This window comes from Lepidochelys kempii, chromosome 5 (genome assembly GCF_965140265.1).
Source record: "Lepidochelys kempii isolate rLepKem1 chromosome 5, rLepKem1.hap2, whole genome shotgun sequence".
In the NCBI taxonomy this organism is placed as follows: Eukaryota; Metazoa; Chordata; order Testudines; family Cheloniidae; genus Lepidochelys; species Lepidochelys kempii.
The window spans coordinates 84,812,042-84,956,220 of NC_133260.1; the positions used below are offsets into that span (position 1 = coordinate 84,812,042).

Consider the following 144,179-nt stretch of genomic DNA (forward strand, 5'->3'; position numbering starts at 1 on the left):
GTATTTTTCTTGGAGAAAATATGTAGTAGAGAGAAACACGAACAATATTTCAAAATAGTAGGGGAAATAAACTAAGAACATATGGAGGAAAATACAAGCCTCATCCTTGCATTTTATGGCAGAACTCTGAATAGTCAGCACACAGCATCTGTCCTCAGCGCTGCTTGTTTTAGTACGTTATGTCCTGTACAATACTGCAAGCAAAGTACATGTACGTTAAGAGAGATGAGGACATTATCCAAAAAAGCTATTGCACCAGATGAAACAATCATAGAACATTCTCTTGTCACTTTGTTTTCCAGGGCAAACCAGTGTTTTGTTTATACAGTCAGCAGGCAACTGCAACAAGTATAATATTTCATAGCTACTTTGTTGGCTCTCTTATTTGCTTCCAGAAACAGCTCTGCTTCCCTAATATTGTACTTAGTGTTCAGGAGTCAATGTGACTCAGAGGCTGTGGGACTAATAAGGGTAATAGCATTCCCCCACATAGAGACCCATTGCCCCACTCTCACCATTGCCCCATTCTGGGTGGTAATGGTAGAAGCCATCCCCATTGGGCATACCCTCAATTCTCTTTGAGAAGGCTAGGGCCTCCTTCCTTTCCAGCCCAGTGCTTCCTTTCTTCCAATGGGCTGCGAGCCATCCCAGAGGAGAGAGGCCTCAACCCCCCACTCCCCACAGAATACAAGCAGAGAACTATGGGTGAGTACGCCCTCCTGACACTCCAGCAGAGTGTTCTGTGTATGGGGGCCTTTACAAACAACCTCTCAGTTTGTGCTCTCTTTCCCCATTATGGTGGAGCCAATCTGTGAGGAGATCCCTTCAGGAACTACAGAGGGAACCTCTGTCATAATTGCTCCTTGCCTGTGAACTGTCACTCTTCCCAAGTGATAGAGACTCTTCTAGCGTCACACAGACCTTCTACCAGCTGGACTGGTAAAACCATTTGGACAAAATTCTACTAATGTCAAGGGAAAAGGGAAACACTAGAACCCCAGCTGTTCCAGCTCTTCTGGATTTCTTAAAGGATGACCATGCAAAAACTCTGCTCTTACAGAAAAAAACCCCAAAATAGTATTCTGAGGATAATCTTCATATTCTAGTGTTGTTGGTAACTAAGATTTAACTCTTTCTTCCACACATCACAGAAAGGTCTCTTTTTGCCTTGGCTTACAGTGGCAATGGCCCTCAAGGCCCTGAAATAAACTTGTGAATAAAAAAGCTGATCATAAGAAACGGCATCTTCTTTTGTCTCAAAGCAGAAGAAAGCTACAAATTTTGACTCCTACAGAAAACATTTACCCCCCCCCCCCCCGCAGTTCTGCTGAACACAGCAAGTACAAAACAGATGGAGTTCACATCAGCTATTAAATTTCCAGAAATATAAATCAGAGGTTTGATTTCAGGATTACTTTATAGCCTGTATACATTGTTTACAGTAGATACTGTCACAAAGTATCTGCTGAACAAATTGAACAGTTAGGAATTTAATATACAGGTATACAATAGTCAGATTTTTGAAGGGAACAGTTTGGATGCAACAAAAAAGAATTGCACAATAATTTCCTGGTATAAAGTTATGTAAACAAATTCAAGAGGGTTTTTGTTTTTTTTTTGTAAAAAAAGCTTGCACAGAAGCAGCTGTGGGAGCTTTGGGAACAAATTGTGAACTTTGTACTTGTGTTTGTGTGTACTGCAAGTTCTGTTTGGCATTAAAATGGATACAATCAGACAATTGAGGGTGACTTTCTGAGGCATGACTTACTCCATACTTCATCCATCCTTTAACCTAAATTGTGCCGCACTGTATCACTAAGAAGAATCAGTACTTATTCTACTTGCTCAATATATGCAAAAACTATGAATGGGTCAAGAATGCCAGACTCACAATCCCTAGTGTCTAAACCCTTTCACTCTCTGTGAGTGGATGGACAGAGTCAGAGTCTATTGAAGAATTTAAAAATAGTACCAGAGCCAGGCAGGGTTCTGCAATAGCACAGCAAGGATAGAGCCTACAATTGAATATATAAAGAAGAAAGGGGCTGTCCTAGCATTCTGAAAGACAGGAGCAGCCATGAAATATACAATATCTTGTTTGGCCTGGATTTTTACAATTACATTGCCAAGTGTCGTACAGTCGCTGTGTATTGCAGTGTGCAGAACCCCTACCTGATTTTTTAAAAAGTGGTTGCTAAATGAAAGAGGGCAAAATAGAAGGGCAAGCTTTTGGGGTTTTTTTTGGGGGGGGGGCAAACTTTTCAGATACACAGTGGGCACAATTCAAAAGTTTCCTTTTACCTGGTTTTCCATTCAGCATGAGCGTAATGGTTTTAGTGATACTGCTGTTGTCGAGAAGGAATATTGCACAAACTACCACATTATTCCAAATATGGAAAAGAAAACCATTTATGTGCACACACAGTAGTGCAGTCATGTCTTCAAAACAGACATGTAAATGTGCATTCAGAGAAGCAACTGCACTCCTAATATTGTAGTTTTTGTCTGTGTGCTAAATTACTTGCTGTGCTTTTAAACCTTTATTTTGAAAAGGGGAAGGCAGCCATTGCAACACCTCTTCCATGTCCCTTCCCCACCATCTGGCGCTGGGCAGAAGCACTGGAAGGCTAGTGCTGCATCCTCTCCAGGGTGTTCCTCTAGCCCTGAGGGACATTCAAGGAGAGTGAATGTGGCTGGCCTTTGTGCAGAGATGCCAGGCTGAGGGAGTCTTGCACCCATTCTCATTCTTGCAGGGACAAGTTGCCACTGAAGTTGGTTACTCGTATGGCAATGTAAAGCATTTATTATGATGGGCAGTCTTTGGTATCTGTATATTTATACCAGCTGGCTGTAAAAGAGTTCATTGAAATGAGAGCTATGAGTGTGATGATCCATCAAGGCATTGCGCTCTGTGGAAAAGCTGAGGTGACTGAAGGGAAATGGTGAATGTGCCAATCTCTCAGCCATTCAAAAAGGTAATGACTAGGCTCAGTGAATATTTCAGTGTATGTTAAGGTGTCTAGCTGCTTTTCACCTGAACTAATAGGTAGGGCTAAGGCACAGGGGAAATGTGGGTGATTGCTATAACTATTACCCTAACCTGAGATAACATTCTATCAATTTAGTATAGATATTTAATACCGTTGCTTTCATTTATGTTTCTAGAGGCAAGCTAAGCTACCCGAGACTGACAGGCCACAGCATTGTTAAAATTCATGAGCGAAGCAACATTGGATAGTGCTTGGATGGGATGGGAGACTTCCATGGAACAACTGGATGCTCCAAGCAGGGAGGTATTGATTTAATAGGTGACATGCATCCCTCTGAGTCAGTACTCAAGCCCTGAAGGCTAGCTGTAATCCTTGAGGTGCTTTCCTTCACTGTGGTCATTAAAATACCCCAGGATACTTTTTTCAAGAATGAGAGGTGCATTTTCCTGGACAAAATTTATTGCAGGAAATTACATACAGTTAGCCTAAGATTTCCACTCTCATTCATTTGGTTACAATATCCTTTTCTTCTTGCCCTAACTTGTGCAGTGTGTTACTGTGTGCTCTTCAATAGCTGTCATGTTTTATCCCAGAGTTGGCTGCACTTCAATGGTAGGGGAAGTGATGGATTTAATTTAATTACTTATTTTTTTCTAAATATATAATCAAAGTGAAAATGCAAATTAAATTAAAGGTAGTTACAGAAAATAAGAGGTAAGGTGTTTAGAGAATGAGAGAGTATTAACAGCATTAAATCTATTCAATCACTGCCATCTGCTGGCAAGATGTGTTTCTTACAGCTGGATCAGCACAATTCTAAGTGACTAATGGATTGAGGAATATCATTATTGACCTTTTAAAAATAAAAACAGACAGTTTCAGGCGTTTAGCCTGAACCTGTTACCAGTTCTAGCTGTAATTATTTTAGTTCATGAAATTTATGGGTATTATTTTTGGTTCCAAGTTTAAAAAAATCTTCACTTGGTATATTTCTTGGTATATTTAGGGTTTATCTACACACTGGTTCTTTTCAGTTTCTTTAAGTAAGCAATGAGTGGGGATGAGTGAGTGGGACCACAATACAACTAAGTACCAAGATGCAAATGATTAAAACAGATGGCAACTGACATGATATTGAATGCTTTACATAAATCATAATCTTAAGAGATTATACTTTTCCATCAATGTAATAAATACATCTCTTAGAGAGGTGGTAACTAAGTGCACGGAAGAATTCCTCCAGCAACCTATCTGCATGTACAATGGGCGTTAGGTTGACCTAACTATGTCTCTCAGGGTGCAAAATTTTGGCCCTGAGCAATGCAGCTAGGTCAACCTAAATTTTAGGTGTAGACCAGGCCTGAGTAAGGGAATCACAATCAGGCTCAAAATAAACAATCACAGTAATTTGACAAATACATATTCACTACCTTGTATCAGTAATGGTTAGAAGACAGTAAATAAAACATAACTATATCACAGTCAAATATATTTTTAAAAAGGATTCTTATTACAACCAAACCTTTTACAAAAGAATACCTTTAATTTCAGTTTAATAATATATTCATTTAGGTCACAAAACTTTATATTCATACGCTGTAGGCTTTTAGAGCAAAGCTAAAAAACAATAAAATAATACTAATCAGGATCTTTCTTCACTTTTAAAAATGTTTTAAAAAAGAAATGGGAGGAGGTTGGGCCTCCCCAACTTTGTCACATTAGGCCATGCTCTCAGAGGGTCCGAGAGCATGTGGAATTGTAGCCCTTCTTGGTGATGGGATTTTATACTCAAATCTCACTTGTGCTTGATTTACATCCAATTTCATGCACAGGTGGATTATCGCACATGGAGATTCTAAATTGTCTGTGCAAAAGTGAGTGCTCAAAAATCAAATAGAGGCCACTTCCGGACAACATGGCCATGCAGAAAAACAGATGCTGAGATATCTAGCTTTTCAAACCAACCAATTTATATACTGGTCCCACTTGGATAAAGATAAATAGCCTTCATTTTCAAAAGCAACTCATGGTTTTGAGTGTCTTTAAATATCAGGTACCTTTACAATGTCCTCCATTGGACACCTCAAAACTAAGGCATTGAAAAATCACTAGTCACTTTTGAAAACATAGGCCATTTATCTTTAATTTAGTAAAAAGAAACAAATGATCTCTTACATTAGATCTACAGTACCTACAAATATTTCACAATGGAAACCAAACTTCTATAACCCTCTTCTATGTTTGAAACATTGGCCCTGTGTAATCAATTTCTTTTTCAAAGGACAAAAATACCATCTAAATTAACTTTTAAAATACCAGTTAATGCCATGGTAAAATACATATGTTCTGAAAATACATAGAAATAAATATATCAAACCTTAAACATTATTCTTCTTTGCATACCCGTATTTCATGTAGTAAAAAAATGTGCATCCTTTTATGTGCATGCCAATAAATTAATTTTGGGAACTAGTTATCTTATAAGAATAGTCTACATATATTTGGAAGGTGTAAATACCAATAATTATTTAGGATTGAATACAGGGCTCAAAAACAGTATTGGAGTATGGGGCTGTAATTAAAAAAGGGAATGAAAATTTAGGCTACATATCAGGATAAACTTGGAATATTTAAAATGAGACTGGAGAAAAGTGGCAATAGGGAACAATCAGGGGAACTGAATGATTTGTTATCTTTATACACTGCCAGAGAGAGTTTGGTGCATTGCAAACAAACAGAAAGACAAAGACTCCTTCCTGAAGGGTTTACAGTCTAATGCAAGATGAAAGCTATAATGGTAGCACAAACACTAACATTATGGGAAGGGCAAAGGTAATGAAATTGAGGCAGATGGATCCCTTGGGATAAAGGGATTGGGGCTGGGGGATGCTCTGATTCCTGCAGAGTGAGAAGTGAAAAACTGGTTGCACTTCAAATGTCTTGAGAGTTCCCTTTTTATGCAATGACGTTATTATAAAATATTAGAGTGCTGGTGCCCACATTTCAAGGAAGACATTGATAAATTGAAGGGGGTTCAGAGAAGAACCATGAGAATGATTCAAGGATAGAAAACATGCCATCTAGCTCAATCTATTTAGTTTAACAAAGAGAAGGTTAAGAGGTGACTCGATTAAGTATCTAGAGAGGGAACAAATATTTAATAATGTGCTTGTCAATCCAGCAGAGGAAGGTGTAACACAATCTAATGGCTGGAAGTTAAAGATAGACAAATTCAGACTGGAAATAAGGTGTCACTTTTTGACAGCGGGAGTAATTAGCCATTCGAACACTTTACCAATGGTCATGGTGGACCCGCTAATCACGGACAATTTTTAAATCAAGACTGGATCTCTGTAAAAGGTATGCCCTAGGAATTTTGGGGAAGTTGTATGGCCTGTGTTGGAGCTCTGACTAGATGCTCACAATGGTCCCTTCTGGCCTTGGAATCTGTGGAAGCGCGTTGTGGAAGAGAAGGAATTTGAAAGAGGAGGTGGTAGCTGTTTGGCATACAACATCAGGAAATCTGTTAAAAGACATAATCCATAAAAGACATCGGAGGAAGAGGACAAAGGTAAGACAGAAAAGGAGATGCTTCCACTGGCCAACCAATGCTCTCTCAGCTAATGCAGGCACAGACAATAAGTTTAATACTGAGCAACATTAACTGAGGCATTGTTACTCCCTCTACTAGAAGGAAGCATGCCCCAAGGACTCCTCTTGTATATATGACTATTCCCCTAGACAAGCTGGAGAGTCCTGAATAGAAATGGGGGCAGGTCGGGGGAAGAGGAGAATTCAGAGGGGAATGGATGCTTCCTTGCCACACTGTAGGGATTCACAAATTCTGTTTCCTCTCTCCTTGCATTACTGCAGGGGAGTGTAGGGCTTTTTACTTGAGAGGATTTCAGTGGTCCAGGTAGAGTACATTAGGATATAAACTAAGAATTAAACAGTCAAAGATCAATACCTTCCTCTCCCTGGGAGAAAAAACTTTATCAAAGCTTGGGGACTTCTGAGCAATTTTTAGCGTAAATAACAGTAGTGAGAAAATTAGTGGCAAGGCTTTTATGCTGGTTCTGTATTCAAATATATGCATGAGAGGAAGAGAGATGAAAGAGAGAAAATGGAATTTGCAATATACATCCCTCCCTCCAAAGACAAGAAGGCTGTATGTAAAATAAAACAAACTTAATTTAGTAGAATTCTAAAGATCTATTATGCTGTCTTTGCTGCACACAGTGTAGCAATGTCTGCTTTTGAAAAGATATTTCAGGGCCGGAAATTGCACTGAAAGCAAGTAAAGGCATCTATTACAAAGGGCTTTGTTTTGAACTTTGGTACTGCTGAAGCTCTTTATGTTGTCGACACTGAAGTCATGATGTTTTCTAAAGCTAAAACTTTTGGATTTCATTTTCAGAAGGGAGCTTTCAGCAGACCAAAGTGAGCATAAGGTCCGTAGTATCCACATTGTTAATGTGAAATGTCATAATAGTAGTTACGTAGTCTGAGTTCAACAGCAGAAAATCCTGGTCGGTCATCAATCCTGTAAGAGGAAGAGAGATATGACGGTATAGTAATTGGAAAGCTGTGAAAGGAATGACTTTTGGACCACTGTTCCATCTCCTTATACCCCCAGACTTTGCTGAAGGTTCATGTAAATGGTGAAGATATTATTAGAATTACCACCAGAGAGAACACCAAACGGTGATTGTCACACTAAAGTACATCCAGATCAACTAACCCATTATTCATCTAGACAATGCAATATATTACCTATTACTATATGTAGCCAGAGTCAGTGATACACCAGTGCACGAAAGGATAAAACTGCTCCCCTTTACCTTCTACCTCATTTATTTCAGATGTAAGGTGTGGAAGATAGTCCATACAGTGCAAAATCTGACTCATAATGAGAGCTATGACCACAGCCCTGGAGTTGCTTCTGCTCATCTCTGAACGTGGTCCTGGATACATGGCTAGAATGAGTTTCTTTTACCCGCTATTAATTCAGGCAACTGATTAAATTGAGAACAAGTCCTTATGAAATTTACATTATACATGGATCCATTTACTTTATATGGGTATAGAATTCCTTTTCAAGCACAGGTGCACTGTCCTTAGCATTTGCCCTGGTACATTTATTTCACGGATATAATAATTAGTTTTCTCATAATATATTTATTCAATGATGTCATAATTAAGTGTTTAAGACTTTGCAATTAATCCTGACAGAAGTGATTCTGATGTGATCAACAATTGTTTATTGCATTCATTGAATTAATCAGGGAAGAAAGTCAGGCTGATTATAAGAAAGAAATTATATTTCTGTGAAGCTCATTATGTTTGTTGTTATTTCTAGAAGCACTGTGCTCACAAGGACTGTATTCCTGCCATGACATACCATCCACCAAATTCCGCTTTCAGTTATTTACTGATGTAAATTGAAAGGAACTTCTCCCAATTTATGCCAATGTAACTGAAAGCAGAGTTTGGCCCACTGCTTTCATATGTAGAAGACTGTTTCTTTTTGAAATGTACCTGTGATGCATACAATATGATTTTTGTCTTGTTTTGCAGGAACACTGAATTTGTAGTAGTTTAAGAACCCGTCTTCTCACCATGGCTGATTTTGAAGTGTAAAAAGCATAAATTTAAATAATTTGAGTTTAAATGTGAAGACACCAAAAGACTGCATAGCCATTGTAGTCCCCATACAGTCTGATATTTATTTTATAGGAGGTAGACAAAATATAGGGAGGAAAAATCAGAATTTTGAAATATTTTGCAAGTTGTTTCTATTTTACAGAGTTCTAAATAAAGAACTTTTTAAAAAACGTTTTTTCAAAGTAAAAATATTTCACATGTCAAATTTTTGAATATTTATCACACAGTGCAATAAAAGGAATGTCCAGGTTAGGGTGGGTTTTTGTGCTTTACATTTTCAAAATTTCTTCAACTTTGGAAAAACTATAGAGTGGAAAAATGAAATTAACTTAGCCATTCTGTAACTTTTCAAAACTTCAGTCTTAAAAAAGTTAGTTCCCCCCCACTTTTTCCTCTTAATAACTTTTCCAAAGTTGTGGATGTTTTGAAAAGATGGGGGGGTGAGGGGGAGGAAGAAAGAGAGAGAGAGAATATAATGTAGAAAAAAATCTAGACTTCAGTGATTCTATTGCATTCAAGGGGGAAGGGAGTGGGAAAATATCTGATAATTGGAAATTTTCTTGTTTTCAAAAACTGAAATGGAACAAAAACTCTGTTAAAAATATCATCAAAAGTGACATTTGCCTGTGAACAATTTTGATTTTGATGAAACCCTATTTTTTGGCCAGAACATTTTTATGCCTTATTCTTGTTTAAGCAGTGTGGAAAATATCACATTTGAAATCAGATACATTTTTTGTTTGATAGGTAGATAGTAAGGGCATATAGTTCCACAGCAACTTGTGCTTATTTGAAAGCATGATGGACTGCCTGAAGATTATAGCTCATTGTTTCTAATTAAAACATCAGCTGAAAGTATATGTTTTCAAATGTCTCTTGTTTTCTTTCTACATATAAGCTAAGCTGCCTAAGAAATATCAACAGGAGGTAAAATGTCACATTACACTTACTTGTATGTCCAACACAGTTTCATCAAGTCATAGACCTCACTTGGACAAGCCTCAGGAGATTCCATTCGCTCTCCTCTTTCAATCATCTGGGCAACCTCACTTCCTTTCATTCCCTAAAACAGAATGATAAAGCCTCAGTTGCAGCTAGAGTACATCATCCGTGCTGTCACTTAGAATATGAAAGGTATAGACACAGCAAACTTTGGAGCCACACTATAGCCCATGTGCTTCATCAAGCTTCCACAAATGGGTAGCTGGGGATTGCCCTGGCATGGGAGAATCACTTGTTGCAGCAGAATAGATCTATCAGATATGTGTGCGTGCACGCATGTGCACATATACATGTGTGAGGTTATTACTTTTCACTAACTTCGACAAAAACATAACTGAAAAAAAATACTCACCTTATATGGCTTTTGCCCAAAGGAAAAAGCTTCCCACATTAGAACCCCAAAGCTCCAAACATCACTCTTGCTAGAAAATTTGTAGAAGTTCATGCATTCTGGAGCATACCACTTGACTGGCCATTTCCCATGGCTTTGTGCCTAAAAATGAGTCACAAAAGAAAAAGCAGGCAGTGGAAACAATTACAGTTATCAAAATTCAAATATGCCATGTTAACTGAAGAAATGTAAAGCAATGCCTTCAATTTGCTTACTCATGCACACACACACAGAGGAGTTATTACTGTGCTATTCACAGTATTCCACACTCTATGTTCTAGCATAGGAATACCAGGAATACCACAGTAAAGGTAAATTTATCTGCAAATTATTTTTGGTCATGTTTTTAATGGCATCTGCTGCATGCTATTGTTTAATTTAATACTCAATCGTTTTGACACTTTTTTAAAAATAAAGGTTTTCATATCAAGTCTCAGTTGCACAACCTGAGACATACCCAATTAACCTGAGGCTCATACTTGCTTCAAGGCAGAACTCGGTCTCAAGCAGAGATTCCCTTTTGCCTCAAACAGCATAGGGACTGACAGCATTGCATTATGATACTGAGTTGCAATCTAATTAAGTTATTTCTTAACACTATTCTGTGGCAATACCAAGTTATCACAAGGCAATGTCACTGTGAAACTCCACTCTGCTTTTCAGTGGGAAAGAGGAATGCACCTTTGTCATCGACTCTCAGGGCTGGTCTACACTACTGCATAAGTTGATGTAACTTATGTCACACAGGGGTGTGAAAACAACACCCCCCTGAGCGATATAAGTTACATCGGCTTAAAGTGCTATCCACACCTTGCCATGGTGGCCTCTTGCAGAAGTGGAGTAATTATGCTGATGTAGTGGGGTAGTGTAGACATGCCCTCAGTTAAGGTCCCCTCTTCACTTGAAACAAACTGTGCTTTTAAAGAGCTCATCCTGATCCCAAACATTTTACTTGTAATTAAAAACATATTTCTACTGTTTGTGGCTCCCCAACACCAATTGTAATGAGCATCCTCACACTTTTCTTAATGCTACCGCTCATGTAGCATTGCCCTCAATGCTACCGCTCATGTAGCATTCATGCAGGTTGGCCCTAACTTACCTATGATGATAAATCGATTGAGTAGGACGAAGAGGAGGAGAGGACAGGGGCAAGGAATGATTTGAATTGCAAAGCCTCACATGCATATCTGGCTATTCACCTAGCCTTGGAGATGTTTTGACAAGAAAGACAGAGCAGTGAAAAACATGAGGAGAGGCTGGTATCATAAGTTCATCCAAAAATGCTTCCACAGAGGACTTGGATCTCATTTTAGCCCTAGATATTCTGCTCTTCAGGAAATACAACAGACCAGCTCCAGCTTAAAAAGGACAAAACCTTCTTGTGTTGGGAACAGGGGGAGCAAAATCAGAATATAAGATAAGGGAATTAAAAGAAGATATGATGGGCCCAAAGGTCTCTCTTGACTCTCAAGGACTGTTATATTTTTATGAAACTTGGCAGTCATTTCCTTTCCTTTGGATGCAGGCAGCATAATTCACTTAAAACTGAACTGAACAGTCCCTCTATACAAGGATTTATTTAGCCATCATTTAACCAAACTGTTTTCATTCAACCTCCTCCCAAAATGAATCATCATATTTCAATAACAACAGTGTTAGGTTTAGTTTTGGTTGATGATGTTGAAAGAGTTTGGATGCAAAATATATGCAAATGGATTGACACTATTCTGTAGTAGAATCCATTTCTAGGGCTGGGCAAATGTTTTTAATTGAAAATGTTTTTCAACAGTAAATTGGGCTTTTGACTGAACAAAAATTTTCAAGGAAAGTGTCTGCTTTCTGTAGAAAACTTTGACTTGTAATCAAAAAACAATATCTGAAAAGTCTTTGCCTTTAGGCCAAAACCAATCTTTTTGGCTGAAAATTCCCCGAGCCCCCTTTTTTTGTGTGTGGAAAATAGTAAAAAAAATTTCCATTGAATTTTTTTTCCCAACCAGCTCTATACAGTTCAGTAAGGCCATTCCTTTGTTTTAATTACCTACTAACAGGCAACAAAATAATAAAATGTGTTCTGTATTTCAACTTTTAGAATAACTACTTCCACTGAAAATCATTCCATAAAAAACAAAATCACATCACTATCAAAGTCATATACCTTGTACTAATCTTACCTTGTAATAATTCTCATCAGAAGCAAGAGCTTTGGAAAGTCCAAAGTCACTAATTTTGGCATAATGTTGGGTAACTAGCAACACATTTCTTGCAGCCAAATCCCTGTGTACAAAATTGTTTTCCTCCAAGTATTTCATCCCCATGGAAACCTGATGCACCAGCTCTGTTATATTCTTTTCCTTGACATGTCTGAAAGTCATAATTGGGTCTGTAAGAGGTCAGTAGTTCATTTTCATGACTTTTAATGGAGTTACTGTACAAATTCATTAAATGACCTTCCTTGCATCATATGGGTCATCGTGTTCATTTATGTTTTAATAAACTTTAATTAGAACTGATGACAGAAGTGGTTCCTGAACAAAAATAAGAGTTGTATTCTCAGATCAACAGGCAATTGACAGTGGGGCATTTGGAAATGTTTCATTTATTCAAAAATGTGGCAGTTTCATCAGAAAATGTTTGATACATAGGAGTCTTACAGTAGCTTTCCACACTGTAGATTTAAGAAAAGAGCCCATTTTCATTGGTATTCAATTTTTTTTTTTAAAAGAACATACCAATCTCATTTCCTTTTTTGATAAAACAATATAAAACATACTCAAAGCCAGCATACCGGTTTTTCTGCAAAAATTTGTTCAACGGTCCAAGTTCTGCCATCTCCATTACTAACATCCAGGACTCAGCTTCACATATGCCTATCATTCGGACAATGTATGGGTTATCCAGTTGCTGCATTACATTAGCTTCTCTCAGTAATTCATCCTTTACGGCTGGATCATTATTCTCATTCTTAAGAATTTTTACAGCTACTGGCTTGGCACCCCTATAAAAGAAAGTCCAGTTGTGGGATTACCTGTAACAAAAATTCTGACTTGCAATACACACAAATTTCTCAAGTGTTACCGTACACCGACATTGACACTTCTAGGTTTATAGCAGAGATTAGAAGTGGTGATACAATTGGCATGTTAGAATTCTTTTTGGCACTGAAAGGCAAAAAAGTGTAACAAGAGTATCTCTTACAATGGGTGAAGACAGCTGAATGAAAGATAGAATTGAAGGAATCATAGAAACAATGCACACGCATCCAAGAGAAGGGTCTTGTAAACAACCGCAAGATCCTCATCCCCACTCTGGCCCCTTTACATTGGATAAAAGGCCTGAAGCAGTATGAAGGGGCCCTGAAAGCCCTGTGTCTGGCTGGGGGAGGATTTCCCTAGTGCAGGCACATGGAAAATAGCTATAAGGTTGCCTTCTAAGGACCACTTCATAAGCCCTGGTAAAGGGGCAGGTTGATATGGTGTTCTGGGTGGGTGGGACTGGTGTGTTGGGGGCAAACCAGGAGTATGTAGCACTCCAGAGACTCTAGTCAGCACACTGGCAGATAGGGCAGCCAGGGAAGGCTGCTGTAACTTAGAGAATGTGCAACTGAATGGGAAAGTCATTGTCTGGAGAACAGTGGTGAATGGTCATAATTTGGGCCCAACAAATTCACAGTCCATTTTGGTCAATTTCACAATCATAGGATTTTTAAAATCGTAAATTTCACCAGTTCCAGATGTTTAAATCTGAAATGTCACAGTGTTGTAACAACTGGGGTCCCGACCTAAGTTCCCTGTAATCTGTGCGGTTGCACAGCAGTCTTCTTAGCACCACACAGGCACTCAGGGAACCCACGCGGGGACCTGCTGTGGCCAGGGGAGGGGCGCCTCTCCCCTGGCCCCAACCTAGCCCGGCCCCCAATCTGCCGTGGTGCCCCTCTCCCAGGCCAAACTCAGCCCCAGCCTGGACCTGCTGCAGCACCCTTCTCCTGGCCTGAACGCAGCCCCGACCTGGCCTGCCAGGGGAGAGACACCTATCCTGCAAGCCCCAGCCCCGGAGCTGCTGCAGGGAGAGAGAGCTGGGGGGAGTCCTCTCTCCCCGCCATAGCCCTGGAGCACCCTCCTGCACCCCAAACCCTTCATGCCCAGCCCTACCCCAGAGTCCGCACCCCCAGCTGAAGTCCTCACACCCCTGCACCCCAACCCTCTGCCCCAGCCCCCTCCCACACTCTGAACCCCTTGGCCCCGCCCACACCACATGAATTTTGTTATGTGCACCAATATGAAGGGCATGTGTCACATTACCTCCATCTTGGTGCACATAACAAAATGCATTCCACACACGGGTGGGAAAAATTAGAGGGAACACTGGTCCTGACCCAAAAGAGGGTTGTGGGGGGCAGTCACAAGGCTACTGTGGGGGGATGCGCTTTTGCCACCCTCGTTTCTGCGCTGCTGCTGCCGGTGGCAGCTCTGCCTTCAGAGCTGGGCTCCCAGCCAGCAGCTGCAGAGTTTCCTGGAGTTGGGTCTGACCCGGCCCCAGGAGCAGCCTGTGCAGGGGAAGAGGAAGCACTGTCCCTGCTCAGCGCAGCTAGGACTAGCAGCTGGAGTCCGGCAAAAGGTGGGAGCTCCCAGACGGGATGCCCCCAGCCCAGCCCTGCCCCTCCCTGGCTCTAAACCCAGCACAAGGGGGTTAAAGGGGCCTTGCAGTGGCTGCGTGTGTGTGTGTGTGTGTAATGACCACGTCACTCACCTGACCATGGCAGCCTGGGCCATCACCCACCCATAAGGCCGGCCCTGGCCCCCTGCAAAAAGCGATGACCCCACCTCATACCATGCCACCCTCATGTCTGTGCTGCTTCTGACACTGGTGCTGCCTTCAGAGTTGGGCGCCTGGCCAGCAGCTGCCCCTCCCCAGCTGCCCAGCTCTGAAGGCAGCACAGAAGTAAGGGTGGCAACACTGTGACCACACCCCCTACCCTCCCCCCCAGCCAGATTTCATAGGACAGACCAGATTTCACTATATCGATGTACTGGGCACATTTACACCATATGGGCTAAAATAATGGCTGGGGAGTACATGAAGCTTATATATTTGGACACAGAGGGAGAAATGTGTGTGAATTTCACCCTCAGTTACTGTATGTAAAACATTTTGTGACACTAAATGAAATGGTAGTAAAAACTTACTTTTTCATCATATAGAGCCCTTTCTTTACAGTACCAAAGTTACCAGAGCCAAGTTCTCCTTCCTCCAGAGACAGCAGTTTTCTGTCTAGGGAGACATTTTTTGGTTTTATCTCCTCTGGATCTGCATATGGACTTTCATAGACTTCTGTGTCCATGGGCAAGGCATCCCTCTGATCTCCTGCATTTCAACCAATGAACAAGTTATCAAATTACAGGAAGTATGTCAGTTACTTATGGTAGTTCCTGCCTTCACACCTACTGTATTCACAACGTAGGTGATCAGAATTGTCACTCATACCTCTGGTTTAGCTGTATGAGTATTTGCTTAAAAAAAGCTTAGCTACTGATAGCTTCATACACATGTGGCATTACTCACATTGGGGGGCATTGGGGTAAGAATGGTGAGCTACCTCATCTTTTTATCAACTTATTTTCCTTTCTACTACCACCAGCAGTGGAAAGTGTAGCATTTGTCATCACTACCTGCATTGTCCTTGCTGGTACACTGATGTGCCATTTTTTTTGCAGCCTTGAATACATGGAAAATAAATAGACTGTTATAAATAAGTGAAGTCTTTCCGAGACAATGTTTGTGGATGTACTCTACTGTGTGTCATTGTAAATGTTAGCCTGTGCTTATAGTCTGATCCATTGTTTAATCTTGGGAAAAAGTTCATTTATATGGTGACATCTTATTTGTATGCCCTTACCCTTTCCATTCCGCATAAATATCCACAGTCATCAACTTAAAAACACAGTGCTTTTCTGAAAAGTGACTCTGGTAAAACTGGCATCATGAACTTCTGTGTTTACTGTCAGAATGATTTCCAGATCTAATTTTCTCTGTTTAAAAGGAACATGATGTTTTACTAACCGCCTGCCCTGATCAACCTGGCATCCAAAAGTCCAAGTTGGGTTCTTTCCTTCTCTTACATCATGACAGGTGATGAAGGTTCTGGAAACCAAATTAGGTGACCACTTGTACCTCTACAACCTGAGGTCTCAAAATTTTGTGTGTGTGTGTGTTTAGTGGTGGTGGGAATATTCTGCACCCTTCTTCAAGGGTGGTACAGCAGGCATGTGTACCAGGTACCATGTGTACCTGCACCTTCCCTGCAGGTTCCAGATATTGCAGAGCCCCTCTTCATCCATCTAACATGCCCGAAGATGCATGTGGTAGACTCTAGCCCACAAGTAGTAATCATTTTTAAATGGTTTGAAATGTCTTCCTTTGTTGAAACGGTCACATATTTTAAAAGTTGACAGCATTGCTGTTACTGAACAAACACTGAATTATCTGTCTGAGCTCTTATCCATACGTAAAGGGCATTATGCCAGCACTGAGCCCTGTGCTATTACTGCCCAAAGGGGAAAAACAGGCTATCCATAAATCACCCCCATGCTGTTATTCATATTGTACCAACTCCTCTGACCAGGATGCTGTGTCCATGCGTTGCTGCTCACAGGAAGAGAGCCGAGAATGTAGTGGGGTTCCATACAACCTTAGACTCTGTGTCAAGGAGCCATGGGAAAGGGAGAGAAGGATCCTCCTCTGTATGTCTGGGCTTGGTAGTGATTACTATTGGCAGGGAGAGGTAAAGGTTTTGGTACTGACATAACATATCTCTGCCTACCTTGTTCAGCTCCCATTAGAGCTCTCGTCCTCTGCAGCACATAAGGATTAAAAGATGCTGAATCATCATGAGGAATGGATGGATGGAACTGCAGCACACAAATAGAATTTTTCAGTTTGCTTAAGAAATGGTGCCCTTGAAAGCAGTTTATTTCAGGGGATTATGGCATAATGTATGCTAGAAAGATGTAGGTGGAGAATTAGAGCATAAGAAAGGGGTCAAACCAAGCTTATCTCATTCTTCAGGTTATTGCTTGAGTAAATATGCAGGCCAAATAAAACATATGCTGCTAAAGCAGAACAAGGTACTGCAAATAATTCAGAGCATTGGTTGTGAGATAATTAACTTTAATGGTTCATGCACAAATCTTATCCTGTGGTCATTTTAATTTGCATGCAGTTTTCAAATCCTATTTCAGTGTAACACTAGAAGTCCTCAATATTTTTCTTTAATTTTTTTATGCCCTGATTAAGTCTCTCCAAACCCAGGCCATACAGAAATTCTGAGCACAAAAATATATCTATTGTCAATGCACATATTGTAGAAATGGCTCCAGTTCCACTATTTTGAGGAAAACAAAGGTAGATAGAGATGACTTTAATACTTTTAGGCAATCAAAGATTATGGGCCAGATTCTGTGCCCTACTCAGTCCCCTTTATGGTTGTCTCATTTCACAAAGGGGCCAGAAACTCACCCTACCTCTCCAGCATGGGGGAATCTCCAGCAGATGTAGAGCCAGTTATGCCACCCGCACTGCAAACTTTGTTGTAGGGGAGTGAATATGGCTGGAGTGCACAATTTTTTCCCCTCAAACAGAAGCTCAGGAGAAATGAGGACATAAATGGGAAAAGGGCTTAAAAATGACAAGCTCAGAATTTCTAGTGGACTGGAACTTGCTGATTGAAACTATGAGCCAAATACATGCTTGATAGTAATACAAACCTGGAGCCTGAATCATAAAGATTTAAAGTTATGAAAGACCAAAAAGTAATTAGTTTTGCATTTTGATAAATAGTAAGATATTTTGATTTGTACCTGATCCAAATTTATATATGGAAGTATTCTACCTCTTTCATTTACTAATATTCATAACCAAAATCCAATAAGTTAGCACTCAGACCTTACTAGCTAAGCAAAGACCAGACACTGGCTAAGACATTTTAGCCCCCACTAGATGGCACTAGTTGATTTAAATTTTCTTTTTTGCCAGGTGACTTGAACTTCCTTTGTTTAAAGGAATGTGTGAACTGTCTATTTTGAGTCACTGAAGGAGCTGCCAGGAAACATTTTGATTTGACATTAAGATATAAAATCAAACATGATCTATTTTTAAACTTTTTAAAATGCACATTCTAGAAACTACTGGCTGTAATTAAGGAGAAATAATAATCTTCCTAATTAATCAAGTCTAAATAAACTTTGACGTCCAGCTCAGTACGTTAATTTTTGAGCATGGTTTGTAATTTTGCATTATCATAAAACCTGCATTATTGTTGAGTACTCATAGACATGTACTGTTGAATGGCTATCAAATCAAGGTTCAGAAGCTACCTCCCATTTCCTAAAAATATCCGGCTTCCCTTACAAATATGTGCATAATAACAGAAACTGCTCTCCAGGACTGCAGTTGTCTTCACAACAGCCACACAAAAGCACCTATTTTATTTGTTAGGGTGCTATTATTTGTTAGGGTGCTATTATACTGCAGCCACCAGACATTATTTTGTTGCACAACAGACTTTCAAAATGTGATTCTGAAATCCATGTGTCAGAAGACAAGGCTGCCTTTCCTAGCACTAACTTGAGATCCATTCACTTTGCGCATTTGGGGCCCATGTCCTGCACCCTTTGAAAGCAACAGAAGTCTTATTATTTCACTCTACCTCATTTTTCCCACAATTTTTACCTTCCACTGTCACAAAGTGCATGAAAGAGACTGGACTACAGTAATTAATATGGTTGTAGCTGTTGTGTGGCAGCTTCTGGAGCCTTAGATCAATGTATGGTCATACCACTAGGATTCCATAATCTTCCATCAAATGCTGGGTTCTTACTGGGATCACTGGGAGTTATGGCATGAAACTGAGAAAGGGAAAATTTAGCCATAAGGAAAAGCTTTCTCACAATAGATGTATCCCACTGAGGGAACAGTCCTCCAAGGGAAATAGTGGAAGCACGATCACTTAGAACTTTTAACAGTAGGGTAGAGAAAACACTAGTAAATATGTAATAGCACTGAAAGGCAGGTAGTTTAGAGGAGAGGTTTTCTCTATCTGTAATTTATATGATCCCCCAAAGCTTTTAATGTGCATTATATTGCCACAGGAAACAGAGTTGTAGTTTCCCTGAAACAGTCCACATTTTCAGCCCAAATCTCACAAGGTAGTTTGATTCTGGGCTGTCAATCTGTAACCGGCGAGATCCCGCCTGATAACCACACGCACATTTGTTTCTGAAGGAGTGAGAAGAAATCCTGAACAGTTGTGTATTAGCCATTCGTGCTAGAAGTTTAGTTCTGAAAGAATAAATGTGGCAAAACAAGAATGTCGCTAGCCTCTTAAGGGACTGCATGTTGAAGGAAATTTTTCAAGGAGAAATTTTCAAAGGCAGAAATGAGAGTTATATGCCCAACTTCCACTGAAAGCCAACAGGAGTTAGGCGCATCTAACTCCCATTTCTGCCTTTGAAAATCTCCTTCTTAAATTCTTGGACACAGACTTTGCTATGAAACATAAGATAATACAACAATACTTTGTCTTATGAAACACTATTAATGCATCGGTTAGGATGGTTGATAGTCACCTAAAACTGAATGACGGTCAGGAGTCAATGATGGTAGTGCAAGTCACCTGCAATACCACTGATTAGAAGGTGTATCGACTTGCTGAAGAAGGAACAGATAAGGGTGCTGTTGGTTGTCTATAGTATTTTGTTGCTGAGTGCTTATAGAAACTACTTTTTGTTCCTGATGGTGCTCGCCACAGAGTTCCATTCCATGTCGCCTGTGATCCAGTGTGCATGTGAGCCTACTGGGAAGGTGGATGGGAGTTGGGTGGTAAGTACTGAGGATAAATGGCATTGATTAGATAGCACCAGTAACCAAGATGGCTTTTTCCCCCATCTATGCCTAGAAAGAATTCAGACTCCAAGGAACTTATTAACCAACAACAATGTAATCAAACAAAAACACCTACACTCCTCACATTCAAAATCATGGGCAAATTTTCAGATGGGCTTTAAAATCTGTGTCCATAAGTATTGTGCCCACAAACAAGCACATGTGCATGCAAATGGAGCACTTACAACAAGGCCTTCTTCTGCAAGTCCTCACATGGTGCCCAGCAGACAGCAAAGGTTGTTCGTGCTCCAGCATGACAAATAAGGTAAGCACTAAGCATAGTGCTCCACACTAACCAGGAGTAAATCTCAAGTATCTTTTGTGTCTGCTTCTTTACTTTCAAGAACATAGGGTAAAAAAAGGGTGAGGTATGGGTGAAGAAAGGACATAAGTGTTATTCTCAATATGCAATGAAGCTGTTAGGTATGTGCTTGAGATTTTGCCTCTATACCTATCACTGTGCAGCGATAATTTATTGGCCATGTAGGAGTATTCTCTTTAATGCAGGATTGAGTTCTCTGGCACCCACTACCTACTTAATTGTGCTTATTCTTGCAACACTGCACTTGCACAACGCATGATCAACCCCAAGACATAACGACAAGATCTGTGCCCATAAGTTCTGCAGAAGCATTTTAGTTGTTGTTTGAATATTTGACCCTAAATGTACTCACTAATACATAAAACAAGCCAATTTTCTGATGGCTAGTAATTGTTTACATTAGAAATATAATTTTGTACTGGTATAATTTATTATTTTTAAAAGTATGTCCCTTATATTGTATCTCAGGCATACTGAAAACAGTGCTAACATTTCTGGATGTGAGGAATAAGTTATCTAAAAATACAAAACAAATCTTCTACCATTGCTAAGGATCAGGCACTGGTTTAATTCCATTAACCAAGACCACATCTGTGCATATGATTTGTGATTAGATAAAACAAGGATTAGAAGCAAAAAGATTATCAAATCTACACGACCAAATTGTTAGTAGCCAGACACATGCTTAGTATCAGCAAGCTGAAAAAGAAGTGAGGTTAGCCAAGTGTGGGTAAATCTTTTCACTCATTCAAAAACGTACTAAGACTGTATTATGCACCTTTTTGCTGCCAGGCTTTGGAAAGGTGTACGATTTGAGTCTTGAGATAATTCCACCTGTTGACCAAGTCTAGAAACCATAATGTCAAAGAGGAACAGTTAATGTGTCAGGAAAATATCTAACGGTAATTTATAAACAGGTGTATTTTTACAAGAACAATCTTCCAAAACACTCCTGTTATTTTCTCTACTCTGTCTTTAAGTATACTTTTAAATTATTACACTGTATCAAAAAGTATGCAAAAGTAGCATGTAAAATCTCCAACAGATCTTCCTTAAACAATATCACTCCCTCCCCCTTCAAATCTCTCCTTTAGAAATCATTATATCCCAACATAAAGGAGAAAAACACAACTGTTACATGTTGACTAGCATCACTGGGATAATTTCTGCTTCCAGTTACACTCTTGCAATCCCACTAATTTTAGTGAGGTTCCATGTGTGTAGAGCAAAATTTAGTCCTTCATATTGTATAGAATTTCCAAAGTTGGAAAATACACCATACTTTGCAGAAATACAAAAGGCAAATTTGACTACAGTTATAAATCAAAGACAGTTAGGCTTTTCTCCCAGTCATTCACACAGTAAACTTCTTCCACTACTACTGTGAAATTCTTACTCCCTAAATAAACAGGATTTACTAATGTGAAGCAAATAATACTCCACCTATAATGTATTAAGGTTAATACAGCTATCCATTTGAAGTCCACCTTGGTTTTAGAGTTAACATAAGATGGTTATTTGGTTATTTTTTAAAAAAACTACATAAGCTGAATTGAACGCAAAACAGTATTTTGAAAAACAACAACAACAATAGATTTTGATTTCCACAAATGCAGTCGTGTCTATATAAATTAATTGAAAACAAAAGCAAATATGTTGTTCAGCAAGTATGTTATATGAGTTGATTAGCCTAATGCGACTGATTAGCCCTAAATGGCTTTCTCTAAGAAATAAACAGGTACAAAGAGCACACATTTAAATTTTTGAAATAGTATTGTGTTGGACTAACGATTACACACTTACAGTTGAGATGGCACTTTGACTCCTCTTTTCAGTCACGTAAAACAGTCTCAGAACTTACTTTTGAGGTTGAAGGTTTAGAACTTTTCAAATAATTAATTTGGACATTATTTTGAATTATCTTATTATTATAGCTGTATTTTCCCCAAAGCTTTCTTTTTAAAAGGACCATTTGCTTTCACACAACTAAAAAAGCAGCTTTGTTTTAAAACATCAAACTTGGCCAACATGTACATATTCCTGTTTCAGGAATGGGTGCTGTGTGGTGTGAGATAAATTTTAGGACTGAAATATCAAAGTTCCAAGATTTTAAAAATTGCATATTTGAATTGGTTATTTTCCTTAATCTGACAATGTTCTCTTTCCATATGGGATCAAAAACCTTTGGGAACTTTCTAGTTATCTTGCAACAAATGAACATATCTTCTAAAGCAGTGTTTCCCAAACTTGGCATGCTGCTTGTTCAGGGAAAGCCCCTGGTGGGCCGAGCCAGTTTGTTTACCTGCCGTGTCCACAGGTTTGGCCAATCACGGCTCCCACTGGCTGCAGTTTGCCGCTCCAGGCCAATGGGGGCTGCGGGAAGCGGCGGCCGGTGTGTCCCTTGGCCCGCACCGCTTCCTGCAGCCCCCATTGGCCTGCCGCAGTGAAGTGGGAGCTGCGATCGGCTGAACCTGTGGACGCGGCAGGTAAACAAACTGGCCCAGCCCGCCAGGGTCTTTCCCTGAGCAAGCGGCGTCCCAAGTTTGGGAAACATTCTTCTAAAACGTTTAGTGTTTTTGTGTAGGGTGAGCACTGTTCATCACACTTTTCCTGTAACAGTCACTCCTTAACTTTTGACCCGACCCCTGTACAGCTGTTTGTAAGGCTTTAAAGCTAATAATGGCTAACTCACATGACAGTATTGCAGACATAAAAATGCATCCTAAAATGAATATTTGGTAGAAGTTGAAGGAGGATGGCAGTACCAGTCTAAATAAGTTGGCACTCATAAAAATTTAAAAACTAATTAGGTTTGGGCCTAGGACTTACATGCCTAGTTCATGGTAACTACTATATAAATATATTAATATAACAATACTTGGACAGATGACCATTACTGAAATCTGGGTGCTCTAGACTTGTTGCTTCTCTGTATTGTTAGTGACTGATCTCAGGCTCAAATCCTAAACTCATTTCCTGGCCTAAATCCAATCAAGGTTTTAGGAAGATGCTCAGGGTGAAGGAATCATCCCCAAGGTGGTAGAGCCAGTGTCTGAAGAAGTTTACTTAGGGTCCCTTTACATGATGGGAAGGAAACTGTCTCTACCCTGCCCAACTCTTCAGTGGAGTACTGCTATATATGGGAATGATGAGCAGGGCTTCATGCTCTCTGTGGTGTATGCACCTCTTGTACAGCCTTCCAACACCCTGTCTCCCCTTTCTGCTCTGGTTTCACTGCAAAGGAGACCTCAGTGTGGCAGAAGAGGGAACTGGATTTTGACATCTTGTCTGGTGGCTTAGTGATAATATTACAGGAGACCCTACTGCTCTGTTAGTCATTGATGCTCCAGAGGATGAACACAAGGAGCTTCTCCAAAGCCATAAATTGTGATCTTCACTCTCATGAGCTAAGAAATACTGGAACTACTAGAGGCTTGTCTTGCAAACATAGCAAAGTCTATGACAGTATTCTTGTCAGCAAGTTAAAGAAGTACGGGCTGGATGAATGCACTATAAGGTGGGTAGAAAGTTGGCTAGATTGTCGGGCTCAACGGGTAGTGATCAATGGCTCCATGTCTAGTTGGTGTCAAGTGGAGTGCCCCAGGGGTCGGTCCTGGGGCCGGTTTTGTTCAATATCTTCATAAATGATCTGGAGGATGGTGTGGATTGCACTCTCAGCAAATTTGCGGATGATACTAAACTGGGAGGAGTGGTAGATACACTGGAGGGCAGGGATAGGATACAAAGGGACCGAGACAAATTGGAGGATTGGGCCAAAAGAAATCTGATGAGGTTCAATAAGGATAAGTGCGGGGTCCTGCACTTAGGACGGAAGAACCCAATGCACAGCTACAGACTAGGGACCGAATGGCTAGGCAGCAGTTCTGCGGAAAAGGACCTAGGGGTGACAGTGGACGAGAAGCTGGATATGAGTCAGCAGTGTGCCCTTGTTGCCAAGAAGGCCAATGGCATTTTGGGATGTATAAGTAGGGGCATAGCGAGTAGATCGAGGGACGTGATCGTCCCCCTCTATTCGACATTGGTGAGGCCTCATCTGGAGTACTGTGTCCAGTTTTGGGCCCCACACTACAAGAAGGATGTGGATAAATTGGAGAGAGTCCAGCGAAGGGCAACAAAAATGATTAGGGGTCTGGAACACATGACTTATGAGGAGAGGCTGAGGGAACTGGGATTGTTTAGTCTGCAGAAGAGAAGAATGAGGGGGGATTTGATAGCTGCATTCAACTACCTGAAAGGGGGTTCCAGAGAGGATGGTTCTAGACTATTCTCAGTGGTAGAAGAGGACAGGACAAGGCGTAATGGTCTCAAGTTGCAATGGGGGAGGTTTAGGTTGGATATTAGGAAAAACTTTTTCACTAGGAGGGTGGTGAAACACTGGAATGCGTTACCTAGGGAGGTGGTAGAATCTCCTTCCTTAGAAGTTTTTAAGGTCAGGCTTGACAAAGCCCTGGCTGGGATGATTTAATTGGGGATTGGTCCTGCTTTGAGCAGGGGGTTGGACTAGATGACCTCCTGAGGTCCCTTCCAGCCCTGATATTCTATGATTCTATGATCTTTTCCTCCTGCACTGCTTATCTATCGCCTTACATTCCACACAACTTTATTTCTGGGTGTCTTTTCCAAGACAAGCTGGGGCCTCTTAATCAGAAATGTTTGAATAATAGATTTTTTTGGTTCACTGGCAATAAAAATATTTTTTTGGGTTGACATGAAAACAATTTTTTTGGAAGTTTTCAAAAAGTCAAAAAAACATTTTGGGTCAAACTAAACAACATTTTGTTTGATCTAAAATGAAACTTCATTTTGGATCAAATGAGTTTTTTTCCTTTTTAATTTTTTTTAAATAAAATGAAAAGTCATTTAAAAATTGAAAAGTGAAAGAATTTAATTTTGAAAACGTCAAAATAAAACATTTGACAAAACAGATTTTTTTCCAGTTTTTTGTTTTGATTTATTTTGTTTTTTCACTGAAACAATTTGCAAAATGGATGCAAATTCATTAAGTGTTTTTAGTGGATCCAAATCTGCCTATTTTGGCTGAAAATAGTTTCAGTTGAAAAGTTTTTCCCACTCTACCCCTAATCAGTCTAGCTCAGGCAATAGCCAAGTCTAAGAAGCAAAGGATGATATCTCTGACTGTAGAGTCCTGTTTAGGGTACTCATTGATGCATGAATCTGGGAAGAATTCCATGCAGATGTGTCTACTGACTGTAAATGTTTTTTGTGGAATAGCAGGCACTAAATAGGGGTCTCTTTATGTAATATTCTCCTGTAGCACATTAAATCTCCTGCTCTGAGCACCTCCTCTTTGTTTTATAGGTCACCATTGGTATTTATGCTAAATTGAGTCCTGCATTCTTTGTAGCTTTCTCTCTTTCAAAGTAGAGGCTAGTGTTGTTATTTAAAAATATGGGCCAAAGAAATATGTGCTTGCAAGTTTAAAATAGGAGTATCATGGAAAGGAAAATGTCAGCTTCTTCTGCAGCTCAGTTGGCTGCCTAGCTATTTTCAGATCCAAACCTCCCCATCTACTTCATGATTAAATACATCTCTCACACAAAATATACCACTCCTTTTGGTAACTTCCTCATTGCTGGTTTTTGTATCTAGAGAATTCAAGAACAGAGTGAGGAGTGGGAAAGTGATAGTAACCAAGAGGGGCTAGTGGCATGGCGGGCTTGTTTATGAATAGGGGTAAAGGAAGATCAGACTAGCAAGTGGGAGAGAAGATGATTGAGGGGATGAGTAGTAACATGGGGCCAGATGAGGAGTAACAAGAGACCAGAGACTAAGGGAAGCAGCAGCAGGGTAAGGTAGGAAGAAGGGAGCCAGGACAAAGATAGGTAGGTGACAGGGGCTTGTTGGAGCAAGACAGGGAGAGGAAGGCAGAACTATATGGAATAAGGAGTATGAGGGAAGGTGGAGAGGCAGAGGGAAATCTGCTTAGGTGAGGAGACCCTGTTGACTCTCTGGTTCGTGGAGATGGAGGAAGGACTTGGGCTATATGCTGGTTGGCAGGCAGGAAGAATCTGGTCTGTGGGAAGAGGGGAGTGGATTTGGCTGCCATGGTTAAAGAGAAAGAGGCAGGTAAGGGGAGGAGCTCCTTGCTATCCAGCTTTGTAAAATTAAAGGGATATAATGCTCCAGGATTTCTGAAAACTCTGATCATAGAACAGACCTAGCATGCTATGAAAATGGTGTATTGGAATCAAGTAGATGGTTAACTGCGAATTCTACATGGTCTACATCAGTGTTTGCAATTGTTATTGATTCTTCTGAGGATGCATTTCTATCTGTGACGTTTGAATTAATTTTTCATTTAAGCCCTGTATATAAGAACTGCTGCATAAGTGGTCAGCTGAACAGTTCAAGAGTTACTGTTTCTCCACAAGGATGTCCATGTGGAATTCAACTACAGTAAGTAAACCTTTTGAGCTCTGTAGATAAAACGATCCCCTGTAATTTTCTATTTTTTCCTTTTATATTAAAAAAGCATAGAAATGACATACAAGGAACTCTGTTAATGCAATACCAATGTTCAGATGTTAATTACAGAAAAGTCTATAAATTATATATTACTGAGAATATATTCTCTTTACAGCAATAATTTTAGAAAAGGAACTAACAAGGTATGCACATAACAACATTGAACTCTTTGTTCTCCCTAACCCTCCTTGCTGTTTTATCATATGTCTAAGAAAGGGCTCAAAACTATTTCAAATTAGGTCAATAGCAAAATTTCTATTCACTTCCATGGCAGAAGACTCAGGTCTATACCTGTAAGTCCCTTGAAGTTTTAGTGTTTTGAGCCCCAGTGCTGAAATCACTAAGAATGTGTATAATTCTACTCATGTGAACAATTCTACTCATGTATAATTCATGTGAATAATTCTACTCATGTATAATTCTACTCATGCCTTTTAAACTCAATGGGTCTATTCACATGAGTAAAAACACACATTTAAGTGTTTGCAGGACCAGGTCCTTAGTATGTAAAGAATCATGAAAAACTATGGAGATATAAATAACATTAAATTATAATGATACAACTAGAATTAGAGTTGCACTGCAATTTCACTGATGAAGTGGAAAGAAGAGTTGGGCCTGTGTTCTTTCATTATATGATCACACAACATTGGTCAATTTAACCTACTATTCAGCTAATAGTATAAAAAAAATAGAACTACTGTTTTTTCTAAGATAACACTTTATAGAGTTTCAGGTGTTTACTTTTCCTTTATAAACTTGCAAGCATATAAGTAGTATTTTCTGTTCTTGCATAAGCTGAATTTTAACATTTTGCCTCCACTAAGGTTGTGTAAATAAGATGACTTGTGTATCACTGACATATTTAAACTTCACATTTGAATAGAATTTTAGTTACACATATGTTGTATGAGCCAAACCTCAAGACCAAGATTTTCAAAAGTGGCTAATGGTTTTGGACGCATATGTCAAAGAGACCTGATTTTCAGAAAGCATTGGCCTCCTAGTCTCTGAAAATCAAGCCACTTTAAGGTGTCTTCAGTTGGCACGCAAAAATTCAGGCATCCAATACTATGGGCCACTTTTTCAAATATTGGCCCAAATCCAGATATTGTATGATAATATAGCAGATTGGGACAGTATTCTCACAAAAATCTCTCTCAGTCTCATGGAAGTATTTCCTGGGGTTACTTCTCTGTGGAAAAAGCCATTGAACAATCTACCGTTGCAGTAAGAGGTGGATGTGTTTTGTGATGAAGTGAATGGATGGCAGGCCACAGTCATTAGTTTGAGCAGTCATAGCATCAGCACAAAAGCTAGAGCTAATCTGAGCCAGTGGGGCAGGGAAGCAGCACTTTTGAGAGCCAGGAATTTTTCTTCTTTAAAAACACAGGGTGAAGCCCTGGCTCCATTGAAGTCAATAGCAAAACTCCCACTGATTTCAGTGGGGCCAGGATTTCACCCAAAGCTTGTGATCAAGGTGAAGATGCACAGCTCTTGTTTATATGAGAAAAAGTGTTTATTTTGTTTTTTAAAAATTACTACGTCAATCTCCCTGACCCTCCGAGGCTCCAGTAATGGCTGTGGTGCAGTCACCCCTCTAACTGGGTTGTGTGAGCTAGTCCGGGACTTGGCCCTTAGTATGTGACTAAGTCAAAGTTGTCCCTGAGGCCGGTGTGAGTATTCAAGCAGCCTATGTACATGCATGCATCAGGCAGAAATGCTATTGTCACATTTTGTGTGTTGCTTGGCAAAGGTATTACATTATTATTATTATTTTAAATATTACATTTTCCTCTCTGGCACCACTGCCTTTCATGTTCTGTTGTTACTGATCAAACACTAAAAGGCTGAACATAGGGTACCATGCTGTTGTTTACCTAAATGCTATCACCAGCCCGCACCTCACCACAGGCTCATGTATTGTATGCTCGCCTGTTTATGTGACATTTCGTTTTTAGCTGATCATCACTCATGGAGAACCAGGACAGTTTACCTAACTACTGCCCACTTATCAAGCTCTGGCTGGTATGGGCCCCTGTAGGCCTAAAACACAGTCTTAGTTTGGGTACATTGGCTCTCTCATTCTTCCCCAGAAAGAGTTTCACAAGAGCTCAACAATTTCAGACTCTTCCTGTATTGTTTTTCTGTATCTGATGTTTCCCTAACTGGAATCCTAAACCTGAGTCAAACTTTCATAAGTGTCAAAGGTACAAGATTCACGTTTTAGATATTTTTAAAAACTGGTGGCATATAGGTTTGTGCCTCTGAAAGTATCCCTGTATTTTCCTAAAATATAACGAGTGATATGATTGCATATGTTTGGCGATCATGTAATTAAAGACTCTTTTGCAGTCCATATGGGCAAGCAGGGCAGTTCTGTTTGGTGTGAACCTCAATTATGAATTTCTTGTGCTTTGTATAATTAAAATTTCAAATTTGGGGCCAAATCCTGCCCCCTGCAGCAGTGAGGAGAAAAAAGAAGAAAGTCTAGATAATCTTTGACTGCCTCTTCATCTTTTGCAGAAGCAGCAGGGCAGAATATTTCCAGACAGCCCAGCACATGGGCCTGGCTGTCATCTCTGTCTGCAAACCACATCCTAAAGGGTACATAGTTTGTGGTCAAACAAGGGTGCTTCTAGCCTCCCAGTCAGCTATAGCCCAACCCAACACTCACTGAAGTCAGTGGAAAAAATCCTACTGATTTCAGCGCATGTTGGATCAGACTTTGCAAAACCAGATGTCAGCAACAAGTGTTAACTGTGGAAATAATTTGTACTTATTCAGCAAAGTGATTCTGTTTTAGCCAGCAGGTTCCTGAAACAGAAGATGCACTATGCAGTATCTCAGCTCCCCCTCTGCTGTTATAGTTAGTGCAGGATCTAGCCAGTAATGTTGCCATAGTGTAGCTTTTTCATATGATAGATCATAATATTTGAATCTTGTGCCTATAAAACAAGCCCAGGAAATTATGTGCTGCATATAACTGAGCATGCATTCATTAAAGTTCCTAAAATGCTAAGAAATACTAAGGATCTCACTTGCTTTTCTTAAACATAAGCATTACTGCTACTGCTTACTCTTACCTTAGGATGCGTTCCAGGAAGTGGAGGCGGACGGGTGTCAAAAATGATGTTAGCTATAAGGAAATCACACATAAGAATGACTTTGTAAGCATACAGATTGCTGCCATTGTTACCAATAGTGGGGAATATAGCAGTGAAAAATAGCAGGTGGATGGCCTCTTACCAAACTACTGATTTTACATACTATGGTTCCAATAGGTTTTACTTATGACCAACTGACGAGATATTGAACACAACAATCACTGTCTACACTGATTGGTAAGTCATGTTCAACACCATGTTAGTTATCACCATGCTACAATATTGTATTCTGATGAGAACTAATTTTCAAGTGAAGAAAAAGCCATTTTTATGACCTGTTGAGACTTTCACCCCCTATTGCTATATAAACTAGCCTTAAGAACCTGGCCCAGAATTTTTTTCTGCTTTCTGGACTAGACAGAATACTTGCCAGGCCTACTGGCCTTGAAAAGCTTGCAGACAATACTTCACCTCCTGAGAAAGAGAAACCATCCCAAGAAGAATTAAAATATTTGCGGATAGCAAGGGATGATTTAGTTGGGGATTGGTCCTGCTTTGAGTAGGGGATTGGAGTAGATGACCTCTTGAGGTCCCTTCCAACTATGATTCTGTGACTAATTGCCATCACGATTAGCATTCATTGGAGGCAAGAATATGGCTCTATATAATATAGAATCTCCCCACACCTTCTCACACTACTTACTATACCTTATATCACTATTATCCCTGAGCAATTCTTTATAATATTCTGCATGTTCCTATTCCTGTAATGAAGAAAATGCACACACCTCTTCTTATCTGTAGCAGGAACATTAGAGTTTTACAATCATCTGAATAACTTACCATTTTCTGAGCCAAGACGTGCACATGGAATTGTGAGGACCCTTTGCAGCCCATCTGGTTTGTATGAATAATGTTCAACTAACTACCAGGGCAAAAAAGAAGAGAGAATGTCAGAAGGTAATGGAGGAAAGAAAATAATGGGCAGTAATACCTGCTGTTTGTTCTTGACAAGTCATTTCACCTTTCTGTGCCTCTGCTTCCCGTCCTACTCTTTGTCTGTCATGCCCACATGCTTGAGGGCAGGCACTGCTTCTCACTGTATGCCTGTACAGTCCCTTGGCTGGGCCTGTAGACACTACTGTGATGTTAATAAGACATGTATTGTTATTAGAACTGGCCTTCGCATTTTGGGGTGGCTTTCCCTGCACACAGACAGTGGAATCACAGTCATTCTACTCTCTATTGTGGGGTGGGATGGGGGAATGCAGGCAGGATTTGCAGCTCTGTTCAGACCACCACAGTACTTTCTCTCAATCCTATCTTTCTAAATTGTGCCTGTGTGTGCACAGCATCTATAGTACATATTCATTATGCGAGGGAGTGGGGGGGGGAGGAGTGTGTGTATGCATTTATTTATTTTACACAGCTCTAGGATCACAGGCAAATCCTGCCTCCCACCAGTATCTGTCTGTGGTGGAAGAATTTGCTTTGCCCATACAGGTCTCCTCATCAATAGTGGAGAACACTAGTAAATCAGCATTTTTGTCAGCTTTTCATTAAGCAGGAAGGATATGCATAGTTAAGGGAAAGGCTAACTACTATATACAACTATAGACTTACATTATAATATATACTATACTATAATATATTATATTATATATATATAATATATAATATACTACAATATAATATATACTATAAAGACTTACATTATAATATATACTATAATATATTATATTATATATATAATATATACTATAAAGGCTAACTACTATATACACTATAGACTTTACATTATACACATACAGTTATAACAATTTGTGTTAATATACTTTTAAACAATAGGCGGCAGCAGAAATCTGCTACTGTTTCATTTTCTTTAGTGCTTTCAATTTACCCATATTTATTCCTTGCAGTGCCTCATCTTTATTACAGACTATAGTATAATCAGCAATCCATTCCATGATTACTTAATCTGGGCCAGGATTTAGACAGACAGTGTTGGTAATGCTGGGCAGGCTGTATCTCTCAGTTTGCCAGCTAGCGAGTCACAGAGCTAAAGAGGATTATGTGTGCCTAGCATCCTAAACTATTCCCTTTGTGGTTACCATACCAGAGTTCTGCCTTTTGCTTGTCACAAAGGATGTTACAGAAATGCCATAGAGCTATTATTTAATCTTGTTTTTACAAATGAAAATGCCTTTTCATTCAAGGAAATGTACAATTCTTTAAATATAACTAGAGCAATTTTAAATTAAGTCAAAATATTTAAAAAAAAACAACAACTACCTGTACCACTTACATAGCCTTCTATACTAAAAACTACTTCCCCCTTTTCCCCTAAAGGATGAAAATCACTAAAAATTAAGTTAGAAATATGTGGCCAATTAGCTAAAGATTGCAGATGTGCAGTAAAGTAAAACAGAAACTGCCTTATTTGATGCTATAAAAACATGATGAGAGTTACCCAACTGACTAATTTAGCAGACCTGCCAGAGGGTATCAAACTTTTTTCCATCTGGTATAGAGAGCTTTCCTGTCTTGTCTCTGTCAATACGATAATGCAGTACTTTTCCTTCACTGAGCAGACAGAGAGCATAGGATCCATTGTTGTCCCTTTCCCTGATTCTGAAATGACAAGAGAAATATCAAAGGTTATTCTCAACTAGTAGCAAGCATCTGTATTTTGGAAAAAAAATCATATTTTCTACAAGCTTTCCAAAAGGAAATAGGGCTAAATCTGCATCCCAGCTTTTGAGTACTTCCCTTAAAACTCTCATGTACTTTTAGTGTAAATTTTATAAAATGGAATTTTCTAAAGTTTGTTTCGAATTTTCTGAAGTCATTTTCCTTTCGGGGAGTGTGGGGGGGGGGATGGGGGAGAAGGAAATTCCAACATGTGGCGCTATTTGCTAGGGAACAGCAGAATCCTGTGTTGTGCCCAACAGGCATACTATGGGCAGGTCTACACGAGAAGTGCTACATCGGCAAAGCTGCACTGATGCAGCTGGCTGCTGTAGCACTTCTAGTGAAGACGCTCTATGGCAACAGGAGAGTGCTTTCCTGTCAGCATAATTACTCCACCTCCGCAAGAGGTGGAAGCTATGTCAGCGGGTGGGTGTCTCCCACCGACATAACGCCAGTGTGGATAGCACTTAGGTCATTATAACTTGCCTTGCTCAGAGGGGGTGTCTTTTTCACACCTCTGAGCAAAGTAAGTTAGATCAAATTAAACAGTAGTGTAGACCTTCCCTCAGTGAGTCAAGGGCTCTGAATGCATGCACTTTTGTGCACTTGCCGGCCTGATCCAAAGCCTAGTGAAGTCAGAGACAGAGCTCTTGTACATAACAGTTGTATTTACGTCTCTCTAGTACCTCAAATAAGGTGGACAACAGCAGATAGGTAGATACAGTGAAAACTGATTATTCATTCTTTTATCCTATATCCTAATACAAAGATTGGGGGGGGCGGGAGTTATCTGAAATTAATAGCAGGTTAAGATAAGCATAAATAAAAAGAGAAACATTGAATTAGCTTGTGGTGTTTACTACTATAAGTAAGGATTATGTCATGGAGGTCATGGATTCTGTGACTTTCAGAGACCTCTGTGACATTTTCCACTTCAGCCTTGGGATGGGGGCCATGGAGTTCTGAGCCACTGTGGGTGGCAGGAGTGCCATGGAGCTGTCTGCTGCTGCGGGTGGCGAGGGAGCCCCAGAGCTCTCAGCAGTGGCGGTGGTTGCTGGACCCTGCCCTGCACACAGCAGGGCTCAGACTTCAGTTGTCCCCCCATCAAACCTCCCCTTAATTTTTAGTAGAAGTCACAGATGGGTCAGGAGGTTCTGTTAATTTTTGTTTATTGCCTGTGACCTGTCCATGACTTTTTCTAAAAATAACTGTGAAAAAAGTTTACCTTAACTATAAGTCATGTTCAAACAACAGAGCAGGATTTTAAAAAGCAGTTTAATTTTATTAATTATGTTAATATTTGTTAAGCAAATTAGATTTTATGCTTCCGGACGCAAAGTCTGCAGTGGATACATAAAGCATTGCACTGTTGGTTATGCACGCAACAATGATTTTCTCTCTCTGAAGTATCTCTTTATAGCTACTGCCCCAGACAGAGTGCTCATCTTAATGGACCTGTGGCAAAAAGTCAAATCCTGGTTCTGTGTCCTTATGTGTTTGGAATTCAAGTGCAATTCTTATTTATTTTACATAATACTAGGTTATGAAGATGATCCATGTTCTCTCCCCATTATCTTCATTGGTAAGATAAGGACAATCAAAAGTTACCTAGGAGACCATGGAATGTAGTGCAAAAAAATGTGTACTATTCACATTCAGCCAGGATACTGGCTAAACAGGAGGTCTTAAAACAATATATGAAGCGCCTGCATTCAGTAGTACTGCTTTTAAAACCATACTGCACGTTGTAGTCACATTAATCCAGTATGGGTTTGTCTCCCTTCAGTGGCTGACCCCAGGAAATGGTTTGAGCATGCTACTGCCTCTATGCTGTCACACTGGTCCTTTATCAGAAAAAGTAGACTTTTAACTTTAGATCCAGAGGCCCCAGGTTCAAACACTGCTGGTAGGAGGCTGTCAACTGAATTGGTCAGTACGTTTTCTGATGTAACGTCTTCCCACTGGAAAATGCAGCTTCAACTACATTGCAACATTCTGAGGGGACGTGTCAATTCTGACTAAACTTTAGACTGAAACCTGTCTGGTTTCCTGCCACCTCACCTACATGCCTTCCTGGACTCCTGAGCAGCCCATTTGTCAGACTGCCAGGCTCCCTAGGTTCCTTGGCTGGCCAGGCTGCCCGACTCAGGCAAGTGGCCCAACTCCCAGGGCAATTGCCTGTAGAAGGAGTCAGGCAGCCAAGAAAACATGCCAAAAAATTCCATTTTTGGTTCTCCTGCCTGTGAAAAATTGCAGTGTTTTGACCGTTTTCTCCCAATTCGAGACAAAGGGTTTTTTGGTTGTCCACCTCCTCACCCCCCAAATTCAAAATTTTTCATGGGTGGGAAAAATTGTTTCTCAGCCAGGTCTATATGTCAAACAGCTTTCAGAGTTTAAATGATATTGAAATGAGTTCACAGTATTAAAGAACTGAAAAGCTGAATCATTGTTAAGGTTAAGATTTTGCCATGGTTATTTTTAGTAAAAGTCACGGACAGGTCGCAGGCAATAAACAAAAATTCCTGGAAGCCTGTGACCTGTCTGTGACTTTTACTAAAAATAATGGGCTGATGGAGGGGTGACTGAAGCCCGAGCTCCAATGGGGGTGGGAGGGGTCCAGCAGCTTCCAATACCACTGCAGCTAACAGCTCCAAGGCCCCACCACGATCCATGATGGCAGGGAATTACAGGTCTCCCCAAAACCAATAGTGGCTAAGAGCTCTGGGTCACCACCGGCTGACAGCTCCAGTCCCTCCACACTGGGGGTGAAGCAGAAAATGTCACAAAGGTCTCTGAAAGTCATGGAATCTGTGAGTTCTGTGACCTCTGTGACATAATCTTATACTTAATCATTGTCAACTAGTTTCTCAAAGAACTTAGAGGTAAATATATGGCATGAAACCTATGTCACACCCCATTCCCCCCCCACACACACACACAGGAAGGCAGATCAGCACTGCATGTTGCTAACACTGTTGCAAGCATCACAAAGCATTTTGGGGAGGGTCAAAGGTGTGAGTGGGGAGTGGAAGATTCCTTTGCAGGCTGCGAGAGGCTAAAGGGGGAAGAAGGGAGAGAGCAGAGAACAAGTTAACTCAACACTTCGGCTAGCTCAGTCTGAAGATAAGACGCTGGCTCCAGCTCAAGGCCAAAGCACACAACTGACGCTCGGCGGCCTGCCAAGAAAGATGGGGGTGGGGGGCCTGGATTCCAACTCCGACCAGCCGCGAGAAAAGAAGATTCAACTGCATAAATCTGCAGCAGCTGCAAAACCGAGCAAGACAGTGAAGGCTGACAAGGGGGAAAACAACTAATGTAGTGTCCCTAAAGCCAGGATGTTTTGGGAAAACTGAAGAAGCCATGAAAGGCCGGCTTGGACCAGTACAAAGAACATGGGGAGGGAGTGGAGGGGAGGCAGAAATCCCAGACTAAGATGCCCCCAAAGGACCCTAAGGTTTAAAACCCGCCCGAGAGCTGAAGCAAATTGGAGATTGGCAGCGGACCCTGGACGACCTGTGCGCACAGGACAGAACTCCTGTCCACCTCTGCCCCTCTTCTTCTTACATTACACCCAGGCCTGTCCAGCCTTGGGTAGTGCAGGTGTGAGTATGAAAGTGGGTTAGGGCTTCGGGTACTAATGCTTTCTTCCTTCCTCTGAGTGACGTGGGGAGCACCCATCACTCTCTGCTGTTATTTTATTATTTTATCAATAAAGCTTTAAAACTTAGACACTTGGTGTGTTCGGTCATCTCTTCCCTTAACGATCCTGTGGCCTCAGCCTGATCACCTGACGCCTCAGGCAGATTGGTAACAGAAATCTGTCACACCCAGACATGGTACTGAGAGGCTTTTGTTGGTGTTGTATTTATTAATACACAATTAGGTCACGTTCCTGTAACTCCATTGGGCTTTGTAATGCTTTCCTGGTTGCTGTGAAGGAAAGGGGTTTAATTCTCTTCCCCTTTCCTGGTTCCTGATGTGTGTGTTTGTTTCCCCTCTTCTCTTATACGTAAGATGGAAGGAGTCTCTCCTTTCCTTGCACCCACCATCTCTTGGCAGGTAGGAGTCCCAGTACCTTTCTCTCCTCCTCATGCCTGCACAGAAAATACCAGGTTTCCAGTGGCATTTATATGGATGAGTTTGTCCAGCACACTTTGAAATGCCTGAGCCACAGTTGTGTGATTCTCTCTTTTTTCTCTCTGCCTTCATTTCATGTAGAAGCAGCAAAGTGTAAGCCAGGTCAGGACACCAAGTAGGAGGCACATGTTGGTCCCTGAAAAGCTGTATCCTACTTCAGAATATTTTCCTTTTCATCTGTGATCCTTAAAAAACTTACTGTAATCAGAGTCTACTCTCTCGTTGATATCTGGTCCTGAGAGACTGTATGAAGGTAACTCATTAACAGTAATAATCTCTGCGCATGTAAAATGTCAGCCTAAGTAGAGCAGATCAATATACTGGATACAGGATTGCTTTACATGTTATTGGGAGATAATAGATTATATTTCTTAATATGGTGCAAGTTATTTTCTGAATGGAGGTCTGAATTCTATGGAATGTAATGCAAAATTGCATATCTATTTTGGAGACAATGCTCTCCACTCTGAACATTTATTTCTAGTTCTTTTAATTATTAACAGCAATACACAGGACAACAAACTGCAAGTCATTCTCCATTTTAGCAGAGACCTTGCTGCTCTTGACTGGTCAGTCAGTACAGGAAGTCAGTGTGCTAAGTACCTATATGTTAAGAAAAACCACAAACAATATGGTTCAGGTTTCTTTTAAAGTGGTAGGCAAGCTATTTTTGTTTCAGAAAAAAAATATCTTATTCTATTTCCCCTTTTGGCAAGTCAGTGTTCCAATCACATTTATGTTCTGTACATTTACATTTTAACCAACAAATATAACTTTGCATGCAAAATGGCTGAATGAGCAGTTCAGAACAACCCATGATCAAGCTCAAACAAGTCCCATTTGAATTCAATGAATCAAATCAAATCATATCACATCCATTGTTACTATATCACATAGCATTGTGATGTTAAGATGCTAGCACTATGATGCAATTAAGAGCCTGCACACTTTCAGATGGCCTTCAAACGTGTTGTCACAGCTCAAAACTAAATGCTTGCTGCCTTTGCAAGACAGTGTGAAGTGCTCTTAGAAGCTGGGTTTCACAATTTCATTTTGGTTTTGTAATAGTAACTTGTGAAACTGATCATGGTTTTCTAGGTTAAGCTAATCCCAAGGAACTCTTGCTAAGTATATACTGCTTAGCACTTAATAAAATTCACCACTTAGTGTGTCTCCTTTGCCCATGGAGTTTGAACAAACTTAAAAATTAAAGTGAAACTAACAAAGAGAGAACTACCTAAATTGAAAATGATAACATTTTCTGAACAGCTGGATAAGTGAAATCAGCAAGTTTTGCACAGCTCTCATTGTGGCAGGGTGATACTGGCAATGCCGCATCAGTGTCGCCATGTTGGATTTGGGGTTCACCTACATTATTTTGCATATACAGAAGTTTCTGTTTAGTAATTTTCAGAATTGCAAAAACAATGTAACTGATTAGACTGTGTGTTGTAACCGGGTTGTACAATCATAGAATATCAGGGTTGGAAGGGACCTCAGGAGGTCATCTAATCCAACCCCCTTCTCAAAGCAGGACCAATCTCCAATTTTTGCCCCAGATCCCAAAATGGCCCCCTCAAGGATTGAATTCTCAACCCTGGGTTTAGCAGGCCAATGCTCAAACCACTGAGCTATCCTATCCCCCCCTGCACCACAGCATTTATGAATCTTCAATAAATTCCCATGCAGGAGTTCAGATGATACAATAATAAATCCCTTGCCAAAATGGTTTTCTGTAGGCATTGTACATTTTTAAACTTTTTTAAAAATCAAGATCAATTAAAGAAACCAGTAGTAGAATACCACCTGCTCCTCCATCCCAACACTTACATACACCCAGAGAAGTAAAATATAACATTTAATGCCTGGAAACAAAAGATTGCTCCTATTCCTACTGAAGTCAGCTCTCATAGATAGCAATAACAGGTGGAATCACACTGGTATCCAAATGTTTTGTACTAGTTATATTTTAAACACCAAGGTTACAATGAATTTGCAACCAAAAATTAAGTATTGAGTGGTGCAGTAAAAACAGAATTTATTCATTCCATTGGTTGGAATTCTTCCACTCAATCTGTCCCTTGGATTTCTTAGGTCCTTACGACTGTAAGGTTAAGTGACAATTGATAGCTATTTCAAGGATAAATGTAAATCCTGTAGGCTCATTTAAACATTTTCTTGGATAAAGTCTCGATTTTATCTCAGTACCTTTTGCTTCCAAACAAAACCAAATGATCCCCTCTGTAAAAAAATAAAAAAAACTTGGGGGAAAAATATTGTATATATAATGTGGAAAATTCATGACCTTCTACCGTTGGGGAAGTTTGGAAGAAGTTAGTGACAAAAGACTTGGTTTTGGAATGTTGTGGAACTCAAGGATGCTTGAAGAATCACAACTGTGAATTGATTGGAGGCCCTCTCAAAATATTGGGTTCCTGCTTGGGTCTTTGCAGACCCCTAAAGAGCAACCACGTGAAGCCATTACAGGGACTGTAAGCAAGCTATAATTTATACAAAAAAAATCACTGACACCAACTTCCAACCCTAGTCATCAGTTTACATTTTGAAGGCTATATTTAGCACTAAAAGGGGCTGGTAATTTTGTGGGGGAGGAAAGTCCCTCCTCCCAGTTAAATATTGGTGGGGACAAGTGCTCCCTACTTTCCATTGGGTCCAACACCCATGAAAGTGTAGCCAAAAAAAGGCTGACAGTAAGTCTGGTGGAAAGTGAGACGAGAAGAGGAAACATATAGTGTAGTTACGCATCCTCTTTTCATGCTCATGTGTATGTGTGTCCTACCCCCAGGCCATAGAATAGAGAGAGCTATCTGGCCCATAGTCAACAACTAACATGATCCTGTAATACCTTTATCAGTGGAATAGTTGGGTAGAATTTTCCAGTTCCCTAATTAAAGTATCATAGATATTTTTATTTTCATGATAGCCGATGTCAGCAGTTCCCAGTCCTATTTATAGATACAGAGCTAATAAAAATAATGCAAATGTGCATTACACAATTCAGCACCATGTAGTTTGGTCAGGCAGTATTTCAAAAGAAAAGCAGACTGCTGAGACTAGATTCCCACTTAAAAAAACAGCGTCAATTGTTCCAGTACATGAGAAAAGCATTTAGTGTCATCAGGTATAATATCACATCAAATAATGCTGGGCAGGATGCCATTAGTCATTTTAATGGACTAGACTAGCTTTGCTCGGCCTTGGCAAGCTCAAAAGATACTGTAGGCATCCTTGTGATATTAAAATTATGTTTTGGTTCCTTCCTGGTACTTCTACATGGATGTTCAAGCAATATACAAACTATATGTGGCTGTGAACCTTCTGATAACATGTACACGATCGTATGTAATTACAATAATTAAAGAAGATGTATGTGTTTGTACTGAATGCTGAATTTAAAAGTTTATAAATGTGTTAGAAATTACATATCTCATTTCAAACCGAAAGATTTGAAGCTGTACGGCTAAATTTCTAAATCTAGCCTTTATGTCTTGTAGGAGTTCATCTTCTAAACACATGCTTATAAAACTAAATTTACAAATTCAAAGTCAGGTGTATACTGGCTACTATTGCTTAGTTAGGTGCTGGAGCTCAAGCAATTTTTGCACATTCATAACTGATGCGGAAAGCCCAGAGGTACTGGGGCCATGAACTGCCAAACCACTAATTAAGCACTGCTGGCCACCACTAACAACAGCAGCACAGACAAACAGATACCACAGGTATTTTCCATTGAAAGTGCAGGAGAAAACTGGCATTTTTGATATGGCTGGTTTGTACTTGTTGGCAAACGTTTATTGTATTTCTTAATGGGAATTTACTGTGACCACGCACAAACCTGTATTTGAAAATTGATAGACTTCTAATCAAATTTTAGAGCCCCGCAGAGAGAAGAATGAAATAATAAGAAAGTTGACAAGTATTTTACAACAATATCGCAATGAACTTTCAGTCTATTCTTCATTTAATGAATGCCACCTGTTGGGGTGGTGATGAGGCCGTAAAATTTCCCAGACCTCTTTTGTTGCAAAGAAAACATGTTTCCATGTTCTGAAATGGAGAAAATGCTTTCTCTAGTTCTTAAAAATGCTAACTAGTAAGGCTATTTCTGCAATAAATGAGAAAAAACCTTGATTTGATCTTCTACTCCTCAAATGCTAGTACATCATCTAGGAGTAGAAACTAGATCTCTCTGCATCTGGGGCAAAGTGCTAACACAACCAGCCACGCTGTTAGAAACTGAAAAATGATCTGCATGAAGCTGAGGGGGTAATGAAGCAGTTTTCTAGTGACTACATCACATTATATACCTAACTCAGTTTTTTTTTTTTTAGAACAGGCAGATCAGTCAGTCAGGGAGGGTTTAGAATCATAGAATCTCAGGGTTGGAAGGGACCTCAGGAGGTCATCTAGTCCAACCCCTTGCTCAAAGCAGGACCATTCCCCATCTAAATCATCCCAGCCAGGGCTTTGTCAAGCCTGACCTTAAAAACCTCAAAGGAAGGAGATTCCACCACCTCCCTAGGTAACTCATTCCAGGGCTTCACCACCCTCCTAGTGAAAAGATTTTTCCTAATATCCAACCTAAACCTCCCCCACTGCAACTTGAGACAGTGCTGTCATCTGCTACCTCGTTCTGTCATCTGCTACCACTGAGAACAGTCTAGATCCATCCTCTTTGGAACCCCCTTTCAGGTAGTTGAAAGCAGCTATCAAATCCTCCCTCATTCCTCTCTTCCACAGACAACAATCCCAGTTCCCTCAGCCTCTCCTCATAAGTCATGAAGAACCTCACAGAAGTCATTCACAGCAAGTTCCCAGAAATTACCACTTTTAGTGAAACTATTTTACTGCACATAAACATCACTTAAGCATCAGAAAATTACTCACTAGTAATTCTGTTTGTTATAGTTCTCTTCCACCCTCCTATCCAGTAACAGAATTTATAGACAGTGGATGCTACTAGCAATGAGCCAAAGAATGTAAGTATACCTAATGGCATTTGGAGTACTTAATGGCCAATAAGTTTCAGAAGGGAATGACAAAGTCAACTAAGGCTATGTCTACACTAGCACTTTTGTCGGTGAGGGATGTGAAAAACACACACCCCTGAGCGACATAAATTACACTGACAGAAGCACTGGTGTGGACAGCACTATGTTGGCGGGAGACCATCTCCCACTGATATAGCTACTGCTGCTCATTGTGAGTTGTTTAATCATACCAAAGTGAGAGAGCTCTCTCCCATTGGCATAGAGCGGCTACACAGGAGACCTTACAGCGGCTCATGGGAGACCCGTGCTATTGTAGGGTCTCTAGTGTAAACATAGCCAAAAAGTACACTGAAAAAAAACAGAGATGCTGGGTAGTCACTTTACAAATTCCAGAGGCAGAACCTCCTGTCAATCACTATACTTATGTGGGACTTCACAATTTTGGATGTAGCTGTTCGGCCTGGCCTTAAGGTAATGGGAAATAATTGTTAATCCACTAGTAGCCTTCTTTCCCTTGTTATAATCTCAAAAAAATTAATTGTTAACTTTTTATAAATTATGAGCATGATTTATGTAAAACTTCTGATCTCACTCATCTCTGCTGCAAAGAGACATTGCAACATAACATATTTAAAACAAGAGGTTAATTGACACTAAATGGATTGTTTTGGGGTAGAGGATGGAGGGGGAATCCCCCCCCCCCGCCCAACCTCAGAACTGAAGGAAAGAAATGAGCAGGACACCTCTTCCCCCATTCTGCAAGCTACATTGATAGTAACTGAAAATTCTCCCTAAAGAGAAAGAAGTTCTTATGTGTCACTCTTAGTTTCCTACAGTTTCTAAAGATATGGCTCCTAAAGCTTTGAATGGGTTCTACAAGTACCTGGAAAACCAATCGTAGGATCTACTGAAGAACAAATGGTCAATGCCTAGGTCTCCTCAAAAGAAGAGGACAAAGAAGCATTTGGATATAGGGAAGAGAATCGATTTCTCTGTCTTGATGGGACCATATAAAGATGAAATGGCTGAGGTGGACTTGCACAAACTTGATTCAGAGACCTCTTTAGAAACCAGCCATGAAAAAAACCAAGAACATTCTGGGGGGAGCAGGAATACACATCCAGTCACACTCAGAACTTCTCACTGGAAAAGGTATTGCTAATCCAGGAATAGGCAAGGGAAGTCAAGTGCAATCCTCTGTGTGACAGTCAGCCAACTCTTTCAAGAAACTCTCATCTCTGAACCAGCACTACTCAATATTCTGCCATCAGACCAAAGTGTCCCAAGGTATAGAAGAAGAGCAGACCTGTGAGAGGAAGTCTCATCCACTCGGAAATTTTCTCACCATGGTTAATTCTGTTCTGTCCATCAGGGAAGCAGGAACCTTGACTGCAAAATACACAGAAAGAACCAGAATAGCACTAAACTACTCCAGCAACAAATCACTGGACAGACTGTTTCTTTTCCAGAGCATAAGAATCTTCTTCCACTCAGCTTCTGAAGACAAAGCCTGCAGTATCTGTGCACTTCAGTATGTGATTACATTTTCTGAACAGATAGGAGCATAAAATGACCTTTGAGAATTCCTAACCCGAACTACCTACAGCTATTTATATACTTATCTGCTTGTTCTGGGGGGCAGAGTACTTGAGTTCTGGTGGTATCTGTAATCTTCTGAATTTAAACGGGATAGGAGAGCCTTCTCTCACCTGCCATTCCTCAATAATAAGGGGAGCCCTTGAAAAGTCTTCTTTCTGGATTATCTTCATATTTCATAGCAGTGAAAACTTTCCAGGTTTGATAACACCAGTTCTCCTATGAGATACTCCTGAAGGGATCTAGATGTTAGACATATTCAGACTCAGACCCTTTTATTGGACACCGAATCAAGAGAAGTAGGAAAAGTAGGAAGTGCAAAGTTGGTCAGGACTCTGACAGATTTCTTGGGTGTATAAGCTCTAGAGATGGTTGCAGAAGAGCATATAGCAGCACTAGGAATCTTCCAATCTTAGCTACATTTTTTCTAAAGGGAAAGGCAGAATGGTTCAAGAAATCAGATGACAGCAATTGACGCAAGCCTACTACTGAGTCGGACAGTGTGCTGAAAACCCTTGACATACCTTCCTTCTACTAAGCCCTAGCTTTCCTCAACCTCCTTCTCTTCTAATTTCATGTTGACTTCTGGTCTCTGCCACACCAAGTGAGCTCCCTCATTGCTAAGTGTGATGGGGTGCTTGCCCCACACTCGGGTCTAAGGGATTAATAGAGTCCTAGGGAGGCTGCGCAGGAGGCAGCCAATCAGAGAAGGGCTGAAGGAAGCAGCCAATCAGGGGCAAGAAGGCCAATATAAAAAGGGAGCTGCAGGGCAGAGGAAGGCAGTTCTCTGCTGGGAGCCCAGGGAGGAAGGACTGTGTCTCTGGAGGGCTGAGAGAAGTGCCAGTACCCTGGACAGAGCAGTGCTGTAAGCAGGGACCTGGGGAGCAAGAGACAGCTCCTGGCTGGCTGTTGGGGTTTGCAGGCTGAGGCCTTGAGGCAAAGGCAAAAAGGATGCTGGGGCCATGAGGAAGTGGCCAGACAATTCACTGCAGTAGCCAGTAAGGGAAGTGGCTGAACAGTGGACTGCAGGTCCCCCAGAAGGGTGGGGGGAGCACAGTGTGTGGCATGGCCGGAGGACTGTGTTGCTGAAGAGGACACTGCAGTCCTTGGAGAGACATGGGCCCTAGAGCAGGAGTGATGGTGGTGAGGCACCACCCAAAAGGGTGCACTGACATGCAGAGCTAATTCACATGATAGACGTCAGAAGGCACCAGAGTGGTGAGTGAACCTCATTACACTAAGCTGTGTGCTGAGTCCAGGTTCTCCAATAAAGCTGCTGAGAACCATCTCAAGCAAGCTGAAGCCATAACTGCCCAACCCCTACTGGGAACAGCAGATGTTCAAAGTGACCAGAAAGCACTTATCTCCACTGAAGGCAAAGAAGTGTTTCAGGAAGGACAGCTCTTGCACCTTCTTCTGTTTGTTGTTAGGCTTCTTCTGCTTTGGAAGCTGCTTCCATGATGTGTGTACAGATTCCGGAAAATAAAGACAGCTGCCACAAGCAGGCTGCCGGAGTTGCTCAGTTGCGTGTCTTAACTCAGACCACATACAAAGTAAATTCCAAGAAATAGCAGGAAGAAGATGAGAACACCTATTGAGAAGGCACAGAAATTCTACACTCCATGAAGCTGCCAAGCTTGCCTGTCTGTACCAGCAAGAGAAAAAAACCACATAATCTGTTTTAGAGCAGCTACTGTCACAGAAACAAGTGTATACAGTGCTTAGTCTATAAATACAAGGTAGATTCTTATACACATTGCTATATATTGTTGTTTGGGAAGGAATATTTATGTGATGTGTGTGACTTGTAACCTAAAGCTTTGTTTCCTTTCTATCACTCACAGAAGTGTTGGAGTTCCTGTTCCTGTTTAATAAAGGAGTGGTTTATTTCTCAACTTCTACCGTGGAAAACACATATTGGGCAAATTATTACAGAAACCAGGAAAATGACTCAGGGCTAGATTGTCACTTTGCCCCCTATCCAGTTTACAGTGTGTAGCTGCATTGGTCCAGGAGCAGACCAGGGAGGGAACTGTGACTACAGCTAGGCAAAATTTGTTCGGTGAATAGTAAATTAATCCGAAAATGCATTTTCTGAGGCACCAGAACAATTTGTAATTCCGGATTGAATTCAACCCACAAAATGTTTTGATTGAGTCAAATTAGCATTTTCCAAGAGAAAACTGTCCCATTGGAAAATTTTCAGCCCACCTCTTCTCCTGACAAACTAGCTCTGATTAATCATTATCCCAAATGTCTTGTTTGTGATCAGGTAAACAGTAGAGGGGTTATATGAGTGGATAGAGAAATAGACACAGAATGGAATGATAAAGTGAAAGGAGCATTATTTAATTACATTCTTGCTGCCACTTAGTTGCAGAACAAAGTATTGTCATTGCCTCCTTGAAAAACAAATAATAATTATGGACACTAAATGATAACATAGTTTACTAGTATTTTGTATTTCTTTGATATCACATTCAGTACTATACCCTCAGTCATAATATAAAGCTGAATGGAATTTTCTTGACACTCTGAATTCCTCTGCTGCTTCATACAGATTTAACCTCAATGTCTGCTTGAACAAAACATGATGCTTGCTTTCACTCTATATTTTCATTTGAGTAAAGGTGAAAAACTAATCTCGAAGACATCTGCTTAGCTTTGGAATGGTTAGCAGCAATGAATGTCACACTGCATTGGGCTTTCCCACAGTGAACACCCAACTCCTTTCTCACAGTCTCATTCATGATTTAGTTATGGAAGAGGTGCAGCAACCATGGTGGCAACTGCCACTACCAGAGATGAAAGTACTCACAAAAATTTTCCATTGGTCCTTGTCCCTAAAAGAACGCGATGCTCTGATTCTTCCCGAGAGATCTTCTCATGGAACCAAGGCATCTTCTCATGGGCAGTAGTGGCAATCAGTTTCTCCAGCTGTGGTTTTTGACTAATAATAGCTTGTTCGAGGGCATTACCCTGCAGAGTGGGAAAAGCACAGAAGGGTCAGTTGTACTGTTTTCTGTTACAGTGCAAAAAACAAAACAAAACCCAACAAACACAACATCATAGTAAATGCCAATTACTGGACTGTGTGAGACACATCCAAAGTCTGTGGATAATCAGAGTTTTAGATCAAATTAATCTGGTTACTATTCAAGTTTTGGACTCATAGGGCAGAAACTAAATTCAAACAGACAATCCGAAATTCAGACATCTGGAATTTATGTTTGTGATAGATATTGCAATGGGTATCTTTGGGAGACCATATTGTATAAAGAAAAGGAGTACTTGTGGCACCTTAGAGACTAACCAATTTATTTGAGCATAAGCTTTCGTGTAGCTCACGAAAGCTTATGCTCAAATAAATTGGTTAGTCTCTAAGGTGCCACAAGTACTCCTTTTCTTTCTGCGAATACAGACTAACAGGGCTGCTACTCTGAAACCTGTCATATTGTATAAGTTTATGAATGGTTACATATCATTTTGGGCTAGGAATTCTTTGGAACTCCAGTAGGTGGTAAGGCTAGTCACTGAACCTGCAAACAACTCCAGTGGTGTACTGCCCCTTCAGGTTGCGTGCCTATACTGGTTCAAATGGGTTTTCACAGACCAACAGACTAAGGCTTTTGGTATAAAAATGCTGTGTTTAAACTCTCAGTCATGTAGCAAGAAAAGTTCCTGTTCTAAATTGTATATAATCTAAATAGACATACAAACAAAGCAGGCCAGGAGGGGAGGATACAACACAAAATAACTGTGCGCCAAGCACAAACATACACTCTGTATACAACAGCTTCCTTTACAAAAATGTATGTGTTTAACAATTACCTATTTTCCTTTTTTTGGTTTGTTTTCAATCCTGATTGGCATAGAGAGATTTGGTCTTATAACACTTAAAAAATAAATGATAAACTGTGCCACATTTCAGGAAAGAATACATTTATGGCCAAATTAATACAATGTACTGAAAAATAAAGGCTCATAAAACACAAGCAAATATAGCAGCGTTAACACAAACCTAACCACTACACAGCAGTAGCAATGGGTTGGAACCCATATAATATTGACTTTGTAAAAATTCAGAGTGAAGCATCTCTATTGCAGAAATGGGATTGCATTTACCTGTAGGTTCCAAGTTTGTTTGACATATTCCCTGATAAGGGTCTCTTTTAAATCCTCAAATGGCCCTGTTTTTGGCTCAACACCTGGTGGCCGGTTGCAAGGTCTCCTCAGTAGACAAGCAAGACCATCAGCTTCATCTGAGTGATAGTTAATGAGTTCAGCAGGACTCAGATGTGACTTCCCTCCTGCAATGGCATAAAAGCCACTCAGCTCTCTTTCAATTGTGTAGTGATGAACCTTCCTTCCATGTGCCAGGGACAAAGCAAAGCCACCCAGGTAGTTTCGACTCTGGCGCAACAGATATAGTCCATCACTCAGCCCTCCTTGCATCAGGTAATCTTCTGCTTCTTCACGTGTAATATTGCCAAAGAAGTAGGGCAGATGATTAGCACTGTTAGCCATGTTGGCGGCCATGGCTTTTCCTTTTGATCAGCAAGGATTAATGTTTTGTACCTGAAAGGAACGAAGGAAAAATAAGCATCCACTGGAAAAAACAAAAGACAATACTTTGAGGAATTTGGTAATAATCCTCCCCCATTTAAGTCAAAGGGAGTTTTGCCATTGGCTTCAACAGGAGCAAGATGGGGTCCTAACTGTTTTGTCACTCTACAACACAGACATGAGATTACTATTTTTGGGACCAAAAAGGCATAAGGCCATTTCCTGCAATGTTTCATGCAAACCTCCCATTGAACTCAAAGGGCAGTCTGCATATGGGATGATGGCAGAACATACCCTAGAATCAATTGCATATGTGGAGTGCATGCCATGTATACCCTGGGAGCGGCTAGGCCCTCAGAACAATTTTGTCTGGCTCCTGAACTTGCATGAAGGATGCCATTTTGTATATTTAGTTTTTTGTTTTTTTCTAATAAGGTGACTGCATTGAATCTGCTAAGTCTTGCACGTGCATCATGAATTCACCATCTGAAAGAAAGCTGAGCACTTTGAGTTTGAGAGTACAAGATTACCGAATATGGGGGACAGCATGTGTTTATATATAGTAGCATACAGACATTACACATTACATTTGAATAACTGTTTCCCTTTTGCACATCCAGATACTTCACATCTGTATTGACAGAATCATGATTTATTTGTTTTTTAATTAAAGCAGTAATAATTTTTTCTCAAAATAAGAAAGGACACTCATAATAACAAAGGACCAAATTCTGTTCTCAGACATATTTGTGTGACCCCCCATAGTTGTAAACTGGTGTTGTATGTATGTCACTGAGGGCAGATTTTGTTTCTTGCTGTTTAAACAATTCATTAATAGTATTCACTTGATACAATGTTTCAGTTTTAAAAAGCTAGTGTTTTGTTAGAAGTAGAAACAATGGGCCTTGCTGAAGTTAATGGAGCAATGCTGACAAACGTACACCAACTAAGAATCTGACTCCATGTTTAATCCATAGTACTTACACTGGGATGCTGTTTTACAAGTTTACTAGTCTGTCTACAAAAAAACAGTGGATTTTATAGGCTAAGGTAGACCAGCCTATTGCATTACTTTGGACCCTGCTGTGCCAGGTTATTTCTGGCCAGTTCAAAGATACCATCTGTGGATCCCACTGGACTGTGACATCTACAGAAGAATATTCAAGATTACAGATGCAGAAAGACACCTCCCACTTTTCACTTCCACTTTGTTCCACTATGGGGGACCAAAAAATAGGTGTTTCACTTTTCAAACTAGCAGTAGACTATATATGACATGACCAAATATGTCTTTTTATAGCACTGCAGCTGTGCTTATGATTTCATGAGATTCTTTCATCCAAGTTCCTATTGGCAGGTGCTTACAATTTTCAGATAATATATATCCTTTCGGCTAATTTTTATATACTTATTTTCAGCTCAAATGTGAGATACAGAAATGTAGTGTGGCTGCTTCTGAGATAGCCCAGCATGGAGAGAGGAACATTTAAGAAATTTTTTCCCACATATTTTCCCACATTCCTTAATAAGAAAATGATTTTTTTTTGGAGAGACTACAGCCTCAGTGAAGAAGGGATGTTTTGTTAAGTCTGAAAAAACCAGCTGTTAAGTGAAGCGGTTACAATTTACTGGTGATAGTGTGCGGCATGAATGCAGTATATCCTTTTCTTTAGGCCGTGCCGTGTTTATAGTACAACCACTACAGCATCACAGCTACAGCACTGAATCTGTGCTGTTATAGTGCCGCAGTGTAGGTGCTTCCTACGTCTACACGATAGAAAGTGTTTTTCTGTCAGTGTCGTTAATCCAGCTCTCCAAGAGCCAGTAGCTAGGTTGACAGATGAATTCTCCTGTTGACCTAGCCACGTATATACCGGGGGATTAGGTTGACCTAACTATGTGGTCAGGGCACAACATTTTTCACAGTCCTGAGTGATGTCGCTAGGTCAATCTAATTTTTACATTTAGACCAGGCCTCAGAGAAGGGCAATTCCTGACTCTGTTGCTGTGCAGGATCCCCAGCAGCAGAACTAGTGTGGTTTCAGTGTCAAAGGGAAGGGGTAGGATTCTAGGGAGTCTATTCAGGGGATCTGCAACCCTTGCATAACAGGGTTCAGGACACATATGGGACTGGGATCAGGGCCAGGAGATCTATTGCTATGTGAATCTTCTTGTCTTCACTTTGTGCCGGGAAAGGGACACGTTGGAGCTACAGAGCTACTGCAGCCCCACACAGCATAGTGATATGCAGTGCAGTATTTACTACCCTGATTGGTCTGAAACAAAAATCTGTGGTTTAAGAGAGTCACTTGCTACACACTTCTACTTATACCTTGCCTGGGATTTTTGGTCACCCACAGTGATGACAGGCTCCCTATACTTCTGAATAGCCTGATGTTTGGACATTTATGTTCTTAACCTTAAGAATCTATTAATACAGTTTTTATGCATTAAATATGAAAGAATAAATTTAAAAAAATTAAAAAGGCATAAAATCACCAATGAAAATTGAGAATTGATTTAAGAACAAGATAAATGGTGATGTATAAGGGATATCAAATATTGATTTCATACAAAATAACTATTCACAAGGCTGAGACTGTCTGCACAAGATGAAATCTATGAAGGCTTTTCTTCAATGAATTGAATCCATTGGGCATCTAATGATAGACCCAAAGCTCTTAAGAGTGAATATGTGAAGTCACTCTCACATAATACAGTCAGTAAAGAGACATTTAGGTTAATAGATGCTTAAAAGTTGATCTTCTTATGTGGTTTATTATTTCAACAATATATTTGCTTCCCACTCTTGCCGTATTTGTTATACTTTGGACTCATTAGACCAGTGTCAGAGCCTGCTTTCTGAATTTACTGTGCAGTTATTAAAATACAGTTATGTTCTGGGATACATGATATACACAACATGGAAAAATAACAACACAAATTAGGATGAAAAAGTGAAAGGAAATGTAGGGTAAATAAAATAGAGTGAAAGTAAATTTGAATTTTATCTTGTGCTTTGAAGTATATGAAGAGTTTCTTTCTTGCTATCTACCGCAGAGACCACTCTAGCTATAGGCAAACTAGGCAGCAACCTCACATAACAGATTTCTGGGAGAAGTGATTTTACGGGGTACCACAAACCGGTCTATGGAGATATGAATCACAGAGCACCTTAACACATAGTGCTTTAATTGCCCCGTGTGGACCCTCCTGGAACTGCAGTGGTGTAGTCTGTTCACGTCAGACCAGCTGGAAAGGCCCCTGCGCGCACACACGGAAGAGTGCTCGATTTGAGGGTGGGAAGCAGAAATGGGGAAGTGCCTCCCATTTTTCTGGGCTCAGCAGCTATGAGGCGGGGGGGCACGTGGGCACCTGGTACTTGCTCCTGACAGGGATGTGTGCGGGGGAGGGGGTGAGAGTGAATCAGGGATAACTCTGCTTCTCCACCTCCCATGCAACTCCCCCACAACCTCCTATAAACACCCACCATACACCATGTTCTTCCTCCAAATACCCCCCAACCTCCCACACAATCCCCCTAGTCTCCTGCAAGCACCCATCATGCACTCCCTGCTTCTCCCAGACACCCTCCACCCCCAACCTCCCACACTGCTGGTGAATGCTGTAGCGGTCATCACCCTCGGTTGCACAATAAAGGCTCTCTGGACTGGGCGTGGCTCTGAACTGCTGGGGCACCAGGTTGTCTTAGGTGGTCTCTGATCCACAGACATTGTTGTTTCAGTTATAACAGCCTACAGCAGACAAAAATAAGCCACACACACATATTTAATCCATTATTTGCTTGTTACAAAGAATTTTGTGTTACAATAAACACACTAAAACTTATTACTATTCTGAAGTGTTGAAGGGCAAAATTTCATTTCTTAAAAATAATTATCTAAAACAAAACTAACTATTTTACATTAAAAATGCTCTAAACTGCAAAATTGGATGAACACCCATTCACACTTCCACTAGCACTAATAAGAGTTTCCAGGAATAACTCCTGCTCATAATATTTATTTCATCTGTTTATATGATTAAACTAAATACAAAATCTGAAGAGAAGCCAATCAACCATATACAATAATGATAAAAGAATAGTAATAGCATCAAAAACAGACCACACTCCCAAAACAGTGAGTTACAGACTTGTCAGAGGAATGAGAAAACCAAAAGGGAAGTGCCCCCAGAAGGTGTCAGATATAAATCTACTGAACTAAATAGAACTAACAGAGGTAAGGCAGCCAGCAATGGAGTCCTCCAAGAGCTGGTTCTGCCAAAGACCCTTGAGTGACCCTTGTCACTGCCTACAGGCAACAAAATAAGCAGACCATAATTAGCAGGCTGTTAGGTAAGGCAAGGGGCAATCATTCAAGGACCTAGGGCAGGGGTGGGCAAACTACAGCCTGCAGAACCGTTTTAAGCCGGCCCCAGAGCTCCAGACGGGGTGCCGGGTCAGGGGTCACACCAAGCAGCTTGGCCCTGCTATGGCGCTCCAGCCGGGGCGCCAGGTTCGGGGGCCGCACCACGTGGCTCGGCTCCACTCCGGCGCTCCAGCCAGGGCGCCGGGGTGCCACGGCATGGCCCCACTCCAGGGTTTATTTCCAAGCTGGAATATACATAAACCTTGTTTCTAGTGTCTTTGCCTCTTCTTACAGCATCATTACCGCACCATTTCTAGTAGCATGATGCATTACAGCACCATTACATGCATTACAGCACCATTTTTAGTAGCATCATGTTTGTAATTCATGTAATGGTGCTGTAATGCATCATGCTACTAGAAATGGTGCTGTAATGATGCTGTAAGGTGAGGCAAAGACACCGGAACAAGATTCAGAGTAGCAGCCATGTTAGTCTGTATTCGCAAAAAGAAAAGTAGGACTTGTGGCACCTTAGAGACTAACCAATTTATTTGAGCATAAGCTTTCGTGAGCTACAGCTCACTTCATCGGATGCATTCAGTGGAAAATACAATGAGGAGATTTACATACACACAGAACATGAAAAAAATGGGTGTTATCATACACACTGTAAGGAGAGTGACCACTTAAGATGAGCTATTACCAGCAGGAGAGCTGGGGGGGGGGGCGCGGGGGAGAGAAGAAAACCTTTTGTAGTGATAATCAAGGTGGGCCATTTCCAGCAGTTAAAAGGAACGTCTAAGGAACAATGGGGGGAGAGGGGGGAGGAAGGGTTATGTATATTTCAGCTTGGAAATAAATCCTTATAAAATATACTCAAGTATTCTGCTTTAATTGTCCCCAAACGCTACAGCTGACAATAATGTTACTGCAGTGTTTTGAGCTATCACTGCAGAACACCACACCATTCTTAACAAGGGAATCACATGGGCCTGTTTTGGTTAGTCTTCTGATTTGTGAATGCTTGGAGTCAGTAGTACCGCTATTTGGCAGTGGGGAAGTACCATGTCAGATTCTGCTACATCACCACTCTGTCCCTTTCTCAGCTAACCACTGAGCAGCAGCTACAGTCCCACAGCATTCCCTTAGACTTAGCCAAATTCAAAACACTTCACCTCAGAATCCTATATACTTCGACTCTCTACTAAGGGCTTGAACAATCTGCATGATCCGGAAAAACCTAAAAATTGTTTCTCTTTTTGGAAATTGTTCTGGAATATGAACTGGACTCTCAGCTACTAGTTTCTAGAATTTTCTAGCTCTGGCCCTAGCACCAGCTCTATCTCTACTTTCCCTAGCGTGGGAATGGAGAATGCTGAGCTTCCTGGTTAATTAAGGGCATGATCCAATGGCTACAGAGGTCAAGGCTTCCTTTCACTTCAATGAGCTTTAGATGAAGCTGTAACTGGGGAGCATTATTTCAGATTCAGACATGTCATTTCCCCCTCACGAGCAATCACCCAGAGTCAGACCCTCTTCAGAGCCCTCAGGTTTTTAGCCAGTTTAATAACCCTGCCTGACATTCTGATGTCAAGTTTCTATGTTGCTGTTAATTCAGAAACCTAATGAAAACAAAGTTTCAGAAAACTCTCATTTTATTCTTAAAAAGTAGTAAAGGATTCTGAAGTCAGTCACATTAAGTGTGTAGCAGTCACAGGGCCAAAATTTTCAAGAACGCCTAAGTGATTTAGAGGCCTAAGTCTCAGTGAAAGTCAATGCTAAATGCAAATACAATATGCTGGTTACAACAGACACTGCCTTCAGCATATCTAGATACAGAAATGTAGGTTCCACGCCAATGGGGGCTGTGGGAAGTGGCGCGGGCCGAGGGATGTGCTGGCCGCCGGTATCAGCAGCCCCCATTAGCCTGGAATGGCGAACCGCAACCAGTGGGAGCGGCGATCAGCCAAACCTGGGGATGCCGCAAGTAAACAAACTGTCCTGGCCTGTCAGTGGATTTCCCTGATGGGCCGTGTGCCAAAAGTTGCTGATCCCAGTTCTAGAATGATTAAAAATCCAATTTTTTTCAGTAAAAACAATGGATATAAATTATGGCTTTTTATATTAGCTGCCTGAATAGATTTCTGGTATCAAAGTCCAAAGGAATTTTTTGTATATGGAAAAATTATAGGGATTCAATATTCTGCCTAGCAAGTATGTTTTAATAACCATATATATGTAAGCTTATTTAAATTCATTCTGCAATCAAAGAACATATAGTACAATTTGTAAAAGCAATTTTCTACTAAAGGAGAAAGCAGAAAAAGATCTTGGAACTTTGTTCAACAAACGCTTAAGGAACTGTTACTTTGAGTTCACTAAAAATATAAATTTGCTGTTGTCTGTTCTCCCTTCAGTACTGATGACACATGACACCATTAGCTTCCTTTTTAATAAGCCCATTATGGACTGCCTAGCTAGACATTTTATTATCTGAATGAGAAATAGCTAGTTAAGACTCAACTCAAAGATGACAGAGGTGCTGCTTGTGGGTAGAAGAAAATATTTTGAGAATCTAGCAGGTGGCTTGTGCATGTTTATTATTCAGGAAGTACAGATGTTGCTTTTGAGACTGCCTGAATTTACGGGTCACCCTTGACTACCTTTCTCAGACTGGAGGCCAGTGCTGCAGTAATGGTCAAGAATGCTTATTGCCTTGTATTGCTTAACCAGAAGGTCCACCTGCTTCTCTCTGATGCACATCTCACCATTTTATCCAAGGTAGGCTATTGTCATGTGTTCCTAACTGGGCTTTCCTTGAAATTGATAAAATGGTCTACAACAGTTGCAGAATACAGCAGCTCACTTATTTCTCAAGGCCCTTCGTCAGCAGGCCATCACTATTCAGCAAAGCACGTATGTAGGTCATTAACTTCAGGCATGTGCTTAGGTCCCATTAAGAAGACTAGAGCATGTGCTGAGGTGCTTTGATGAAGAGGGATGGACTTAAGCACTTGTTTGTATACTTTGCCAAACTGGGGCCATACATCTTAGAATAGGAATGAAGGATTTATTTACACCTGCCCACCAAAATCTAAACTAGCTGCCGATACACCATAAGGTAAATTTTAAAATTTTAACATTAATACACTCAACCATTTATGTTGTATATAGCATAATTTACCTAATTTAAATGTAATGAAGTTTTCCAATTAAACATTCAAACTAGTCCTTATATCACTTTTTGAACCACGGTGTAAAGTTCAGATACAAAATGTCACACTTTCAGTTTCATCCCAGTACAAGTTAAATGACATACCACTATATACTCATACAAACTATGGTTCAACTCTCCAGTCACTGCCTGACCATGACCCTGCAAAGTACATATGCACATACTCAACTTTAAGCAAATGAGGAATACCAAAGTACTATAAATGAGATTAATCCCATGCTTAAAGGTAAGTTTGTGTATAAGTGCTTTGCTGGATCAGGGGCACAAGAGCAACTCCCAGTGGAGTCAGTCCCGCAAATATGCCCAGGAATAGTTCTACTGAAATCCATAGAACAACTCACCTGCATAAAGTTAAGCACAAGTGCTTCTGTAGATAAGGCCAGATGGTATACTGGGCCCATAGGTGCTGGAACTAGGGGTGCATCACTGGCTTGAAGTGGTTTCCATCATTTACACCAGTGGGATGCTGCTTGTTCAGGGAAAGCCCCTGGCGGGCCGGGCCGGTTTGTTTACAAGCCGCGTCCGCAGGTTCAGCTGCTTACGACTCCCACTGGCCACGGTTCGCCGCTGCAGGCCAATGGGGGCTGCAGGAAGCGGCGGCCGGTACGTCCTTCGGCCCATGCTGCTTCCAGCAGCCCCCATTGGCCTGCAGCGGTGAACCGCGGCCAGTGGGAGTCGCAATCAGCTGAACCTGCGGACGTGGCAGGTAAACAAACGAACTGGGCCCGCCAGGGGCTTTCCCTGAACAAGCGGCGTCCCAAGTTTGGGAAACACTGATTTACAGGATTTACAGTTTGGTTCAATGGCTTTCAGCACCCCTGCAATACATATTGTTCCAGCACCCCTGTCTGGGTCCTGGAACTACTCATGCTCAGTCCTGGGTCTTTCAACAAAATAAACTCTTATTCATCCAGTTTAACTAGTCTCTACTGCAAAAAAAAAAATTATACACCCTGCATTTCTATTGGGTACTCTGAATCTAAGAAACAAGAACCAGAGGAAATGCTGCTTAGTATTTTGCAGTGAACAGATAATATCACTCTATACAAGTGGATATAAGAAAATTCATTAATTAAGAAGGAGATAGATGCCTCCTTTTCTTGTCTTTTCTTCTACAAAGAAGGGAGAAAGTAATTTAATTGACTGTAAGGACTGGTATAATGTCTGCTCATCAGAAGGAAATGGAGGCCCAAATTCATCAGCTTTATAATTCAAACAAAAGTTCAAGACTTTTAAAGAAATCTCTCAGGCAACATGGGGGATTATATCAACATAATTAAAACCAAGCAAAATGACATGTGAAACAAGCTGCAAAGAATTTCATCTACCATTGTGGGCAATTAAATTACATATAATTGTACTAGCTGTTCAAATACATCATTCCTAGAAGATTTGGAATGCAAGTTATTCAAAGATTAATGAACATATAACTTTATAGAAGGTAAAACAATTGAGAGGGAAGGGATACCACAGGGCATAATCAGCATTTAAGGCTGCATCTTCCTGTGTACAGCTTTATTTCTGCATTCTTTCATTTCAGAACACTGTCTTCTGCATTACACAAGAAAACATACCAGACCATGTGTCTAAAACCTTCTTCAACATAGCTTCCAAACACAACTAGGTAATATGTGCTGTAACTTCCATTAATTTTGTGCACTTTTGTATAAAAGGTTGACAAATTATTACAGCTGAAAACAGTATTTAAGAAAATGTACAGTTTTTTATATTGCACCTGTACCAATACAGAAAAACAGCTAGAGGGTTTCCATTCCCACCACTGTATATGCTTTAAAACCCAACTCTTGGAAGTGCTCTGAAATCCAAATAGTTAACCGGACTGCTATGAAATTTGATGTGCCTTGTCAAGGTTCCTCCCCCACTCTGAACTCTAGGGTACAGATGTGGGGACCTGCATGAAAAACCTCCTAAGCTTATCTTTACCAGCTTAGGTCAAAACTTCCCCAAGGTAACAAATATTACCCCCGTTATCCTTGGAATGGCCGCTACCACCACCAAACTAATACTGGTTACTGGGGAAGAGCTGTTTGGACGCGTCCTTCCCCCCAAAATACTTCACAAAACCTTGCACCCCACTTCCTGGACAAGGTTTGGTAAAAAGCCTCACCAATTTGCATAGGTGACCACAGACCCAGACCCTTGGATCTTAAGAACAATGAAAAAGCATTCAGTGTTTTACAAGAAGACTTTTAATAAAAAATAGAAGTAAATAGAAATAAAGAAATCCCCCCTGTAAAATCAGGATGGTAGATATCTTACAGGGTAATTAGATTCAAAAACATAGAGAACCCCTCTAGGCAAAACCTTAAGTTACAAAAAAGATACACAGACAGAAATAGTTATTCTATTCAGCACAATTCTTTTCTCAGCCATTTAAAGAAATCATAATCTAACACATACCTAGCTAGATTACTTACTAAAAGTTCTAAGGCTCCATTCCTGTTCTGTCCCTGGCCAAGACGACTACAGACAGACACACAAACCCTTTGTTTCTCTCCCTCCTCCCAGCTTTTGAAAGTATCTTGTCTCCTCATTGGTCATTTTGGTCAGGTGCCAGCGAGGTTACCTTTAGCTTCTTAACCCTTTACAGGTGAGAGGAGCTTTCCCCTGGCCAGGAGGGATTTCAAAGGGGTTTACCCTTCCCTTTATATTTATGACACGCCCCCCAAATCTCAGCTAGGGTGAAACACTGGCTGGGATTTCTTCCTGGAGCTCTAGGAAAACAGAGTTAATAAGACACATGCATCTCTAAATATACTACCAAGTACATAAAGACTAACAATATTTTCCACATCTCAAGGACGATTTTAACCAGTTGATTCTGGGAAACTTTCACGGGAGAGTGCATCAGCCACTTTGTTAGAAGCTCCTGAGATGTGTTGGATGTCGAAATCAAAATCTTGGAGAGCTAAACTCCACCGAAGAAGTTTTCTGTTAGTTTCTTTGACGGTGTGAAGCCACTTTAGTGCAGCATGGTCGGTTTGCAGGTGGAAACGCCGTCCCCAAACATATGGGCGTAGCTTTTCCAGAGCGTAGACAATGGCATAACATTCTTTTTCAGTGACTGACCAGTTGCTTTCCCTCTCAGACAGTTTTTTGCTGAGAAACACTACAGGGTGGAATTCTTGATCAGGTCCTTTCTGCATTAAAACTGCTCCCACACCACGCTCGGATGCATCTGTGGTTACTAGGAACGGTTTGTCAAAGTCTGGGGCCCTTAGTACAGGGTCAGACATGAGTGTCGCTTTAAGCTTGTTAAAGGCCTTCTGACACCTTCCGGTCCACTGAACAGCATTTGGCTGTTTCTTGTTGGTTAGGTCTGTCAGTGGGGCAGCGATTTGGCTGTAGTGCGGTACAAATCGTCTGTAATAACCGGCCAAGCCTAAGAAGGATTGAACCTGTTTCTTTGACTTTGGGACAGGCCACTTTTGGATAGCATCCACTTTGGCCTGTAGGGGGCTGATAGTTCCTTGACCCACCTGGTGTCCAAGGTAAGTCACTCTGTTTAGGCCTATTTGACACTTCTTAGCCTTAACAGTTAGTCCTGCCTCCCTTATGCGCTCAAGGACTTTTTGTAGATGTTCCAGGTGGTCTGCCCAGGAATCCGAAAATATGGCCACATCGTCAAGGTAGGCGACTGCATATTCTCCTAATCCCGCTAGGAGACCATCTACAAGTCTTTGGAAAGTGGCGGGTGCATTTCGCAGCCCGAAAGGGAGTACATTAAATTCATACAGCCCGAGATGTGTGATGAAGGCTGACCTTTCCTTGGCAGATTCATCTAGCGGTACCTGCCAGTACCCCTTGGTTAAGTCCAAGGTAGAGATGAACTGGGCCCTTCCCAGTTTCTCTAATAGTTCATCTGTGCGTGGCATGGGATAGTTGTCTGGGCGAGTTACAGCATTTAGCTTACGGTAGTCCACGCAAAAACGTATTTCCCCATCTGGTTTGGGAACTAGAACCACTGGAGATGCCCATGCACTTTCAGAGGGGCGGATTACACCCATCTGTAACATATCCTGGATCTCCCGTTCTATAGCAGTTTTAGCTTGAGGAGACACCCGGTAAGGGTGGACCCTAATTGGGTGAGCATTACCTGTGTCAATGGAGTGGTATGCCCGTTCAGTCAGTCCTGGGGTGGCTGAGAACGTTGGCGCGTAGCTAGTGCACAGCTCCTGGATCTGCTGTCGCTGCATACGCCCAAGGGTCATGGAGAGGTTCACCTCTTCCACACCACCAGCACATTTCCCTTTGTAGTAAACACCTTCAGGCCACTCAGCGTCCTCTCCTCCCTGGGCTGTAAACTGACAAACCTTTAATTCTCTGGAATAAAAGGGCTTTAGAGAATTAATATGGTACACCTTAGGCTTTCGGTTGGAGGTGGGGAATGCTATGAGATAATTAACAGCTCCCAGGCGCTCCTGGACCACGAATGGCCCTTCCCACGATGCTTCCATTTTATGGGCCTGGAGCGCCTTTAAGACCATGACCTGGTCTCCTACTTTGAAGGAACGCTCTCTGGCATGTTTATCATACCAGGCTTTTTGTTCTTTTTGAGCATCCTGTAAGTTTTCTCTAGCAAGGGCTAAAGAGGTTCGGAGGGTGTTTTGTAGGTTGGTTACAAAGTCCAGAATGTTAGTTCCTGGAGAAGGTGTAAATCCCTCCCATTGCTGCTTCACCAACTGCAATGGCCCCTTAACCTCACGGCCATATACAAGTTCAAATGGGGAAAACCCTAAACTGGGATGTGGTACAGCTCTGTAGGCAAAGAGCAACTGCTGCAATACTAGGTCCCAATCATTGGAGTGCTCATTTACGAATTTACGTATCATGGCCCCCAAAGTTCCATTAAACTTCTCCACCATGCCATTTGTTTGATGATGGTAAGGAGTGGCAACCAAGTGATTTACCCCATGAGCTTCCCAAAGGTTTTTCATAGTTCCTGCCAGGAAATTAGTCCCTGCATCTGTGAGGATGTCGGAGGGCCAACCTACCCTGGCAAAAATGTCTGCTAGTGCCTGGCACACACTTTTAGCCCTGGTGTTGCTTAGAGCTACTGCTTCCGGCCATCGGGTGGCAAAATCCATGAAAGTCAGTATGTACTGCTTTCCTCTGGGTGTCTTTTTCGGAAAAGGACCCAGAATATCCACAGCTACTCGCTGAAATGGAACTTCAATGATGGGGAGTGGCTGGAGAGGAGCTTTGACCTGGTCTTGGGGTTTTCCCACTCTTTGGCACACCTCACAAGACTGGACATAGGTAGAAACATCCTTGCCCATTCCCTCCCAGTGGAATGACCCCCCCAAACGGTCTTTGGTCCTGTTCACCCCAGCATGGCCACTAGGGTGATCATGGGCTAAGCTCAAGAGCTTGGCCCGGTATTTAGTTGGAACTACCAACTGTCTCTGAGGATGCCAGTCTTCCTGGTGTCCCCCAGAAAGAGTTTCCTTGTATAAAAGTCCTCTTTCTACAACAAACCTGGATCGATTAGAAGAGCTGAGAGGCGGTGGGTTGCTCCGTGCCGCCGTCCAAGCTCTCTGGAGGCTTTCATCTGCTTCCTGTTCGGTCTGGAACTGTTCCCTTGATCCTGGAGACATCAGTTCCTCATGGGATTGTGGACCTAGGCTTGGTCCCTCTGGAAGCGATATAGGGGATGGAGCTGTTTCTGTTGACTGTGAACCGCTCTCCGCTGGTGCACTATGTTGGGATTCAGGCTCCGGCTGAGCCTCTTGTGTAGGGTTATCGGCTGCTGCCAGTTCAGGTTCGGTGGGGCCCTCTGGTGTTGAGGTTGCAAGTACTGGATTCAGTGCTGACACGGGGTCTGGTGTTGGTTGTTCGGCTGGTTCCGGTTCTGGGACTGGTTCCGTCTGGGTCTCTGGGACTGGATCCACTACTGCTGTTGCAGACATTGGCCTGGGGTCCAGGTCCATCACCTCTGACTGGGTCCTGATAGAAGTTTCCGGAACAGAGCTAGGCCTCACGGCTTGTTTAGCCTGGTTGCGGGTGACCATTCCCACCCTCTTGGCCTGCTTCACATGATTGGCCAAGTCTTCCCCCAACAGCATGGGGATGGGATAATCATCATAGACTGCAAAAGTCCACATTCCTGACCAGCCCTTGTACTGGACAGGCAACTTGGCTGTAGGCAAATTGAAAGAGTTGGACTTGAAGGGTTGAATCGTCACTTGGATCTCTGGGTTGATTAAATTGGGGTCCACTAAGGAAGCATGGATAGCTGACACTTGTGCTCCGGTGTCCCTCCACGCGGTGACCTTCTTCCCGCCCACACTCACAGTTTCCCTCCGCTCCAAGGGTATCTGGGAGGTATCTGGGCCTGTGGACCTCTGGTGTGATTCCGGTGCAATGAACTGTAATCTGTTGGGGTTCTTGGGGCAGTTGGCCTTTACATGCCCCAGCTCGTTACACTTAAAACATCGTCCAGCTGACGGGTCACTGGGACGAGGAGGGTTGCTGGAGAACGGGGTGGTGGGACGATAAGGGGTCTGGAGGGTTCTTTGGGAGGTAGGTGGGGCTTTGGGCGGCCCCCGGTAATAGGGTGTGGTCTGGGGTGGTCCCTTCTGGTCTCCGCTCCAACTGCGACCAGTTTTCTTCTTCTCTGCCACCTCCACCCATCTGGCTCCAATCTCTCCTGCCTCGATTACAGTTTTGGGTTTCCCATCTAGGATGTATCTTTCTATTTCCTCAGGAACACCCTCTAAGAATTGTTCCATTTGCATTAGGAAGGGCAAATTTACTGGAGATTCAACACTTGCTCCTGATATCCAGGCATCCCAATGTTTCACAATGTGGTAGGCATGTCGGGTAAATGACATGTCTGGTTTCCACCTTAGGGCTCTGAACCTCCGACGAGACTGCTCGGGTGTTATCCCCATTCTGACTCTCGCCTTGGATTTAAACAGTTCATACTTGTTCATGTGTTCTTTAGGCATTTCAGCTGCCACCTCAGCTAAGGGTCCACTGAGCTGCGGCCTCAGCTCTACCATGTATTGGTCAGTAGAGATGTTGTACCCAAGGCAGGCCCTTTCGAAGTTTTCTAAGAAGGCCTCAGTATCATCACCTGCCTTGTAGGTGGGGAACTTTCTGGGATGGGAAGTGGTACCTGGAGAAGGATTGCTAGGGTTTGTTGGTATATTCTGCTGGGCCTTTATCCTCTCCATCTCCTCCACATGCTTCCTTGCCTCCATTTCCCTCTTGTGGGCAGCCTCCTGTACCTCCTCCTTCAGCCGCATGAGTTCTATCTGTCTTTCATGTTCCCTTTGTTTTTCCTCAGCCTGAAATTTGGCTAATTCCAGCTGTAGTCGAGCTGAGGATTTGGTCATTCTAACCTCTCTGTTTTTAACTAACTTTACACCTGAGGTTTAGAAATAAACAAACAAAACTTGGCTGTAAAATTTTGCTGTGCTGGAATAGAATACCTATTCTCTGATAGTGATTGTCAGCCTACAGAAAAAGACAATTCCCTTGTCTCTGCTCTGGGCCCAAATTAAAGCAAAAAACCTCCAACTACTTGGAAACCTGCTTACCCAGCCCAACGAAGAAAAAAAAAAAATTTCTTTTCAAACCTGTGCTCCTTGTAAAACAAAAAAAAAAATCAAAATCCTAAAAAAAACCCTGCCACTTTTGTCTCCAGGCAAATGGGTAGAGCACACACCCCCTATTTACTTTTAGGAAGAAAAGAAAAAAAAAACAAACCTCTGGGTTGGAAGACTGTGAATTTCCCTGCAGGAGTTAAGTACCCTGCCTCCAGGCAAATGAAACCTGCAATTCACAAGATAATCCCCTTTTGTCTCTGCTTGGCCACAAAGCAGAGAGAAACCAAGCTGCTTTCAGTTTCAAAGCTGCCTTCTGGACTTCCTAAAAATTCCTTTTTAAAATCTGTATTTCTAGTTCAAAAAATCTCAACTGGATCTCAAAATGATTTCAGGTTAATCCCACCACTGTGCCACCATGTCAAGGTTCCTCCCCCACTCTGAACTCTAGGGTACAGATGTGGGGACCTGCATGAAAAACCTCCTAAGCTTATCTTTACCAGCTTAGGTCAAAACTTCCCCAAGGTAACAAATATTACCCCCGTTATCCTTGGAATGGCCGCTACCACCACCAAACTAATACTGGTTACTGGGGAAGAGCTGTTTGGACGCGTCCTTCCCCCCAAAATACTTCACAAAACCTTGCACCCCACTTCCTGGACAAGGTTTGGTAAAAAGCCTCACCAATTTGCATAGGTGACCACAGACCCAGACCCTTGGATCTTAAGAACAATGAAAAAGCATTCAGTGTTTTACAAGAAGACTTTTAATAAAAAATAGAAGTAAATAGAAATAAAGAAATCCCCCCTGTAAAATCAGGATGGTAGATATCTTACAGGGTAATTAGATTCAAAAACATAGAGAACCCCTCTAGGCAAAACCTTAAGTTACAAAAAAGATACACAGACAGAAATAGTTATTCTATTCAGCACAATTCTTTTCTCAGCCATTTAAAGAAATCATAATCTAACACATACCTAGCTAGATTACTTACTAAAAGTTCTAAGGCTCCATTCCTGTTCTGTCCCTGGCCAAGACGACTACAGACAGACACACAAACCCTTTGTTTCTCTCCCTCCTCCCAGCTTTTGAAAGTATCTTGTCTCCTCATTGGTCATTTTGGTCAGGTGCCAGCGAGGTTACCTTTAGCTTCTTAACCCTTTACAGGTGAGAGGAGCTTTCCCCTGGCCAGGAGGGATTTCAAAGGGGTTTACCCTTCCCTTTATATTTATGACATGCCTCATGGGGGAGTGCTAGACATCCAAATTTTGGGTAATTTCACCAAGGGGTTCTCAAGTTACAGCCCACCCTAAAAGCCCTAGTTTCCTTTTGCTGCCTTGTACCGTTAAACTGAGAGGTACTAATGACTGGATGAATAGGAGACCTCTCGATTGCTCTGAACTCACCCTTCAATTAACTAACTAAGTCTAGGTTAATCACATGTCCCCATCTAAGACAAACTGAGTGTCAGCTGACCGGCTAGAGTGTCAGCAGACCGGGATGTGAGCAGTCTAGTTTAGTTGTTAGGGTGGGCATTAGGAACCAAAGCCAAGGGTCAAAAAGGAAGGCAAGAACTATCTCTTTGAAACAACAAACCAGCTGAAATGTACATGGTTTGGGATTTCACATGACTTTGAAATTCACTAAGGTTTGGGGAACATTATTAAAGTCATGGGCAGACCCAGAACCTTCTCTCAATCTACCTGGACTCTGATCCAGCAGACACTATCAGCCATCTGCCTTGTGTTATCTACTGGCATAAGAAATATCTCTAAGTATAGAGCAGGCAGCGTGCCCATTTCCACAAGCACTAGGAAATGGTCCCTTTGTTCTGCTGCTATTTGTGAAATGCTCTTTACTTTATTCTGGGGCCAGTGAGCCCCCCAAATATACTCTCTTAATAAACTGATATGTTTCACTGGAATTTGCTTGAGGTTCATTTGAAATTCCTGTGTTCATATGGACCTGAAAACTCCAAGTAAACTTTAAGAAATATGAACCTAGTTAAATAAATTCTGCCATTTTAGGTTCAGCAAAAACTAAAACGTAATCCCAAAGCAGTGGATTTCACACAGGCACTTTTAAGTGATAACTTTCACAGTGTCTCAGGGAAAGCTAAACATGTCCAAGTGTCGCCTGGCTACTAAAACACATCCAGAACACAGAAAATATCTGCTATTTATTCTCTCATATAATTGTCATAGATACAGAATGGTATACAGAATTATTTGATGAAAGTAACTGCAGCTTGTTTTATTTATTTTGCATTTGCCATTACCATGTTACTGTTTTAAATCAATAAAGGTGTTCTAAAATGAAATAAAAATAAAGGCAGTATTTTCTTGGTATCCATCAGAAATTTCAGATAACACACAGGATAATAAACAAATCTATTAGTGTTGCAGTATTTCAGTTACTGACATTTCTTAGTTTCTAGGACTTTTAGCTATAAGGTAGGAGTCAGTATTTGAATTTATGAAACCCCATCTCTATGAAAATTCATCTCTGGTAGTTTTCCAAGGATTTAGTCAAAGCTTACCTGTCTGATTTTAGTATCTTGTAAAAGAGAGACCTCCTTTCAGTGAAAATGCTATATGCCATGAGGATGAGAACTGTTGTTGGCAAAGGAAGTGATTGGCTGTACAACCACAGTATAGTTCCTAGTCTAAATTAGTCACTGAATTGGTTTCTTTTTAGAAAATGAAGTATGTGTGTTTAATACAATTTAGTAATAGGTGCATTTTCAACATAAAAATCAAAGAATGTGAGATTCTCCAGGTCACTTTCACCAGTGTGGTTAAAGCCCAAGATAAAGCAAAAGACTGAGTTGGAATTCAAATGAAGGGGGAAAAGTATGAACCAAAAGGAAACTAAGTTCAGAACCAGGACTCATCCCTACTGCTACACCTACAAACAAAACAGAAGACTTTGCTAGCTTGTTGGGTTTTTTTGCAGGGGTGGAGGGAATATTTTAAGTTCCATTTAAACCTATATCATTCCATCAAGCAGCATCTTTCAAAGGAGGTCAGAAAGGAAACATTCTTCTACTTGCTCTGGAAGAAGAGCAACTCACAAGAGCCATCAAACAGGCTTCACATCTACTGGAGAACAGAAGCTCTTGGGCTATGCAGCTATATGCTACTTCTAAAGGGGTACTTCCACCTGGGCACTGATCTTGGAATAATATTACCTAGTCCTTATATAGCATTTTTAGCATGCACATTAAGTATTATAAAAGGGCCTGTGGCATCCCCATTCCCAGCACAGAGTCATGAATTCGAGCTCGCTCAAATATCATATTGCAACTGAGCTAACTGAGCTTAGGGGAATGGTGTTGAAGGATGCACTGAATGTTTTTGGTTTGTCTTTCCTCTTGCAACCTCTAAGTGAATACTTAGGATCAGACTGTGACTGGCCCAGTGCAGGTGTTCAAGGAGAAAAAGAGGATGCAAGAAGCCTTCCTCCCAGCTTTGAGTAGCTGTGCAAGAGCCAGTCATTGCATGGCTAGAGAGAATAGGCAATGTGCAGAGCTAACCTCATCTGTGGCACAGGACTCACCAAGAGGCAGTGCCCCTGCCACCTCCCTCAGTACTAGTTCGCGCAGATGCTGGGCATGGAAATGAGCACATGCTCAACCCTCCCTTGGGGTGTCAGAGTTGGGACAAGGGTGAATTATGCGAATGTCTACCAGAATTCCCCTTGAGGAGTCCCTCACATGCCATCCAGGCAGGAATGTGGCTTTGAGTTAAAGTTTAGCTCTGTGTATCTCCCCCAGTAGTGTGAGAGAGCATCAGTGAGGCACGGAAGAATTATGAATTGGTTGCAGGTTTACAGGCCAGATTCTCAGCTACTAAATATTCATATAGCTCCACTGACTATAATAGAGCTATGCCAATTTACATCAGATGAGGGTCTGGCTCTAGATCTCCTCAGTGACAGCTCCGTCCAGAAGTACAGCCAGGAAAGAATGAGGATTATTAATACTATACAATGGTGACTGGGGCAGGGAGAACCCCCTTCCTAGGTAAAAATTATGTCGCATCCGTTAAGCCAAGATGTGATGATCTGTCTCCCCATTCAATTATGGCTCTGCTCTGTGGAAACTCCTAGGGATTTCATGGTCACAGAATGAGGAAGACAGGCCACTCACAGGTTAGGAGGTGAAAAGTACAAGAGAAAAGGAGCTCATTCACAGGAGCTCTCTTCTCCTCCCAGGCAGCTCTACAGCCACTTCTCTCCAGCAAGCTAGTATTTCCCCTAAATAAGGTGGTCCAATGTGGATCCCGTATCCTTAACCTTCTAAAACCTGGATAGCTTGGAAAGCCATGCAAATTACATTCTGGATAGGCTTTCTATATGAGTAAATGCATAAGTTTAATGTAGATAATAGTTGAAACAGGAAGTTTCTTATAACCGTTTCTGTGAAATACCCCATTGAGATTTGGTTGGTTACTCTCATAATGTCACCAGTGCATTGCTTTTCTGCATTTAGATGTTTATCTGTCCATACATGTAACAATCTCACAGACTTTTCCATTTCTCACTGCAGCTAGTGGACACACAAAAGCCACATAGTTTAACCAAGAGACAGCTACACACTCTGCACAGCTGCACTGTGAATGGCTGAAGACAGAATGCTAGGACTGGCCTCAGGGACATAGCATTAGTTCTTAATTTTTTAGAAGATGAAATAAAGATTGTTACAGCACACAAAAATAAGAAGTTCCATTTAACAAAAGCTGAAGATTTCTCAGTCATAACAGAAATAACAACAGCAAGAATCCTTATAGGCCTCTTTAATATTTATAATCCATTTATTCATAACTATAGGAGAGAATCACAAATTAGACATGAGTTTGCAAGGTGATATAGTAACTTTGATAGAGTTCAGTAAGAGTTTCTTCGGTATGCCTGAATTCTTCTTCAAGAATTGTTAGGTATATTCAGGTCAAGTGACAGTGTTTAAATGTTTGATATAATGGCACATAGATATGCACCGGTACAAAAACACATATGAAACGCACTAGACAACTTCTCTCTCTGGAGTTGTTCCTTTTACAGTGGTTTCCTACATAACTGACTTGCCTTTCTTTCTGGGATTCAAATACAATGATAGGATCAACAATCCAGTCGCAACTAAGAGAAGTTGATTATGGCACAAATCTTACCCCTCCTCCTAAACCACCGTAGGAGCCCAGTGTGTTTCCCTCAAAATCATCACTTGGCACCCTACCAAGATTCCATCCAGACTAATGTGGAGTGGGGGGTAATGGGCAATGCCAGGACAGGGTAGGAGAGGTGTGAGGGAATAACCAAGGGATGCATAACAGTGCAGACCAGAACTCCATGCAGAGGTGCACATGCAAATGTGGAGGAGAGCTAGGGAAGATCTGTCTTCCCCAGTCCTCAGGGAACTATACTGTGCAAAGCCCATTTACTTCGGGACAGATTCTGGAACTCTTACTCACATGGAGTAGCACCTTAATCCGCAAGTAGTCTCATTTATTTCAATGATCTACTCATGGCATTAGGCACTACTCAGCATGAGTAAGAGTGTCATAATCTTATCCTTAGTCTTTTCACAGGGGAAAGTATTTGGGCCAAAGTGAGAAGGGAAAAAAAGTACCATAACAGAGGGCAGGAATACATAATGTGTGACTTTAGAGCTAGCTGCAGTCCATGAACCTTAAACTGCCCTACCTGTGAAACAGGATAGTGAGGACCAAGCTATCAAGTGTGGTGTTTTACTTATGGTCACTCCGACAACAAGCAGTGTCGATTATTGTGAAGAACGGAGTTAATCTGTAACAATTTTATAAATGTGTGACCTAGCTATTAAGATAACCCCATCTGGCTCTGCATTGGCTATTGGAATATGTGACTAGACTGGTTCAATTCAGTAGTCAGTATGGGCCTGTTGGGAAACAAAACAATGATTATAAATAAGATACTGGGGGGGGGGGGGGGGGGGGGCGGGTGAAGCAGGAAAAATAATTCAAAGGCCCTTAAGAAAAAAATGAGTGGGCTATTAAGTGGAAAGTGCCTACCTACCCCAGGCCTGGCTCCCTTAAGATTAGCAGGCTTATATTTCCAGGCTGGGGCCCAAGATCCACAGGAAACCAAACTGTAAAAAAGGGGATTTGTAAGTGAGCAGCAGCTACTCAGAGCAGACACTGCAGGAGAGACACTAGGATAGAGAAACTGCAGCAGGGCAGTCTGCCCCCACACCTCCAGCCCAGAAGTGTGGGTACCTGGGCTAAGTAGCACTTACCAAAATGTGCAAGGAAATGAAAAGATCCAGGCATATAGACCATTTGTTATTTTAACTTTGTTGGTTTGTTATATCGTTTGGGTGAACAAACAATACACTGATTTTGAAAAAGCTATTGTGAGTCACTTTAATCGGCTGCTGGTCATAGGCTCTGCAAGAAAATTTCTTGCAGCTGCCAAATACAGTTAGGTCTGTCAGGTTAACACAGTTGGGAAATAGGGGACTGCAGCCCTAAGATTCAGTCTAAGACTGATTGAATCAGGAAACAAAGTCTGTTAACCAGAGGTCTGAGTTTAAGAGGGACAGCAAAGGGGTCTAAGTATACACCTTGCCCTGTGATTGTGACAATAATCTATCAAAGAAGATAGAACTATAAGCAAATATTATGGTTGGTTTAAATTTAAATATATATATGTAAATATATAAGCAAATTAGGTGCCACCATGGATGGGTGGCTGGCTAAATTACCAATAAGGCAGTCAGTGTTGCGTACCCCTGCCGTATGGCAAACAGCATAACATCAGGGAAGTAGGTCTTTCCACACAGACTGAGATCATATACACATCCAAAAAACAGAAATACAAAACATAAATTATACTAGAGTTTAGTGGCACATTAATTACAGTCACAGATAATACTAATTTGGAAGAAGTTACAGAGGAGCTATGTCTGTGTTCCCTCCCCATTATGACATCCATTATGTCCACCTATTGCCTCTTCTACTTAGGGACCATCTTTCTGTGATACATTTATATTGTACCCAGCACAACAGATCTGGCACCTATAGATGCTACCAGAATAAAAATAATAAGAAAATCAGTAAGGAGAAGAAACAATAATGCTGAAAGAAACCTGGGGACAGCAAGTTAGTCTGCTCTTGCAGCCATAATCTCAGAAGTAAAGGAACTGAATTGTGAGGGAATATTAAAAACGTGGCTAACTGGCAATAAAGTGGGGTTTTGCTTGATAAAATCTGTACATATTTGAACAGCGTGAAAAACAAGGGTGTAGAGGGATTAGTGTAATGCACAAGGATACAGCTGGGAGTAATAGGATGAAATTAAGAAAAAAGAAGATGTAGGCTGAATATCTTTAACAAAAACAAAAACTTTCTACCAACAAGATGTAGCATGCTGCAGTGGACTTCCAAGGAAGTAGTGGGAACTCTTATAGTTTGGAACATTTAAAACTAGACTGCACAAAATGAATATATGCTGACAGGGACAAGCCTCTCTTAGCAAAAACATCATTCAACAGATCTTTTACAACTTTAACTTTCACAATTATCTGATTACATATTGAAGAGAAATTTGAACAGCATTAGTGTACAACTTTTTCCTAAAATATTTTATGCACGACTGCTTCCTATATTACTCTTCCAAACGAATTAGATACTGATTTTGAGGAATTCCTTTGTACTCAAAATGATAAGTCAGTATATGTAGGATTTTGGCCTAGTTAATATTCTTTCAAGCAAAATTAGCTAATTTGCAAACAGTACTCCAATTTTTGGTCTAACAACTAGGTGTATATTTTCTCCTTATATAACACCCATTAATACTTAAAGGAGTTAAACATGCTTCTAAAGGAGAATATATATTTGGTGGCAGTTTCAACACTAGCCGATCCAGCTGTGAGCATTTCATACCTGCTCTGCATCAGCCTCTATTCTGTAGTGAACTGGTGTGACAGATTATTAAAAACACGAAGCGATAGCACTTTGCTATTTGTAAGTAAAAGGAGCCCGATCCTCAGCTACTGTAAATTAATAGCTCTGTTGAAATCAATAAAGGTATGTCAACAGAGACCAGCTGAAGATCTGGACCAAGATGAAATATACAGTATATTACACATCACTCTGGCCTCACATCAGAACAACGTGGTTAATGCATTAAAGTCCATAAACTGCCCTTGATCCATGGACAGAAAAAGTGTAGTAGGATTAGCATGCAAGGGAACACCCGCAATATAACATTTATAACACACAAGGATAACATCCAAATATTTCTCACCATTAGCTATCTATATCTGTGAATTGTGTGTGGATTGAGGTTAATATATAGTCCATAGAATTCTTTAATACTACCTTTGATGCTGTTGTAAATTGGGGTAGTTACAGAGGTGCTATAAATCCATACTTATTTTTTTTCCACTTTGAAAGCAGAAACTTACATTTTTACAGTATTTTTAACAAGTATGATGGACTTAAAATATCAGTAAGTCAATTCTCATTTCTCATCTTCATATTTTTCACACATGACATATTATGACTGCTAGTAACTTTCCTGTGCCTAGATTATATTGTTTAGATTATATTGTTAATTTGGTTCAGGATTACCTTTGTTTTCACTGTCTACTATAAAAGTGAGTTTTTATTCACAATAAGCCCAAGGAAAGGAAAAAGGGAAAATTATCCAGAAGTTGAGGAACTTAGTAGCTGTTTAATAATATGCAGTTTAGGAGAGTAACTGAAACTCAGCCATGCAAACTGGAATGACTACTTTTTCTATTTATTACACAAAATCCCTGGGATCCTTAATGATCACAAGCGGTCAAGAGTTAGATTTTATATCTCATCCAATAGATGGCACTTCCTCACAATGCCCCTGAACATCATGCTGAAACATAGTTCAATACTGATTCAAGGGAAAGAGTGACCTCCATGGGATCCACAATAAATTTCATGTAGCACACTGGGGTTTCCTTGGAGGGCTGACTGCATTATGTATGAAAGCCTAAGGCAGTATGTTTGCAGACTTCACCCAGTGCTTCTCCACCCACCTCAAAGCCTGCAGTCACCTTCACCCTTTCCCCCACTCCACCCGCCCAACATTTGGTTTCCCTGCTCTCAGTGGCAATAAAGCAACTGGTAGATAGTGATCTTACTCTTGACCCAAAGTAGTTCCGACCACTTCCATTCTCTTTGATTGCTTTAAGTACTAGGCTGTTGTTTCTGACTCCAGTATCACCTAACTTCTATTGCAAATGTTCAATTACTCTTTATTTGTCTCTGCTGTTGATTGTAATTCAAACTCTAAGATACTCCTTTCTTGGGTACCAAAAACTTTCCTCATTGCATAGCATGCTGTCCTTTGCACCTCTGATTGTTACATTCTGAAAGTCTATTGACAACCCTAATAGCAAGTTCCATTTTTACCACTGCCTCAACACTTACTCTGCTTCCATACTTTTGAGATAAAAATCATCTTGTTTGAGGGATACCCTTCCTGTGCATTTTCATACTTTAAAGTAGTTGAGTTTCAGTTACATTCACCCTTAACTTTGAATTGCCTGAATTTCTTGTGGTTGCTTCTAAGCTGTAAATGTTCCTGTAAGCCTTTAAAAAAAATAATTTAGGATAGTGACGTGTATTCCTAAACATAACTCCAATTTAATTAAGTTTTGGTCTGGGAACAGGACATACTATATGCTGACTCTTATACAGAAGAAGATCTTTGAACCACTAGTCATATCTTGGACCCAAAGTTCCTCTTTACTGAAGTCAATGGGAGCTTTGCTGTTGACATCATTGGGAGCAGGAATGGGTTTAAGGTAATCTCATGTCTCTGAAATTTGGGAATGTCCTTGTGTTCAGCACCTGTCCCAGTGTATTTTCTCAGCTATACAGAAAACAGTGTTTTTTCCTGTTTTTTTTGTGACACATCATGGACAGCCCTTCTCCTGGCCTTTCACATATTGCAGTATTGCCAACCCCAAGCATTCAAAAATCATGAATGGGTCCAAAATACCATTAAATTGGTTAAAAATAATGATATGTTAAAGAAAAAACATTTTGTATTTGCCTTCTGGTCTTTGAGCCTTTTGGGTTCACATTGTCAAGCTTTTCTCTGCAAGCACATGGACTAGAAACTTCCTTTTTATTTTAAGTGAAAGTTGAGATTCTCATGTAATCAGATGACTCCAGGAGATGGGGATTTAAAAAGAAATAGCAGATATCACAAGAGTTGGCAACACTGTACCTCCCACCAATAGGGTGAGTAGATACCCTGGGGGACAGATAGCTCAGTGGTTTGAACGTTGGCCTGCTAAACCCAGGTTTGTGAGTTCAATCCTTGACGGGACCATTTAGGGATCTGGGACAAAAATTCGTGATTGGTCCTGCTTTGAGCAGGGGGTTAGACTAGATGACCTCCTGAGGTCCCTTCCAACCCTGATATTCTATGATACCTGGAAAAAAAACAAGAATTTCCTGATTTTTTTGAGAGCTCTCCTGGCTTTGGGTTATAAAAAAATGGGACTGGTTTTGACATTTATAAAGCTGTTTCAGTGCTACTCCTCGTGCTTCTGTGCTGAGGCTGGGGAGAGGAGAGAGAGGAGCAGAACCTCACCTCACCTCAACCCCCCCCTTTTGATCCCAAAATTCTCCCACTTGAATCTTCACCTCCCCAATAAGACCATGACTGGTGGACTCTCCCCTCTCCCACAACCCTTTGACAGGTGTTGGTTTGAAAATCATGTCATCCTAATCAGATCCTTTAAATAAAGCAAGTTATTGAAAAATTGCCTGGCATTTGTGCCTCACATAGTGAGTGTCCCCTTGATTATATCTTTTTTCAGTGGGGCAAGAGTAGGGCCCTACTATTTCCTTTTACATTTAGTTTAAAATATTACTTCTGCTTTTTTAAAAACAAATCACATATTTAGTGCTTATTAAATCATCCTTTTGCTACCTGCCTAGAGAATACTTATGCTGACATGAAGCATCCAGTGCCTCTGGCAGAAAGATGCCCTCTATGAAAGCAAACATTTCATCTGGGACACAAATTGCAACATTTGGATAGAAGAATGATCCCTTATAGGCAAAACGATTTTCAATGCATGGTATCCACTCTGCCAGCTGCCAAAATTAGGACCTGATGGGGATTTGCTAATGCTGAATGGAAAGCATTTCAGTTATTTCTGGTGGACTGTCCTGTAGACTGGCTACTCCTCAATACTTGCACATGAATGAGATTTTCCTGTGCATTGACAATTAAACAAGCATACCAAATACGCCAGCACCACAGAGATGTGTAATGGGTTTGACACTAGACCCAGTGCACAGCTTGAGTAAATGGGGTGGAAAAGGAGCAGGATTTGCCTCTAGTTGCACACACAGAACTCTCATTGACTCCAACTGATGTTGTGTGTTCACAATGATTACATTGTAATAATGTTCATTAACTCTTATTCTACAATCAAGCTGACAATACTGACAAAGCCTGTATTGGGGAGCACAGTAATATAATCAGTTCATGGAACCAACAGCCAACCTTAATTCTTAAAGAATTATTGAACTAAATTACAGTATATGCAAGCAAGACTTTTTATGATACCTTGTGTCCATTTTTTGTTATGAATTCAGTTCCACTGTAGGCAAAACACTTGTTTTCTAAAATTGTTACACTATCATACAGTGTATTGTCATACACTGAATAATAATACTATATAATGTAATAAGCATAATTACGTGTGTATTGTAAAGTCTGAGAATATATATATATATACAATTATGGGCCCAATTTTGCTCTTGTCAAAGACAGAGGCAGAGCTACCACTGACTTCAAATAGAGCAGGTTCAGGCTGATTGATCTCGAGCTTTGGATCAGGCCCAATGGAAGACTTTCCATTGACTTCATTTAAACCCATAGTGAGTATTAGAGGCATAAACTCATATTTTGAGATTTTAAATAACAAAGACATAAATGTTTGCCCAAGGCTGAATCTGAATATATAATATACTGTAGTCCCAGAGAGAACTTTTCAAGCCAAGTTTAGTTTAAAACAATTAATTCTATGATACAGCAAGCACTTGAAGGCAGAACACTGCAGAGAACTGTACAAAAACAATAAGAAGATAAAAACATAAGAATGGCCATACTGGGTCAGACCAAAGGTCCATCTAGCCCAGTATCCCATCTTCCGACAGTGGCCAAAGCCAGGTATCCCAGAGAGAATGAACAGACAAGTGATCTATCCCGTCACCCATTCCCAGCTTCTGGCAAACAGAGGCTAGGAACACCATTCCTGCCCATCCTGACTAATAGCCATTGATGGACCTATCCTCCATGAACTTATCTAGTTCTTTTTTGAACCCTGCCATAGTCTTGGCCTTCACAACATCCTCTGGCAAGGAGTTCCACAGGTTGACTAAGTGTGACTTCCTTTTGTTTATTTTAAACCCACTGCCTATTAATTTCATTTGGCTGCCCTAGCTCTTGTGTTATGAGAAGAAGTAAACAACACTTCCTTATTTACTTTCTCCACACCAGTCATAATTTTACAGACCGCTACCATATCCTACCTTAGTCGTCTCTTTTCCAAGTGGAAAAGTCCCAGTCTTATTAATCTCTCCTCATATAGCAGCCTTTCCATATCCCTAATCATCTTTTTTTGCCCTTTTCTGAACCTTTTCCAATATATCTTTTTTGAGATGAGGTGACCACATCTACATGCAGTATTCAAGATGTGGACGTACCATGAATTTATATAGTGGCAATATGATATTTTCTGTCTTATTATCTATCTCTTTCTTAATGATTCCCAACATTCTGTTTGTTTTTTACTGCCCCTAAACATTGAGTGGATGTTTTCAGAGAACTATTCACAGTGACTCCAAGATCTTTTTCTTGAGTGGTAACAGGTAATTTAGACCCCATCATTTTATATGTATAGTTGGGATTATGTTTTCCAATGTGCATTACTTTGCATGGACCAGATATAGCCTCGATGAAGTTGCACATGATAGGAGGAGACAATGCAAGGAGCTTTTCTGCCTCTTACTAAGGGGCTATCAGAATTCCATGGGGAAGCATAGTCCCTTATCCATTCTCATGCCCCGGTTGCTTGAAAAGAGGTAGGACCACAGCTCCATCATTGCACTGTCCAGGAGACCCATCTACATATAGAGACGGAAGTATGTTGCATCATTTTCAAGGGTGAGGTCGCTGCCCCACTGGTGTGCGCTCCCTGAGAACCCTCAGAAAGAAATCTGGCTGACTAGATTTTATCCTGGATGCTCTGGCTGCTGTATGGCCTCTTTACACCCCCTCTAGTATGCTTAATGATGCCTAGTTTGCCATGTTTGAACCCACTTGATTTCTGGTCATACTTTGGTATAAAGTGAAGTTTGTCTTCTGCTGTTTTCTATGCCTTATGTTTAGGCACAATTTATCAAAAATGTAAAGTACAGTAGCACAGAAAAGAAAAAAAAAGCAGCAACTGAAAAGGATACAAATAAAGAGAAATGCTAACACATAAAAAGTGAAAATAAAACAACATAGTTGGGATGCTAAACATAGAAACCAAAAGAAACCATTACAGCAGAGTGGGGTGAACTGCAAACTGAACTTGCAGAATTGGGAAAAGCAGTTTAGGAATTAAACAAGAACTTTCTCAGTACATTTGCAAGGAGAAACACTAAAAATAACCATAACTGTCTATCCAATGCCCTGGATATTTTCAGGACCAGTGAGGCAGTGGCAGTAAATATGGCGGTGAAGCACATTTCCAGATGGAGCTTATTCTCCTTTTAGAGGAGATCAGAATTGTAATCCCGAGGCCATTATGACAAACCAGTAAGGAAGGATAAAATACAAATCAAACTTTCACCCAACTCTTTTATGGAGGTTAACTTTAAAGAAAATTGTTTGATGTACCCCTGTGCTTCCTGGGTTCATGCGGGAGAAGAAACTGAAGTACTGGAATGCTGTAGGAGAGGAACACTCAATTTCCAGAAAGGCTAACCTTGGAGATTTTCAGCCTGATTGCCAAACAAAAGAAATAGCAACAATGCTGAGCACCTCCTTATAGTGGTGTGCATCCTTAACTCCCACAGATTGCAACTGGTTGTGTGGCTGCTTGGCCTCATTCAGGATCGACTCAGCACCTTGAAGGCTCAGGCCCTAAATCTGGATGTGTGTGCACACCATCCCTTCAAACCCTGGGTTTGACTCATCCTTGTTTATGACATTCTAGCATGGGCTCCAGGAGACTAGCTACCCCTCTGAACTCAAGTGTATCAACACTGGAAGCTGAGGCTGCCTAGTAAAGGAGGATCTCACCAGAAACAAAACAGGAGATGGGAGAAAATACAAGCCCTCCCTCAAAATGAGAGGTGCTTCAGCAAAAGCTGAACATCTGCTTACTTGAAAAAGAATTGTGCAAGGGCATTACAGTGGATGACATGCATGCACAGCCTTATTTAAATGTAGGCCGAGGGCAAAATTAGTGGTGCATTTTTTAAATTAATCAGTGCTACAAGGGTCATTTAGAAAAATTTGGTTGGAATAACGATCACATTCCTTATAATAATACACTGTCCTATCTGGCCCAGCAAAGGATTTCACAGCATCTTTTAAACCAGTAGTTTCAGGCTGAGATGTTCAAAGTTGCCTAAAGAATTTTGACTCCCATTCCCCTACTCAGCTTTGAACATCTCAGCCTTAAATTCAGTTCTAAAAACCCTACATATAAATAATAGTGTTCTCCTTAAATAAAGAGGTATTATCAACCACCATAACCATGTATTCTTAAAGTAAGAAGGCTTAAATCACAGGCTAATTCATTCATTGCACTGAAACTTGCTGTTAAACTATTTTCCAGTGTTGAGTCTCTCCAGGTATTTTTCTTCTTTGGGTTGTCTCTCAGATCACGTCAAGTCAGATTAATACTAAACTAGACAGGTATCTGAATGGGCACTATGCTCACTTTAGGCCAATTTACTGTCCTTACCTTGCCTGAGAATTACCTTGCTCTGTGAATAGTCATATTCGACTAAGATTCAACTCAATGAAAATACAAGTGGCAGAATCAGGCCCTTTCCTCATTCAGAGAGATGTCACCTGACACAAGATCTTTACTGATAAATTCGCAGTATCTTATTTAAAAGTGTGTTAAGTGCGAAACTAAGATGGGACTTGCACAAACAAGTTAGTCTGCCTTCTCATCTCCTAGGACAGAAAGGATTACAGTACACCGAAAAGCTTATTCAGCAATGTTCCTGGTAAACTTTGCTGAAGTATACTGAGTTAGTCTAATTTTTCTAAGATTAAGGTATCAACAGGAAACAGGTGAAATTAACCCTCACTGGTGTAGAAAGGGTACAATTTACATTTCCCCGTGTCCATGCAGACAGTCATGCTGGCAGACAAGTTCAGTCCCAAAGGAAAGGGTTCCACCAAGAAAGAGCCAAAGAAAAAATAAAAATGTTGCTAATAGAGGATGTTATGGCTAACGGTTAGTCAGATTGTGAACATCAAGGGTTGGTTTCTTAAGCAAAGCCCAGATAATGGCTTCTGTAAGAGAAGCCATCAACCTGTCTCCCTAAAAGAGGCATTTACACTTTCCTCCAGCAGTGGAGCCAGTTCTTCCTGCCTGGCCTTCAACCAACCAAGACACGTATCTGGAGGACATGTTGTGGAATGAAAGGCTTCTAACCACTCCTAGTACTTCAGTGTGTCACCAGTCTAAACTATTCTAGAGAAGATCTAGCTTTGTGTCCTGTGGACACTATTCTGTATCCACAGAACAAACAGTTCAGCTAAAACTGCTGAAATTTATTTGTTTTACTTTATGAGGCAATCAAAAATAGTTTCACAATGGGAGGAAAATTTCTCTTGATAAAGGCCCCTTTCTCATTCTTGGCAGAAAGAGGATGCACCTGGCCCCAGAGCGTTCTGGGCCAATAGGCAATATGTTTCTAGTTTTTGCATTGCTGCCACTATAAGAAGCTGCCAGGCGGGGAAAATATTTGGTAGCCAAAAGTGTTCTCTTGTGCTGTCTTCTGAGCAATATTAGCTATTGTGTTGCAAATTGTAAATGACTGTATAGTGCCCACTACATCAGGTATGAAACAATGACCAATACTGGTACCACTGAGGTTCATTCTATCCTAGCTGCTGGATCTGGATCAGAGTATTATGATTACCTGGCACCTGTTAGATCTCCATATTCCTAAAGCTTCTAAAATATTCTCTAATATCTGCTCTTGTTTTCCAAGCTGCTCTTGTTCCCTCATCCTCTAATCAATCCCGCTCAGAACATCTTCAACACTGATTGGCTGGTCACTTGCTTTTTCTTTCTCCTGGGCTTATGATGGTTTGACTACCCTTGAGGTCACTGAGAGTTGCTGGAACACCAAGTCAGGTTACTTGCTGACTTCCTGGTCAGTGCAGCTCGACACTTGCCAGAAAAAAGCCAATATAGGAATTTGCTTCTAGAGTACTGATGTTGTGGCCCTTTTCCTTTGTTTGGGCATGGGATGCATCTACTAAACAGTAGCCACGCCTACTGTTGCTACTACACATAAAAATATCCAGTGGATATTATGGTGGAAACTGTGCCCTCCTCTTTTGGCACTTTTTTCTGTATCACTTCTCTGGGGATTTTTATGTCCATCAGATCCATACTATTCTTTCTGTCCACTCATCAAGTCCAGTTTACCCAGGCATTGCATGACACACAAAGCCCCCATCAGAACTGAGAATGAAAGATTTACCTGTCACTCCAAAAGAGTTCCCTCTTTACCAATCACTTTTTCCATATATGGCTTCCTGGCACCCTGACAACCTCAGACCAGGGACTCTATTTTAAACAAAAAATGGTCATAGTTTGGATAAAAATAACATATGTCTTGTCAATTTATTGGACATCCTCTTGATCTAAAAGGCAGCTAACCCAGGCATCTGATTTACAAAAATAATTGCCACATGCTACTATCTGTTTTACAGCGCTCCTAGCAAAAGGTATCCTATTGAATTCACATATCTGCTTTGATGTGCAGTAAATTTTCCCCTTTTAACTCAGGCATATACTGCATTAATTGTCCATCATCTTCTTTTAAATGTATCATATGTAACAAGGCTTAGATGTTGGAGGAGATTTTATATTCAAAAGTTCTTTCCACCATGTCAAAATCATCGATTTGATTGAGTGAAATAAACAGTCTGAGTTCACACATAAATGATACAGGCCACATTTTCAAAAGTGGGAGTACTGCAATACACAAGAGCTCTAAGAGCATGTACCTGAACTGGTTGAGTGCAAATCAGACTACTGTGCATTTTCCTGATCTTTACATATAAAACTCCCACACTAGATTTTTAATGTAAATGTTGCTGTATCAGAATATAGTACAACTTTGAAAAACTATCTGTGCTTTGGGCCAAATTCTACTCTCAATTCACTAATTTAAATTAAAAGTAACTCTAGAGAGTCAGTTTCCCTCTGTGACATCATTTTAAATTGCAAGTAATTCCATCGAAGTCCATGGAGTCCCTCTTGATTTAAAATTTGTGTAACTGAGAGCAGAATTTGATCACTTCTAATTCAGTGGTGTAAATTTTAAATTAACTACCTTAAAGTCTGATTCTGCTCTCAGTTACATAATTTTAAAGGGAGAGGAACTCCACTGACTTCCATACGACTGTGTAGATGAGGTCAGAATATGGATCTTGAACGTAGTCTTATCTCACTTACCCCAGCAACTTAAAACAACACATAACCAAGGGGTTTAAAAAAGAATGTGTATATGTGGGGGAAAGAAAGCACTGCTAATTGTGATGAATCTGTACTATGAGGTAAGGATTTTAATGCAGTTTTTAAAAAGATTTAGGAAATGCTTCTGTGCTCTATAATCCTTAAGTATTTGTATAATTCTATAATACTTATTTCCCTGGTACAGTTTTTATTCTTACATTTCCTGCCATTATTGCACCTGCTTCCCCAACCTATCTCCACCCACACTGGGGGTTCGTGACAGGGTAAACTGCATTACCAACGTAAGAGCTGCTTCACTACAACAGGCTGAATTTTCATATTGCAAATTTACAAATCTCACCGCTTTGCAAAAGGATAAAAACACACAGCAGCAAAAGTGCAAGCCAAATGAAATCACGTGCAGTTATACAAAAACGCAAACCATAAAGTTAAAATGCTTTTTCTTGCAGTGCTCACCTAGTCAATTTGACTATATGGACAGGAAGTTATAACCTATTTTTAACTTTGGAATGTGAACAATAATCAAAAGAGAGGCTAAAAACTTTATAACATAACTTCATTCCACTGCAGTAGGTGATATTTTGTATCAAATGTATGTATATTTCTCCATAATCTTATACTACAGTGAGGTCTGGATTGATCTCTCTGCCCTACAGAAGCACAATTTGCACCTCCCTGCAACAACAATGCCTCGTACACTCTTAGTGGATTCACCCCCAAGGAGGGGAACTTTAGTTTCCACTAAGGTTAAAACATCACGGTAATGAAGTGTTGCAATTGCTCACTTAAAATTACAAAAATTCTGGGAATGCAAAAATGAGAGGTCCAAGTGCAACATTAATTCAGCTATAAATCACACATAGTACTTTGTCTTTGTTTTTTTCTGGTTAAATGCATATCTTTAGCTGTCATTCTTTGTAAGATGTAAATCATAAACACGTATACCATATGAGCAAGTTAATATTGTTGTTGGAAGCTTAACTTCAGCATTTTATTTCTGTAATTTTAACTATAACTTTGCAACAAAATATCTTTTTGCATTTCCAAAATTATAATACTAACAAAACCAGTAATAATTGCTCAGTGTATTCCTTAGGTGTTCCACTATGCAGATAGTGTGCAAGGTCTGATCCTGCAAAACTTAATCACATGATTTGTCTTTACTTATGGGAGTAATCAGTGAGACTACTCATATACCAAAAGAGAAGAGAGGATTTTCAGTAACTGTAAGGTGAGACATTTAAAAAGATGTTCTTGTTATTTCAAATGAAAATAGGATTTGTAATGTGAAATTTCTTTTCTTATAATAAAACAATATTATTGTTCAGTTTGCAATTAAAGGACCTGACTCTGCAAACCCTTGTCCATGTGAGAGAAGTCTTTACTCACGTGACTGGATCCATTGACTTATGTGGGATCAACAGCTCTCACTGATAAGATATTACAGGATCAGGCCAAAACTGAATAAACGATCATTTGAGCTAGACCTGATGAGATAACTGTCTAGGGCCTGATCCTGAGAGGTTTTAAGCACTTTGGCCCCAATTCACAAAGTACTTGAGTAGCCTAATTGAAATCCCTGGCTAACTAATTATGCAGGGCTCAGTTCTTTGCTCAGTTTCACCAGTGTGTAAATATGGAATATTCCACTGCTATCGGTGGAGTTACCTCTCTCAAATGAGAGAAATGGATCTATAATATTCCATTAACATTCACATATTTTCTAAGGGCCAAATTTTGCTCTCTCAGTTACTATAGTAGCTACATTCATTTCCTTTACTTCGCTGGGGTTACTCTGAATTTAACCAAATGCAAATGGAGGAAGTATTTGGCTTAGTCACTCCCTATCCTCCTCTGCCTCTAGGGCCTGATCCAAAGCCCGGTGACATCAGTGGGAGTCTTTCTAATAACTTTAGTAGGTTTTGAATCAGTCTGTAGATCAACTAATTAGGCACACTTACAAAATCGAAATTAACATAAATAACATTCTCAAACAGCATCAGACTCATACAACATGAATACTATTGCCAAGTTTTATCTCAATGCAGTATATCATATCAGCATTTGGAAAGGAAAAGAAAAATGTAATTTGCCTTAAAAAAATCTAAAACTTGCATCCTCTGACTTCAACAGCAGTTTTACCATTGACTTTAGTGGGAGCAAGAGTAGGCACTTACACAGCAAATGGAAAGAGAAAAAAGGAATCAACTAACAAATTTATCTGGCATAAGCTTCCATGGGCTAGAACCCACTTCATCGGATGCATGGATTTTCACTCCATGCATCCAATGTAGTGGGTTCTAGCCCACGAAAGCTTGTACCCAGATAAATTTGTTAGTCTCTAAGGTAGCCACAAAGACTCCTCCTTGTTTTTACTAAAGTTGAAAACATTATAACATTAATACTACTCTTTTAACAGGTTTTTTTTTTTTTGTGCTCCTAGCATTTTTTAAAAGACACTTATTAACCTCTTCCAAAAATAACTTGCCCCCCGACTTTAGGTCAAATTCGCTCTCAATTACATAAGTACGACCATGATGACTTGAAAGTAGAAATGTAACCGAGTAAAATTTACAACTTTCATTTTACTGGGCGTTAATATTTTTCAGTAGAAACAAAACCTGAAAGCTTTATAAAATACTGTTATGGATTTTAATGATTCCTTCAACTGAACATGAAAATAAGAGCAAATATTAGTCATTCGTTTAGTCATTCTGATCTTCCTAAAATGGTTTAAAAACATTTATTCCAAGTTGTTTTATCTATTCAAGATGAGGCCTTCTTCATAACCTTCCTCTCCACAAAAAACTGTCAGAAAATAAAAACACTCATGTCTCAAGCTTCCTTCTTTCTGCGTTTATCAGTCTTAAGCTTAACAAATGGCTGAAAAAGGAAAGAGTCATAGTTCCTGTAAAAGTACCCCCTTCAAGTGCTCTCAGGCTGTAACAGTTTATGGCCCTGATCTTCTTATCAGATCTGTGCAGGGTCAATGCATGTGGATCAGACTGCACATTTGGGTCCAAAGGTCCAGAAAATGAAAATACTTTGTACAAAGTATACTTCTCAAGACAAAGCCCAAAATAAAGGATATTAACAAAAATTATAAGTGAGAATGTGAATGGCTTGTTGAATTATGGAAAAAAATTGTCATAAGAGGGAGATGCTTTCCAAAACTACTTTATAATTAAGCCAAATTAGGGAATTTGGGGCTTGATCCTGCTCCACTGAAGTCAGTGGTATTTGTGGCTAAGAAAAGAATGTTAGATTGGCCCAAAAATTGGCCTGACACACCACTTGCTATACTCCTCCAGTTTTACGTACCTGTGGCTCTATTAAAGTCAATGGAGTTTCACTGGTGTAAAACTGAAATAAATAGTGGTGACAGCATCCAACTCATTTCAGTGTGTCTAATGCTAGTCTGTCATTTTTTTCCTTAGAAAAAATCATCAAAGACATTTGACCAAAAAAAATGGTCAGGCTTCAAACCCCTGAATTAGTACATTGTATTTAGAATCCCTGTAATAACTTCATCCCATGCAAACTGTGAGCATTGTTTGTTATGTTTACAGAACAAATCAGTCTCACATTCATGTATCTAAGTAGGCTCATTTACTTGAATACTGGTTTGTGTTGATTTTAAAGACAGTTGTAATTTACAGAGGTTTTTGTTTGCTTTCAAACTGGTACATTTTATTTGTTTTCAAAGTAAGCAGTTTAGTGGAATATGCCTCCTTAAATTGCTTTTTGGTGTTATTTTTTTCCTTATGACTTTATTAAGTATTTTTAAAAAGTGTCCGTAATAATTTTGTTTGACTGACTAATTCGTATTTTTGATTTGCCATGGGCATGGTGTGTATTTTTCCCTGTATCATTTACTCCACCGTTTTTCAAATTATACATGAAAAGTAAGCATAGGATGCAACAAAGAAACCTAGTTGGGGAAACTTTTGGCTTTTAGGTGTGAAGGAAATTTAAATGTTATCTTAGGGATGGGCCCAAACAAAAACTGCAGATTTGAACACCTCAGAACTTGGCGCGGGGGGGTGTGTGTGAGGGAGTGTGTGAATTTTGCAACTTGGGGCCCTCTACTAAATGTTTCGTTACTTGATGCAACCCAACGTACGAGGAACGGGGCAAAACATCCTCCCAGGCTGTATTTAAAGGGTGGAAGACGCCGCGACGGGCGGTTAGGTATAAAGCACCTTGAAGGCGAACGCGGAAGAAATCGATCCACGCTCATCCCGTGCGCGCCCCTTTCCTAACGTGAGCCTGACAACGGCAGCCCAGTCCAGCCGCGAAGCTTCCCCCGCTCTCCGATCCGCTAGCGACGGGCTAGATGCAGGGCCACGAAAGCGGCAACCCGTGTCCCTGCCTTCGCAGCCAGCCGGACTCCCGAGCGTGCCCCTGCCAGCGCGCCCCACCCCCGCCGGAGCAGGCAGCGCCTCTTACCTAGGCGCGGCGCACGGGGAGTGCCGCGGGCTGGCGATCCGCCGGGATCCTGGCCGCGGGGCGGGAAACGGCGGCCTTCCCCGGCTGAGCGAGGCAGCCGGTGGCCGCGGGCAAGCTGCAGCTGAGCCCCCCGGCGAGGCTGCCGGAGCGTCCACACCTCAGCGGGGCGGGTTCCCCCCGGGGGGACGCCCCCAGCCCAGGAGCAGCACAGCGGGAAGCGGAGGCAGCAGCCGCTGTGCCTTGCTGCCGGGGTCCCGGCTCGACCCCAGCGCGCTGCTTCCCAGACCTGCGTTCAGGGTGAGCGAAACCTTCGCTTCCTCATTTTCTGTGGTAGCCCCGGCTACTTCCTCCCAGCCTGGTTTCAGCTCACATACTTCCTCATTGGGCAGGACCGCAGCTGCTCCCCCCTCCATTTGCTTAACAGCCTTGACTCTTCGAGGGAGGCCCGCGGCTTCCCCAGCCAGGAGGCACTAGCTCGGCGCTGGGTGGCTTTGCCTCAGCTGTCTTCTTCTCCCTTTCCTGTCTGCAGCGTCTAATCCGTCCCTGTGAAACACTTCCCCTAATTCCACACCTCCCTCTCTTGCCTTTCCCCCAGGCCAGTTTCATCTGCAACATAATCCTTCCCACGTTCCTTTCTGGTCCAAAAGAGTTCAAGGGAACCCGCCCACACTGGGTTTCATAGAATCAAAAAGGAAAAAAAAATGTAGGACTGGAAGGGGCATGGAGAGGTTATCAAGTCCAGCCCTCACTGGCTGAGGCAGGGTCAAGTAAACCTAGACCATCCCTGACAGCTCTTTGTTTTCTAACCTGTTCTTAAAAACTTCCAGTGAGAGGGATTCCACCACCTCTTGGGCTAACTTTTTTCTGTGCTTACCTAGCCTTATCCTTAGAAAGTCTTTCCTAATATCCAACTTAACTCTCTTTTACTGGACATCCAGCCCATTACCTCATCTTACCTTCAGTGGACATGGAGAACAGTTGATAACCAGCCTCTTCATAACTGCCCTTAATGTATTTGAAGACTGTTAGCAGGTGTCCATCCCCAGCCTCTTCTTCTCTAGAAGAAACACTTCTTCCGGTCTTTCCTGTTTTCCAAACCTCTGATCCTTTTTGTTAGTTTCCTCTGGACTCTCTCCAGAGTGTTCACATCTGAAGGTGTGGTGCCAAAAACTGGATATGATACACCAACTGAGGCTTCACTAGTGCCAAGTAGACTGAAACAATTACCTCCTGGGCCTTACAAATGACACTCCTATCCTGACATCCCAGAATTATATTAGCCTTTTTTCCAACTGCATCATATTGTTGATTCATATTCAATGTGTGTTGTATGTGGTCTACATTAAATAATTATAACGTGGGTGCACAGCTAGTTGGAAAAGTGTACCCAAAGAGTAGTTAAGGGGTACAATGGGAGCTGTCTGTTACTATTCAATATTTGTATTAACAACTTGGATAATGAAGTTGAGAGTACACTTTTATAAAATTTGCAAATGACAAAGGTGGGAGGAATTGTAAATATTTTGCAGGATTAGAATTCAAAATGACCTTGATACATTGGAGAATTGGTCTGAAATCAATGAGATTTAATAAAGACAAGTTCAAAGTACTGCACTAAGGGGGAAAAAAAAAGCCCAATAGGAAATGGTGAATAACTGGCTAGGCAATGGTATTGCAGAACTGGATTAAATCATATCTTTTAAAAATGTCTACTCTTGTCTTGAAGTCTCCAAGCAATGGTGAGTCCACCACCTCTTTGGGTGAGCTATTCCAATGTTTAATTATCCTCAGAGCTAGAAAACTGTACCTTATTTCAAGGCTGAATTTGTCTAACTTCAGCTTCTAGCCCTTGAATTTGTTACGCCTTTGTCAACAAGAATGAAACGCCCCTGCTATTAGCTATGTTTCATGTGTGAGTGCCTCGACACATTGATCAAGTCACCTCTCAACCTTCTCTTTGATAAGCTGAATAGAACTCCATGGCTTTCAGTCATAGAATATCAGGGCTGGAAGGGACCTCAGGAGATCATCTAAGTCCAACCCCCTGCTCAAAGTAGGACAAATCCCCAATTTTTGCCCCAGATCCCTAAATGGCCCGCTTAAGGACTGAACTCACAACCCTGGGTTTAGCAGGCCAATGCTCAAACCACTGAGCTATCCCTCCCCCAGGTTGAACTCTTCAAGCTTTGTAATGTGAGGCTTGATTTCCAATCTTTAGATTTCTTTTGTGGCCTTCCTTTGAACTCTCTCCAGTGTTTCCATATCCTTCCTGAAATGGGGGTACCAGAACTGGACACAGTTTTCCAGTAGTGGTTTACCAATGCTGTATATAGAGCAAGATCATTCCCCTACTTCATCCCACTTTTTATATCTCTAAGGATTGCGTTAGTTTTTTTTGCCACAGTGTTATACTGAGTTCATGCTCAGACATAGAATCATAGAATATCAGGGTTGGAAGGGACCCCAGAAGGTCATCTAGTCCAACCCCCTGCTCAAAGCAGGACCAATTCCCAGTTAAATCATCCCATTGTACATTGTACAGTCATGTACAATGACCCGCAAATTCCTTTTCTGAGTCACTGCTTTCCAAGACAGCCTCCCCACCTGTAAATGTAGCCTGTATTCCTTGTTCCCAGATGTATTACCTTGCATTTAGCGGTGACCATTTAACTAGGCTATTCAGATCACTCTCTAATAGTAACCTGCCCGCTAGTGAAAGCTCCTTGGGAAGCTCAGAGGTTTCTTCAACCTTTCACACTTGCTAATGGAGGGAACAGGATCTTATTTTCTGTATAGGAATCTACTTATTCTTTTCTTATCACAACATGGAAGAAAAACCTTACAAACATTAGAGCCTGAAAGTTCTAAATTCTGGCATCTCCTGACTATACTAAAGGAGGGTATTTATCTGAGCAGTATACCTCTGTTTCTAGTTCTTTCCTATTTTGCAATCTTCCTGGCACTCATTGTGCTGTAGTCCCATTGCCCATAGGCCCTGCCTAAACTATGCAAAAAAACAAACAAACAAAAAAAAACTATTCCAAGAAACCATTTAAAAAACCTGATTATAATTTTGAATGGGACAGTCCCACCCTCCCTCTCTGAATGGAACATAATCTGGTTAAAATGTCTTTTGAAAACCATTATCAAGATCAGGGGGCATATTGTACCATTAACTTTTAAGCAGAAATCACCATTGAAATATATGGTACAGAATGATCCCAGGTTATGTATAAGCAATATAGGAGGATTCAAGCAAAGGAAATTGGAATTCCATGAGGCTGTCTACATTTTTCCCCCTCAATTTTTTTTAAAATCATTGTTAGCATTTCACGTGAGACTTAATGCAAGTAAATGTAAAGATGTACCTGAAATACAAATATATTGACTTTTTTGTGGGTGGAGGGGAAAATCTTCAAGTTTGTTAACCAACAAACTCTTTCTACTATGTACTATTATACTCTGTGCAAAGGATGCCAGCTATCAGTCAATTCAAATAATTCATCTTTTTGTGGAAGTGTGTAGCTGGCTAAAGAAAACACAGTATGCATGGTGCTTCTGAAAGTATTTGATAGATGTTAGGAATCTGTGACCAGCTACTTCAATGTGAATGCACAAAGGGGACACCAGTGTAACATAATCAGTAATTAATTTTGTATTTCTCATTACATTTCATCTGCAGGAGGAAGTCCCCAAAATCCTTTGTCTTTGCAATCTGATCCATTTAGACCATAGCACTCAGGGCTGATTCCATCAGGCTGTACCACTTGTGATTGCAGTGGGCCCCAGCTTGGGAGATGCCCCCACAGTAATGCAGAGACAGTTCAGAGAACACCTGCTCAGCTCTTCACTTTGAGATAACTTTCAGCAAACTGAGCTGAGCCACATTTGCTACTTTGAGCAGCCAAAGCCACATAAGCCTGGCCAAGAATGTGGAGCTTCTTAGAGAAGAGATCCTGTCTTCAAAACATACAGGTATAATGGAAGTGGCATCAGTGTCCTCATTTGCCCACTGTAGCAGACCCCACCTTCTAGCACTTGTCTTGAGCTGATCTTCTGTTCTTCCCATTTCTCTCGAGTTGCTCCTGCTCCCCATGGCTTCTCCTACTCCAAAGTAAGGTTCCTCTACGTCCCTTGGAGTTGCTACTGCACACAAGCAGGGTTTCCTTTGGACACCGCCCCCCAGTAAAGGACTGCTCCTCATTTATCTTCGCAGCTCGTTCCTGCTGCTCCAGTACAGGGGCTTCCTCCACCCTCAACACTTTCCTGCCCTTTCACTAGAGCTGTGCAAATAATTGATTTTTTGGCTCTCTGGCAAAACCAAAACCAAAGTTTGGTTTGGGTGAGCCAAAGCTATTTGTTCAACCTGAAACAAGACAATTTGGTTTGGGGTGTTTAAAAAAATTTTTTTTAAAGAAATTAGGCAAATTTTGAAATGAAACCTTGAAATATTTCATTTTGAAAGTGAACATACCTGGTGTAGCACTTACTGCAGTGACTAGCTCCATTTAAGTCAAAGGAACAACTCATGGGAGGAAGCTCTATGCCAATAGAAAATGTCAGCAGGATTGGGCTCCATTGAGTGTACAGAGGAAGAGAGAAGCGACAAATTTTGATAAGGAAAAGGAAAATTAAATCAAATTTATTGAATTCAATCACATCGTGTACTAGATATATATCAGTTGAGAGTTATTAACTACTGAAAGAAGCAGTAATTCACTGTTAGTACAACAACAGTAAACAACATTGGAGAAAATTAAAAGCTGATAGCCTGAAAGGGACATTGTCGCACAAAAACAAGTATTAGAGTCAGAATGAACTGAGTTTTGGACTTGGATCACAAGCAGCAAAGAGTAAGGGTCAGATTCTCATTTACACTAAGGTTTCTTTATGCTGCCTGAGCAGTATAAAAGAGTCTAACTGTTAATAAGTATCAGGCCCTAAGAGATTCCATACAGTACAAGTACTAACTTTTTATGTTGCTATTGGGATTTCACCTACATATAGTTGGATGTGAGGGGACTACAATGGTGGCAGTCTATAGGGAAAATGAAATGCCGTTAAACAAGAATTAAAGTGAGGAAAAACAAAAAATGAATCCGCCAGCCTGCTAAGATACATAGGCAATTTGGGTTTATATAGATTTGCTAATGTGATTTGATAGTGTGGGGGAAAACACAACAGACAATATCGCTTGCTGTATAATATCCCATATTTTCTACAGTAACTTCTCACTTAACGTTGTGGTTATGTTCCTGAAAAATGCGACTTTAAGCTAAATGATGTTAAGTGAATCCAATTTCCCCATAAGAATTAATATAAATAGGGGGGTTAGGTTTCAGGGAAAATTTTTTTGCCAGACAAAAGGCATTATATACATTTTAAACAATTTTAAACAAGCAATTTAAAATAGGTATTAAACAGGCTGGCAGCCCCCCTATCAGCTCCCCTGTGCTCCCGCGGATCAGTGCCTTCCTCCTGCTCCCCCTACCTCCTGCCTGTGGCAATCATTTGGTTTGTGGCGGTCAGGAGGCTGGGGGGAGGAGCGAGGACGTGGCGCGCAGCCTCCCCCCTCCGTCCCCCGATCCTCCTGAACACCGCAAACCAGCTGATTACCGCAAGCAGGAGGAGGCTGCGTGCCGCATCCTCGCTCCTCCCCCAAGCCTCCTGAACGCTGCAAGACCGCTGATTGCCGTGGGCAGGAGGAAGGGGAAGCAGGGGGACGGCACTGATCTGCGGGGTCCAGCAGCGGGCGGGAGGCGCATAGGGGGGATGCCAGCTGTGGACAAAGCAGGCGGCCAAATGACGTTATAGCGGAGCATTGCACAGCTTTAAACGAGCATGTTCTGTAATGGTGAAACCTAGGTGTCATCATGGACTACCCAATGAAAACTTTTACTAAATAAGCAGCAGAAGTCAAGCAAGCAAACTATTAGGATGCATGAAGAATGAGAAAAGAAATAACACTAAGAATAGTACTAGCCCCATTATATAATTCAACAATATACCTTCACTGCAAATACTATTTTCAGATCTGATGACTATCTCTGAAAGAAAAAAGTTGCAGAAACAGCAGAAGTTCAGAGATTGGTAATAAAAATGATTAGAGACTTGGAAGCAGTGAAAAGATTAGAACTGCTTAAGTTTGAGAGAAGATGAATGAGAGGAGATGAGAGCTGTATTGATAATAATGAATGGTATAGGCCTTGATTCAGCAATATTCTTATTAAGCACTGACCTTGTTGGATCATATTAAAGAAGTTCTGTATTAAAATCACAAATGAGTTTGATTCCCCAGAGTTTAAATTCCAGGGTATTACTAATTAAGAGGTCTCTTGGTTTTTGGTACTGTTTCTCTCCCTCTATGTGTGAAACTTGCAAGCTGCTAATTGCGTTAGTACATTCTAAGACAGAGTCTGTTCTCAAAGCAATTCACAGAGAGAGAGACTCAAAGCAATACTCTAACAACAGAAACAGCACCCAGAGACTCCCCACCCTTTTGTTGCATTAACAATTGTGATTAAAATAGCGATAGAGGATGTATGTAGATGGATGCTTGGTGTGGATAATAACTGAATGATCAGGGAGGTGCCAGCCTAAGAATCCAGTGTCCATCGGCTGAAGAAGGCGTCAAGTGAAAATAACCAGAGGACCCCCCCCCGGAGGGCAGACTGGAATCCACCCAACAGCCTCAAGGATGGGAGAACCAAAGAACAAGATAACATCTTGGAGCCGTCAGGAATGTGCTGTCTGCTGATTGATTCAGCAACAGCATGATGAAGCAATTCCCATAGACTGGCATAGGAAGAAATTCCTATAAAAATAGACTCTAAAAAGTGAGAACTTTGGGGTCTGATTCTGCAAACCAACTTCCAGGAGCATCAGATGAGCATCTGACAAGGCCCTGCTCCCTCCTCATGTCCAGGCCACCTGGCCAGTGGCTTGGCATGAGCAACTCTAAGGCTGGTAACTATGATAACAACCTTGCAGAACCTGTGTGTGTGGGTGTGTATGTGTGTGTGTGTGTTTGTATGAATGAATGTGTGAATAAATATGAGATTGAATGGAATGTTATAGCTATAACTAACTGCTTACTATGATTCTTTCTGTATTCACAATAAATGTGGTATTTTGCCTTTTTCCCTTTAATAAGATCCTGCTGGTTTTTATTTTATTGGTATAACATTTTGGTGGAGAATTGCGAAAGGGGGAATATTGGTAAAAAACCTCAGTTATTGTAAATATTGGTGTGCACACCGCCAGCTCTAGTGAGCTAGGCATTTCTATTAGGTTAACCAGACCTGCTGGCCTCCGAGAAGGTAGCAGGGGACCTGCTGGCCTCCGAGAAGGTAGCAGGAAAAACAGATTAAACCAGACCTGCTGGCCTCTGAGAAGGTAGCAGGGGACCTGCTGGCCTCCGAGAAGGTAGTAGGGAAAACAGATTAAATCAGACCTGCTGGCCTCCGAGAAGGTAGCAGGGGACCTGCTGGCCTCCGAGAAGGTAGCAGGGAGAAATAGGTAAACTGGACCTGCTGGCCTCTGGGAAGGTAGCAGGGGACCTGCTGGCCTCCGGGAAGGTAGCAGGGGAAAAACGCATAGATTAAGCTATGATTTCAGAATCTAGGCTGTGTCACTTGCTAAGTAATACCAGCAGTGACAAAGAGATTGAAATATCCATGTTAAGATGTTTAAAAGAAAACAGGGTGAGCCAGTACTAGAGGGAGGAATGGAGTCAGAAGGAACTCCAACCTCACCTTTTGTTAAAGAAATTACACCTTTTAAACAAATCCTTCAAAAATTTGGGCACAGTCCTTGGACTAAACAAGCCCTAGCTGATGTCTGCACTATTTCGGACCTAGAGGATAGATTGGCTCAGTATATCCTCATATACAAACCTTCTAGTGCTGCCAAAAGAGATGCAGCAGCAATTTGGTTGTTGTGGGAGGCATGTAAGGATTCTTCCCTCCGCTTGTCTTCATGTAAAGAGGAAAAGGCACAAATGGAAAAGGGAGCAGACAATTGGAAGGTGCTGGCTACAAATACCCAAAGCCAGCTGAAAATAGTGAAAGAGGCACTCCAAGAATACAAAAGGAGTGAAAAAGTTAACTCTGCAGAGGCTGGAGGGAGGCAGGTAAAGGGGGAGAAGGTCCTATGTACGGCACCCCCAGGCATAATTACAAAGAGAAAAGAGAGTAAAAAAAAAAAAGTTAACTCTGCAGAGGCTGGAGGGAATTAAGCAGTTAAACTTTGTATTTCACCCAAACAACTTTTAACCGAAAATGTTAAAAAGGAAAAGTGTTAGAGCATTCTTGGTTTCTTTGCAGCCATTCTGAAAGAAAAATGGGCCCTTTTCCAAAGGAATGTCTGTAAATTAGCCAGGCAAAAATAAACTATCTGATTAAAATCATTTGACTGGACAATTTAGTCAAATTTGCTAAAAGAACATAAGAGGGTTCTATTGGAACTTAACTGCCTCAAATGTATAAAGGGAATGTAAAGATGTAAAAAACAGAGCAGTGTGGAAGGGATGTTAAGGAAAAGAAAATGTGTATGTATCTGTCTGTGTGTGTGTAAATATGTAAAGTTCTAAGGACCAGTTAGTTTTGTTTTTGTTTTAAATAATGCCACTAAAAATCCATTTGACTCTTTAATTCAAAGTTGCAAAACTGACAGACCTTTTTGCTAGACACAGGTAATTAGTGTTGTTTGGCTTTGGGATTTGGCATTTAACCCTTAAAAGGTAACTCAATGCTTTACAAAATTTAAAATGTTTTTAAGTTGTGGCTGCAGCAGGGCAGTCAAAATCAGGAGAATATAAAAAAAAAAATTGGATTCTTTTTGTTTGTTTTTTGTTTGTTTGTTTTTGTAACAAAATAGCAGATGAGAGTTGTAGTAAAAAAAAAAAATTAAAAAAAGACAGTGCCTCTCTGAAGCAACAGCAGGGGTGAGGTGCACAAAACAAAAAGAAGCAATGTTAGAAACACTGAGTCTTAAAATGGCTCTGAGTAATCAGACTGTCACTTTGATAAAGGTACATGAAAACTCTGTAAGCAAAAAAAGAGACACCTTATGTAAAAATGGATCTGGATAATGTTATAGAAGTTAAACTATGGAAGAAATGTGCATTTGCCCCAGAACATGTGCAGGGTATATTGTAGAAGGGGCAAAAGAAATGCAAACATACCATGCTACTTAATTAAAATGCTATTAGGGCTCCAAAGGGAGCCACAATAGGTTGGGTTTTCTTTTTCAGATTGCTGTGTGTTTTGGAAGCAGAAGTTAAAAGTAATCAAAACTCTGGTGAAAGTTGATTGTGTCCCTAAGACAGAGTCTCTGAGCTGCTGATGGCTTTAAATCCAAAAGCAGGAAGTTTCTGTGAAAATGCAAATTACCTAAATGATAAAGGAAGGAAAGAACTAGCAGCACAAAGGAGCTGCAGATAAAGGACATACCTGGTCAGCAAACAAATTGTCTAAATAAAAGGCATGGGATAACAAGATAATTTTAATAAATTTAATGATAATAAGTATCCCTGTAACAACGTATAGTATGTATGATTTTTGGAAAAATCCTTTAAGGTCGTATGGTAATGATGCTTCTCAGTTATTACCTGTAAATAAAACTTAAAGCTTAACACAGCAGGAAAAACATTATAAACTTGGTCTACTGTATAAGAAGGAAAACTCAGGGATTTAATGACTAAACAGTGGGATAATTTCCCCATAACCCTTAAAAGATAAAAGCCATTGAAACCTGGCCTGCCTATAGAACAAAAACAGGAAAATATGGGGGCAATTTCTCTGTTTTGCCTGCAATCAGCAAGGGTATTTGTAAAAGAAATATTTTAAGCAATAATCTGCCACCCCAAAAGGGGTAGAAACATGTTCTTTTTGTCTTTCAGAAAATCAGGAAAAGCTGCCAGCTGAAAAGCAACCCAATACCATGAATCTACTGTCACAATAGAAATTGTGTTCTGTGTTCTATGTTTTGTCTTGTGTTTTGTGTTGTTGCTAGCACTGTTGTGTGTTTAAAAAAAAAATACTGAAGACCTGCAGGAACTTAAAAATAAATTAAGCTTTCTGTCCCAGCTACAGGACAGCCTGATACAAAAACAAGTACATGCCAATGTAGACTTGGTCCAAATTGGTCTGGGTAACCTAAAAGGCCAATGGAATCTTTAGTAATGGCTTAATACTACCATATGGCTTATCCATAAGAAAAAAAATATTAGAAATAGGAAACTACACAGCCATAGCTATGGGATGCACTGAAATGCAGATACTTGCACTAGCTACTTTGGAACACAAAATGTTCTGGGTCATATTGGGAAATATTAAGGGTTTGATGCATTTGTTAAAAAAGAGATCATTGTTTGACACTTATCAATATGAATGGATGCAATATGTTTCCAGTATTGTAAACCAGACTTGTTAATGGGAGAAATTGTTGTCAAAATTGCACACCAACAGTCCCTGGAGGCAAAGGTATTGAAGGTTAACCCACTCCCCATATTACACATGGGATCCTTTTGGCTACCCTGGACCTTGAGCCAGTGGGCTGGGGAGGGAGGGAAGCTATTGGACACTAGAGGTTGTACCGAATGGACTCCTCAAAAGTGGGTGTGCCTCACCTTGCCTGTTGCCCCAGAACCTTGTAGTAAAGATACATCACTAGGATCATGTATGTTTCATGAATTGGAATCACAAACTCAAATTGCCTCACAGTACTTTCTCTTGAATAGGCTACATAGAAAGTGACACTGACGATTATAAATCTTAGTGTCAAAAGGGGGATTATGTTGGATCATATTAAAGAAGTTCTGTATTAAAATCACAAATGAGTTTGATTCCCCAGAGTTTCAATTCCAGGGTATTACTAATTAAGAGGTCTCTTGGTTTTTGGTACTGTTTCTCTCCCTCTATGTGTGAAACTTGCAAGCTGCTAATTGTGTTAGTACATTCTAAGACAGAGTCTATTCTCAAAGCAATTCACAGAGAGAGAGACTCAAAGCAATACTCTAACAACAGAAACAGCACCCAGAGACTCCCCGCCCTTTTGTTGCATTAACAATTGTGATTAAAATAGCGATAGAGGATGTATGTAGATGGATGCTTGGTGTGGATAATAACTGAATGATCAGGGAGGTGCCAGCCTAAGAATCCAGTGTCCATCGGCTGAAGAAGGCGTCAAGTGGAAATAACCAGAGGACCCCCCCCCCCCCGGAGGGCAGACTGGAATCCACCCAACAGCCTCAAGGATGGGAGAACCAAAGAACAAGATAACATCTTGGAGCCGTCAGGAATGTGCTATCTGCTGATTGATTCAGCAACAGCATGATGAAGCAATTCCCATAAACTGGCATAGGAAGAAATTCCTATAAAAATAGACTCTAAAAAGTGAGAACTTTGGGGTCTGATTCTGCAAACCAACTTCCAGGAGCATCAGATGAGCATCTGACAAGGCCCTGCTCCCTCCTCATGTCCAGGCCACCTGGCCAGTGGCTTGGCATGAGCAACTCTAAGGCTGGTAACTATGATAACAACCTTGCAGAACCTGTGTGTGTGGGTGTGTGTGTGTGTGTGTGTGTGTTTGTATGAAATTGAATGGAATGTTATAGCTATAACTAACTGCGTACTATGATTCTTTCTGTATTCACAATAAATGTGGTATTTTGCCTTTTTCCCTTTAATAAGATCCTGCTGGTTTTTATTTTATTGGTATAACAACCTAACTTTAAGGCCTGAAGTCAATGCATGAGGCTGAATCTGGACCATAGCAATAAATTAGGCAATCCTATTTACGCAGCCTTATAATATAGGAACAAGAGGACATCCAATGCAACTGAAAGACATACATTGATAAAAGGAAGTGCATTATGGGGGGAAAATGTATTAGCCCATGGAACTAATTGCCACAAGGTATCATTGAGGCCAAAACTTTAGCAGGATTCCAAAAATGATTAGATATTTATATGGATAATGAGAACATGCACAGTTAGGTTGGGGTCAGGAAGTCAGTGAATATTAGTCTAGCTAGAAGAAAACTACAGACACCCAAGAGGAAGTAGGTAAGCTAAGGACGCAACCAATGATTTTCACAATCGAAAATAACTAATGACATGTGGAGCTTCTTATCCTTATTTTTACTTTCAAGTGAAACATGACTGGCTTGACTAATTCATAAATATGAAGTAGGCTTTAAAACGCCACACACACTGAGTTTATTTCAAACTGACTTAAATATTGTCAATCCAACATCATGACCTAGTTTTCTTTTTACATTCAGCATAGGGTTTTTCATAATAGTAAGAGTCCAGACAGATCATTTCAAGGTTTCATTGTCAGTTTTGGTTTGTTTGCTTGTTGCTGTCAGGTAACCGAAGGCATGGTTACCTGAAATTTTGTGATCTTGAGACATGAACTGCTATTTATGTCTTTTAGGTGATTAAATAGCAGTTGTCTTCTGCATTTTGGTTTCTGAGGCTTGATTCAGTACTGAAAGAACAACAACTGATTTGGTTCTTCACAGCTAGTCTCAGAAGTTTTCAAAAACAGTTAAGTTATAACTGTTAAAGTTTATATATACACACACACCGTTATATTAAATTTTATTTAACAATAAATTTCTTTCTTACTATTAAGAGTGGTTTGAATACTATAATCTCTTTCTTGTAGTGGAACTGGTTTGTTGGGTTTCCCCTGCCATTAAATACTGTGTATGAATCCACACATGCCTACAATTTGGGGAACGGGAGACAGAAAAATGTACACTGTTAATCTTTCAGAAGCCTGTTCTGGTGAGTATGTTGATTATACAGAGTCATTCATTTAGTCACATTTGATGAGTCACTGGGATTCTTCCCAAAGGGACTATGTGTACAGTGTGTATTTAAAAAAAGGGATGTCTTAAAGAAGGCCTAACTTTAATTCCAGTCAAATGTTACCATCTCTGAAATTTTAGTCCATTTAACTGCTTGCTTTTTGTTCAACACCATAAAAGCAAGTGACAGAGAAAAGACAGAAGGACAGAAAAATGGTAAATTATAACATGCTTTTCTCTGTGTGTATGTGCACACACTAAGCTTTTATCTGACTAAATAATTTAGGACTCAGTGTGCCTTTAAGGCATAGCTTGCTGTTGGCAGTGGGGTAGGGGAGCTTTGAGAGGAATTATTCCCCCTGTACAGCCAGCCAACTCAACTGTTTGGTGCATATGAGAGATGGAAAGAGCTGGAGTTAGAAAGATGGTGCTTTTCCTTCGTCTTTGGCACTAGAAATTAGGGCTGACTTGCTTGTGTGATTATGAACAGCAATGGAGGAAGAGCAAGAGTCAAAGTCATGCAAAGCTATCTCTACAGGGCTCCAGAATGGAGCTAGGAAAGAGTCATTTCAAGCTCAAAACATGAACCAAATATGACAAAGTCAAAAAACATTTTGAGTGAACCTTGAACTGGAGTCAGGTACTGGGTGAATTCTTTCTTTATTCACTGCATGAGCATTGGAGAAATTGATTAAAAGCTGAAACTGCAGAAGAGCTTCACTCGAAGTGCAAACCCATATATAAAACATCTCCTTAACTCCCTAAGAACCAAAACTGCTGAGAGTCTCATAGCTCCACTACTGTGTCCCTTGAACAGGAAACAAAAGTAGGCCTGATTCTGATCTCACTTACATTGGTTTTATACAAGTGTACCTACTGTGACTTCAGTGGAGTGTGTGTCAGTTCCTCCTCTATAAAATGAGGAAACTACTACTTTCCTACTTCACAGGGAGCTGTAAGATAAATACATTGAAGATTATGAGGTGCTTAGTCATGAGGATCATATAAGTACCTGAGACACACACAATCGCTTTCTTTGCTATGTATGATAAAGGGAAATGTACCAAAAGATGCAATTTGTGTTTTGTTGGCACAGATAATCAATAAAAGTGATTATGTAAATCCAAGAAAAAATATCTGTCTAGGTTAAAAAAAAGTCATATGGCTGATGGACACTATACTGCAGAAGGCCCTGAGGAGAAGGAAGTAACACAGTCTATGGTATGTCCAGCTAGCTTAACCACATGTGAGGAATATCCTTTCCTGTGTGCTTGGATCCTCACCACAGCACTGCTACAAACCTGCAAGAGAGAGAACCTCCAAATGCTTCAACACCTGTTTTTGTTAATAAGTGTTATTTTTATTATTCCCATTTTAGAAATAGGGAAACAGATGCAGAGAGGCAAGGATTTTCAAAGGAGTTTAGGGGAACAAGAGGCTAAATTTTTAGAAGTATTTAGGTGCCTAGTGGAATTTTCAAAAATGTCTAGGCATTTAACTCAGACTCAAGTGCCTAGGTGTGTTTGAAAATCCCACTAGGCACTTATCTGCATCTTTAGGCACTTGAATACTTCTCAAAAACTGGGTCTAGGTGCCCAAATCTCATGATTTACAAATGAGTTGGATGCCTAACTCCCTTAGGGTCCTTTAAAACTGCTAGCCTAAGTCACTTGTCCAAGGTCTCACAGCCAGGCTTTGACAAGCCTAGAGCCCATTTTTAACACTCTGTTCAGTGTTCTAACAACTAGACTACATAGCTCCAAGACTCACTAGCTCCTACGTCGCCACTCACATTTAAAGGAGAATAGATTGCTCTGAATTTTAAAAGGTTATATTTATAATAGTATATAGTACACCCACAAAAACACAGTATTGTTCTTGGGAGAATATTGTTCTGTAAAGGAATACAAGTTGCATACACATACACACACAATATTAAAGTTGCAATGTCTAGCACTCAAACATTTGGGCATTTCCTAAGTAAGGTTGTCTATGTAGGAGCTGGAATGTGTGTCATCCTGAAATCCCTTGCCTCATTCATGAAGTAAAAAGGATCTCATGATTACAGTTGAATGACACACTGGAGAACTTGATCCTTTCTCTATTTCTGCCACAAAATTCCTATGTGATGCTAGACAAGTCACTAAACCCAAACTTTTCACAGGTGGTCATTGTGAGTTCATTTTCTGGATGCCCTACTTGAGACCCTCCAGCAGGATTTGCAGATGTGCTGAGAACTCACAACTGCCACTGACGTTAATGGGATTTATACTTTGAACACAGCAAGTGCTAAATAATGCTAAGTACGCCAAAAAAAAAGATCTTAGTGAGTTCAAATTGGACACCCAAAATTAGTGGACACCATTTCTCTGTGCCTCAGTTCCCAATCTAATCAAATGCAGATAATGATTTCCCCTCATTTGCAGGAATGTTGTGAAAATAAATTAATGTTTGTGGAGCACACAGATAGCACAGAGATGTGCACCATTAAAAAAAAATGTCCTGAAGAAGTTGTTAATTCTGTCTTTAGAGCAGGATTTGAACGGTGGTCAGTAAATAAGGTCATAGGCCACACATTGAACCAGGATAAAATAAAATATTGAATGGCTATGCAGTAAGTGAGCACTATCGATACTGTGCACTGCAGGGTCCTCTGGAAAAAAGTATGTGATCATAGAAATGTAGGGCTGGAAGGGACCTCAAGAAGTCATCAAGTTCAGCCCGCTGCACTGAAGCAGGACCAAGTAGACCTAGAACTTCCCTGACAGGAGTTTGTCTAACCTTTTGTTAAAAACCTCCTGTGACTGAAATTCCAATTCTTCCTTCCTTCCTTCCTTCCTTCCTTCCTTCCTTCCTTCCTTCCTTCCTTCGTGAAGTATTTTGCACTCGTCTTTATTGAATTTCATCTTGAATTCAGACCAAAGTCTCCAGTTTCGCAAGGTCATTTTGAATTGGAGGAATTCTGTCCTCCAACCTGCTTGCAACCTCTCCCTGCTTGGTGTCATTTGCAAATTTGATAAACGTAGTCCCCACTCCATTATCCAAGTCATTAATGAAAATATTGACTAATACCATACCCAGAACAAACCTCTGTGGGATCCTACTGGATACACCTTCCCATTTTGACAGCAAACCATTGATGACTACTCGTTGAGTATGGTCTTTCAACGAATTACGCACCCATCTTATAATAATTTTTTAGACCACATTTCCCTAGTTTAAGAGAATGTCATGTGTGACTATGTCAAAAACCATATTAAAATCAAGATATATACAGTGGCACAGCTGCAGCATTTTAAGTGTAGACCTACCCTCAGTGTCCTTGCCCACCCTGTCCCAGTCTTCCCCAGTCTTTGTCCCAATTTACTCTTTCTGCTATCTCCCTCCTTAGTTGGAGCTCTTGTCTTTTCTAAAACTCAGATCCTCCAAACTGCCTCTGCACAGCAGCTGGAGACTACAGGGCAGATAGTTTCCCACTGTCAACTCTGGTGTCTAGCAGCACAGCAACCTGGAGCAGCAGTTGCAACAATTCCTGCTCAGCAGAGGTGGCATCTTTAGCGAGTTTTGCTGCCCAAGTCTAACAAATCTCTACTGAGCATGTGCCAACTGAGGGGTTTTTTTAGAAGCCAAATTTTGGGGGAAATTTTCACAGCAAATGACACATCTCTGACAAAAGGGCAATCCCTCTGCAGAGTTCCAAGGTTTTGTTCCAAAGCACGATGGCACCTGAGCTCATCAATGAAAGGTTATAAAAGTTTTCCTTCACCCTCTCAGATGGGCAAAACATTTCCCCCTATTATCCTCTTTGGGAATGGACAAACCATTTTAGCTGGAGCTTAAATTATATATATTTTTAAAAAATGACAGTGTGAGACAGACACTGAGCATGAAAAAATTCAGCCTGAATGATTACAGTTTAGTAAAGTTTTAAGTAACTGACAGAGTTGAAAAGCAAGATAACTTATTACATTAATTTCTTTCATTAACAAGTTTTGTAACCTTTTTCCTCTGTGACAAAGTCAGGCCGGATGGCTGCAGGAGGGTCCAGGAAAACAGGTCTGTTAGCTCTAGATTGCTAAAGGCCCTTTTTCCTACAAGCTGGGAAGAGGTTACTTCAGGTCAATTAGAGACACCTCAGTGCAATTAAGGGCTGCCTGAAACCTGCTATAATATCTCTCCTGGGGGGAGGAGACAAACTGTTGCAAGGCTGGAGGCAGCAGAGAGATACGTTTTCTCCAGTGTGAGAGAGTGCTCTCCTCCCCATAGGGGAGACACGCAAGACCCAGTGCCCGTTTAGGGGAAGGACTGACACCCTGGGGCCAGCGATCGGACAACACCTGCCCCAGTGAGGGGGCCAGGGAAATGTATTCCCCTTTTGTTTTGGTGCGTTATAGACTTTTTCCCTTTGTTTGGCAGAGGAGCACTCCTCAGGCCTGCCCCAAGGCCTACCAGGAAGGCTCTGAGAAACAAACCCCAAAGAGGGAAGACAGACACGCTCCAGCGTAGGGGGCTGATTTACCCCAGGTCCTGCCAGAGGAGGGAGCACTAAGTCCAGTGAGGCAGAAGGGCTGTCTTGCCACACCGCTTATAAGACTGTTCTTAAGTAGTCAGTGCATCTTCTCTTCATCTACTTGATGCCAAATAAAAACAGTTCTAGCACCAAAGTGGTTCAGTTGCATACCATTATATGAACAATTCAGTCCCAGAAATTCAAGCTACAGCAGCGACAATGTACATATATCTCAAGTAAGAAACACATTTTTATTATATTAATTTAGTGTCTCATTGATTTGTATGTACTGCTTAAACATAGACATGTCTAACTTGAAAAGGAGGCCAACATCCCAAGGACATTTGTTCAAATTCAGTCTAAATGGGTGGATGGCAAAACACTGGTACTATCTGATTGCTGTTTGATGGCTTATGTGGAGTTCTTAGTCCGCTTACCAATGGCCGAGTATCTACAAAATGAAAGCCAATACCTCCACAATCGGTTTTAGTTGTTTCCTTTGTTGGCAGTCTCAGCAGAGAGACCAAAGACTGAGGGGCAGTGGGACTAAATTATTTTGACCTCCAGAGATGGAATGAGAAACAGTAGCAAAAAAGTACTGAGAAGCTTTAATTTGTCATAGCCCATGCTGTACAGATCTGTGAATAAATGGAAGACTTAATTCTCTGGGACTGCCAGCCTAGCATCATTCAAGACCAATACATTCATACACATTTTTTTCAAATGGACTGCAGTCCGAGTTTATTCAGAGAGAAGCTCAGGGAAAATGTTTTGAAACAACTGAGGGAAGTTTGGACAGAACACCATGCTCTCCTTTCCTTTGTATTTGCTAAAAGAGGTTTGCATTTAGTCAACACAAGATGGCAGGGTACAATAGTCACCTGCACAAACGTTCATTAATTTTGAAAGTATAGGAGTACAGAGTCAGCTGCTGTGACAAGCAGGATTCCTTTTCAGACTAGAACACCCTGCTGACACTTCCGCCTATTCTGTAGGATCATTACAAGAGGCTCTGACCTGTCCTTTCACTGCAGCACACCATTCTTTAAATATGCTGTGGTGTGAACGAGATTGCCTTGGAAATGCCAATGAGGCTGAGAGCTTTTATGACACAGTAGTGCAGTTCTCCTTAGTAAACCTCTATAAGTTATTGTTTTATCAATCAAATGTGGCAGCTTGGACTGAGAAAGAAACAGTTTGGACAAAATAAGATAAAAGCTAGTCTGTACAAACAAGAAATTCTGAAACAGTCACATCTTGCTACATGGTAGACGTTTAGGCAACTCAGCCTGTAATTGTCAGTTATAAGTGCTGTATATTGACACAGCAGTTGCAACAAACATAGATGGAGGATGCTCCCAATATTTATGGAATTCTACAAGATCATAAAGATGAAGCACAGCCAACATCATAATTCAGTGCAAGTATACATTTCCTTCCCTCCCCCATCCCCTTATACATATCCCTATAGCCTCCCTAGTTTGTATGTTTCTTCCAGCAGAGAGATGGGTGAACTTGGAAAGGTGACTGTCCAAACAGCCAAGAAAATCCCATTATCTATTGTTAACCAACATCTTCCCATTAGAAAGTTTAAGCTACACAGCTTGTGTCAGTTGTTCACCCCTAACAGCATAGTTTCCTGTCAAATATATGAACTATCACTTCTGACGCCTGCTACTTATCAAAGTCTAATCTCCTGTAAGTGTGAATACACATATGCATGTGTGTTTCTGACCTTACAGGCCAAACTTGAGTGGACATCTGGTATTCTAGCAATGTCTGCTTCCAACTGGGGCTCTCCTTTGACAGCTATTTCTGATAGCACCATGAAAGACCCTGTCAGCCACAACCTTTCTGAGCACCAATCCTGTGTCACTGGCCTTATCCACTTCTGACCCTCTGTGGTCTCACCATAGACTAATGATATCCCCCCTGAAATCTATTGCCCCTTTAAGGATGGCTGAGAGTCCCACCGTTAAAGACTATACTTTCATCACCTGGTCTCACTCCCAGCTGTCTCCATAAGTCTGGAGGGGAACTTTCCCTTTAAGAGGAAGCCTTGAGAATTGCTCTCTGAGGTCTCTCAATGCTGATTTTTTGGTAGCAGCCCAGCTAGTACTATTTCTGTATCCACCAGCTAAGCTCTGCAAATGCTGTTCAAGGCAGAACTGGATTATGGCAGCCTGGGGCCCTAGACTACAGGCCCCACTCCAACCAAGGCTCTGCCTCTGTAGCCTAGCCCCCATGCTGAGTGACACCCCCCCCCCAGATTGGTATACACAGTCATTAGACTTCAGTTCATGCCTATTACTGTAAGTATGAGTTGGTTATTTGTTTGTTTTGACAAACAAAAGTTTCCACTTAAAATCCACCAAAAACTGTTTTAGCAATTTTCAATTTATATCTTTGGTTTTGTATTTTTTTTAAATGCCCATGCCACCACTACAAAGATACTGGGCTAAATCCTGCAATCTTTACATAAAGTGAATTTCCATTGAGTTTTACCTAACTTTAGGCTTTACCATATTGTTAGAAAATGTACAGCTAATGGTCATAAAACTGTGTGTGCATTTTGATTTACCCTCTATGTCCTGTAGAGGGTAGTGCAATTCCATGCTCCTTATTTTCTGTTTCCAGCAGGTGGCATGGTGTGTTGCAGGAAATATTAAATACAGATTCGCAAAATGGTTATGATTCTCAGATTTTGTTGATTTCACCTGGAATGAGCTTTTGGGTTGTCCCAGCTTCTGAAATACAAGCCACATACTGTTCATTCCAATGTACAAGCTGTGCAATACTGTCAAACAGTTTTTAATAACCATTTCTTTTAAAATTATCTCAATGCACAAAACAAATCAAATAAACCTTTGTCTTTTTCATAGGTAGTATGTTACTTTTATCAGAGTTTATCACAGTAGTAGTACAGAGTTCTTTGTCTGAAACTTACTGAACCTTGATTTTAAAGAACTGCAACCACATTGTAACAGTGAAGGCATATTGCTGAATGACAGTAACATTCAAAGTCTGATAACCATTTAGCATTCAAAATATCAATGAACGTTTCCAGTTTCCCCTGTTTTACCTTGTAGAGTACCTAGTGTGAGATAATATTAAAGGCCAGCACAAAAGCATTACAGACGTTAAATGCAAAAGTACCTAGCACCGGATATGTTCTTACCCACTTGCACTCTTATCCAGGACATTAGGAGATTTTTATTACAGCTGGAAGAAAGGAAAGGGTCCAGATACCCAAGGTCAAAGTCTTAATTACAGGAGTTCACACAGAATAATCCCTAACTAAATATATATATAGAGAGAATGCACAGCTAGCCTTACTCATGGGCTCTAGAACCGAGCATGCCCCTTTCAGGCTGAATCTTTCTTGGAAAGCAAACAAAAATCTTTTGTTTTACTTTACCTCAAACTCCAATGTGTGTGAGAGCAGTATCCCAGCTTCACTGAGATCTGAGAATCAGTTTATCGCATCTCCTTCCCACTCATCTTGGTAGTCTATGGCTAATATAGTTTAAACATAGTTTACCTGGCCAGTGTGGATTTAAAAACAAGTTCCATTCACGGAGTTCCAGTGCCATGTGTGGAAGACACGATAAGGCTCAACCCTGTTCTAGAAGGAGCACTGCTGATATGACAGGATAATGTGTTCTCCAAACACCATTCCTTACTTGGTCTTTCTTCTAAGAGTCAATACTGCTTTAATTTTGGTACCAAACTGGGTTGGACACAAATTGGTGAGGCTATAAATTCCATTTATTATACCAATTATTGTACCATTCAGTTGCCCCAGAAATTATGCACACATATGCATACATTTGCATTCTATATTACATATGCTAATGAATTCCATTGTCATTAGTACCCCGAAATAGAGAGAACTTAAAACTAAAAAATAAAATTAGTTAAATTAGTGTAAATGGCTGCAAAGCTGAATGCACAGGCACAGAACAAGTTACTCACTTCTAAACCCTTTGAATGATTTTGTCTGTCACTGACTACGAAAGCACCTTTTTCTTCCTGTGCAAAGCTGTATGTTCATTGTAGAATGATACTGCCCTAGCAAAGTGAACTGCATGGTAACTCCTAAATGCATATATCTAAATACTAACAATAGAAAGCCTGCGCTTTGTTTGCTATACAGTTCTAACAGCTTTCTAGAGAGGAAGACTAATGGAGCAGATGAACAGGTTAGTGCATTAGCCTGACACACAAGAGACCTGAATTCAAATCCCAGTTTACTCATAGGTTATAATAAGTGAACATTAATGTTCCTGTTTCGCCTTAGTCCACAATTGTGTTCATCATTAAACCACCATGTGACTGGCAGCCTCTGCCCTCGAAAGGCCAAAGATTGGGAAAAAAGGTGCTGCAGGTAAAGACTAGAGTAAATTGACAGAATTCTTGTGGAAAAACCTGCCAATCTATTTGACCTCTATCTTTAGGTATAAGAATTTACCCCATTGCTGTGGCAACTGAAGACCAAGCAATATTATACCTAGTTCAAGCATGTTCTTTAAATCCTTTTATCCCAGCACTGAAGCCTGCTTTTCAAACCATCAATAAACTAGGACTGTATGCAAAAGTGTGTGCGCAATTGCATGTAAAAATGCACATCACTCCATGCCTAATTAGCACTACTCTCTGAACAAAACACATATTTATGTGCAATCAGCAGATTAAAAGCCTATCATTTATGTGCACGTACATCTCATTTATATGCGTGGTAAATTACACATGAAGATAAGAAATGTCATACATTTTGCGTCTTGGGTTTTGAAAAACAGGTCCAACATTCACTCAGATTTTTAGAATACAAAGCACTCCTCCTCCACGTGCAATGCAGATGTCTAAGCAAAAACAAGACAAGCAAAACCAACAGATATCAGATGTAAAAATCAGCTTTTCATACTTTGGTTCACAAGATGCAGGTAAATATCTCTTTGATCAAGACAATGAGATTCCTTGTACTTCATACATGATTTCCTCAGAAAGAATTTTTGGCTAAATTTTTGCAGACAGACTTGTTAAGGCAAAAGAGCGAGCAAGAATAGATCATTTGACAGGCTTTAGCCCAGTGAAGTCAGTGGGTTTCACAGATGTGAGAACAGAATGTGTTCCTTCATCTCTGTGAAGTGCTGGGGATGTTTTCCAGGGATTAACGGTCTATGACCATGTTCATTTTCTAAATGTCTAGAAAATCTCTCATAATAAACCAGGGTTAAGGGTTACCAGAGTGTCATATTAAAAATGTGCCTAGGATTTATTTAGAGAAATATTGTCATGGAGTGTCAAGCCAAGTATGCAGCCTATTTTTAAAATGACACAAATTATTCTGTTGACCCCTAAACGTCCCGAGGTTGCCTAAAAGCAAGAGCTCAAATTCTGCTCTTGAAAATTCTGCTCCTGAAACCCAGAGGAAGGCAGTGTAGGTGTTGCAGAGCAGAGTTAGACCCCAGGATTACGACCGTGATATAAGTCTAGCTTCTCAACTAGGATGATCACCAAGAACCAACCCGGTTTCTTTATGAGTGCCACAGCATGCTAATTCTTCATTCTGCCTGCCTGTTCTGTTTTTATGAGCGTTCCGAGTTCTCTCTCATGAAATACTGGAAATGCACTCATGCACTTCAATACCCTGATCATTAGAGCAGAGCGCATATGGTTAAATTCTGTTCCCATGGATATCCGTAGGGAAACTCCCATTGACTTTAATGGGGCCAGGATTTAACCAGTAGAGTAGAAGGGGCAAACAAGAGGCAAATCTAGTTTTAAGCAGGCCTAGCACCTTGACAACATCGCGTAAAGAATTACTGTTGTTGCTAATGTTGTAATAGACTGCTCTGCACCGTGTTCCCATGAGTGGTATGGCACATCAAATCCTTTCAAATACCTGATAGAGTCCTGTGTGGACTATAAGCTGAAATGTTTGCATTGTAATGGTCAAAAACACTAGGCCCTATAAGATCTTGCCTTCCTAGTAAACAGTTTCACACACATAGCACGAGTTGGGAAAAGGAGCATAAATATCCTCGGTACAAAGACTTAGTTAATACTATGTTTTCTGATACATTAATGTAATACTGATCAGACCCTCTAGGAAGAAGTCCAGTAGGAGAATACAAGACTATCGTTGTCGTCTGAGCTTGTTTGAGACCCTAAAATTCATGTCTCCTCTATGGTCCTCAGTTCTGAGCTTTTTAACTGAATGAGCTGCATTTCAAACTCTTCAACACCCATCCACTGAAATACAGACAAATCCAAGTCGCTTCCGTTGAACTTTTCAGGTTTAATTTGAAAAGGAAGCATTAGGCCAAATCGCTTGAAATCTTGAAATCTGTCAGAAAATTCTGATTCCAGTTCTTGCATGTACATTCTAATCTCAATGTCAAACTCAGTACGCTGTTCCACGTGGCGTGATAGTGATGTACACAGCAAATCAGGACTTAAAAATATCCCAGTACAGTGGTGCTGTAACAATTTTTAAGGTGGGGGTGCTGAACTGTGCCCCCTCTTGTCCCTCTCTGCACCCCTCACTGCCACAGGTTGAGGCCAGTGGGCCACAGCTGGAGGCAGCTGCAGAGCCCCGGGCTGACGGCCAGGACCCCAGGCCAGCAACAGAGGCCCCCAGACCGGTGGCCAGGATCCGGGACAGTCAGCGGGCTGAGTGGGGCCAGCGGACGGAACCCCAGCTGGTAGGGGGCCGGCGGCCGGTACTCCAGGCCAGCAGCGGAGCCCCCGAGACCAGTGGCCAGGACCTGGGCAGTGTGAGTGCTACTGAAAATCAGCTCGCGTGCCATAAATTGCCTACCCCGATCTAGTCTGACCTCCTGCACATTGCAGAACCTTGCCCACACACTCCTGTAATAGACTCATAAACTCTGGCTAAGTCACTAAAGGCTTCAAGTAACAGAGAATCCACTATTTACACTAGTTTAAAGCTGCAAGTGACCTGTGCCCCCTACTGCAGAGGAATGCAAAAAAAACCAACAACAAAACAGGGTCTCTGCCAATCTGACCTGGGGGAAAATTTCTTCATGACCCCAAATATGGTGATCAGTTAGACCCTGAGCACGTGGGTGAGACCCACCAGCCAGACAATTGGGAAAGAATTCTGTGTATTAACTCAAAGTCCTCCCCACTTAGTGTCTCATCATTAATATTTATCAAGAATATTCCTTCTGCTCCACCAGTATTTCCAAAGGGGCAATGTGCAAAAACAAAATCAGCTAAGAGTAAGATTTCTTAGACTGAAAAGTCTTTGGGGGTCCATTTCTCTTATTTGTTTGTACAGTGCCTTGCACAGCAGTGCCATAAGTAATCCAAATAATACTAGGGGGAGGACAATTATGTAAGTTCTTGAAAATGAGGGGAAGCTTAAACTTGGTACAGCAAAGTTGGCATTGGCTCTGGAGTAATTCAAAGGTTGTCAGATCAAGGGGCAAACAACAAGATCTTAATGGCAACATTTTGAATGGACTGAAGAGGGAAATGCTGGTGTCAGGGAGACTAGAAAGGAGGCCGCAGTTTTCAAGATGTGAAATAAGGGCATTGGATGAGAATTTTTGCTGGTGTGGAGTAATGAAAAGGTCAGATTTTGGAGATGTTGTGGGTAAGACACAATATGATCTGGATACAATCTGGATGTGAGGAACCAAGGAGAAGGGAGAAATCAAAGATCTGTACAGACTTGACGGACAGAGTTGATGGTGGTGGAGTTAGCTATAGTGAGAGAGAATGGGGGAGTGGAGGAAGTTGGAATCTCAGACACCCAGATACCAAGTTGAAGAGGGCTTTATAAGTACCTAGATAGATCAGGCAAATAGATTGTTCAGTTTTAGCTATGTTAGGCAAGATCCTGTCTTGCACCAGAACTCCAGTCAGCTCTTAGGGAGATGAAGAAGGACAATAAGAGAGAAGGTTACATCTCTCTCATACTCAGTCTCCCCTTAGAGTTGCCCAGCAACTCTAATTTTTGCCACTGATGGATTGTTCTTGTCATGATAGCGAAGGATTGGCATAGCAGAACTCTCCACCATCATCTACCCTTTATCCCCTCAACATATCCCTGCACTGGTGGGTGCCAGATCTAACACAGTCACACTAGGGAGTTCTGCCAGAGGAATTCTCTGCTGAGAATATGTAGATAGATTACAGCCACTTCTGCCACCCGGAGTAGAGGGGTCATAACTCACTTGAGAATTGAGCCCTTGAAATAAGCTGATGGCAAGATATCAACAAGCTTGTTAAGTGGCTGAAAATAAAAGAGGTAAGGAATTCCAGGCAGGGCAGTATATTCACACACTAGTCTTATACCTCTAAAGTCCTGAGTTCAGAGCTCACAAGTGAAAATGCATTTGATCATCATTCTAGTCTATAGCAGGGTTTTCTCACATCACGAATTCCCCACGCAATATGACATGACTAACAGTTTCTGCTCAAGAGGCTCAGGATAGGAACAGTGGAGGTGTTGTATTTGGGACTAAGATGTACTGGCAGAGCTGTGTGGGGACAGCTTATGCACCAGGCTATGCAACTAGTCTTTGATTTTCGTGAGCAACAAAAATCACACACGAAGTTTTGTGGGTGGAGAACAAGTGCACATTTGGTTTACAATAAAAAATGAGCCTAAAATATTAGAGAAGATCTGCAGTAGGAAATACCAGCAAGAAATTCCATTATTGTTATTCCCCTTCTCTCACCAGCCAGAATCCCCTTTGTAACTTCTGACTTTCCTCATCTTCCCTGTCTGTTTTAATTGCTGCATCTGCGATTTGGACCCAGAGACCAAATGCCATGTCTCTCCTGTCTATTCAAGTATCTTCGTTAGGTCCCTGATGTTGCGTACCAAAACAATCTGATCATTCATACTGTGTCTCTCTTCTCCTTTAACTCTAATCTGACTCTTAGTCCCTCCACATACTATACCAATTGTTAACTACAACATTGAAAAGGAGCACAGGGTCAGATGGTCTATTTATCTGAAACAAGCTATTTCTTTGAACCTATACAATTCATTTTCCTTGATCTGTATGCAGAGTATAGTCCAAAATTAACACATGAGCAACTACTGTAGTCCATGGCTTCAAGTACCTGTTTTGATATTATTTGCCTTCATCTAACTCTAACCTGTGTCTAACGGTTTCAATTTATTGAAAAACGCTTGCCAAGAAAGTTGTTGCTATAAGAAAATCTTGGAGGAAATATTCATTGAAGCAGTGACAGGCTGTGCTTAACAACCATTCCACATACTGATTAGATGCATGGGTCATGATTCTCCCTCTAGCGTCCGTTGCTGATGGTCACTCCATTGCAATGGTGAACTCCTTTCTAGTAGATACTGATACAATTCTCTGGCCAAGTCCCCAGTTCAGTCTTCCCCCTTCTGAGGGCGCAGGAATAAAGGAGTCCAAAAAATATACAGGTAAGTCCAATGTTCCACACAAAAGTCTTCAGCCCATGTCCAGATCTCGGGGGGCAGTGTGGCCTAACCTCAGGTCTTACAGTGTATCTGTCCCCCTTAGCTCCAGGAGGGAAGGGATTTGTGCCCCCTTTGCAGGATGGGGAATTGATAGAAGAGCCAAGGCCCAACCTCACCACTGAGCTCTGGTCCAGAGTCCTCCAAGAGGCAGCAATTTCAGACACCTACAGGCTCTTTAGGGCTGCCTCCCTAAGCCACTTTCTACCATTTACCCACCCAGTCCAGGGTGTGGTCAAAAGTCTCACAGATGATCCACCAGAAGATGGAGTGAATGGTTCCCTAGTTCTAGGAAAGGGATAGTTCCTCCTCTAGGGCTTGGGTTAGCTGCTGCTTGTAGCCCTTTCCAGTGCAGCTAGGAGTCTAGCTGGACCCTTATTCAGGAACTCCCAATATAAGTCTCTGCTACTATCCTTTCTGCCCCCTTCTGAGCTGTCTCGCTCCCTTTTAAGCTCCTCCTCCAGCTGGCACAGGCTCTGCAGGTGCAGCAGGACAGAGGCACCTGGACCCTGCTATCCCAGTGTGGGGTTTATATACCCCATCACAGGAACCCTGACTGTTACTGATTTAGTTACAGACACTTGCCTTCTTACATGAGCATATAAAGGCATCCAAGGTTAATTTACTCAGAATCAACATATTTTGCACGTCTCCACTACAAAATAAAAGAAAGAATAAGAGTTTCATTGGTGGTTCATTAAAAATATTATTAAATGATTAATCTGAGACAATTACTGTAGATGAGTCTCATTATGTAGATGTTGATTTAAATGGATTTGCATTCTAATTTTCATCAAGTTTTTCCTAATCAAGGAAGTTCAAGTCAGGCTTACTGAACAACACAGTTATTTCAGAATCACAAAATAGATGATCATTTCTAAAGAACTCTGTCTCATTGATACTTAGTCCCCAACACTTAAAAGCCCTTTTATAATTAGATGGAACAGCACACAGGCACAAAGGAATCATCTCGTCAAATCCTGATATAATATCAATACATTGTAACATTGCCTTGTTGTTAAATCCTTTCTTCTGTCCCAAAAGTGTGGTAGGGAATGGGATGTAACCTACTCTGGGGCTCCTTGCTCTCAGTGGGAGGAAGGGACATGGAACTAAGGGATAAGTTTCCAAAGTGCCCATGAGGATGCAAAATAGCACATAATCATGGCATTCTTAATAGAGCTTGTTGAAAAATTGTTAAGAGAACAGTTTTCTATCAAAAAATAGTTTCATCAGAATTGAAATGTTTTGCGGGAACATGTGGATTTTGACAATATTTTTAGATGGGCAAGAGTCAAAACATTTTGTTCCAACAATGTCAAAAATTAATTTCAATAGTGTTGTTTCGATTCATTTTGTTTTGACTTTTATATTGCATTAAATTAAATGCTGTATATATTATAGGTACATAATATTAAGTCAACTACAATATATAAATATAATGTAATCTTCAAATTAATATTTTAATATAATAGTCAAAATGAAATTAATTGAAATGGCAATGTTGTTCAGCACTGCTGAAATTAAACATTTCCATAGTCCCTAATCAAAATTTTTCAGATTTTTTTTATTATAGGAAATTTTGAAATTTCAGCATTTTGTTCTGCTTCATAATGAAAAAAATATTTGAAACGTCAGAATTCCCCCAGCATGAAAATTCTGGTTCCTGACCAGGTCTGATGATTTAACAGTTGGCATAGGCAGTTTGGCTACACTGCTGAAAATAACCCCAAGATTTTGGGGTTGCGGTTTTTGCATGTCTATACATGCTTAATATGTGCTCTTTCAACAGCTATCCAACAATGGCCAGACAATAAACGACAAGGCAAGCACATTTATAAAACACACTAGTATTCTACCACAAAGGTTCCAAACACTGTAGTAACACTTCCCCACCCCCATATTTACTCACTGACTGCTTCATACACAAGTGACAGCAAAATATACGTTTCTAGGACTATGTCATCTACAATACCTATGAAAAAAGAAAAGGAGGACTTGTGGCACCTTAGAGACGAACAAATTTATTTGAGCATAAGCTTTCGTGAGCTACAGCTCACTTCATCGGATGCATTCAGGGGAAAATACAGTGAGGAGATTTATATACACAGAATATGAAACAACGGGTGTTACCATACACACTGTAACGAGAGTGATCAGGTAAGGTGAGCTATTACATGCAGGAGAGCGGGGGGAGGGGGGAGACACACGACCTTTTGTAGTGATAATCAAGATGGGCCATTTCCAGCAGTTGACAAGAACCTCTAAGGAACAGCGGCGGGGGGGGGGGGCGAGAGGGGGGGAAGGCGAGGAATAAACATGGGGAAATAGTTACACAAAGTAAAACTATTTCCCCATGTTTATTCCTCTCCCCCTCCCCCCCCCCCCGCTGTTCCTCAGACCTGTATACCCAGTGGCACTTGCAGCCCTACATGTTACGCACACTACTTACTATTGGCAGTGGTCTAGGGTTGCTATCTGGCCCGTAGGCGCTGACTCCGTGGGTGCTCCGGGGCTGGAGCACCTACGGGGAAAAATGAGTGGGTGCTCTGCACCCACCAGCAGCCACGCTCCCCTCCCCTCCCCCCCACCCCAACTCACCTCTGCTCTGCCTCTGCCTCCTCCCCTGAGCACGCTGCGTCCCCGCTCCTCCGGCTACTCCCCAGTGCTTGCCGCTGCCAAACAGCTGTAGCAAGCTCCAGAAGGGAGGGCGAGGAGCGGGAACATGGTATGCTCAGGGGTAGAGGCGGGGCCGGGGCAGGGATTTGGGGAAGGGGTTGGAATGGGGGTGGGGCAGGGGTGGAGTCAGGGCAGAGGCAGATTGGGGTTGAGCACCCACTGGTGCAAGCAGAAGTCAGCGCCTATGATCTGGCCAGTTTTCCCCCTCTGTTTCCAGTTGCTACTTTCCTGTTGTAGTGTGCTGGTTTTTTTTTTTTAATTTTACAACTTTACTGTTCTTGCAGCAGGAAATACCACAAATACCCAAATTCAGCCAAATATAAAAGGAGAGAGAAATGTGGATTTTTTTTTTGGTAACTACTATCGTATGTATCTAACTATATTGAGACATAAATGGTAATGCAATGCCCTCAAATTCAGAGAGGTCCATGATTCATTGACTACTTAAGCATATTTTTCAGCCATTTCATTCATTCCAATTATTTTAAGACCACGTGGATAAATAACTCCACCTTTCAGCAGTGAAAACAAACAAGCAAGCAAACAAAACATGCCAGGGCATTAATAAAAGTCATTTCTTAACACTAAACTTAATTAGAGAACAAACCCTCAATTTGTCTCTGAAGTCTGAGGCAATAATACTCTTTACAGCACCTACTCTATATGTCTAATTGAAATTCTCCTTGTGTGTTCTCCTTGATTTTTAAAACAATTTTGATTGAAAGGTCAACATCATGGTTTGATACAAAATTAATCCATTTGAACTTTACAAAATAGATGGTATGAAAAGTGATTAAAACAATTTATTTAGATAATAAAGAGAGTATTCATATGTAAAGGTCAGCAATGCAACTTCCACCAGAGTGGTTAGCTGGTTGTCCTGATGTAATGCAATCCCTACAGAATGAGGAAGTTGTGCTTATGTAACTGAGTAAAGCATTTGGCTCATTCAGTTCACTGAGATCAGATCACAAAGATCAGAGCACAATTATTTTACAACCTCCACAACTTCTGCTGTGCTGTATAACTGTGCTACAAAGACACACACATTCATCTTTGTGCTTGTCCTCTAATACATTTGAGCCCAAGGCCTAGGCAAAAGCAGGACCAGGAATTGAACATTAATCTGTGGCAGCCCTCTCTGAAGGTATGCCACTGAATATAGCTTAGTCTCCTGGGATATTACCACATTCACTGGAACAAAGATTTGAAGACTCACTGGGACTGAACCAGCAAGAAGACCAGTGAAATAGGAGCAGCAGAACTTCCTCTTAAAATCATAGAGCAATGGGGTTAGAATCAAGCAAGGCTACTGATCTGGAGGTCAAAAACAGAGAAATGCCTTTACAAACTAGGCACTTTCCCCATACAGCTAATAATAATTGAGGAAGTGAGGATTCATTAACATTTCCTTCTTTCTGTTGGAAAGCTGAACTAGTGCTGAGGGTTCAATGTTCTATGCTCCCTCTCCACTGAAGAAAAAAAGAGAATGTTGAAGAGTTATTAACAAAGCTGTGTACTGAAGAATGGGTCTGCACTCAATGCCTCTAGGATGAAAAGTTTTGGGGACTATGAAGGCACTTTGGTTTTCCTTTTTGAGGTCCTCCTTCAACAGATTAGAGCCCTGGAAAAGCAGTTATACCAACTACCGATTTCTTATGAAAACTTGAATTCCATCCCTTGTGTCGTTCACATCTGCAACCTGTGTGGACCTTTACAGCCAGGCAGGTACCGTAGAGCTCTAGCACTGATAAATAAAACTAGTGGTCTAATATTTGATACCTGTCTGTTAAGTCATGGCCAGGCATGATCCCTGAGAGGTAGGCTAGGTTTAAATGCATAGCCTGGTAATGGATAATGAAGTGTGAATAACAACTCTAAGAGCCACTGATGACATCTCAGAAACCTCTCCACATGATGCCACTTCCCTATTGATTGCATTTTAATAATAGCCATAGAATCAGCAGGGACAGCTGCATTAGAGAACTCAAACACCATGGGAAAATAGGAAAAGTGAATAATCCTTGGAACCAGAGGTCTAAGTTGAAAATGAATGATGTGATTGGACACATATATAGGCTAGATTTCTCTACTCCCCATCCAAGGAGTAGCTGGGGATTCACCTGACACAAAGAAATCCTCTGGTGGTGTACAGCTGGGTTCAAATGAGCTGGATGTCAGTTATATTAAACTTTTGTTGCAGATGCAAAGATTTTGTGATTAGCTAGTTTTCTAACCAGACACCATCAGTGTGACTTTCAGAAATCCATCTTGCTGCTAAATACATTATTTCAGAACAAAATATAGTTTCTTAGATACTATCTCTTTTGGGGGAATGCTTACCTCTTTGTACAGCATCAAGTACAATGATGCACTCATCCTACTCTGGGCTTCTCGGCAGTATCATAATAGAATTATTAAATAATAATAGCAACAGCAGGCCTCCATGATAGATGGAAATAACTAAAGGTACTTTCATTTCTTTTGCAGATTTTGCTTCTGTTCTTTCCCTTTAAGACTTACTCAGAAACAGGTGAGCTAAGGATTGGCTTGTTCCATCACATATTAATGACAGTTCTTTAACATTTTCCAAGGATGCACTTTTGCATCAGAACAAAACTGGTTGTATTTTATTTTTGCATTTTTACCAGATTATAGTTGACCTTTTATTGTATAAATAGACCAAAGTGGTTTTGAAAACGAAAGACTCTGACAAAGTGGTGATTAATATCTTCAGATGTGACACTTTGGCAGCTTGATTTGTGTGTGTATAAGGACCTGTTGCAAAAGTGCTAATTTTTCATGTCTTGATCTGGATTTTAAATTCTTCAATATTTAGTTCAAGGATGGCATTTTGTACATCTCATTCATCCCTGGTTATGCACTTTGATAAAGGAGATTGCTAATCAGCATTGTACACTAATCAGAAGAATAATTTATGATTAATTAAGAGATTAGAAGAATGTTTAGAAAACAGAAGGTAAATGAATCCATAAAATTGTAATTGCTGCATTTTGTTTTGCCACTGTAACACTTTTTCAGTACCACATACCCCTTTTCTTATGCAACAAAATATCTCTGTGACTAATTTGTCCAGTTTAATTACAACCAGGAAGACAAGGTTTATTTAATATGGGATGAGGGGGGGTATCTCAACCCTTATGTTGCTCTGTTTATAATGTATAACATAATCCAAAGCTTCCTCCATTTTCTTTATAATTAATTCTACCTTTTATTGTGACTCACTTAAAAATGATGGCTCTAAAGAAAGATGTGCAAAACAATTGACTTGAACCTAAAATGCATTAGGAACATTTTCCCATCAACATGGGATACATACTTTTTTCTCTGTCTGGATATTCAAACATTTTGATGCTGAAGTTTATCAGGGTAATTCAAATTCAGATTGTATTTGCTGGGGAAAAACATCACATGGGGAAAGCCACGTGGGACTTACTGTCCACAATAAACATAGCCATTGGTCCCAGGCAAGTGAAACACCATGTTGTCTCATAATTATCATAGCACAAGGCAGGCAAGTAGATTTTGTGCCTGGGCTGATATATGTTAACAACAATTTTGCAAGTCTGCGAGTATACAGATAATACATCTCAGCTGAGGCAGGCTATTGGTAATAATATAAGTGCAGAAAGGAGCACAGTTTGATTTCCCAATTCCTAACTGACTTTTCCAGGCTGACTATTAGGAAAAAGTGTCTTACTGGTAAACTGAGCAAATACTAGTGTGGCCTGAAGTCACCAAGAAGCAGTCCCACAATACTATTTTTATGGAGTCATTCGTGGTGGTATAGCATTAGTTTAAATGTACAATGCCATATGCCTTTTGATTTACTAATATTCATGTTCAAAAGACATGTTTTATATGAAAATTTGCCATGCAAATAAATTAGTTGAATGTATAATCTAAAGCAGCATCTTCTTTGGAGTTAATTCTGACATCCTATGCTCTTCCAGGCCCATGTACATCTGGAGCTGTTCAGCCCTAGAGCAATCCAACCTATAGCACTCAATACTATGTTTCAATATTGCATGATTATGAGGCCATGATCTCTGCTTTCATTTGATCCTAAAAATACTTAGACATACCTTGAATATGTTCAATTTATGTACAGCTCTTTTTGGCAAACAGCTTTCGAGACCATCAGGAAATTAAACGTCTCTGTAAGTTTACGTAGGTTTCAGTTCCTAAAAGCACTCTCATGTGAATAGATTTCAGTAGTACATGGTTGGCAAGTGTTGACTTGGTTCAGATTCAGTTATATCAATTTTGTCACACCCTCTTAAGCCTAAAAAGCTTTGCAAGGCATTTTTATTCACTCTATCACCATACTCTAACAGGATAAACAGGCTATAGGATCTGTGCTAATTGTATTTTCTTGATAATTTTCAAATGCTGGATGAACCAGCCTTTCAAAATGTTGCTTTTTTGCTGACTGACCTGTGGGGATTGAATATGTAAAAACACAGTACAGAGATAAGCAGCATTGATGTGGAACCAGTAGTTAACACAGCCTCAGTGATCATTATTGTGGTTGAGGTTCTCAAAGAGCCATGGGTCAATATGCATTCAATGAATAAACAAGGCATCGGAAATGTTGGCTAAATCCCTTAATTGAACTGTCTCGGTTTCCCTTGAATATAAAATGGGGATAGGGTGGCTGTGAGGATTAAGTAATCAGTGAATGTACATAGTTTTGAGCATGTGAAGTGCTAATTATTAGCAGCTCAATATCATGCTTTGGATATCTGCAATAATGAAAGATAGTTAAATTAGAATTTGTGGGAGTGACTATTGTTTTGGGGCAGTACAGTTCTGTCATATTTATTGGTATCTCAGTAAAATATCCTTGTTTTATAAGATTTATGGGGGGAAGGGGCCTGAGATTATTTTTAAACATGAAATAAATAAATCTGTAAAAGGGCAAAGGCATATGTGAAATTATTTTCCCATATTTGATAAACATTAAAAATCACTAACACAAAAATAAATCTATGGGGGAAATCACTGATTTCTGGTTTAGCATAATCCCATTGGGTTAAATTCTGTCTTCAATTACAGGCAGGCAACCCAGACAATAACTGAAGAGAATCTAGATAAAGATGAATAATTAGGTCTTCTATCCCATCTAATAGTGGAAACACTATTAAATATTACCTTTAGGCTAATGTTCCTATGCAGCTGGAAGCACCTGCTAGCTCTACTTTGGCTTCAATGATTTCAACTGCCTTCTAGCCCCTCTGCCTTGACCTCTAGAGCAGAAACCCATCTGCACTTAATTCATACGTACATGAATTCATGTTCATGTACACTTCTGTTTTTATGTACCCAGACTTCATATACAAACAGGAAAATTGGACATGCTCCACCCTGAATAACTTTGGATCATTCAACAGGGGTTAATTGGTAGAAGTGAAAGAAGAATTTGGTCCTAGAAGTAATTGCATGTGTTACCCAGGAATTACATGTTATCCAGGTGGAAATAAAAAGGGCCCCATTTACAATTAGACCCCTTTACAATACTCTGACAATATAAATGGGCTTTAAAATGGTTGTAACTGCAACTTATTCCCACAGGTAAATGAAGTGCAGGCCTAATTTGTTTGCTTTGTCCTGGTTTCTAGTTTGTTGATCAAGGTAGAGTGCTGTATAATAAGGCAGCATATGAAGGGACAATTGGGAAACTGAGACTATCAACAACATTAGGGAGACATGGTAGGTCAGGTAATATCTTTTATTGGACCAACTTTTGTTGGTGCAAGGGACAAGCTTTCAAGCTTCATAGAGCTCTTCTTCAGACCTGCAAAGTTTGAAAGGTTGCCCCTTCCAGAAGTTAGTCCAATAAAAGATATTACCTTCTCCACCTTCTCTTTCTGGTATTCTGGGACCCATGGCTACAACACTGAAAACAATACTAGGTTCAATCAACTATGGTAGGGATAGGATGAAAACACCAAAACAAAAATAATAGTTACAGTGTCACTGTACCTGGTTGATACTGTGGTGTCAGAATGTTTCCTGAAATGTGTAAGGTTATTAATAAACAGTCAAAGGCCTGAAGTTCGAAAGATCTTTCTGTTTGTCAATTATGCTTGTAGCTTTCACAACATGAACTACAGCACTGTTTATAGATGTAAACCACTTAACTTAAACAAGAGTATATGTAGTAAATTATCCATTGCCCTTAGCTTAATAACGACCCACTTTCCTCAGCTGCTTCTGCTCTCAATTACCTGCCAAGACACAAAACAAAACACGGAGTCATAGTACAATATACTTTAGATTGAATTTCCAGCACTGCTCCATACATATTGTAGTATTCTGTCATGCCACATATTTTTTGCTTTACACAGTAAAAGAAACAGTTATAGTGAAACAAGCCACAGTATGTCAAAAGAAACAAACAAAAATCATACATGTCAGATAATTATTCTTAAAGCAAAGATGAACTGGCTGATTCAATTTATTGCCACCAATGATTCAAACAAACAAACCAACCCTGCACTATTTTTGAATTCGTGGCAAACCTGTTTTTGACTGCCTGCAATAACCTAGCAGATTCCAATATAGCACATCTCTATTTCTAGTTCAGACAAATGAGAAATAAAATCAAAACATGAACCCAGTGCACAGAGAAAAGCCATTTCCTTCATAGCTCTAGTACCGATGAGATGGAAGGTATTAGAAAATTAACTGAGGAACATGTTGAAGAATCCAAAAAAACAGTACTAGAGACTAAGGACCATATACTTGACCTTGTTCCAGCCCTTTTGTGCCAGTCTGGTGGCACAAAGGGGCCATAAAGCTGGTTTAAGCAGTCTCTTAAGGAGTCTCATGTCATGGGGGAATCCCCAGGTGATAAAAAGCCAGTATAGTCAGCTCCACAATGTCCCTGTTTTGCCCCTCACTGTGTACAGGGGCACGGACAGGGAAAATGGGGAGGCGCTGTAGTACTGCTGTGCCCTGGCAGTCCACAACTGCTGGAATAGCTTATAGGGTCTGTGAGCAGCTAGACGCAATTGGCAGCAGAACTGATACTAGTCATGTCCCCAGTTAGATATCAGACACAATCCAGGAGGTTCACACAAACAGACTCTTCTTACATCTTCTCTGAGGTTCTGAGGCCTGCAACACAATGGGATTCAGCTGGTTTACTTCCTGGTGTGTACCACTGCCGGGTCTATTGAAGTTGCTCTGGGTGCTGATTCAGCTTCCAGTGGCCCCAGAACTGGAGGCATGCAAAGATGACATAAAATCTCCTTTGCACCCTTCTGGGCCCTGTGATGTTAGTAGAACTCAGCCAGAATCAAGAGGCCTCAGTCTTCCAAATAAAAGATACATGGGAACTCATTCTCCTCTCATGCTGGTTGTATATACAGTGAATCTGATTCAGCACTCGCTTACACCTGGGCTTTACACAGGAGAGCTTCCTCATTTATCCTAATGTAACTGAGATCTGAATCAGGGCCCATATAATTCTATTGACTTAAATGGAGTTACTCCTGATTTACTCTTGAGTAAATAAAAGGAGAACCAGGCCCATACAACATATGAATATTCTAATGAAGTTATCATGTTATCAGTTGTTTGACTAATTCTTAAATACCAAGAAACTCAAAGATGAAGCTGAAATTCATAGAATCATAGAAATGCAGGGCTGGACAGGACTTTGAGAAGTCATAATGTCTAGCCCCCTGCACTGAAGCAGGACCAAGTAAATTAAGCCATCTTTGACAGGTGTTTGTCCAGCCTGTTCTTAAAATCTGCCACTGACAGGGATTCTACAGCCTCTCTAGATAATGAGTTCTCATGCTTAACTATCCATATAGTTAGAAAGATTTTCCTAACATCTAATTGAAATCTCCCTTGCTGCACATTCATCCATTACTTCTTGTCCTATCATCAGTGGACATGGAGAACAATTGCTTGTGGTCTTCTATACTAAAGCCATTACTATATTTGACAACAGTTATCAGGTCCCAAGACTCCATTTAAGTCTTCTTTTCTCAAGATTAAACATGCCCCAAATACCAGGTCTCCTAAACCTTCTATCATTTTTGTTGCTCTCCTCTTGATGCTCACCAATTGTCCATATCTTTCCTAAAGTGTGAGACCCAGAACTGGACATAGTACTCCATCTAACGCCTCACCAGGGCTGATTAGAGCAGACACTTACTTCCAGTGTCTTACAAACAACACTCTGGTCATTACTCCCCAGAATTATATTAGCTGTTTCTGCAACTGTATCACATCTCTGACGCATATTCACTTTGTGATCAATTATAATCTCTAAATCCTTTTTAGCTGTATTACTGCCTAGCCAGTTATTCCCCATTTTGGAGTTGCGCATTTGATTTTTCCTTCCTAAGTGTAGTACTTTGCACTTGTCATCTCGGTGATTTCAGACCTATTCTACAATTTGTCAAAGTCCTTTGAATTCTAATCCTGAACTCCAAAGTGCTTGCAATCCCTCCCAGCTTGGAGTCATCTGCAAATTTTATATGCATACTGTCTACTCCATTGTCCAAGACATTAATGAAAATATTGAATAGTACTGGACCCACTAGATGCATCCTCCCATTTTGATAGTAAACCATAACTACTCTTTGAGCATGGTCTTTCAACAAATTTTGCACTCACTTTATAATAATTTTATTAGACTGCATTTCCCTAGCTTGCTTATGAGACTGTCATAGAATCATAGAATCATAGAATATCAGGGTTGGAAGGGACCCCTGAAGGTCATCTAGTCCAACACCCTGCTCGAAGCAGGACCAATTCCCAGTTAAATCATCCCAGCCAGGGCTTTGTCAAGCCTGACCTTAAAAACCTCTAAGGAAGGAGATTCTACCACCTCCCTAGGTAACGCATTCCAGTGTTTCACCACCCTCTTAGTGAAAAAGTTTTTCCTAATATCCAATCTAAACCTCCCCCACTGCAACTTGAGACCATTACTCCTCATTCTGTCATCTGCTACCACTGAGAACAGTCTAGAGCCATCCTCTTTGGAACCCCCTTTCAGGTAGTTGAAAGCAGCTATCAAATCCCCCCTCATTCTTCTCTTCTGCAGGCTAAACAATCCCAGCTCCCTCAGCCTCTCCTCATAACTCATGTGTTCCAGTCCCCTAATCATTTTTGTTGCCCTTCGCTGGACTCTCTCCAATTTATCCACATCCTTCTTGAAGTGTGGGGCCCAAAACTGGACACAGTACTCCAGATGAGGCCTCACCAATGTCGAATAGAGGGGAACGATCACGTCCCTCGATCTGCTCGCTATGCCCCTACTTATACATCCCAAAATGCCATTGGCCTTCTTGGCAACAAGGGCACACTGCTGACTCATATCCAGCTTCTCGTCCACTGTCACCCCTAGGTCCTTTTCCGCAGAACTGCTGCCTAGCCATTCGGTCCCTAGTCTGTAGCGGTGCATTGGATTCTTCCATCCTAAGTGCAGGACCCTGCACTTATCCTTATTGAACCTCATCAGATTTCTTTTGGCCCAATCCTCCAATTTGTCTAGGTCCTTCTGTATCCTATCCCTCCCCTCCAGCATATCTACCACTCCTCCCAGTTTAGTATCATCTGCAAATTTGCTGAGAGTGCAATCCACACCATCCTCCAGATCATATATGAAGATATTGAACAAAACTGGCCCCAGGACCGACCCTTGGGGCACTCCACTTGACACCAGCTGCCAACTAGACATGGAGCCATTGATCACTACCCGTTGAGCCCGACAATCTAGCCAGCTTTCTACCCACCTTATAGTGCATTCATCCAGCCCATACTTCCTTAACTTGCTGACAAGAATACTGTGGGAGACCGTGTCAAAAGCTTTGCTAAAGTCAAGAAACAATACATCCACTGCTTTCCCTTCATCCACAGAACCAGTAATCTCATCATAAAAAGGCGATTAGATTAGTCAGGCATGACCTTCCCTTGGTGAATCCATGCTGGCTGTTCCTGATCACTTTCCTCTCATGCAAGTGCACATCAGGATTGATTCTTTGAGGACCTGCTCCATGATTTTTCCAGGGACTGAGGTGAGGCTGACTGGCCTGTAGTTCCCAGGATCCTCCTCCTTCCCTTTTTTAAAGATTGGCACTACATTAGCCTTTTTCCAGTCATCCGGAACTTCCCCGGTTCACCACGAGTTTTCAAAGATAATGGCCAATGGCTCTGCAATCACAGCCGCCAATTCCTTCAGCACTCTCGGATGCAACTCGTCCGGCCCCATGGACTTGTGCACGTCCAGCTTTTCTAAATAGTCCCTAACCACCTCTATCTCCACAGAGGGCTGGCCATCTCTTCCCCATTTTGTGATGCCCAGCGCAGCAGTCTGGGAGCTGACCTTGTTAGTGAAGACAGAGGCAAAAAAAGCATGTCATGTGGGACTGTGTCAAAAGCCTTACTAAAATCAAGGTATATTACATCTACTGCTTCTCCCCTATCCAACAAGCCAGTAACCCTGTCAAAGAAGGAAAGTAGGTTGGTCTGGCATGACTTGTTCTCGATAAATCCATGCTGGCTATTACTTATAACTCCATTATGAATTCATCCTGTCATGCACAGGTATTGTATCACTTTCGATGTGAAAGACCCACGGACAAGTTTGCAGATCCTGATGTTACTGAGTCTTACAATAGTGGGACTTCAGCACTAGCGCTGAATTTCCATGCTTTTCTGGGTTAAAGTCCGTTTCCTGATGTGCTTTTTTACCAGCTTGATTTTTATGACAGTGTCAGAGAGAGCAAGAGAGAGTGAGTGTAAGGTTGAAGGCTATTCTGAAATACACTTTGGAGTCTAACTTGAGAACATAGAATCATAGAATCATAGAATATCAGGGTTGGAAGGGACCCCAGAAGGTCATCTAGTCCAACCCCCTGCTCAAAGCAGGACCAATTCCCAGTTAAATCATCCCAGCCAGGGCTTTGTCAAGCCTGACCTTAAAAACCTCTAAGGAAGGAGATTCTACCACCTCCCTAGGTAACGCATTCCAGTGTTTCACCACCCTCTTAGTGAAAAAGTTTTTCCTAATATCCAATCTAAACCTCCCCCACTGCAACTTGAGACCATTACTCCTCGTTCTGTCATCTGCTACCATTGAGAACAGTCTAGAGCCATCCTCTTTGGAACCCCCTTTCAGGTAGTTGAAAGCAGCTATCAAATCCCCCCTCATTCTTCTCTTCTGCAGGCTAAACAATCCCAGCTCCCTCAGCCTCTCCTCATAACTCATGTGTTCCAGTCCCCTAATCATTTTCCAGGATTGCTGAGACGGTAGTGTGTAAAGGGTCCAGATTCTCCTTACTAATTCTCTGTTAATTATGGCTAAAGAATCACTACATCACCCCACATGATTATGTATTGGTTTAAAATAATCTGTGAAATGTCACCTTTGGGCCAAATTCTTTCCTCGTGTAAGTCATTTGAATTCCATTGATTTCAAGGGAGTTTTATTGGTTTACACCTCTTCTGAATGTTGCTCTCTATCTCTAATCCTTCCTTGAAGAATTAGAGGAAGCAACTAGAATGAGTGTTTTCACTTCTAATTTGTCAGTTACATTTTAGTTTATTTCCCCCTAAACTTGCCATGTTGTAGGGTGTTTTTTTTTAAGATTTCAGAGTTGCTGCAACAGAGGACATTCTGGATTGCTATTATTGGCTAGTTAAACTGTGAAAAGCTGCAGAAAAGGGAACAGACAAAAAAAGTTTGTTTTTTTCACACTTCTAAGAAGGCAACTTCTCAGACGTGGCACGAACTTCCCTTTGCAGCATTCTTAGTAGGCCAGATGAGAGGAAAACCTATTCTGGTAACAGTGTTCTTAGCTTTCTGTGATGAATTTCCAAAAAATGCTGATTCCCACAAAGAAAATATGGTCTAAAGCAACCGATGAGAAATAGTTGCTTTTCTCCTTTGTTAGAAGTGGAACTGTACATTCTACTTATTAAAAATGCTTACAACATAGACTCTGAAGAAAAGGTGGAAGGAGCTGAGCATCTGGCCCGAAGACTACAGAAAGGCTTGGTACAAGTTTTACTCTAGATACAGTAGAACTGACTTATAATTAACTTTGATGTACAGTGAAACCTACCTAATGTGACACACACAAAAACTCAGCAAAACTGGCCAGACTTTATCTTTAAATAAAAGGAAAACAAAGATTGTATTGAAAACAAAGGGGTAACTTTATTGTCTTTACTTAGCCACAGGGTCAAGTCCCTCCGATTGAGGAAATTTTGTTATTTGATAGATAAAAATCACTCAGATTCAGTCATAGAATCATAGAATCATAGAATATCAGGGTTGGAAGGGACCCCTGAAGGTCATCTAGTCCAACACCCTGCTCGAAGCAGGACCAATTCCCAGTTAAATCATCCCAGCCAGGGCTTTGTCAAGCCTGACCTTAAAAACCTCTAAGGAAGGAGATTCTATCACCTCCCTAGGTAACGCATTCCAGTGTTTCACCACCCTCTTAGTGAAAAAGTTTTTCCTAATATCCAATCTAAACCTCCCCCACTGCAACTTGAGACCATTACTCCTCATTCTGTCATCTGCTACCATTGAGAACAGTCTAGAGCCATCCTCTTTGGAACCCCCTTTCAGGTAGTTGAAAGCAGCTATCAAATCCCCCCTCATTCTTCTCTTCTGCAGGCTAAACAATCCCAGCTCCCTCAGCCTCTCCTCATAACTCATGTGTTCCAGTCCCCTAATCATTTTTGTTGCCCTTCGCTGGACTCTCTCCAATTTATCCACATCCTTCTTGAAGTGTGGGGCCCAAAACTGGACACAGTACTCCAGATGAGGCCTCACCAATGTCGAATAGAGGGGAACGATCACGTCCCTCGATCTGCTCGCTATGCCCCTACTTATACATCCCAAAATGCCATTGGCCTTCTTGGCAACAAGGGCACACTGCTGACTCATATCCAGCTTCTCGTCCACTGTCACCCCTAGGTCCTTTTCCGCAGAACTGCTGCCTAGCCATTCGGTCCCTAGTCTGTAGCTGTGCATTGGGTTCTTCTGTCCTAAGTGCAGGACCCTGCACTTATCCTTATTGAACCTCATCAGATTTCTTTTGGCCCAATCCTCCAATTTGTCTAGGTCCTTCTGTATCCTATCCCTCCCCTCCAGCGTATCTACCCCTCCTCCCAGTTTAGTATCATCCGCAAATTTGCTGAGAGTGCAATCCACACCATCCTCCAGATCATTTATGAAGATATTGAACAAAACCGGCCCCAGGACCGACCCTAGGGGTACTCCACTTGATACCGGCTGCCAACTAGACATGGAGCCATTGATCACTACCCATTGAGCCCGACAATCTAGCCAGCTTTCTACCCACCTTATAGTGCATTCATCCAGCCCATACTTCCTTAACTTGCTGACAAGAATACTGTGGGAGACCGTGTCAAAAGCTTTGCTAAAGTCAAGAAACAAAAGTCTGTACGGTCTGGGAAGGAAAGGCAACAGCTTGACAAGATAAATGCTAAGTCTGTTGTGCTAGTTTTGAGTAATATTTTTCACTAAAGAGACGAGGTGCACAGGGGAGTTTATGCCACTTTCTGTGCTCTGGGCCCATGTCTTAAGTCCACTATGTGCCTAAATTTTCACTGATTGGCATTTTTAAAGCTGCCTAAGTGCTGCTGATGCCCCACAGCTAACAAGTGGCTCAGAGCCATAGCTCAAGCTAAAACTCAGAAGTCTCCTAAGCAGAATTTTTAAACTAGGCAGGAGAACCACTATCTTGCTAGCAGGGCCCAATTCTGTAGATATGCTCTGAGCATGCCTAAAACCTGATATCTCTCAGACTTCACAGCAGGAGGCTGGACAAAGACCAAGGATGTGGGTGGTGGTGGGGGAATGACACAGCATCAGAGGCGCTGACAACAGGCAACAAGGCCAGGTTGTCATGAAAACAATTCTAAACATGTCTTTTTCAGCCATTCTTTTTCCATTCAAAATTTAAGTCAATAAACAGTTTGCCTATTTCCAGTTTTTATGCATCAACATAGTTCTTCTTGTTATTTATGTTATATTGAGAGTATTTTATAAAAGGAAACATTTAACTTCCCTACAGAAATGGAATAGGGTTGTCAGGTTTATCTGGGAAACTTCAGCAAATTCAGCAGAGGAAGAATGTTTGTTAGATTTAGTGAGATCATGTACTTGAAGAAGGATGAAGTGGCAGCAGTTAATGCAAGTTAATTCTCTCTGCCTATGCCAACAAAACTGATTCAGGTGCAATATACCAGCACTCATCCTTGTTGCAGGAAATCAACACTTTACAGATTGGAATGTTCCCATTTAGTTAGAACACACACAAACAGAAAGGGACAGATTCTCAGCTGGTGTGCACTGGCCCAGCTCCAACTTTGACTTCAATGGAGTTATGCCGATTTATACCTGCTGAGTATTGGCCCCAAGTCTCCAGCCTTACCTCCTGTACAAAAGCTGTGCTGGAAAGGTGTGGACTATGAGACAATTTTAGGATGTTCTATAAGATTGGAAATAAAATGTCTCACTGAGGCATAAAAGTGTTGTCATCTTAAATAAAACTACTGGTGCTTCAGTTCATGCTTAGAACAACAACAAGGTGGAAAACTGCTCTTATTTTCACTTCACCCCTAGTGTTATTACACTGTGTGCCAAGTATTGTTGTATTTGAAGTCAATGGCATGTGGGTACAAACAAGAGCAGAATTTGACCCTAGAAGAATAGTTTAGATTAACATGTTTATGATTTTATAGTAATTATGTAGACTTGGTGGGCCAACTTCTACTCTCAGATATCACTGTTTAATTCTGAAGTGATTCCATTGATTCCAGTGCAGTTATGCCAAATTTACACCAGTGTAAATGAGCAGATTTTAGCATAGCAAATCCAGTGCTTTAAACTCTTACATTGTAAAAATGCCAGGACCTGGGAATATCTATGTCATGCCTGCAACTTGGATTCTGAATGACCAAACATTGATGATGCCTGGGACTTAATCCTAGAATTATTTTTCAAGAAAAACTTTCAATGACATTATGAGTTTTGATTGAGCAAACTGGTTGTTTGGTTATCTATACAAAATAACTTAGTGCGCACAGTCCACTTCCTAGTGGTCATTTAAGTTCATTAAAATATCCATGTTGTTACATGTTAGTATTTTACTATACAGTAAAAATTGCAGTATCCTTTGTGTAACGAGCCTGTATTTCATTAGTGGTATAGTGGGTCTTTGTCAGTGAATTTTCTTTTTAAAATTACATTATTTTCTGTAACATGGTAGGAAAAGCAAATAGTATATATTCCTGTTGTGTTTGCACAGTATTATAGCCCACAGCCCGCACAGTGGGTAATTTAAATGAACAGTGGACAATCAAATTAAACAGAAAAGGGCAATTACATTTCAAACAGGGAACATTTTTATTACAATCACATCCCTAACATGCTACAGTAGATAGAAAAACTTTGTTTCCAGCTTAAACAAGTGAGGCAACTAGCTGTGTGTGTGTCTCTGAGATATCTGTATTCATGAACTGCTCCTGGGTATCTCAACTTTCTATTGCTGATATACTTTTAGTGTACATCAAGAAAAAAACATTTTGAACTCAAGAGCCACAGCTTGAATTGCATATAAGAGGCCTGATATTGTTCACTTACCGCTGTTAACTTTCTCACATCTAACCTCCTTCCCCCCCATCACCACCACCTATTCAATATAAAGGTCATAGGGATTACATTTTTTTTCAGTTATGTGGTCCCAGCTGACCACCATTGAGGTTCAGTGTATGAGTGTGATAGCACTAAAAAGAAAGGACCCAAATACCATCCAAAAGTTTTAAAAGAGCTGGCTGAGGAGCTCACTGGACTGCTAATGTTGATTTTCAATAAGTCTTAGAACACTGTGGAAGTTCCAGAAGACTAGAAGAAAACTAACGTTGTGCAAATATTTTAAAAGAGATGACACTGGTAATTATAGGTATATCAGTCTGATATCAGTCCTTGGCAAGATAATGGAGTGGCTGATATGGGACTTGATTAATAAAGAATTAAGTGAGGGTAATATAATTAATGCCAAACAACATGGCTTTCTGGAAAATAGACATGTCAAATTAACTTGTAATCTCATTCAAAAAAGATATCAAATTTGGGTGATAAAGATAATAGTGTTGATGTAACAGACTACTGTAAGGCATTTGACTTGGTACTTACTTTGAGAAGGTAACAGGTTTTTTTAGACAAAGGAAACACAGTGGATCTAATTTACCTCGATTTCAGTAAGGCATTTGATACGGTTCAACATGCGGAATTTTTAGCTAAATTGGAAAAGATGGGGATCAATATGAAAATTGAAAGGTGGATAAGGAACAGGTTAAAGGGGAGACTACAACGGGTCCTACTGAAAGGTGAACTGTCAGGCTGAAAGGAGGTTACTAGTGGAGTTCCTCAGGGATCAGTTTGGGGACCAATCTTATTTAATCTTTTTATTACTGACCTTGCCACAAAAAGTAGAAATGTGCTAATAAAGTGTGCGGATGACACGAAGCTGGGAGGTATTGCTAATACAGAGACAGACCAGGATATCATACAGGAATATCTGGATGACTTTGTAAACTGGAGTAATAGTAATAGGATGAAATTTAATAGTAAAAATTGCAAGGTCATGCATTTAGGGATTAATAACAAGAATTTTAGTTATAAGCTGGGGACACATCCCTTGGAAGTAACAGAGGAGGAGAAGGACCTTGGAGTATTGGTTGCTCACAGGATGACTATGAGCCGCCAATGTGATATGGCCGTGGAAAAGCGAATGTGGTCTTGGGATGCATCAGGCGAGGTATTTCCAGTAGTGATCAGGAGGTTTCAGTACCGTTATACAAGGCACTGGTGAGACCTCATCTGGAATATTGTGTGAAGTTCTGGTCTCCCCATGTTTAAGAAGGATGAATTCAAACTGGAACAGGTACAGAGAAAGGCTACTAGGATGATCCAAGGAATGGAAAACCTGTCTTATGAAAGGAGACTCAAGGAGCTTGGTTTGTTTAGCCTAACCAAAAGAAGGTTGAGGGGAGGTCTGATTGCTCTCTATAAATATATCAGAGGGATAAATACCAGGGAGGGAGAGAAATTATTTAAGCTCAGTACCAATGTGGACACAAGAACAAATGGATATAAACTGGTCATTAGGAAGTTTAGACTTGAAATTAGACAAAGGTTTCTAACCATCAGAGGAGTGAAGTTCTGGAACAGCCTTCCAAGGGGAGCAGTGGAGGCAAAAGACATATCTGGCTTCAAGACTAAGCTTGATAAGGGGATGGTATGATGGGATTGATCTTTGACTATTAGCGGTAAATATGCCCAATGGCCTGTGATGGGATGTTAGATTGGGTGGGATCTGAGTTACTACAGAGAATTCTTTCCTGGGTTTTGCAATCCTTGGCTGGTGAGTCTTGCCCATATGCTCAGGGTTTAGCTGATCGCCATATTTGGGGTCGGGAAGGAATTTTCCTCCAGGGCAGATTGGTAGAGGCCCTGGGGGTTTTTCACCTTCCTCTACAGCGTGGGGCATGGGTCACCTGCTGGAGGATTCTCTGCATCTTGAAGTCTTTAAACCATGATTTGAGGATTTCAATAGCTCAGACATAGATTAGGGGTTTGTTACAGGAGTGGGTGGGTGAGATTCTGTGGCCTGCATTGTGCAGGAGGTCAGACTAGACAATCATAATGGTCCCTTCTGACCTTAAAATCTATGATTCTATGACATTTTGATTAAAAAAACTAGAAAGATATAAAGTTAACACAACACAAGTTAAATGGATTAAAAGATGGCTAACTGACAAGTCTCAAAATGTAACTGTAAATGGGGAGCCATCATTGAGTGGGTATGTTTATCGGGGATCCCACAGCGGTCAGTTCTAGGCCCTACCCTATTCAACATTTTCATTAATGATAGTGAAGAAAACATAAAATCATCATTTATAAAGTTTGCAGATGACATAAAAGTTGGAGGAGTGGTAAATAATGAAGAGGGCAGGTCACTGAAAAAGGGTGATCTGGATCACTTAGTAAGCTGGTTGCAAGCAAACTATCTTCATTTTAATATGGCTAAATGTGAATGTATACATCTAAGAACAAAGAATGTGGGTCATACTCACAGGATGAGGGACGGTATCATGGGATGCAATGACTGAAAAAGATTTGGGGGACAGGGTGGGTAATCAGCTGATCCTAAGCTCCCACTTCAGTGGTGTAGCTAAAAGGGCTAATGCAATCCTTGGATGCATAAAAAGGGAATCTTGAGTAGGAGTGGAGAAGTTATTTAATGTTTGTATTTGGCACGCGTATTATAGATTCATAGATTCACAGATATTAAGGTCAGAAGGGACCATTATGATCATCCAGTCCGACCTCCTGCACAACGCAGGCCACAGAATCTCATCCACCCACTCCTGCAAAAAACCTCTCACCTTATGTCTGAGATATTGAAGTCCTCAAATCATGGTTTAAAGACTTCAAGGAGCAGAGAATCCTCCAGCAAGTGACCTGTGCCCCATGCTACAGAGGAAGGCGAAAAACCTCCAGGGCCTCTTCCAATCTGCCCTGGAGGAAAATTCCTTCCCGACCCCAAATATGGCGATCAGCTAAACCCTGAGCATATGGGCAAGATTCCCCACCTAGACACCCAGGAAAGTTCCCAATGACCAGTTTATATCCATTTGTTCTTGTGTCCACATTGGTACTGAGCTTAAATAATTTCTCTCCCTCTCTGGTATTTATCCCTCTGATATATTTATAGAGAGCAATCAGACCTCCCCTCAACCTTCTTTTGGTTAGGCTAAACAAACCAAGCTCCTTGAGTCTCCTTTCATAAGACAAGTTTTCCATTCCTTGGATCATCCTAGTAGCCTTTCTCTGTACCTGTTCCAGTTTGAATTCATTCTTCTTAAACATGGGAGACCAGAACTGCACACAGTATTCCAGGTGAGGTCTCACCAGTGCCTTGTATAATGATACTAAAACCTCCTTATCTCTACTGGAAATACCTAGCCTGATGCATCCGAAGACCACATTAGCTTTTTCACAGCCATATCACATTGGCGGCTCATAGTCATCCTGTGATCAACCAATACTCCAAGGTCCTTCTCCTCCTCTCTTACTTCTAATTGATGCGTCCCCAGCTTATAACTAAAATTCTTGTTATTAATCCCTAAATGCATGACCTTACACTTCTCACTATTAAATTTCATCCTATTACTATTACTGCAGTTTACAAGGTCATCCAAATCTTCCTGTATGATATCCCGGTCTCTCTCTAAATTGACAATACCTCCCAGCTTCGTGTCATCCGCACACTTTATTAGCACATTTCTACTTTTTGTGGCAAGGTCAGTAATAAAAAGAATAAATAAGATTGGTCCCCAAACTGATCCCTGAGGAACGCCACTGGTAACCTCCCCCCAGCCTGACAGTTCACCTTTCAGTAGGACCCGTTGTAGTCTCCCCTTTAACCTGTTCCTTATCCACCTTTCAATTTTCATATTGATCCCCATCTTTTCCAATTTAACTAATAATTCCCCATGTGGCACGGTATCAAACTCCTTACTGAAATCCAGGTAAATTAGATCCACTACATTTCGTTTGTCTAAAAAATCTGTTAGTTTCTCAAAGAAGGAGAGCAGGTTGGTTTGGCATGATCTACCTTTTTTAAAACCATGTTGTATTTTGTCCCATTTACCATTGACCTCAATGTCCTTAACTACCTTCTCCTTCAAAATTTTTTCCAAGACCTTGCATACTACAGATGTCAAACTAACAGGCCCATAGTCACCCGGATCACGTTTTTTCCCTTTCTTAAAAATAGGAACGATGTTATCAATTCTCCAATCATACAGTACAACCCCTGAGTTTACAGATACATTAAAAATTCTTGCCATGGGCTTGCAATTTCATGTGCCAATTCCTTTAATATTCTTGGATGAAGATTATCTGGGCCCTCTGATTTAGTCCCATTAAGCTGTTTGAGTTTCGCTTCTACCTCAGATATGGTAATATCTACCTCCATATCCTCATTCCCATTTATCATGCTACCATTATCCCTAAGATCCTCTTTAGTCTTATTAAAGACTGAGGCAAAGTATTTGTTTAGATATTGGGCCATGCCTAGATTATCCTTGACCTTCACTCCATCCTCGGTGTTTAGCAGTCCCACTTCTTTCTTTGTTTTCTTCTTATTTATATGGCTATAGAACCTTTTACTATTGGTTTTAATTCCCTTGGCAAGGTCCAACTCTACTTGACTTTTAGCCTGTCTCACTTTATCCCTACATGTTCTGACTTCAATAAGGTAGCTTTCCTTGCTGATCCCTCCTATCTTCCACTCCCTGTATATTTTCTGCTTTTTCTTAATCACCTCTCTGAGATGCTTGCTCACCCAGCTTGGTCTACAACTCCTGCCTATGAATTTTTTCTCCTTTCTTGGGATGCAGGCTTCCGATAGCTTCTGCAGCCTTGACTTGAAGTAATCCCAGGCCTCCACCACCTTTAGATCCATAAGTTCTTCAGTCCAATCCACTTCCCTAACTAATTTCCTTAATTTTTGAAAGTCAGCCCTTTTGAAATCAAAAACCCTAGTTGCAGATTTATTTTTGTTAATCCTTCCATTCAGTTTGAACTGAATTAGCTCATGATCACTTGAACCAAGATTGTCCCCTACAACCATTTCTTCTATGAGGTCCTCACTACTCACCAAAACCAAATCTAAAATGGCATCCCCTCTAGTCAGTTCAGCAACTACTTGATGAAGGAATCCATCAGCTATCGCATCTAGGAAAATCTGAGCCCTATTATTATTACTAGCTCTCGTCCTCCAGTCTATATCTGGGAAGTTAAAGTCTCCCATGATCACACAGTTTCCATTAGTATTTACTTCATTAAAAACATTAAAGAGGGCTCTATCCATATCCAAATCAGATCCCGTCAGTCTATAGCACACCCCAAGCACTATCCCAGGGGAGGCTCTAGTAGTTTTCTTCCCCAATGTAATTTTTGCCCAGACAGACTCTGTCTTATCCATTCCATCGCTTCTTATTTCTTTACAGTCTACCTCATCATTGATATACAATGCTACTCCACCACCTTTACCTTTATTTCGGTCTTTCCTAAACAGCACATACCCTTCAATACCCGTAGTGCAGTCATGACTACCATTCCACCATGTTTCTGTTATCCCTATCATATCTGGTTTCACTTCCTGCACCAGTAGCTCTAGTTCCTCCATTTTGTTACCTAGGCTCCTCGCATTGGTGTACAAACATCTCAATTTTTGCTGTTTGGCCTCGCTCACATTCTGTACCCTATCAGGCACGGTCATTCTGCAGCCAGTATAACCTATTAGACTGGTATCCACACTGCCCTTCCTCCTTATATCCATTATCCTAGCCACGGCTGTATCCTTTCTTACTTTGTTTTCTTCCCTCTCAATGCTAAAATTTGGCGTGGAGATTACCTGGACATCTCCCAACCATCTCCCCCAAATTCCTAGTTTAAAGGTGGAATAGTGTGTCCAGTTCTGCAGCCACAATTCAAGAAAGATGTTGACAGAGTGGAGAGGGCTAAGTGAAGAGCCACAAGACTGGTTACAGGGATAGAAAACATGCTTGATACTGATAAAATAAATAGATTGAGCTCCTTGAGTCTAACAAAGAGAAGGTTAAGGAGTGACTTGATACAGTCTACAAGTACCTACATGGTAAATAAATATTTAATAATGGGCTCTTCAATCTAGCAGAGAAATATATAACACAATGCAGAGCCTGGAGGTTGAAGCTGGACAAATTCAGACTGGAAGCAAGGCATAACTTCTTAGCGGTGAAAGTTATTAACCATTAGAACAATTTCCAAGGGTCCTGATGGAGTCTCCGTCACTGACAATTTTTACATCTAGTTCAGATGTTTTTCTAAGATTATTTTGGGGAAGTTCTATGGACTGTGTTATGCAGGAGATCTGACTAGATGATCACAGTGGCTCCTTTTGCCCTTGGAATCTATGAAAATAGAATGTGGTTGTGGGCAATAAAGGTGGGATTTTCAGAAGTGTCTGGGTCCAGATTTTCAAATATAATCTGGTGTCTAAAGATGCAGGTAGGAACCTATTGTGACTTACAAAAATATCTCTGTTTTTGTAAATCCCACTAGATGCCTATCTGCATTTTTAGACACCTGAATACCTTTGTAAATCTGGCCCTAAGTAACTGAGTGGCAAAAATCCTAATGAGATTAAATGGGACCTGTGCACTTAGGTACTTTTTAATATCCCACCCCAGGTTTTACAGTCATAGTGAATAGCTATGCAGTTTTCAGAGTAACAGCTGTGTTAGTCTGTATTCGCAAAAAGAAAAGGAGTACTTGTGGCACCTTAGAGACTAACCAATTTATTAGAGCATAAGCTTTCGTGAGCTACAGCTCACTTCCTCAGATGCATATCGTGGAAACGATATGCATCTGAGGAAGTGAGCTGTAGCTCACGAAAGCTTATGCTCTAATAAATTGGTTAGTCTCTAAGGTGCCACAAGTACTCCTTTTCTTTTAGCTATGCAGTGTGGCTTTGTGAATAGAGCATTAGACTGGCATTCAGGAGAGCTAGCTTCAATTCCTGGCTCTGCCATTGGCCTGCTGGGTGACCTTAGAATCATAGAATATCAGGGTTGGACAGGACCTCAGGAGGTCATCTAGTCCAACCCCCTGCTTAAAGCAGGGCCAATCCCCAATTTTTGCCCCAGATCCCTAAATGGCCCCCTCAAGGATTGAGCTCACAACCCTCGGTTTAGCAGGCCAATGCTCAAACCACAGAACTATCCCTCTCCCCTGCAAAGATTGAGGGGGAGTCAGGGGATGAAGAATCACAGGATGGGCAGCACTCTGGGATCTGCTTGAACCATCCTGACAAGCTGCTGGTGGAGAGCAGAGCCTCGTAGATCTGTGGAATCTGCCCTGCACTCTGTAAGAAGGGCACTTTGGTGTCTTCTGAGCTGGAATTGTATTTGCCACAGGGCAAGATGAATGGCAGAATCCATTTGCTTAAAGAAAGTGGATGCTTCAGGTGAGGTTTGAACTCACAACCTCAGCATCACTCCATGCAGCACTGTTCTATAAGTACTGTGCGCTAACAAATTGCAGAGCCAGTCACTTCATGTTTGTGCTTCAGCGTCTCCCGTTTGTAAAATAAGGATTCAGACACTTACCTTAGTTTGAACAGTGCTTTATAGGAGGTATGATTATTATTATTTGGTGATAAATTCCTCTTTATGGGGTACCTGCAACTTTGCCCCACAATCTATGCAAGTTTGAGCAATATTCCAAAAAGAGATGGATATTGTCAGCTACCCAGAATGTTTTTCAGAAGGGTAAATGGTGGTTTCCACCCTCATCCAAATGAGTATGCAAAACAGAGGTGCTGCTGCTGCCAACAAGAAGCCATACTTATCTTAAAAATGCCCTTCAGAAAATTGCTTTTCATGCACGTCTCCTAGAATCATTTAGGAAAATAAAAGCACCCTTGAGTGGCTTTGAATTGTGTAAAGCACAGTAAACATTCTACTCTTTTATTGCTGCATGCTTAGCTCATTAGGACACATTTGTGAGCGTTGCCATTTAGTTTTGGGACTGGGATCAGATATCATAATTAGTGAGACTGGTTGATGTTCTCAGGAAGATCAGTGAACATAAGAGGTTTGTTGATTGCGCATGACTTTAGACTCAGCCAGAGAAACAGCAAAACAGGAAGTCAAGTTGTGTGAATTACATGATGGATATACACATTGGACAGAGTGCATATGACAGGGATGGCCAAACTGTGGCTCATGAGCCACATGCGGCTCTTTTACAGTTAAAATGTGACTCGTGGAGCCCCCCAGGCCTCCCCTATTTTCTGCCTACTAGACTCGGGGGGGTGGGGGAGAGCTCAGGGCTTCTGCCTTGTGGTGGGACTAGGGGCGTCTGCCAGAGATGACTGGTGCCTGCTGAGAGTGGGGCGGAGGGGTGTGTGTGTGCATAATTTAAAGGTGTCATGCCCCCCCACCTTTCCCTCAGGGGTCCCTCCCTGCAGCTCCCCGCTGTTTGCCATTGCCTCTCCCCACGGTCACAACTCCCAGCTTGCCGGCCCCAGCAGTTGCCATGAAGGGAAGGGACTTGGCGGCACTATGTGACTGAGCAGGGCCAGCAAACCCTGTCAAAACTCTCGGGGGGGGGGGATGTGACCCCACATGACCCCGCCATGCATCCCCTCTGCCTGGAGCAGGGGAGGTCTCAGGGCTTAAGCTGGAGCTCGACACTTCAGCAGGAGTGGGGCTGAAGCCCTGAGCCCAGGAAGGTGCTTCCCATGGGGCTGAAGCCCTGAGAACCCCTCCCCACAGGGCTGAAGCCCCGAGCCCCAGCTCTCAAATTTCTGAAGACTGTAGTATGTGGCTCGTGGGGTCAGCAAGTTTGACCTCTCCTGCCATATGATGATTACAAGCTGCAAAGGACTTGCATTGACTTCTGATGTTTTCAGAAAGATTCCATATGCCTAAAATATCTCTGCAACCATAATGAAGGTTTTAACTGCACCCCCTGCCTATAAAATAATTAGTGCCCAAGAGGTGTTAGATGGTGCAGGGAACAATTTGGGAAAAGGCAATAAAGCAATAAAGGACTTCTCCCTCCATCATGACACATGTCTGTTTTTATATGACTAATATGCTTCATCTCTCTTACTTCTGAATGGAAGGGAGCATCTGACCTGAAGGATTTAAATGATGTAGGTTGCCAGAAAAGGCCTTCAAAGAGAAAAATATCAGTGAGTTTAACAGACTGAAAAATACTGTAATGGCAATAGCTGAAGTGTTACACTCAAAGGGCCCTATCCTGCCTTTGCGAAGCACATGGAAATTTTGCATAAAAATAAATGGCAGCAAGATATGGCCCAAAAGAGACCTAGCATAGTTAGCAGACAGGCCTTTTCCTATCTATCAATTATTTACCAGCTTGTTCTTGTTAATCACATGTACCATATGCAGTTAACACATTTTGGACCAGATTGTGGTTGGTCCCTTCACAGGCGCTCCAACGACTGGAGAAAGACTCCTTGAGGCCCTGGAACCAAGGATAGCTGTTGGTTGTTGCCATTGCTAGTGCTAGCCTCCTCAGACAGGGCTGGAATACTGATCTGCTTAACCTTCACATTGACAAGCAGAGCTAGGTTGAACAGGCTGACATAGGGGAGGGAGAGGTGAGCGTGCAGTTCATCCCGCACAAAAACAGCAGAGCTGCCATGCCAGCCTTTGCATCACCAGGGTCCCTAGGGAAATTCTAGCTGAGTCAGCCAGAATTGCTAAAAAAGCGTGCAGCTGGTTATTGCACTCTGTTCTGCTATTTAAAATGTGGCTGCTAATGCAGAATCTGAGTGTTAATCAGCTAAAAAAAAAAAAAGGTCAGTGTTTCTCACAGCAGCAGCAGCAGCAAAAGAATGTTAAATCCTGGGCTATTCTTAGCAAGGTGATGGAGCACTACTTGTTAAAACACTGCCAGCGAGATGCAAGACCTCCGTCTGCAAAACTGCTGAGGAGGTTTGAACGGATAAAGTGAAAGGTTGACAAAACGGGCTGTGGAGGGTGAAGTAGATGATTTCAGCACTATAATGGATAACAGTGAACAAGGGAAGGACATGTTTTTAAGTCAATTTTGTATTTGATTCCTAATTCAGCAACTGGGTTATGATTACACGCTGGTAGCAACATATTTGCACACAAGATCAAATCCTGCCCTCCTTGCCTACTATGGAATTGGTGTGATTTCATTGCAGAGCTGAGGGGGCAGGATTGGGGAGTCAGCCCAAGGACTGAGACTGAGAGTACCCTACTTAGCTGAATAGACACATTAGGAGGAGCAGCTGTGAGTGGTTCTGATACAGCCATCTAGGTAGTAACGTCACTGCTGAGCTGAATCTATAATAAACAATATACTCTGAGTCTCCTTATGCAGACCCCACAAACACTACATGGTGCCAGGAGTAGACCGATAAGAGTGATTGCAGACAGACAGACAGACAACAGGGATAAAGAAGGTCGAGCAGCTGAGAGCTCCACTGGCGTTGAAGTTATCTGGGAATGAAGCAGATAACCAGAAGACATTTCAACAGAGATTCAGCCTGTACATGCAAGCGAGTGGCTTAGATGAATAAGAAGATAAGCAGAAGGTAGCTATCTTTTCTAAATTACTGCAGAGCAGGAAGCAGTAGATGTTTATTATAGGATGCAGCTGTGTCAGACAGAGCAAGGCATGCTAAAAGATGGTAATGCCAAGTTTGAAGACTACTAAACACCAGAAATGATTGAAACTTTTGAAAGATGCAAATTTCACATGAGAACTCAGTGAGGAGAGTCATTTGAAGAATTTATGTTGGATCTCACACTGCTGAACCAAACATGTAATTAAGTACAGCTCACAGATTTAATAATCAGAGATCAAATTGTGCTGGGTATTCAAGATCCAAAGATTAGAAAAAAAAAGACTGTTGGAAGATTCAGATTTGAACCTGGCAAGGCAGTAAGAACATGCCAAGCAGCAGAGGTTATCCAGAACAGATTGACACTTATGGATGGAAAACAAGACACTGCTTTGATGGATAGACTCACAAACCCTGAATGCAAAGAGAAAGCACAAAGGCAGTGCAGAGCAGATATGCAAAAAGTGAGTTTACAAAAAAGGAGTTTGTTGAGGACAACATAAAGAATTGCACAAGGTGCGGAAGCAAACAGACTTCATCATTGGCCAGGCTTTGGACAATGTTGCAACAAGGGCAATGAAGTCATTTTGCAAGACTGTGCAAGTAGGAACCGCAGGTGGACAAAAAGAAACAATGTATGCATGCTGTGTAGCGGGAGAACAGTGTTAGCATTGTGTTAAGGAGCTTTGAATGAAGCAGCTGTACCAAATGTTTGGAAATGAATGGAACTTTTGGGACCATGGACACTTCAAGCAAATGTGGTAACAGAATATATTTTAAAGGGTCTAATGAAAAAAACTGGATAGACTGACAATAGACAGGTAAAGCTAAGGGCTCACAGTGGAGAGCTCCTTTCTACTCTGGGTACATGTGAACTAAAGCTGCAGTTAAAAGATAAGATTGAAATAACAATTCTGTAATTATGCCAGGGGAAAAAAACGTGCCTATACTGGGCTTGAAAACAGGTCAAACTCTAGGTATATACAGAGACTATACTCATTAGAGGGATAAGGGGACTCAGGTATTGAGGAGCAGCTTCAGGATGTCTATAAGGTCATAGGAATACTGCCAACAGAATATCAAAGTGAATTGTCAGAGCCTAATTGTCCTAAAAATGTTCCTTTAGCTCTGAAAAAAGCTCAAAAGATGAACTACATAGATTAGTGGCACTAAAGATAGTCAAGAAAGTAGAAGCACCTACAGAATGGGTTTATTCATTAGTAATTGTAGAAAAGAAAGATGGAACACTTAGACTTAGACTTGAAAGAACTAAACATTTTTCCATGTCTACTAGGGAAGACATTTTTGGAGAAATGTCCGGTGCTGAATATTTCTCCACATTGGATGCATCAGCAGAATTTTGGCAAAATCCCTTAGATGAGAATAGCACAAGTTTATGTAACTTTAATACACCATATGATAGATACTGCTTTTCCAGACTGCACCAGAGGTATTTCATAGGATAGTGCAACACATAGTTGAAGATATAGAAGGAGCTAAGGTATTTTGATAACAATAGAAGATTCATAGATTCATAGATTCATAGATATTTAGGTCAGAAGGGACCATTATGATCATCTAGTCTGACCTCCTGCACAATGCAGGCCACAGAATTTCACCCACCACTCCTAAAAAAGACCTCACACCTATATCTGTGCTATTGAAGTCCTCAAATTGTAGTTTGAAGACCTCAAGGAGCAGAGAATCCTCCAGCAAGTGACCCGTGCTCCATGCTACAGAGGAAGGCGAAAAACCTCCAGGGCCTTCCAATCTGCCCTGGAGGAAAATTCCTTCCCGACCCCAAATATGGCGATCAGCTAAACCCTGAGCATATGGGCAAGATTCATCAGCCAGATACTACAGAAAATTCTTTCCCGGGTAACTTGGATCTTACCCCATCTAAAAACCCATCACAGGCCATTGGGCCTATTTACCATGAATATTTAATTACCAAAACCATGTTATCCCATCATACCATCTCCTCCATAAACTTATCGAGTTTAATCTTAAAGCAAGATAGATCTTTTGCCCCCACTACTTCCCTCGGAAGGCTATTCCAAAACTTCACTCCTCTGATGGTTAGAAACCTTCGTCTAATTTCTAATCTAAATTTCCTAGTGGCCAGTTTATATCCATTTGTTCTTGTGTCCACATTGGTATGGAGTTTAAATAATTCCTCTCCCTCTCTGGTATTTATCCCTCTAAGAATATGACTGCAGGTTACAGAGAGCATTGGAAAGGGATAGGGCTAAGATTAAACTTTAAAAAAAGAAGAAATGAAACTTTTCGGTCCAAGATATCACATACCTGGGAGAAAAACTTACAGAACAGGGAGTCCAAATAAATCCCAACAGAGTTAAGACAATTACAGACACGTCACCTCCCAGTAGTCAAAGGAGGAGTGCAAAGATTCTTAGGAATAATCAGCTTTGTGAGAAAGTTTGTACCTAATTTGGCTGCTAAAACCAGCAATCTTAGAGCACTCTGGCACAAAGATTATCAATGGACATGGGATGCCGATCGACAAAAGGAATTTGAAAACCTGAAATAGCTAATTAAGTGGGCTCCTGTCCTTAGATTTTACGACTGCAAGAGGCAGCCTAAGGTGTCTACAAATGCCTCAAAGGAAGGCATGGGGGCAACTTTACTGCAAATATATGATGTACACTGGAAACCAGTGGCATATGCTTGCAGGGCACTCACTAAAACTGAGTGTCAATATGCACAACTTGAGTAGGAGACTTAGCTTTGGTGCATGGTTGCAAAATTTCATGTGTTTGCCTTCAGGCAACCAGTTATTGCTGAAACAGGCCATATGCCTTTAATATCCATCTCAATAGAGAGACTTTTTATTTGTTGCAGTTATATGGATTTGAAAATAGAATATAAACCAGGAAGGGGTTGCAGATACTCTGGCTACAGCTTTTCATAATACTGTAGCAGAAAATTATTCAGAATCTGCTTTAGTGCCTGTGAACCTTATAAAGAAAAACTACCCAGTCTCTGACAAAACGTGGACTTAGTTTGCAGCAGCCACAGCACAAGGTGAGACCTTGCAAAGAGGGATCAAACTTATGTAAGCAGAGACAGGGTGG

The 144,179-nt window shown here is 41.1% G+C and overlaps 1 protein-coding gene and 1 long non-coding RNA gene across 2 annotated transcripts; one reads left to right on the forward strand and one right to left on the reverse strand.

Moving 5' to 3' along the window:
- Positions 1-4,534: 4,534 nt before the first annotated feature.
- Positions 4,535-85,855, reverse strand: SYK (spleen associated tyrosine kinase). The gene is made up of 14 exons (XM_073344903.1): positions 85,320-85,855; positions 47,484-47,936; positions 46,177-46,337; positions 32,415-32,553; positions 30,766-30,847; positions 29,902-29,954; positions 21,087-21,155; positions 16,868-16,955; positions 15,234-15,411; positions 12,836-13,045; positions 12,222-12,411; positions 10,009-10,149; positions 9,605-9,717; positions 4,535-7,533 (listed from the first exon to the last, which is right to left on the reverse strand). The coding sequence occupies exons 2-14, from the start codon at positions 47,895-47,897 to the stop codon at positions 7,461-7,463; spliced, it is 1,911 nt and encodes a 636-aa protein (XP_073201004.1). The 5' UTR covers positions 47,898-47,936; positions 85,320-85,855; the 3' UTR covers positions 4,535-7,460.
- On the forward strand, positions 85,097-97,011 carry LOC140911584 (uncharacterized). Its single transcript, XR_012159051.1, has 2 exons — positions 85,097-85,616; positions 89,002-97,011. It is a non-coding gene; the product is annotated as an uncharacterized lncRNA (long non-coding RNA).
- Positions 97,012-144,179: the final 47,168 nt, after the last annotated feature.

Coding starts and splice junctions, on each gene's coding strand:
- SYK (XM_073344903.1), bottom strand. CDS start 47,897: ATGGCCGCCAACATGGCTAACAGTGCTAATCATCTGCCCTACTTCTTT. Junction 29,955..30,765: donor ACGTCTTGGCTCAGAAAATG/GTAAGTTATTCA, acceptor ATTTCCTTATAG/CTAACATCATTTTTGACACC. Junction 9,718..10,008: donor TTGGGCAAAAGCCATATAAG/GTGAGTATTTTT, acceptor ATTCTGTTTTAG/GGAATGAAAGGAAGTGAGGT.